General features: G+C 37.6%; 7 protein-coding genes, 1 long non-coding RNA gene, 1 other non-coding gene and 2 pseudogenes across 11 annotated transcripts; 3 read left to right on the forward strand and 8 right to left on the reverse strand.

Moving 5' to 3' along the window:
- Positions 1-734: 734 nt before the first annotated feature.
- Positions 735-2,174, reverse strand: LOC130745074 (BTB/POZ domain-containing protein POB1-like; annotated as a pseudogene).
- A 28,665-nt stretch (positions 2,175-30,839) lies between these two features.
- LOC130747710 (BTB/POZ domain-containing protein POB1-like) lies at positions 30,840-32,865 on the reverse strand (annotated as a pseudogene).
- Positions 32,866-35,554: 2,689 nt separating this feature from the next.
- LOC130745075 (protein EARLY-RESPONSIVE TO DEHYDRATION 7, chloroplastic-like) lies at positions 35,555-36,639 on the reverse strand (the record flags this gene model as incomplete). Its single annotated transcript, XM_057597219.1, has 3 exons — positions 35,555-35,748; positions 36,055-36,139; positions 36,549-36,639. Coding segments are annotated over 3 exons (351 nt in total), but the record flags the coding sequence as incomplete, so codon positions are not given.
- A 4,611-nt stretch (positions 36,640-41,250) lies between these two features.
- LOC130747711 (uncharacterized) lies at positions 41,251-43,396 on the forward strand. The gene is made up of 2 exons (XR_009022464.1): positions 41,251-42,192; positions 42,910-43,396. It is a non-coding gene; the product is annotated as an uncharacterized LOC130747711 (long non-coding RNA).
- Positions 43,397-46,985: 3,589 nt separating this feature from the next.
- On the reverse strand, positions 46,986-77,585 carry LOC130747712 (uncharacterized). The gene is made up of 32 exons (XM_057600728.1): positions 77,309-77,585; positions 77,044-77,217; positions 76,856-76,954; positions 75,886-75,955; positions 75,568-75,698; positions 75,034-75,174; positions 74,787-74,944; positions 74,128-74,296; positions 73,945-74,043; positions 67,362-67,439; positions 67,222-67,281; positions 66,959-67,116; positions 66,608-66,809; positions 65,831-65,950; positions 59,408-59,496; positions 59,186-59,290; positions 58,876-58,974; positions 58,555-58,619; positions 57,894-58,042; positions 56,304-56,447; positions 56,103-56,210; positions 55,734-55,844; positions 54,683-54,790; positions 54,482-54,592; positions 52,606-52,781; positions 51,981-52,449; positions 51,533-51,640; positions 51,252-51,310; positions 50,175-50,553; positions 47,882-49,405; positions 47,473-47,677; positions 46,986-47,348 (listed from the first exon to the last, which is right to left on the reverse strand). Exons 1-32 carry the CDS (start codon positions 77,414-77,416, stop codon positions 47,248-47,250), a joined length of 5,877 nt encoding a protein of 1,958 aa, XP_057456711.1. The 5' UTR covers positions 77,417-77,585; the 3' UTR covers positions 46,986-47,247.
- A 1,377-nt stretch (positions 77,586-78,962) lies between these two features.
- Positions 78,963-81,816, reverse strand: LOC130747713 (proline-rich protein 4-like). The gene is made up of 2 exons (XM_057600729.1): positions 81,538-81,816; positions 78,963-80,981 (listed from the first exon to the last, which is right to left on the reverse strand). Exons 1-2 carry the CDS (start codon positions 81,701-81,703, stop codon positions 79,318-79,320), a joined length of 1,830 nt encoding a protein of 609 aa, XP_057456712.1. The 5' UTR covers positions 81,704-81,816; the 3' UTR covers positions 78,963-79,317.
- Positions 81,817-92,687: 10,871 nt separating this feature from the next.
- LOC130745076 (protein FAR1-RELATED SEQUENCE 12-like) lies at positions 92,688-93,725 on the reverse strand. Its single transcript, XM_057597220.1, has one exon. The coding sequence runs from the start codon at positions 93,723-93,725 to the stop codon at positions 92,688-92,690; it is 1,038 nt and encodes a 345-aa protein (XP_057453203.1).
- Positions 93,726-100,495: 6,770 nt separating this feature from the next.
- LOC130709582 (small nucleolar RNA R71) lies at positions 100,496-100,602 on the forward strand. Its single transcript, XR_009010059.1, has one exon. It is a non-coding gene; the product is annotated as a small nucleolar RNA R71 (small nucleolar RNA).
- Positions 100,603-101,850: 1,248 nt separating this feature from the next.
- Positions 101,851-104,753, reverse strand: LOC130743070 (protein FAR1-RELATED SEQUENCE 5-like). Of its 2 annotated transcripts, XM_057595180.1 has the most exons (3): positions 104,450-104,753; positions 104,074-104,304; positions 101,851-103,907 (listed from the first exon to the last, which is right to left on the reverse strand). In XM_057595180.1, exons 2-3 carry the CDS (start codon positions 104,146-104,148, stop codon positions 102,609-102,611), a joined length of 1,374 nt encoding a protein of 457 aa, XP_057451163.1. In that variant the 5' UTR covers positions 104,149-104,304; positions 104,450-104,753; the 3' UTR covers positions 101,851-102,608. The 2 variants fall into 2 exon arrangements, with proteins under 2 accessions (XP_057451163.1, XP_057451164.1); XM_057595181.1 differs by having other exon boundaries at positions 104,074-104,753.
- Positions 104,754-105,187: 434 nt separating this feature from the next.
- On the reverse strand, positions 105,188-108,718 carry LOC130747715 (translocon-associated protein subunit alpha). The gene is made up of 8 exons (XM_057600731.1): positions 108,537-108,718; positions 107,978-108,139; positions 107,819-107,869; positions 107,517-107,605; positions 106,756-106,833; positions 106,451-106,654; positions 105,660-105,731; positions 105,188-105,536 (listed from the first exon to the last, which is right to left on the reverse strand). Exons 1-8 carry the CDS (start codon positions 108,604-108,606, stop codon positions 105,486-105,488), a joined length of 777 nt encoding a protein of 258 aa, XP_057456714.1. The 5' UTR covers positions 108,607-108,718; the 3' UTR covers positions 105,188-105,485.
- A 2,065-nt stretch (positions 108,719-110,783) lies between these two features.
- Positions 110,784-114,272, forward strand: LOC130747716 (transcription factor bHLH121). Of its 2 annotated transcripts, none has more exons than XM_057600732.1 (5): positions 110,784-111,064; positions 111,994-112,121; positions 112,919-113,046; positions 113,140-113,610; positions 113,700-114,272. In XM_057600732.1, exons 2-5 carry the CDS (start codon positions 112,022-112,024, stop codon positions 113,850-113,852), a joined length of 852 nt encoding a protein of 283 aa, XP_057456715.1. In that variant the 5' UTR covers positions 110,784-111,064; positions 111,994-112,021; the 3' UTR covers positions 113,853-114,272. The 2 variants fall into 2 exon arrangements, with proteins under 2 accessions (XP_057456715.1, XP_057456716.1); XM_057600733.1 differs by having other exon boundaries at positions 110,784-110,979.
- The last annotated feature ends 2,180 nt before the right edge of the window (positions 114,273-116,452 follow it).

Raw genomic sequence — 116,452 nt, forward strand, 5'->3', positions numbered from 1 at the left:
CCAATAAAATGTTGACATTACAATTGAAAACAACCATGCAAATTTGTAAGTGAAAACACTCGTGCCTTGTTTTAATTGATGTGACAAGATTTCATTAGTGAGATGAGAAATTGGAAAATTTCATTAGTGAGATGAGAAATTGGAACATCATTGGAGATGGAAGATCCTGATCCAAAATTACAAAGCAAAACACAAGAAATGGAAGTTAACCACCATAACTGATGACAATCTCAATCTGTGTTACCTCATGATAATAATGTTTTGACTTCAAACAAATAATGATTAATCACAAATTTAGCAGATACGGTTAGCTCTACAGAATGCGTTATGACTGATTCATGTCTACAGACCTTCACATAAATTCACATTGTAAGAATTGACCAAACGCTCCCAAATGCATCCTTAATCAATAAGAATAAAGGTTACAACGGTAAGAGAAGGGTTGCGAAATCAGCAAGCATAAACAGGAATATGTCCATATATGTAGTAAATCTATTCATGGCTAGAAATGAGTCCTAAAACTGCCAAATTCCAAAGGCAATCTTTCTATGCTTTCTAAATTAATAAAGATCAACCCCTTCAAAATAAAAACCTGAATATAACACTAGCATATAATCAAGTGCATAGCCTTAGTATTATTAAAGTTGTACACAGGATACATAAGTAGTTTAACAGAAATAAGAAATTAAAAGGCTACCAACTAAAATAAAAAATTCATAGACAGAAATAGGGCATCAACATTTGATGGTGAGCTCGGCTCTAAGATGGAGAACACCGTTAATGAAAAAAGACTATCATCAGTAATGAAGTAATCCCATGGCATCGCAGCAAACAAGTTTTTACCAACAACCTTCCCTCCAGTAAATGTATAATTGTCTTTGTACTCCCTAACAAACTCCTCTTTGCGCTTGGACCTTGCAGCAAATTCATAGTCCACAGCTAAGCTTACTGAACTATTTTCCTTCATTCCCAAGAACAGCCCCAAAGCAATGGAAAGAGCCCTCCTCCTGTTCATCCATGTTGCATTGGACTGATAGAAAAAACTCTTGTCCGCTCAAATGGAAATGCCTGAGAAATACAGTCGGCCAGATGGAAACAAAGTGGCACACTCCTCCTTCTTCAGATCCCAGTACACCACACGCTGCAACAAGGTGGCACATTCAAGTGTTACCACCTTGACAGGGCGATGCTTATATGCCCTCCCACAAAACGACAATGGTTCACTCTACTGCTGCTAGGGACTGTTGACGTTGGAGATGTAGAGGCTTTGCCTTGAAAATTAGAGCTTCAACTACAAGCGGTCTAAATTCATCACATGTTAAGACCTCCTTAAGTTTTTGGCATGTCATATAAGGGAAGCGAATTAAATGTGCAAGCCTAGCCAGAACTAGTGAGCGCTCTTTGCTCTTTGTTCTGTTTGGTGTAATGTTGTCTAGCCATTGTAATACAAAGTCACATACAAAATCTTCTGAATCAACCTGGAGATGATCACTAGCCAAGACTAGCTCAATTCCAGAAAAAGGAAAGCCCATAACCTCTTCTGTTAAATCCTTGTATCGATCAAGGAGATACTGCTTTGCAGCATCAAACAGTGGTTGGAGGATTGAATCCGTGTGGGGAAGCTGGTGCTCCAGGTACAGTAATGCAAAGTCGGTTGTCATGGGCGAATTTCGCAATAACCAATTAGTACAATATCTGAGGCATGAAGGAACAACAAATTTATCAGCAGCTATAAGCACATGGAAAACCGCAGGTGGTGCAGAAATATTCAATTTATTGGTGTATATAAAACTGAGTAGCTCCATGAGGGCATCTTCTTCAGATGCATTAATCCTGAGCGTAATGTGTCCCTGTTCCGACTCCCTCATCCCATTAGAAAAAAGCTTGTGGAAGAAAGGGCTTTTAGCAGCCAGGATAACAGAACTGATATACAATGTTTTAACCCTAACAACTGTACCTGCACCTGAAGGAATTTGATTCCCGTTCAAAACTTGTTCATCGGGAAATGCAGAAACTTGTTCATCGGGAAATGCAGTAAGGTCCAAAACCTCTTCGAGTCTTCTCGTGCAGGAATCAGGTATGATCTCAATCCGGAGAACCCTATCCGAGAAATGGCTGTCATTGAAAGCGAAGCCAAAATCAAATTCAGCACCACCGGATCGCTCAGACTCCATCACCGAGATCCGACCTCCTTCCGTCAGTCAGCAGCGAAGTGGGAGAGGATTTATATAAGAGAGAAGACGAAACCCTAGAAATAATGGACTATGACTCACAAGGATGTTAAATATTTTAGGTTAATGTTCTATCGTTTTCTTTATTGTTTGGGCCCAATCTTATCTTGATACAATTCAAAAAAACAAAATAAATAGGCTTTGATATTTTACATTTATATGAACTAGTGTTTTTTTTGTATTTGATACATTAATCAATACATTGATAAATATAATAAACAACAAATGAAATATAAGAGTCTGAAATGATGCGTAAAGTGGACAAAAAGTCTTAAATTGAAACATTTGTTGCATAAATTGAAATTCGTACAATTAAGTAGCTAATAAAAATATTGCTTTACCAAATCTCAAATTCTACTAAATATATCAGGGGATGGTTTAATGATGACTAATAAATAATAGCTGATTTAATCTACAGTGAAAAAAGAGAAAATATTTTTTTATGAACGTGATTATGCAAGTTCGTTTTCACACAGTAAAATAAACAAAGCTTGATTCAGATCAAGAGAAAATCGTTTCACATCTATCTATCTATCTATCTATCTATCTATCTATCTATCTATCTATCTATCTATACTATACTATACTATACTATACTATACTATACTATACTATACTATACTATACTATACTATACTATACTATACTATACTATATATAAAAGCAGAGTTTCTGCCGCCTTGAGGGCAAACTGGTCATTCAATAATCCATTACACTACAACCTAATTTTCAGCATGGGTATTTTAGTAAAAATTCACATAGTTTTTCAAAGATTCAATCCTGACCGTTGATAACTTTGTGACAACTCTTCAACTTCAGGAGAAAAGTCAGTTTCATAGTAATCTCATTGTCTTTTGGCATTCCAAAATGAATTCACTAAGCTCAATTTTTTAGAACATTTGAAGAGACCTTCAATCTTCTTCAGTTTTTTAGACCTTCAATCTTCTTTAAACCTTAAACTACGAGTATAAATACCCCTTTGCTCCATACTATTTTTTGTGGTTTTCTTACCTTTATTTTGCTTCTTATTTGGTTTAAAGTAGATCAATCATTTACCCTTCAAGCTTGATCAAGCTTCCAAATGGTGAATGTTCTTCCATGTACTTTTTGCATTTCCCTTCTATTTTATCATTTTTTTTATGTTTTCTCATTTTTTTAAAAAGTGAGTGGGTCTACAATGACTTGAGCTTCTAATTTCGAATATTATCGTTTGGTTTTTCTTAATTTCAGGTTCCAATTGTGCGAGTGGAGAAGAGTGTAAGATCAAGTTTTGATCGAGTAGTACAACTCTATGTTTTGATGATTACAAGTTAACCTTTTGATATGAACAATTGTGGTACTCTAACGTGTTTTTCTGAGTGTGCTATTTACAGGCTCTGACCTCAACTCAATCTCACACAAATCAGAAGCACTGTGTATAAAGAGTAACCCAAGCAACGCTTTCGCATTCACCATGTTCAGTATGAACAGTGGAAAAGCTTCAGAAGTTCTGAAGCTATACAAACTCTGATGTGGACTCAGTCGCTAGAAGCTCTGAAGATCCAGAAGTTCTGATAACCAAGAAACACTGAAGGTTCAGATGTTCTGATGGTGTAGAAGACTCTGAAGATCCAGAAGCTGAATAGTGGAAACTCTGAAGTCCAGAAGCAAGAAACTCTGAAGGCCATGTTCTTCCCTCTGAGTTCAGAATCAGAAGATACAATGGTCAGAGGATCTGTGCTTTCCCTCTGACTCTGATCAACCGGCTTCACAAGTTCCAATATGAAGTATTCCCCTGATCAGAAGTCTCCTAGGTTAAAAGGTCAAGTCGCTATCCAAGTACAAAAGCAAGTGTACCTTCCTGACGACCTACCTAACGTTCTCAGCCACAGCAGAAGCTGGATTTTCCAGAACTGCCCTCCAACGGTAGCATTTCCCATGCAACGCTCAACCCTAATCCTTGGAGTATATATAGAGGCTGAAGATTGAAAGAAGCGGTGTAGAAGTAACACATACGCGCAAGACATATTCAAAATATTCTAAGCTTTCTTTCATCTGAAATTCATTGAGTTTACTATTAGCTTTTTAGAAGCAAATCTCTTGTAAACATTTCTTTGATAAACAGTTTGTTTAGTTCCTTTAGGAGATCAAGGTTGATCGGATCCTAGAGAAGACTAAGAGAGTGAATCTTAGTGTGAGCTAAGTCAGTGTAATTGTTAGTCACTTGTAGGTTTCAAGTGCAGTTGTAACTCTTACCTGATTAGTGGATTGCCTTCATTCTAAGAAGGAAGAAATCACCTTAACGGGTGGACTGGAGTAGCTTGAGTGATTTATCAAGTGAACCAGGATAAAATCCTTGTGTGCTTCTCTATCTCTTATCTTTAGCACTTAAGTTCTCGAAAGATTTGTCAAAATCTTTAAGGTGGAAGTTTTGTACTGAAAACGTTATTCAAACCCCCCCCCCTTCTACCGTTTTTCATACCTTCAAAGAGGACAAATGAGTTTGTTATGAGAAAACAAGCATTTTGAATAGAGCTCACGAGAGACGTTGAGAATATGAGTTTAGAAGAACTCATCAGCATTTTGAAATGCCATGAGCTGAAGCGCTCAGAGATGCAAGATCTGAGGAAAAAGTCCATAGCCTTGAAATCCAAATCTGAAAAGGCCAAGGTTGAGAAGTCAAAGGCTCTTCAAGCTGAAGAAGAAGAATCTGAAGAAGCATCAGAAGATTCTGATGAAGATGAGCTGACTCTGATCTCCAAGAGACTCAACCGCATCTGGAAGCACAGGCAGAGCAAGTTCAAAGGCTCTGGAAAGGCAAAAGGAAAGTATGAGTCCTCAGGCCAGAAGAAGTCTTCAATCAAGGAAGTCACATGTTTTGAGTGCAAAGAATCTGGGCACTACAAAAGTGATTGTCCAAAGTTGAAGAAAGACAAGAAGCCAAAGAAGCACTTCAAGACCAAGAAGAGTCTGATGGTGACATTCGATGAATCAGAGTCAGAGGATGTTGACTCTGATGGTGAAGTCCAAGGACTCATGGCCATTGTCAAAGACAAAGGAGCAGAGTCAAAGGAAGTTGTTGACTCTGACTCAGAATCAGAAGGAGATCCTAACTCAGACGATGAAAATGAGGTATTTGCTTCTTTCTCTACCTCTGAACTGAAACATGCTTTGTCTGATATCATGGATAAGTATAACTCCTTATTGTCTAAGCATAAAAAGTTGAAAAAGAACTTATCTGCTGTCTCCAAGACTCCTTCTGAACATGAGAAAATTATTTCTGATTTGAAAAATGAAAATCATGCTTTGGTAAATTCTAACTCTGTGCTTAAGAACCAGATTGCTAAGTTAGAAGAAATTGTTGCCTGTGATGCCTCTGATTGTAGAAATGAATCTAAGTATGAAAAGTCTTTTCAAAGATTCCTAGCTAAAAGCGTGGATAGAAGCTTAAGGGCTTCAATGATCTATGGCGTAAGCAGAAATGGAATGCATGGCATTGGCTATTCTAAACCAATTAGAAATGAGCCTTCTGTGTCTAAAGCTAAATCCTTGTATGAATGCTTTGTTCCCTCTTGTACCATATTGCCTGATCCTGTACCTGCTAAAGTTGCTAAACATCCTCTTAAAAAGGGATCTTTCTCTATGACTAAATATCATGCAAATATTCCTTTAAAATATTATGTTGAGACACCCAAGGTGATCAGAACCTCTGGGGTAACTAACAAAAGAGGACCCAGAAAGTGGGTACCTAAGGACAAGATTATCTATGTTGCAGATATCCTTGATAGCTCCACTGAAACACCAATCATGGTATCTGGACAGTGGATGCTCGCGTCACATGACGGGAGAAAAGCGTATGTTCCGAGAGCTGAAACTTAAGCCTGGAGGCGAAGTTGGCTTCGGAGGAAATGAAAAGGGTAAAATTGTTGGTACTGGTACTATTTGTGTAGATAGTAGCCCATGCATTGATAATGTTTTATTGGTAGACGGCTTAACACATAACTTATTGTCTATAAGTCAATTAGCTGACAAGGGTTATGATGTTATATTCAATCAAAAGTCCTGCCGGGCTGTAAGTCAGATCGATGGCTCTGTTCTATTTAACAGCAAGAGGAAGAACAACATCTATAAGATCAGATTATCTGAGTTGGAGGCTCAGAATGTGAAGTGCCTTCTGTCTGTTAATGAAGAGCAGTGGGTATGGCATAGACGGTTAGGGCATGCCAGTATGAGAAAGATTTCTCAGCTGAGCAAGCTAAACCTTGTCAGGGGCTTACCCAATCTGAAGTTCGCTTCAGACGCTCTTTGTGAAGCATGTCAGAAAGACAAATTCACAAAAGTCCCTTTCAAGGCAAAGAATGTTGTCTCAACCTCAAGGCCGTTGGAACTTCTGCATATCGACCTTTTTGGACCAGTGAAAACTGAGTCTATAGGTGGCAAGAGATATGGGATGGTTATCGTTGATGACTATAGCCGCTGGACATGGGTAAAGTTTCTAACCCGCAAGGATGAGTCTCATGCTGTGTTCTCTACCTTCATTGCTCAAGTGCAAAACGAGAAGGCTTGTAGGATTGTGCGTGTCAGAAGTGACCATGGTGGAGAGTTTGAGAATGACAAGTTTGAGAGTCTGTTTGATTCCTATGGAATTGCACATGATTTCTCTTGTCCCAGAACTCCTCAACAAAATGGTGTTGTTGAGAGGAAGAACAGAACTCTTCAGGAGATGGCTAGAACCATGCTCCAAGAAACTGGCATGGCTAAGCATTTTTGGGCAGAGGCAGTAAATACAGCATGTTACATTCAGAACAGAATCTCTGTGAGACCAATTCTGAATAAGACTCCTTATGAATTGTGGAAGAACATAAAACCCAACATTTCTTATTTTCATCCTTTTGGCTGTGTTTGTTATGTTCTCAATACTAAGGATAGATTGCATAAATTTGATGCTAAGTCTTCTAAGTGTCTATTACTTGGTTATTCTGATAGATCTAAAGGTTTTAGATTTTATAATACTGATGCTAAGACTATTGAAGAATCTATTCATGTTAGATTTGATGATAAGCTTGACTCTGACCAGTCAAAGCTAGTTGAAAAGTTTGCAGATTTAAGCATTAATGTTTCTGACAAAGGCAAAGCTCCAGAGGAAGTTGAGCCAGAGGAAGATGAACCAGAGGAAGAAGCTGGTCCCTCTAACTCACAAACTCTGAAGAAGAGCAGAATCACTGCAGCTCACCCTAAGGAATTGATTCTAGGCAACAAAGACGAACCAGTCAGAACCAGATCTGCCTTCAGACCCTCTGAAGAGACCTTGCTGAGTCTGAAAGGATTGGTGTCCTTAATTGAACCCAAGTCCATAGATGAAGCTCTTCAGGACAAGGATTGGATTCTGGCCATGGAAGAAGAATTGAATCAATTTTCCAAGAACGATGTTTGGAGCTTAGTGAAGAAGCCTGAGAGTGTCCATGTTATTGGAACGAAATGGGTATTCAGAAACAAGCTGAATGAGAAAGGAGATGTAGTCAGAAATAAGGCAAGGCTAGTTGCTCAAGGCTACAGCCAGCAGGAAGGAATAGACTACACTGAAACATTTGCTCCAGTAGCAAGACTGGAAGCAATCAGACTGTTGATCTCTTTCTCAGTAAATCACAACATAGTTCTACATCAGATGGACGTAAAGAGTGCCTTCCTAAATGGTTATATCTCAGAGGAAGTCTATGTTCATCAACCCCCAGGTTTTGAAGATGAAAAGAAACCAGACCATGTGTTCAAATTGAAGAAATCACTCTACGGTCTGAAGCAAGCTCCCAGAGCATGGTATGAGAGACTTAGCTCATTCCTTTTGGAGAATGAGTTTGTAAGGGGTAAAGTAGATACAACTCTTTTTTGCAAGACTTATAAAGATGATATCTTAATTGTGCAAATTTATGTTGTTGATATTATATTTGGTTCTGCTAATCAATCTCTATGCAAAGAATTTTCTGAGATGATGCAGGCTGAATTTGAGATGAGTATGATGGGAGAATTAAAGTACTTTCTGGGAATACAAGTTGATCAAACACCAGAAGGAACATATATCCATCAGAGCAAGTACACTAAAGAACTTCTGAAGAAGTTCAATATGCTGGAATCTACAGTGGCCAAGACTCCAATGCATCCAACATGCATTCTGGAGAAAGAAGATATAAGTGGTAAAGTATGTCAGAAGCTCTATCGTGGCATGATAGGTTCACTTCTATACTTAACTGCATCTAGGCCAGACATACTATTTAGTGTTCATTTATGTGCTCGATTCCAATCAGATCCAAGGGAAACCCACTTAACTGCTGTTAAGAGGATCCTAAGGTATCTGAAAGGCACCACTAACCTTGGCTTGATGTATAAGAAAACATCAGAGTATAAGCTTTCAGGTTATTGTGATGCTGATTATGCTGGAGATAGAACAGAGAGAAAAAGTACTTCCGGAAATTGTCAATTTCTGGGAAGCAATCTAGTCTCATGGGCAAGCAAGAGGCAATCAACCATTGCACTATCAACTGCAGAGGCAGAATATATCTCAGCAGCAATATGCAGCACTCAGATGCTCTGGATGAAACATCAGCTGGAGGATTATCAGATCCTTGAGAGCAATATCCCAATCTATTGTGATAACACTGCTGCAATCTCATTGAGTAAGAATCCTATCCTACATTCAAGGGCAAAGCACATTGAGGTAAAGTATCACTTTATTAGAGATTATGTACAGAAGGGCGTACTTCTTCTGAAGTTTGTTGATACTGACCATCAATGGGCAGATATCTTTACAAAGCCCTTAGCAGAGGATAGATTTAATTTTATTCTGAAAAATCTAAACATGGACTTTTGTCCAGAGTGAAGATGGATCAGAACCTCTGACTATGATACTTCTTGATCAGAAGATGTCTAGTCCAGAAGGTAACTCAATCAGAGTGTGTGTGCCCACTGGTACTGACTCTGAAGCTGAGACAACAACACGTGTGTCAGAATTTCTGATGCATAGTTCCTTGTGCCCGTGTGACAGTCTGTTATGATTGCGTGTAGATATGCTTATCTCCTGTGTGTGATTTGTGTATTTTACTGTTACTATCTATCTTTAATTTTCAGCCGTTGATCTTAAAGTGCTTTTTGAATCAACAACGGTTATTTGATAAAACCCACTATACACACACGTTCTCTTTCACTTCCGGTTTTCACTCTCGCTCTCTCTGCTTTTCAAAACCGCCTTTTTCTCGATTTCTCTCTCGATCTCTCTTCATCTTTCAACCTTCATCTTCTACCTCAAACCTTCAACCTCTTCAAAATGGTAAGACAAACCAGAAGATCTAATGCAGATGCACCTCAGTTCCCTCACATGGTAGTTGGTCTAGCAACGGGTCAAAGGGGCTTTGAGAACCCGGCACAAGAACAAGTTCAAGCTCAAGAGCAGATTGTTCCAATTGCAGAACGGGGCTGTGCCGTTCACTGCGTATTTGTTCCTGAGGAACTTCAAGTCCTGGCAGAATGGAGATTCGACCTCGACAACCTGGCTGCAAATGGGTATGATCTTCGTCCTGAAGTCCAAGCTCAAGGTTGGGGAAACTACTTCAACCGACTTCGAGGACCGGTGTATGAGAAACTGGTAAAGGAATTCTGGAAGCACGCAGACTGCGATGATACTCAGGTGGTCTCTCACATTCTTGGCAGAAAGATCATCATCACGGAGAAGTCATTCGTGAATCTGCTAGGTGCAGACACTGCTTATGGGTATCGGTTCCAATTCACTGAGTCGAAGCTGAAACCCAGCACCAAAGACAAAACCAACCAGGCCCTGTACACCACTTACAAACCGGGCAAGACGAGTTACAAGGTGATGGACCTTCACCCCAAACTCAGGATCTGGCACAAGATCCTGCTCAACTGCATAAACCAGAGACCGAAGGGCAGTTCCCCAGACTACATCAACTTCAACCAGAAGGCGATGTTGTTCTTCATCCAAGACAAGAGGAAGATCTGCCTTCCCTACTTCCTGTTCTCCTACTTGAAGGAATGTATCCGGAAGTCTAGGACTACTGCCTCCATCAAGTCAGCAATCAAGTATATCCCCTTTGGGAGACTGTTGTCTGATCTCTTGATTGAGAGTGGCCTCATTCAAGATCTGATCAATGCTGGTTGCACAGAGGATTTGAGCACCATTGTCAGTGATGTCTTCACTGCAAATTCTCTGAAGAAGATGGGTTTGGTCCAGAAGAAGATTGCTCCTGCTCATGAAGACACATCTTCTGAGATCAGAAGCAGAAGGATGCCTCTGAATGACTACCCTCTGTGGACTCAAGCAGACAATCCTGACGCCATCAGATGCTATGTTGAAGACCTAAGGGCTCAAGGATTCGAAATTGATCTTGATGAATTCTTCAGCAGACTGCCGCCAGCTCCAGAGTTTCCTTCTCCTCCCAAGAAGAAAGCTCAGAGGAAGATGGTTCTGGAAGAATCCTCAGAGGAATCTGATGTCCCTCTGGTCAAGAAGACGAAGAGAAAGCCTGATGATGGTGATGACAGTGATAGTGAGGATGGTCCTCCAAAGAAGAAGAAGAAGAAGGTCAGAATCGTGGTGAAGCCTACTCGGGTGGAACCAGCTGCTGAAGTGGTCAGAAGGACTGAACCTCCTGCCAGAGTGACTCGATCATCAGCACATTCAAGTAAGCCTGCACTTGCTTCTGATGATGATTTGAATTTATTTGATGCACTCCCTATTTCTGCTATGCTCAAACACTCCTCCAATCCCCTCACTCCTATTCCTGAATCCCAGCCAGCCGCACAAACCACCACTCCACCACATTCCCCAAGATCTTCCTTCTTTCAACCTTCTCCTACTGAAGCACCTCTCTGGAATTTGCTTCAGAACCAACCCTCTAGGTCAGAAGAACCAACCTCTCTCCTCACCATTCCGTACGACCCATTACTTTCTGAACCAATCATCCATGAACAACCCGAGCCAAACCAAACAGAACCACAACCCAGAACGTCTGATCACTATGCTCCCAGAGCATCAGCACGTCCTGCTGCTAGAACCACGGATACAGACTCTTCAACAGCCTTTACACCTGTATCCTTCCCAACCAATGTTGCTGATTCTTCTCCCTCCAATAACTCTGAATCCATTCGAAAATTCATGGAGGTTAGAAAAGAAAAGGTGTCTACCTTGGAAGAATATTACCTAACTTGTCCAAGCCCTAGGAGATATCCTGGCCCTAGACCTGAACGTCTAGTAGACCCAGATGAACCTATCTTGGCTAATCCTTTACAAGAGGCAGACCCCTTGGTTCAACAAGCTCACCATGTCCCTGACCAACAAGAGCCTATTCAACCAGAACCTGAACCCGAACATTCAGTGTCTAACCAATCCTCGGTTAGATCACCTCATCCTCTGGTTGAAACTTCAGACCCTCACCTTGGAACCTCTGAACCCAATGTTCCCATGATTAAAATTGGTTCTCCACAAGGTGTCTCTGAAGCTCATAGCAGCAATCACCCAGCCTCTCCTGAAACCAACCTCTCCATAATTCCCTATACTCACCTTCAACCCACATCTCTCTCTGAGTGCATCAATATTTTCTATCATGAAGCCTCCTTGAGGCTCCGCAATGTGCACGGTCAGACTGACCTCGGTGAGAATGCTGAAAGTGTGGCTGATGAGTGGAACAATCTGAGCACTTGGCTAGTGGCTCAAGTTCCAATTATGATGCAGCTCCTGCATGCAGAGGGAAGTCAGAGCATTGCGGCTGCAAAGCAAAGGTTTGCTCGAAGGGTGGCTCTTCATGAACAAGAACAGAGAAATAAGCTTCTTGAAGCTATTGAAGAAGCCAAGAGAAAGAAAGAACAAGCAGAAGAAGCTGCACGTCAGGCAGCAGCTCAAGCTGAACAAGCCAGACTTGAGACAGAGCGACTTGAAGCTGAGGCTGAAGCTCTTAGATGCCAAGCACTTGCACCAGTTGTGTTTACTCCTGCTGCTTCTGCTTCCATTCCAGATCCTCAAGCTGCTCAGAATGTTCCTTCCAGTTCTACTCAGCCAAGCTCATCCAGACTCGACATCATGGAACAACGTCTGGACACTCATGAATCCATGCTGATTGAGATGAAGCACATGATGATGGAACTTCTGCGACGCACTGACAAACCTTAGTTTTAGGATCTCTTCTTTTTCTTCTTTTTCGTTAACTTTGTTTTCCTTTTGTTAAACTCTGTTTCCTTTTTAATTTGTTCGTTTGTGATTATATATGCATATCTATATACTTGTGTCACATATGTTTGCTAAACTCGTTTTATTCATAATCTTTTTATGTTTACATCATACATTACTTCCCTATAAAGTCTAGAATGGAGGATCTCTCCTCATTCTTCTGCACTCCTGGCGCTGCTCTGACCTATCTTTCTCCAGACGCTCCAGTACATGCTGGATGTTGCTGAGCCTGTTCTTTAGCTCATCCCTCTCCAGAATCTCTTCTGAAGTCTTGAGCTTCTCTTCCAAACACTCTTTCTCTTCCAGCAGCTTGAGTTCAAGCCGGCTGAGTTCTTGCACCTCCTCCACGAAGGCAAGAAATTCCTTCAGGTCTCTCTCCAACTCTGGACGCAGGTCCTCTTCCAGCAGTGTCCGTGTTAGCTCCGAGATGGTCGTTGTACCCTCTGGATGCCTGATGTTCAGGAACAAGTCCTCTTCAAAGGCCTTCTTCCTCAGCTCTTCTAGTGCTACGTTGTATGATGCCATTCTTTTTTTACTGAAAATTGTTCGAGGTGTGAAGCTTACCTTTCTCTCCAACGCTTTTTATAGGCTTCACTTTCTCTCTGCAAGTTAATGCTCCTACAGTTTCTCGAGGTTAAGTTCTTGGTAACTGACCCTTCTATTTACTCACTTGACCGGTGGTAAACGTTCATCCCTTGCATTAACTCTTTTATTTATTTCGCCTAACTCTGATTCTTACATCGTTTTCGTTTTCTTTAAACTTAGACCTTCTCTAAGGGGGAGTACCTTGTACTTCAAGCTAAGTTTTTCACACCCCAGGCTTTTTGCTTATGACAAAAAGGGGGAGTAAACCTAGTTTTTGATGTGTAAGATGTGTTAGTGTGATTTATTTCTCTTTTGGAGATTTTAAGAGTTCCACCTTCATGACCATAGATGTGTCACTGGGCAAATACAAGGAATACATTTCACTTCTTCTGAAGTGATTATAAGTTGACTCTGATACCAAAGACTCTGATACCTTGTCCGTGACTCTGATTACTTATGCGCTCTGTTTACTCGATTTTCATCTATGTCATAAGTTTTTCACTCTGAACTCTTATATTATTTAGCTCAGAATCTAGACTTTACTAACGTTTTCATCAAGTATTAGATTCAGGGGGAGCTAAGTTCAGAATCAAGCAGTGACTTGAATTCAGAATGAGCAAGATAAACTATTCACATCAGGATAAGTCTTATTCTATATCTCTAAACTCTGAGTGAATTCAGTTTAATGTTTAAGAATTGTTCATCAAAAATCCTAGTTTTGTCATCATCAAAAAGGGGGAGATTGTAAGATCAAGTTTTGATCGAGTAGTACAACTCTATGTTTTGATGATTACAAGTTAACCTTTTGATATGAACAATTGTGGTACTCTAACGTGTTTTTCTGAGTGTGCTATTTACAGGCTCTGACCTCAACTCAATCTCACACAAATCAGAAGCACTGTGTATAAAGAGTAACCCAAGCAACGCTTTCGCATTCACCATGTTCAGTATGAACAGTGGAAAAGCTTCAGAAGTTCTGAAGCTATACAAACTCTGATGTGGACTCAGTCGCTAGAAGCTCTGAAGATCCAGAAGTTCTGATAACCAAGAAACACTGAAGGTTCAGATGTTCTGATGGTGTAGAAGACTCTGAAGATCCAGAAGCTGAATAGTGGAAACTCTGAAGTCCAGAAGCAAGAAACTCTGAAGGCCATGTTCTTCCCTCTGAGTTCAGAATCAGAAGATACAATGGTCAGAGGATCTGTGCTTTCCCTCTGACTCTGATCAACCGGCTTCACAAGTTCCAATATGAAGTATTCCCCTGATCAGAAGTCTCCTAGGTTAAAAGGTCAAGTCGCTATCCAAGTACAAAAGCAAGTGTACCTTCCTGACGACCTACCTAACGTTCTCAGCCACAGCAGAAGCTGGATTTTCCAGAACTGCCCTCCAACGGTAGCATTTCCCATGCAACGCTCAACCCTAATCCTTGGAGTATATATAGAGGCTGAAGATTGAAAGAAGCGGTGTAGAAGTAACACATACGCGCAAGACATATTCAAAATATTCTAAGCTTTCTTTCATCTGAAATTCATTGAGTTTACTATTAGCTTTTTAGAAGCAAATCTCTTGTAAACATTTCTTTGATAAACAGTTTGTTTAGTTCCTTTAGGAGATCAAGGTTGATCGGATCCTAGAGAAGACTAAGAGAGTGAATCTTAGTGTGAGCTAAGTCAGTGTAATTGTTAGTCACTTGTAGGTTTCAAGTGCAGTTGTAACTCTTACCTGATTAGTGGATTGCCTTCATTCTAAGAAGGAAGAAATCACCTTAACGGGTGGACTGGAGTAGCTTGAGTGATTTATCAAGTGAACCAGGATAAAATCCTTGTGTGCTTCTCTATCTCTTATCTTTAGCACTTAAGTTCTCGAAAGATTTGTCAAAATCTTTAAGGTGGAAGTTTTGTACTGAAAACGTTATTCAAACCCCCCTTTTCTACCGTTTTTCATACCTTCAAAGAGGACAAATGAGTTTGTTATGAGAAAACAAGCAAAACGAGACAATTGTGTAAAGAAATAACTAATATGTTTGTATTTTTTCCTTTAAAATGTAGTTTTCCTTAAACATTCATGCTTGAATTTACAAATTGCTATTTTGATGGGAAAGGACTCAACTTACACCTTTTTTGGCATTTTGTTGGACGATGACTCAACTTGCACCTTTTTTTGCATGGGTTTGAAACACAAAAATAAGAATTTGTGTTTGCAATTTGGTTTAAATAACCAAGATGAAGGATTCTTGCTTCCATAGTTGAACAACTTGGAAGACAAATTGTATTGACTAGGAAAATGCACCCTTGAAGGGTAGTTGTTGCAACAATAATGATACGTGTGATGAGGATGATCAAGCTTCCAAATCATGATTGTTATCTTTATCTGATGTTGTATCTTTTCTGACTTTACTCTTCTTAATATATCCTTAAAAATTAATTTCATTTTGTCTCATCCATATATTCTTCTATACTTGACAAGAGTTTGAGTTAAATATTTCAAATGATTTGTTCTATCGGTATCAGAAAAGAAGGAGGGATATCCAACTTTAATAGAGACACATACATCTTTAGAGGCGTGAGTTGAAGAAAAATGAAAGAGACAACGGTTAAAGAACCCAAACTTGCTTATCAAGGTTTTGTAAGTTCCTTGAAATCATTATGTTCTTGCATCGACTTAAATTACTCCAAACCAATGTTAAATCTAGAAAATTTACTTAAATTTGATAGAAGAATGTTCAAGTTCATTGGTACATTACTTATTTTTATTTATATTATTAGTAAATTATAATAGTAAAAGTTGTGCATAATAATATCTATTTATTAACATAATAAAAATTTGAGACTGCAATTGATAACATAATGAGTTGAAGAATATTATAGAGATGTTGATGGAAACTTTTATATGTTAATAGTACAAAAAATAATAGCAGGCCAAGACATATAAATATAAATAATATTTTTCATATCTTATAACTAATTGATAAATCTTAGTGTCATGTGATTTGAAACAATATCATTTACATGGAATTGAGTGAAACTTACAATTGGATAGTAAAGAGGCATAAGTTATAAAGTTGAAGTTCATTCAATAAATTTTTAGCAGTTATAAAGTGTGAATTCCTAAAGTTCCATTCTATATTAGCAATTATAATAATTAATGTCATGAATAAATATTATTTATGACACTCAAACACTTTGTTTACTGTAGTGTTAAGGTTGAATAAATGAGATATGCGAAAGTGTTGGAAAAATTAAAATTATAAGTATAATATATGAAACTTGATTAAAAATAATTTAAATTAATAATTTAAAAAATAATAATAGAATGGGTTACTATTTAAGGAAGAAATATCAGATATATAAATATGAATTAGACTTAGGTAAATGTTCAAATTGAAATAGATACAAATATTTGATTTTTTTAAAAAAAATCTTTGAATTTTAATTTTAACTATCCAATATTGAAATTTTAAACTAAAACCAATATAGAGTTAAATCTAAATTGAAAGAAAATTATTTAAACATCATCTATATCTATCTATATCTATATCTATATCTATATCTATATCTATATCTATCTATATCTATCTATCTATATCTATCTATATCTATATCTATATCTATCTATATCTATATTTATATCTATCTATCTATCTATCTATATCTATCTATATCTATCTATCTATATATATTATATAAAAGTGAAGTTTGGCAACAAGGAGGGTAAAATAGTCATGCAATTAACTATGGCATATGAATGAATATTTTACCATGGGTCTTTATGTAATTTTGTAGAATATTTTCTAGGAAATCAATCTTGACCGTTGATTAGTTTTGATCTTGACCGTCCTTACAATTTATTTAAATATATTTATTAACATTTAAATCATATAAGTTATGGAATTCCATTGGGCAAACATAATTAGTTTTCATTTTTTGAATTATTAATTCAAACTTAATTAATATCTATCTATATATCTATACTTAAAAAGAAGTTTATGCAACTTAGATGGTAATACATGTTTATATTCCCAAAAAACTTAACGTTTTAAATTTAAATATTAGTTAATGTTTGATTTTTATAACATTGATTTTTTGTATTCCATTAGTTTAATAAACAAAATTCAGCTTAAAAAAAATCAACAATTATTTCAGAAGCATACTTATTTTTAAACAATATTTTTATTTTCTATGTGATTTTTGTGAGTGATACAAATATGTTATTTTATTAGCACATAGTTTTTCATTTATTCTAAATTTATAGAATTTATGTAGTTTTGTTTTCATTGTCCAATCAAATATTTATACATTTAAAAAAAAACATATTTTTAATTCATCTCTTATGAAATTGATTTTAAAATTTGATAACACTTTAATGATTTTTTTTTTTTGGTACATGAGAAAGCTAAAAGCAAAAACAAAAGCAACAGAAAAAAGAAACCTACCCACACCCTACCAGATTAACAACATCAGGTGGTGGAGTAAGCCACATAGAGAACTTTATCCTAAGACCCATTCCTATCTTGGCTAGAGCATCAGCAATCAAATTAAGTTCTCTAGGCTTGTGAAGGAGGGACACTTCCCAGTCTTGATGCAGCAAATTCTTTGCTTCAGACAAAAAAGCAGCATAAGAGTAGAGGTTATGAGACCTATTCTCCGAGAGAGCATCCACCACCTCCATACAATCAGAATAGCACAAGAGCTTACGGATTCCCTGCTGCCAAGCCAACCTCAAGCCTCTAATTACTGCGATTAATTCAGCAAGAAAGGCCTCACCAATTCCCTCAAAGCTAGCAAATCCCACTGTCCAAACACCTTCATGATTTTGAAGAAGCCCACCGCAGCTCATATTGGCTGAACGACGGTTGAAGCTGCCATCTACATGCAGCACTGTCCACCCCGCCGGCAGTGAGGGAAAGGTCGTCGGAACCTGAGGAGCCATCGCAGCAGTAGCCCACCAATCCGGGTTTGGTTTCGAAATCACAATTTGCCGTTGAACGAATTCCATGGTCCACACCTCACCACCAAACACCATATTGTTTCTCCATCTCCAAATCCACCAAAGAGTATGGACATAAGAATCAGCTTCAGGATGATTAAGCATAGCCTCCAACCATTGCCACAAGGTGCATGCGAAGAACTGAGGGAAGAGAACCCCATCCGATCGAAGCCACAATTCCTTCGAATGCGGACAGTCACAAAGACAGTGTGATGCGTCTTCAGCTCCATGAGAACAACGAGAACATGCAGGGGACGCTGCCAAGTTGCAACCATGACGGTGTTCATTAACAGGGAGAGAATCATGTAAACATAACCAGATGAAGAATTTATACTTCTCAGGAACGTGGAGCTTCCACAACTTCTTCCAAAGTTGATGTTCGAACCCCACGTGATCCTGATCCCTCAACCACGCATAGCAAGAAGCCACTGAATAGTGACCATCGGGCTTGTGCTTCCAACGCCAAGCATCAGAAAATTCTGCACCAGTTGGACCTGGGATTGCATCTACCAGGACCTGGACCTCAAGGGGAATCATAGTCCAAAGTTTCTCCCATACCCAACCATTCTCCCAGACGTCCTTACACGTTAAGTTGACATCGCTTATGTGAACATACGGAACAAAATGGCAAATTGCACCCATCCCTGTCCAATTCGAATACCAGAATGAAGAATTTCCTTCTTGCAGCAGGAAGGAGAATCCATCCATAAGTATATCTCTAGCTTTGATTAAACTACGTCATGCGAGAGACACTGGACTTGTGATTTTGTACTCAACAAAGCTAGTCCCTTTCAAATAAATTTGCTGAAATTGTTGAACCCAAAGGTATGTCGGATCATTCAACATTCTCCAAACCAGATTTCCAAGGAGAGCAACATTTCCCTTTCTAGCCTCCCTTACTCCTAAACCGCCTTTAGACTTCACGTTAGTAACTTCTCCCCAATTCACTAAATGCCAACCTTTTTTAGCTGGGTCAGATTATGACTTTAAAAAAAAATTATTGATCTTTTAATATTCTTATTGTTTCAACTTCTCTAAATTAATGATTCATGACTTTTCATTTTCCAAAACTCCTCTTCCAATTTCAATTGATTCTAAAATGAATACTATTTAATGAATGGAATGAGGAAGATAATTGTTAAGGCTTTCCATATCCTTCATGGTTTAGTCTCTAGATATAAATACTCTTCATCTGTTTGATTTGTCCTCATCTTTCCTATAACCCCATCTACACTTTTGAGTTGCAGAGTTGTCAGTAACTTTTATGCAGGGTTTGTTTTGTTGCTGTGAAATTGGTGAGCTACTAGCTTTTGTTTTAGGTTTCAAGTTTTATAAATCCTGCACAAAAAATCAATGCGATTTTTAGATAGTGTACATCGCCCCATCCATGGAAGACTAATTCCCTTCGAACGAATTCCTTTGCAAAGTATATCGCACTCTTGAGGTATAGTGCTTAATAGAATTCGCCTGATTAGTTTTCTGAATCTCTACTTCTGGCTTAGGTTTGCTTAATTCCTTATGTTCACGAAATAGAAGATGATGTATGTTCGCTTAGTTCATATTAGGGCGTAAACGATTCTTAATCGCTTAGTTTAGGAATCTGTGAATTAGTTATCGCTTAGTTAATTAATTCTCACGAACTAGGAAACTAATAACAAGAATTGATCTTTAGATACCCGTGATTGAGCAGCGATATACTAAACAAAGGGATTCGTCCGTCTTTACTTGATTATATTAATCTGTTTTTACTTTCAAGATTCAGGAACTACAGACACACATGAACACAACCAGTTCATTGTTCTTTTCCTAATCTACTCAGTGTATTTCTACTTAGTATCTCAACCTAAGTATGATAGCCCCTCTCACTTTCTCTCAATCACTGCCACAGTGATTGGTGAAAACAAATAACAAAAGTGTTTGAACAATCAAACTCAACACAGAACTGAAACTTGCTTTATAGAATCAGGGAGCAAGAACAATTCAAAAAGTAACAAGAACAAAGCACAACTCACAATCCTAAAACACTTGATCTTCAATCTTAGCTCTGGTGTCTTCACGTTTTAGGTATTTGTTCTATTTCTACTTCAGCAGTGGCGGCACTAAGGTTAGCTGGGCTGAAGAACAGAATTGATCCACACAACTTCAAACGCAATCTTCCAATATATGATTTGCGTAACAACCGAGTATAAGATAGAAACAAATCTTCAATCATAGATTTGTTTCAACAATAAACAACCCGCAAAGAACTCCTTTTAATCAGTTACTTGAACCTCAAGTAACAACAACCAAATCTTTAACATATAACAGAAGGGACCCACAATGCGTGCCAGCCAGTGAATGAATGTCCTGGCTTTACAGAATAAGATGTCAGTACATCTGCTTCGACATCAGGTTGTTTTTAGCAAAATACATGACACCAAAAGAAACAACAATCTCCCCCTTTGTCAAATTTTGCCTAAAAACAACTTCATAACCAGAGAGGGAAAAAACACACAGAATCAGTAGCGGAACATAACAAAAACAGCACTCCCCCTCAAAACAATGCTTCTTCATATGCAGACATAGAGGAACTCCCCCTCAAATGAAGCAACCAACAGAACACATATAAACTGCTTGAAGTACATAAATCATAACCATAGCAGCACATAATTATTAACTTCCAAGTTAGACAAGCACACCAGCAGAACTTGAACAAACATAGCATTGTCACACTGTCTTGACATAAACCTGCTAAATAATAGAAACCAGAAGCAGAAACATAAAACAAAACACAGTCTTCAACATGAATCTTCTAACTAATGTCTTCAACATGGATCTGCTAACTACTCCCCATTTTTAGCATAAATTTGAAATGCTTCTTTGGCTTATTGTCCTTCTTCAACTTTGGACAATCACTCTTGTAGTGCCCTGGTTCCTTGCACTCAAAGCATGTGACTTCCTTTGATGAAGACTTCTTCTGACCAGATGAAGATTAATCCTTTCCTTTAGCCTTTCCAGAGTCTTTGAACTTGCTCTGCCTGTGCTTCCAAATGCGGTTAAGCCTTCTGGAGATCAGAGTCAGCTCATCCTCATCAGAATCTTCAGAGGCTTCTTCATATTCTTCTGCTTCTGCTTGGAGAGCCTTGGCCTTTTCAGATTTGGATTTCAAGGCAATAGACTTTTTCTTCTGATCTTGATGTTCAGCACGCTTCAGTTCATGACACTTCAGTATGCTTATGAGTTCTTCCAAACTCATCTACTCAACATCTCTTGTGAGCTCCAAGGAGGTTATCAAGGGCATCCAGCTTTCAGGAAGACCCCTAAGAATCCTCATGATATGATCACCAGTGGTATAACTTTTGTTGAGGGGTCTTATTCCAACAATGAGCAGCTGAAATCTGGAAAACATGTCTTCAATGGACTCACTGGATTCCATTTGAAAAGATTCATACTTCCTGATCAAGGACAATGCCTTTGACTCTTTCACCTTCTTGTTTCCTTCATGGGTCATCTTCAAGGAATCAAAGATACCTTTAGCATACTCACGATCTGTTATCTTTTGGTATTCTTCATAAGAAATGACACTTAGAAGAATAGTTCTAGCTTTATGATGCAGTGAGTAAAGCCTTTTATGCTCAGTAGACATCTCAGATCTGGGGATCTTCTTGCCATCAACATCAACTGGACGCTCGTAGCCATCCACAATGATATCCCAGAGATCTCCATCAAAGCCCAGAAAAAAGCTTTCAATCCTGTATTTCCAGTACTCAAACCTTTGACCATCAAACATGAGAGGCTTTGCACTGTAAACATCTTTTTGTATTTCACTGGTGGTAGCCATCTTAGTTTTTCACACCGGCCCGGATCACTGAACACTGTTAGGTGTGGTAATCAGAACTTGCGCTCTGATACCAATTGAAGGTATGAAAAATGATAGAAAGGGGGGGGTTTAAATAGCGTTTTAAAACTTAAAACTCTTCCCACTTGAGATTTTAACAAATCTCTTCAAACACACGAATAAAAGTGCTAAGATAAGAGTTGAGGAAATCACACAAAGATTTTATCCTGGTTCACTTGATAAATCACTCAAGCTAATCCAGTCCATCCGTTAAGGTGATTTCTTCCTTCTTAGAATGAAGGCAATCCACCAATCAGAGTTTGTTACAACTGCACTTGCAACCTGCAAAGTGACTAACAACACACTGACTTAGCAATCACTAAGATTCACTCTCTTAGTCTTCTCAAGGATCTAACCAACCTTGGTCTCCTTAAGGAACAAATAAAAAACTGTATAAGAGTTTGGGTTTACAAAGAAATGCTTCTCAGAAAGCTAAAGTAAACACACTAAGTTCGGTTTGAAGAAAGATTGCTTAAGAGAATATTTGAATATTGCTTCGTGTGTGCAAGTTTCTTAGGCGACATCTTTCAATCTTCAGTCTCTTTATATACTCCAAGGATTAGGGTTTGAACGTTGCATGGAGATGCTACCGTTGGAGGGCAGATTTGGGATTTCCAGGTTCTGCTGTGGCTGAGCATGTTAGGCAAGGTCATCAGGATAGTACAGTTGCTTTTGTACTTTGGATAGTGACATGACCTTTATCCTAGTTGACTTTTGATCAGAGTGACGCTTCGTATTGGAACTTGTGAAGCCTATTGATCAGAGTCAGAGGGAAGCATGGATCCTCTGACCTTTGTAGCTTCTGATTTTGAACTCAGAGGAGAAGTACTTGGTCTTCAGAGCCAGCTTACTCTTGAACTTCAGAGTCTTCACTTTTCAGCTTCTGGACCTTCAGAGCTTCTAGACCGTCAGAGCCTCTGGACCTTCAGAGCTTCTGAACCTTCAGAGCGTCTGGATCTTCAGAGCGTCTGGGTCTTCAGAATGTCTGGATCTTCAGAACTTCAAGTGATCTGAATCCATATCAGAGCTTAAATATCTTCAGATCTTCTGAAGCTTTTCTACTGTTCAGATTGAACATAGAGAGTGCGAAAGCGTTGCGTAGGTTACTCTTTGAGCAAAGTGCTTCTGATTTATGTGTAATTAGATTAGAGTTAGAGCCTGACAAGAAGTAAACACTCAGAAAACACGTTAGAGTACCATAATTGTTCATACTTAATAGTTAACTTGTAATCATCAAAACATAGAGTTGTACTACATGATCAAAACTTGATCTTACAAGCACGAGCCATATTCGCACTCGACTAAGGTCGAGAGTGTCCGAAAAAAGGCTATTTCCGCTCTTAAAGCATTGTTTAAGCAAAATTCAAAATACTTAGAGGAATAAGAACCTCTCTGTATTTTTCCCATGACTAGTGTTCTGATACAGAACTATGGACTGTACGCACGATATGTTTTGCTTCCCGGAAGTCCGTCGAAGCTAAATTCTATCTTCTCAAAAGCCTTAATTTAGACATTGGATGAAGACTTTTTATGTTCGGAGCTTCTGAAGAAGTTTTCATCCATATTGTCTTATTTCTTTCGTCAATAGGAATCGTTTTGCAGAAGGAAGTTTCTTCATCCGAAGCCAATTGCAAAAAGTAGTTTTTCGAGATTTTTCGACTTATACCGCTTTTGGATCGTTTTCTTCAATTTTAAGAAACCTGTTTCAAGTTCTAATATTCTGACACCCAAAACTCATCTAGAATCCACAGATGACTGTACATGAAAAATCGGAATCGCGAAAAGTTCATTTTTACGTGTTTTCTCTCTCCTATAAATAGCAAAAATCCAAAATATATCTCATTTCTCACCAATCGAGGCAACGGGTTGCAAGAGGAGAAGGAGAAAGAGACCTTCATCGTTCCTCGACCGTTCTTCGTGGTGTTTGTTGCTACTTCTCGACATCGAGGTATTCTTGCTTAATCTTACCTCTGATCATCTTTTCTACTAGTTTTCTCCATCTTTTTCTATGCTCAAAGTTTTGAGCTTTTTGCAAAATCGTCTGATTTAGTCGAATTTTCTTTAGATCTACCTTCTATGACTACCCAACAAGCTGGATCACTCACTTATGCGCCGTAGATATAAGAAATGGCGTAAAAACCCATTTTCTCACCGAGTTTGCTTTTTGAACTAAAAAGTCGCAATCTAACCTAGTGCCCTTAGGATTAGTTGCTCTAAATATCGTTGTTGACAACCTCATATACTTCATTTTTCGATTGATCCGTTTTGAGTTTTTGAGCTTTAATTCATGACCAAACTGCCCCTAAATAGCTTCAATTTGATCTGTTCATCCCATAATTTTTTCGAGTGTTTCTCTACCCTAGATATGACCTATGATTACCAAAGAATTAAATTAGATCGAAGAAAAGGTTCGAGAAGCCCTATTTTGGTAGTGGCCGAAACTTGTTGGTGTGGTACCGTGTCCAAAAGTAATCATTGGGTTTGTATGGCCTGAGCTATAGCGTAGCTCTCCAGTTGTCGAAATTTTGGCTTTGGTTTCGTGTCATTCCGAGTTATGTAGCTCGAGTTATGCGCGTTTTAGCGAATAAAGTGTTTTTGTGTAAAACTTGATTTGAGTCAAAACTCATCCTTTCGGGGGAAGCCCTTCCATTCGTGCCTAAATGTCGAACTCTTAAGTTTTGAAAGCTTTTTCCGATTTCTATTAGAATTATTAGATTGTGTTGTTTCTTAGTGACTAAGCAGTGATATTTTGCTTAAGGTTGGGAACAAGTTGAGCTGATGAAAGAGGTTTTTGGGATCGAGCTGTGATCGGATCGGAGTTACAGCTTGGAAGGAGAAATAAAAGGTAACGGTAACTGGGTTTTAGCGCGTCCTTGAGTTTTGCATGCTTTTATCGCACTGCCTGCGCTTGAGATGAAGATGTTTATATTGATTGACGTTTGATTATTATTATTGTAGTGAACTGGAAAATGTTTTCTGGAGGCTTCGGCCGTGTGACCAAATTGAGACGTGTGTTTCCGTTTTCTGGAGGCTTCAGTCGTTTATTGATTCATGTCATTACTGCTTTCTAGTCAAAATAGGACAGGGTTATGTTTTACTGCACTGAATTATTGTTTCGTGGCTCAATAGAGCTTGATGCAAGTGTGTTGATATTGAGCTGATTTAGTATGCTTGTTGAAATTATGAATAATATGTGGTTACTTTGACTTGATTATTGGTATGTGGAATTGTTTTGATTGGCTTGTAGTGGCAATGAGGTGGGTACGGTCCCACGTGATTGTCCCGTCTTCCAAGACGTTATACCGTGACAATGAGATGGTAATTTGTCCCATGAGATTGTCCCATTCTTCGGAATATTCCTATGACAATGAGATGGTAATTTGTCACATGAGATTGTCTCATTCTACGGAATGATATATTGTTTGTATTGGCAATGAGATGGTAATTTGTCCCATGAGATTGTCTCATTCTACGGAATGACTATATTGAATAAGAGAACAAAATATACATAATATATTAACTCATATTGATCCTTTTCTTTGAACGTTGCAAATTAGATCTTCTAATTGTACGTCCACGATTTGACCTCTTTCCCAATACTTTTGCAACACACAATTTCAAAAGAAATGCTACTATAGATGATCAATTATATATTGTTATCACATCTTATTTTACCTATAATCAATATCAATATATCAATATATATATTAGAAAAGAAGAACTTCTATCATGCTGATTTAGTGACGTGTCATTCTCACGTTAATTCTTAGTGACGTGTCATTCTCATAAAAAAAATTAACGTGTCATTCTCAGGTTAATTCTCATAAAAAAATACATTTTTAAATTTTAGATTTGATTAGGATTTGGGTTGTTTGTTTTTATCTATCTTTATTTATTACCTTTTAAAATTTTAGATTTGATTATGATTTAGGTTGTTTATTTCTTGATTTTATCTTAATTTATCTTCTTATTTATTTAATGTTAATTTCAGGAAATATTTTATTTTATTTTGGAGTTTTTTTTAGAGTATAAATTAATTAGGATTTAGATTGTTTATTTTTATCTTAAATTAATTAATGCTCTAAAAAAAATCCCACGTGTCATTCTCATAAAAATAAAATCACATGTCGTTCCATTTGATAGATTCTCTTATGTTGTGTTCTTTAATCTTGAATCCGAATTTTAAAATATTTGTCATAATTATTTAAGATTTACCTAATTACTCCTTACTAAATTTATTTCCAAAACAAATCTTGAAACCGTTTTTATTATCTCTTTAAATTAGGAAAAGTCTCAAGCCTAATTTAGTACATATTTACAGGAATCCTGTGATTTCTCCTTTTATTCTTTCTCATTATAAAAAAAATGTAATGTTGAGATTAAAATCCATTAAAATTTAAAATATTTTTCCTAATTATCTAAGATACTGCATCAGTCATCTCCTCCTCTATATATTAATATATATTAGAAAAGAATCAGATAACTTATATTTTGTTGACACGTGTTTCCTAATTCCAAAACAAATTTTGAAATCGAATTTTAAAAGATTTGCCCTAATTATCTAAGATTTAAACAAACACGTATAATCACATTTATGATTAATTGATATATTGATACAATAGACATATTCTCGCACGAAAAAAAACACTAGTATATCTAAAAAGAATTTATACGGTGTACACAAAATGATATATGATACCTAAGATAACAAATGTAAATCTTACTACTTTTTACTGTCAAAAAAAAAATCTTACTACTTTTTCCTTCACTTTTCTACTTCTTTAACTACAGCAAAAAGATCTTTTAGGTGCATATTTTTTTCGGATAATTATTTGTTGACACCTCAAAAATGAGGTGGAATGAGGTGGAGGAGGAGAGAGATAGAAAGAAATGAAAAAAGTAAGAGAGAGAAAGTATAAGATGTGATAAATGATAAGAGGAGAGAGATAGAGATAAAAATAGGTGAAAATGAAGTGTATAAAAAAGGTGGTGTGTATATATCATTGTTGATTTTTTTCTCAATAATTTATCTCCATTCTCATTTCATTTAGTCTCTAACATCTTCTCTCATATACTTTTTCATATGCACCAAAACAGATAAAAAAAATAGCAACGAATTCAATGTGTGTATAATTTCATTTAAATAAAGTAAACATATTGACAATTATAATTTCCACTCACTTCTATCTACTTCTTTAATTAAGGGGAGCTGTTGCATTTGAATCCAAACAAATACGATTCCTTTTGCGCTTACTCTCATTTGAACCTATTCATAAATGAAAATTATGAACAACTCATGATTTTTAAAAATTACACAAAAAATATTATAAGGCATATCATTAAAAAGTGATGAAAAGGTACTTAATTAAGAAAAAATACCACAACTATTATCCCCTTTTTTTTGACATTAACTATTATCCCCTTGTACACAACTGGAGTGAGGAATTTCATTGCTTCCTTCCTTCTAACCCGGTACATGAAAGTAACATACACAATTACTAACCACTGGACCAGCTCAAGTCATTAATAACATCTAGAACATTAATTATTATAACTAAATTTTATTTTAGAGGAAAATATAATGAGAATTTTTTTTTGCCCCTTCTTTTTGGAGGCCCTGGGCTGTGGGCCTGCTTGTACAGGCCCAGGGCCGCCAGTCCTGTATACAACTCTAAGAGACATTCACAAAGAGGATAAAATGTGGAGAAGTTTAGATCAAACCATTTTGCTTCACCTATAGTTTGTTTATATATAGATACATCTCCACCTAACATGTGAGTCAATCCATGTTAAAAATAACAACAACAAAAAACACATCTTCACCTAACATGTGATACATGAACATATTACAGCTAGATCTAGAGAGGTGCTATTGACAATAAGACTTATCATCATATCAAATGGAGAAATTTGACAACAACACTTTGTATAAAATTTTGAACAACGTAGGTAAGATTTTTTTTTTTGAACAATAGGTAAGGTTAGTCTAACATGATTAATTAATTTTATAATCATATTTGACTATCTCTCAAACTATGGGCAGAAAAAATTACCAATAACAAATATTGATCCACCGGTATTATAAAAATTAATTTAAAGAATATTTATTCAAATTTAATTTAAAATTAACTTTACATAATATATAAAATAATAAAAGCTGAAAAAATGGAGAGAAAGTTTGAAAACCGGTCAAAACATAATTAAAAACCGGTCTGGAACCGGTCCACAATGGCTGGATGACCTGATAAACATCATTCCTCTCTTCCTCACCCAGAAACCCTAGCCGCTCATCTCTCATTCTCTCTGAAACGTCCTCCTCTCTTCTTCCCTCTTCATTTCTTCTTCTTCCTCCCTTTCTTCTTCTCTCTTCCTGCTACTCTTCCCGTTCTCCCCCTCATCTTCCCTTCCCCTTTCTTCCTCTTATTTTTTCCTCTTCTACTGCTGTTCTTCAAACCGAAACCGTATTCTTCTTCCTCTTTTATTCCTCTCCTCTTGTCCCCTCCACCCTTTTCGCCCCCAACCGACCCAAAACCCTAATTTTCGCCCCCTACCGATCCAAATCTGAGTCAAGAAACACCTGGATCAGAGATTTTTTCAACGATTTGATACATGCAACTATCCAAGCAACAATTTTTTCACCAAAATCCGAGTCAAGAAGCACCTAGATCGGACATTTTAGGCTCTGAGGTATGTAAAAATCAATTTTTACTTGATTTTGTTCGTTTAAAATTTGCACTCACTGAATCCCTCTCCTCTCCCTTCCAGATCTTCTCATTGTCAACCAAATTGGACATCTGAAGATGGAGTATTTTTTTTTTATGTAAATATCAATATGCAATGTAAAAGGACAATTTTTTACTGTAAAGTTTGAGATTTTATGTAAAGTTTGATTTTTTATAAATATGCAAGGTAATATCCGTTCTTATATGTATTGCTATAAAATGTATGCTAACCTCTTTGATGCTCCCTTTGCTTCTCCTTCTAGAATATCCTTTTGTTGATGCAAGTTTTCCTCTACTTCTCCTTCTACCTTCTCATCACCTTCTCTTCTGCTTTATACTCTAGTTGATGCAAGCTTCCTCTGCTTCTTCCTTTACTTATTGTCTCCTCTGACCTTCCAATTAATTGGAAACAGTGAGAAAGTGAATGATGGGAGTGGAGTAGTTGGTAGCGTATGGAAGAGAGAAGTTCCATGAATGAGGGGGAAAGTGAATATGGGTTATGGCAGTGTAGTTGGTGGTGGCGTGTGAACAGTGAGTGGTTAGGTGAGGAGTAGAATCAGCCGTTGGATTAGAAGTTGAAATCAATGGCATAGATTGAAAAAAAAAAGTCTCAAAGTGAGTGGCCAAGATTAAAGAGTGAAGATGGAGAGAAACTGAAATAGACGGCTCATATTGGAAGTTCTTTTAGGAATAGTGATTTCTTGAGTCTCTTTTAAAGTGTAGTAGATATGATTCTGAGTTTAGTCTTAAATCTCATCTTTTGTGTTTCAATCTAAGTTTGAATGTGCACTTGCTTTATGCTTTTCAACCTCTTCCATGCTTTCTTCTAGAAATGGAGAAGGGGTTGAGGTTTGTTTATCTGAATTTACATACTTAAAGACTCAAACAATTGTTTAAGTTGACAAGAAATTATGAAGGTAGTTGTTTAAATTAGAGCATCAAGGAGAAATTCAGACATTATATTGTAGATCGCGGCTTATTTTCGTGCACAAATTTTACAAACATAAAATAATTTAATTTATTGTGGGCGAGTTCTAACTTTCAACCACACGACACCCTCCATTCAGGTGTCATGTGCGGGTCAAGATGCCTTTCGGCCCAAACATCACCTCAATTGCTGACACACACATTGGGAGGTCCGAGACAGGTCTTTGTCGAGAATGGATAATTAGAATCAATAAAGGTGTGGAATAGGAAAAAGATGATTTATAGCATCTCAAATGTTTATAATATAAGTTGATTGAAAAGAAATAAAAGTTGCAAGACCAAGAATCATACATTCGATGCAACACACAACATACTTGAAATTATGATAATGCAACTAAATTAATCAGTAATATTATCCCATGCACGAAAAGAGTTCAAATTGACCCGCATCCATAAGAGGATATAGCTACACAGGTGTTGCAACAATATTCAAAGTATACCTTAAAAAATACTGCAACATAGTGTTGGCAATGGGCTCCGTGGGTGTGAGTTTGGTCATTCTCACACCCGAGCCCGAACTTAACACCTAAACCCAAACTCAAACTCAAACCTAATATGGATGCAAAAATTAAACCCAAACCCAAACCCAAACCCAAACCCAAACCTTTGGGTTTCAGGTTACCCAAAACTAACCCGAAACCCAATGTGTGCACTGAATCCTCAAAAAACTCAAATATCCAATCCGGAAACAACATGAACATAAGTTGATTAGACCTCATCATCTTTCTCATAAAAAGGAAAAATTATAGTTCATAAATACAAGTTGATAAACAACATAATTCATAGATTTATAAACATCTCAATTCTAAATGTCTAATTAAACTTCATTCTTCAATATTCTTTTAATTAAACTTATATTCTTCTAATTAAACTTTCCGGACGAAGTCTTCAACAAACAACAACCACAAATAATATAACAAAGGAACAAAAGCAACCACAAATTCGGATTTGGGTTTGGGGTTAATCAATCCCACACCCAAACAAGTTTTAAAATTCGGGTGAAATCCAAACCCACTCTCGAACCCAAAAATATCGAGTTTCACCCGAAATTTCGTGTTGGGTTCAGGTAGGGCCCCGTAGGTTTGTGTTTTCTTGCCATCTCTACTGCAACACTTGTGTTACTAGATGTGTATATGGATACGGATAAATTTAAGTCTCTTCAGACAACAAGAGATAGGGTAGCCAATTATTCTGAAACTCGTCCATGACACTTGACTCGGCATTATGAAATCAAATCTATCTAACACTAGCAAATAATTTAATGCATAGTAACTAGGTATTAAAGTTGTACAAAGTTTAGAATTACTACTGTATAACAGGAAATGATAGATTTAAAGCTAAAATGTAAGGCTAACAAGTAGAATAAAAAGATCATAAATTGAACTAAAGGGATCAAGGTATGATAGTGAGCTGGGCTCTAAGATGGAGAATGCCGTTAATGAAAAAAGGACTATCCTCTGCAATGAATTTAGTCCATGGAACCCCAAACATGTCACCGCCAACATACGTCCCTGCAGTAAATGTATAATGAGATTTGAACATATTAACAAACTCTTCTCCAGGCCTCAACCTTGCAGCATATTCAAGGTCCACAACAAAGCTTCCTGAAGACTTTTCCGACATTGCCACAATCATGTCAAAAAAATGGAATTTACACTCGTCAATTGTGTTGCATTTTGCTGCTAGAAAAAACCTTTGTCCGCCCAAATAGAATGGTTGAGTCTTCATACTACCAAATGGGAACCAAGTGATACACTCCTTTTGCTTCAAATCCAAGTATACCACACATTGTTGTCGGGGAGGTTCAAATTCTACCACCTTAACATAGCGATCCAAGTATGCCCTCTCCACAAAACGAGGGTTCAAAGCATATGTTGTGAGTGATTGTTGAGCATCGGCCTTGAAAAGTATGGCTTCAAGTACAAGGTCAAATGCATCCTTATGTGCAAAGTCATCACAGGTTAAGACCTTCTCAAGCGTTTGGCATGTCAAGGGAAGCGAATTAATCGCGCAAGCCGTGTACCCACAACTTCTTGCCTTTCTTTTTGTCCGTCGTAATGTTGTCTAACCCACTTTAAAACAGTGTAATATACAACATCTTCGCATACAACTCGGAGATCATCACTAGCCAAAAGTGCCTCTATTCCAGAGAGAGGCAAGGCCATAACCTCTTCCTTGAACCTGGTCAAATTATTAGCATTAAAAAAGAAAGATGACAGATGAAAACAATGAAGAATGACAGATGTTTTGATGGAATGCCATAACAGAAAAAGCCTCTCAAATATTTGTAACATAAAGTTGATTGACAAAAAATAAAAGTTGTCTACATTAGATGCAACACACACGAGCCCAATACAAAGACTTACTTGGTTATAATCTTATATCGGCCAACAAGATACTGCTTTGCCGCATGAGTAAGCGGTTGGAGTGCATCGGTGTGAGGAAACTCTAGATAAAGTAATGCAGAGTCAAGTGTCATGGGTGAATTTCACAATAACTGACGACAGTAATTCATACATGAAGAGAGTTCAAATTTATCCGCAGCCATAAGCACATCTAACAATTCTGGTGCTGTAGTAATATTCAAGGTATTACCTGTAATGCAAAAGAACGAACTATGACATTTAGTGACCTATTTAATAAAAATTAAAATGATGATGCAAAGATATAAGAGGTTACCAGATAGCTTAATCCTAACCTGTCTTTGCTCTGACTGACTCATCCCATATGAGGAAAGCTGGAAAAATAAAATATAAAATAAAATGGCATGCAAATTAAACATATTTTTGGATGAAGTATACATAATATAATATCTAACCTACCTTATAGAAGAAAGGTAGGATATGAGAACTAATATGCTGTGTTTTAACTCTGACAGCAGAAGAATCCCTATAGCGTTTTGCAGCTTCATCACCTATATTATCTGATGCGGTCACACAAACATAATTACACAGCTATAGCACAAATCAGCACACTTAACAAAACGAAAATCACAATAATTCAGATCAATTTCTACACAGAAAAATCCCAATATACCATTTTCGTGTCGTCTCTTCTTGCAGGGGCGAGCCCAGACTGAGTCAGGTGGGGCATCAAGCGGGTCGGTTCTGTTGGATAAATGATTGTCATTGAAAGCGAAGCCATCAGAACCGCGGAACCACTCAGACTCCATCACTGTGACCTCTCCTCAGCAGAGAAGTAGAAACCCTAAAAAATTGAGCATTGAATCACTCCGGAGAGGGATAGGCTTTTTTATATAGGCGGCAGAGAGTTTCACACAAGTAGAGTACAACATGTTTGGGCTTTTTAAAAATCCCCTGTTTAATTTTTTTTTTAAAGATAGCCTGTTTAATTAAAATTTCTGTTTAATTAAAATATAAAAGTTCACGTTAAAGCTTTTTTTAAAAAACCTATTTAATTACTGCAAAAAAAAACCTATTTAATTTAGGCTTTCGCCCCTCACATTATAAAAAAAAACCTATTTAATATTTTTTAAAATTAATTAAGCAGGTTAGATTTTTTTTTACATAAGCAAGTTAGATTTAGTTTTTTTTTTTAATTTCTGATGTATTAAAAAAAATTAGGTTTTTTAAAAGAGATTAATATGCACTGTCTGTGACGTCCAATCACATTATGCCACATAAGACTAAGTGGTTACACATCTTTTTAATTTCAATTAGTAAATTAATAAAGTGTTGATGCGGCGGAAATCAATTTGGTGCATGTGTAAATCAAGCTTACACTATGAGTGCACCTCTCATTTTCTCTTTTTTAAAAGTGTTTAATTTTTATGCACTAACGGTAAAAAAAAATTACCGTCAACCAATCATAATTTAAGGATGTGAGAAAATCACTTTTTTTATTTAATTTCATTAATTGATGTGACACATCCTTAAAATATGATTGGTTGACGGTGTAAAAATTTTCTCTTCTTAAAAATCTATTAAGCCTAATAATTCGGTCTATTTTATAAGATAACATCTGAAATTAATATATTGTGTGTTATCTATATCTATATGTCTATAAAAAAATATCAAATTTAAAAATGGGGGCAAAGCCAGAAAACGAAAGACAATTTTGCCTCACGTTACTTTTGGCCATAAAAACCATATCAAAGATGGTTTGTTCATTTCCATGTGGGCTAATGAATTTTTTTTGATAAGTTCTTATATGTTTATTTTACAGAACTTGTCTCAGCTAGCATCTATCAATTATGATCTGGTGATTAGGAACTCCAAGGAGTCACCCAATGACTCGAATCCATCTGTATCATGACATTGCTAGAGGTTTGTAAGTTTCTCCAAGCGATAAGGTCCGAATAGGGATTTCATTTTCAGAAGGAAGAAGCACGCACATTTGACACCAGTACTGTTATTTCTACAAAATATTGTTATCATTTTAGAAGCAATGTGATGTGCCTCACAAATTCTTTTTCATTGGTTTTTTTCACCTTTCAGTTTAGAATTATTTGTTCTAGGCTTTGATAGGGTGAGATGCTAGTTATATTCCATCTGCTCCGGTGCTTTTGGATAGTGTAGGTCAGTATAGTGCCTTTCATCCTTTGCTCAAACCGAGTCTTAATTGTGGAAAGTGCATCTTCCCGTGAAGGTTGTAGGTAGCTTTTGATTTCTTGTACATAAAGTTTACATTGCAGTGAGACAGTAAGTAGATGAAAATGAAGTGCACCCTAATTGTTATCATAAGCGAATGTGGTAGAGACAAACTTTTGGCAGTTCTGAAGTCCTTTTATTTCAACTGTTAGCATTTAATTTTTATTCTGCGGTTACGAGCCTTAAATTCACTTACTGGGAGAAATTCTAACGCGCACTATATTCTGAACACCCACTTACTGGGAAAAATTCTAACGCGCACTATATTCTGAACACCCTCTTAACGTTAGTGTCTTAATTCAAGTTTCCATGAACTTTTGAACATTATCATGGTACTATGTGTTACTTTCCCACTTGGAGTGTGCTAAAGTAATGTACTAATATAGTTACTTATGAACTGTATTTATATTGTTCCAGGTTTTTTCCCAGCCCTTATTTGCATTTGTTGAAAAGTGGAGTGCACATAAGTGGCCGAAGAATGGTTTAGTCACTACAGAATATGAAATTCCCATTCCCTACTTTGGCGTGTACAAACTCAACTTCTTCTGCTTAGTATGGAGGACCATCTTTGTGATGTTGACTACCATCATGGCCATGCTATTGCCTTTTTTCAATGACATTGTTGGAATACTTGGAGCTTTTGGGTTTGGGCCCTTAACAGTTTATTCCCAATAGACATGTACATCTCACAAAAGAAGATTGGAAGATGGAGTAATCGGTGGCTTGGACTTCAGATGCTTAGTGTCAGTTGCCTCATCATTTCAATGTTAGCTGCTATTGGCTCTGTGGCTGGTGTTGTTTTGGATCTCAAGACTTTCAAGCCTTTCAAAACTAGTTATTAAGTGAAAAAGATTAACAAATGATAGGTTGGTTCATGTAAGTATATAATGCTCAATGCCTGCTACTGTGTTATTCTTTTTTGTCTGTTGGTGTAAAAGAAATAACAGCAGTAATTTAGAAAGAGAATGAAAGTTAAACGTACCCCAAATGTGGGTATAAATGTATATGAGCTAAGTACCACTATGATATATAACAGCCACTATCTTCTCTTCATTTCTCATTGGGTGTATGTTAGATTTATACACTATGCGGATGTCTAAAATCATGTTCAATTGTTCATTTATGCTAAACTAACTCAACCCCATCAAGCATCCTGTGAGCAATGGACATGGAGTACAATGAAACCAGTAGACAAGTTGAAAGAATGTAACAAAGGCAACTTCTTTTCATAAACATCTACCATTTACTACATACACTAATCTTGATCAAAATTAATTAAAAAAACAAACAAACTATTAAACCAATACAACAAATATACATATGCGTGGGATTGGGAACATCCTCATTCTTATGTTGCCACACTAGTTATTTCTTAGCCTTCAGTTCAGCAGAGCTTGCTCGGGCAGCAGCTTTGTTTGGTTTGATCACTCTCTTTGGGTTGAGTGCTTTCCTAAGTTTGAACACAGTCCAAGCTGTTCCAATTGCATGCCCTGCAGCGTCAAGGCCTTCATTTGTAACCTGAGCTGCTTCTTCTCCATATCTGAGATCACCAAAAAGGCAAAAGGCAAGTCAATATACTACATCAAGAAGACCAAGAGGCTTCTTGCATTGGCTAATTACATGCTTTCATATGAAAATGAGTTATGGCTTTGTCTAATGTTAAAATCAAATAAGTTATGTAATCCACCAAACTATAAACTAAATTAAATACAGAAGAAAAAACGCGGTCTGAATGTCTGATAAAATTAAGATTTCAAGGAAGGTTCATCTATCATTGAAACCAGGAAAATCATGTTGGTGAAGAGAGTGATTGATACAAAACTGAATTTACAGAGGATGAACTTACTTATGTGAAACGAGTCCGGTGGTAACAACTGATGAAGTGGACATGACATTCCTTCCAGCTACTTCTACAGCATCACAGACCTTATCTGCACACAGTCCACACACAACCAAAGAATAAGAAGAAAATAAATCACATAGCTTACATGAACAATCAAAAGAACACTGAGCCCAAAAGCCACATTTCAAGAATGCAGTAAAATGTTTCTTATCTTCAAAGCTTCTACCAACTCATCCCACTTTTTTATCCTCTCTTGCATTGATTCCCCAGATCAAATAGTGTAGATTTATAGAAGCTACTCATATAAGCTTATCATCATAATTGATCCTAGCTTCATAATCAATTCTAGAAGGGTTTCTAAATATAGCATTATCACCAATACTAAAAGGGGTTCTAAATATGCACTTAATTTGTTTCCAAATCTCAACACTTCAATATCCATATTAACATGTTATAGCAGATAACAAGCACATAAGTCAGAGATATGTCTAACTTCCTGAATCCATCCATGGTAGCAAGAACAATTTCTCCGGGAAGAAGGCTGAAGAATTTCTTGCCCGGTTTAGAGTTCACTACCGAACCAGGGTTTTAAATTGCGGATGCGGTTGCGGTCGCTGCGGATGCGGGCAATGCGGCTACCGTAATGCGGGTTGGGCCTCAATCCCGTCTATTGGAGCTGGATTGTCACGAGGAAAGTGAAGCCCAAAAGTTTGAATTAGAAGAGCAGATAAAGAATGCAAAAAAGGGCGTGTAAGGATTGAGAGTGTGAGTTAGTGGTACGTGATTATCAACAATTGTAAGTTAGGTGAGTTTTACCCCTATAAATAGGGAAATGGCATTTGTAAAAGACACACAACCTAACAATCAATCAAACTCTAGAAATTCCAGGCATTTACCTTTCTTTTTTGTTGATATTCATTCGCTTCACCGCCCTTTTGCAGGCAGACCAAGGAGAAGAAGAATGCCAACCTCCAGACCCAACTGGACGGTCTGGATTCTCACGTCACGGTCGCTAACGGATATAATGTCGCTTTTAAGAAGGCTCCCAATCTAAGGATTGAAGGATGTTCTTCCAACAAGATTCTCAAAGATGACTATATTAATGAATACAACACCGATTATTCTAAGGAAAAGAAAGGAATTAATTTCCAATTGAAAAATCATATGTGTTGGATTAACCATTAAACTCTTATGCTAATGTGTTGATCCAAACACATACTCCATGTATAAACTTCACTACTCGTTGTGCACTTCTAATATATCTACTTCAATGTAAATTCTTTCCAAAAAAAAAAAACTTCAATGTAAAAAAGTACAAAGGGATTAGTTTGCAAATTAGAAAAATTATACTACACAATATAAATGGCTTAGAAAACCCGATAGACATAAACCTATTTTCCCCTTTGCCTTTGCGTTAGGGTTCATCTCACACACGTTCGATGTGTGTGCTCGTTGTTTGTTTGCGATCAGTAGTAGAGAGTCTATGACCCCAAAGGCACGTGCCGTAGGCGACACCCGTTAGATGGATGCACCTTGCGGAACGCCTTGAAGCGCAATTCGCATCGAGCGACGAATAGAATATGTATTGTAAGTAGTAGAGTGACCTTACTGCCATGACCCACTCACATTCAACCGTTGTCACTTCAATTCGTCCCTAAAGAAGATTTTTGGTTTTTGAATAAAAAAAGAATGTGTTATTTTCATAAAAAATATGAATCAATCAATATCAATCAATATATATTAGAAAAGAAGAACTCCCATCAGGCTGATTTAGTGACGTGTCATTCCCACGTTAATTCTTAGTGACGTGTCATTCTCATAAAAAAAATTTCACGTGCCATTCTCAGGTTAGTTCTCATAAAAAAAATACATTATTAAATTTTAGATTTGATTAGGATTTAGGTTGTTTATTTCATGATTTTATATTAATTTATCTTATTATTTGTTTTTAGAGTATTAATTAATTTTTATGGTATTTTTATTGAATTTTCGGATTTTTAATTAATTCAAGATTTTATGAGTTTTTATTGTGATTTGCCAGATTTTGATGGTTTTTATCTATCTTTATTTATTACCTTTTTAAATTTTAGATTTGATTATGATTTAGGTTGTTTATTTCTTGATTTTATCTTAATTTATCTTATTATTTTTTCTTATTTTAACTTATAAATTTAAACTTGATATCCAATTAACTAAAAAAGATTCCAAGCATTACATATAATACATATTTCGCATTTTCTATGTTTTTGTTGTATATTATAAAAAAGACATCACATATAATACATATTTCGTATTTTATATGTTTTTGTTGTATATTAAAAAAAGTTCAATATCTATTTGATTTTGAAAATAAAAACATGATTTTAAAATACTCAAATTTCTATATATTTTTCGAAATTTATATTAAATATTTTTTTGAATTTTTTTATATTTTTATAAAAATTATAGGGAATATTAATTTTAAAATTTTAATTATTATTGAATTGAAATTTGAATTATTTAAAATATATACAAAATAAAAAAAAATTGAAAAATTAAAAATTAAAAATACTGATGTTGTAAATTAAAAAAAAATCAATATATATTTGATTTAGAAAATAAAAAAAATGATTTTGAAAAAATCAAAATAAAACTAATAATGATGGTTTAAATAACAAATCAATATTTATTTAATTTGTAATTATTTATTTGCATATCATACCCATTTCAAAACCAATCTAATACAATATTTATTAATTTTTAATGAATTATAATCTCAGCACTACATATTTTATTTTTATATTGTAGATAATGAGAATATATATTATTATTTGAAATTCAGGATAATTTGAATATATTGTAGATACTATAAAAAAAAATTATAGTATCTATTTAAATAGAGATAATGTCTATTTAAATAGAGATATGTTTAGATAGATTTAGTTTTTTTATCTCTTTGTTAGATTAATAATAAACTAAATCTTAACAGATATTCAACAGAGTCCTTCTATGTCTTTGGCTTCTCTGCATTTTTAGGACTTTTGGGTTAAATAACATTTGTGATTTTTTATCATTGATTTGTAGGTTGAAGAAAGTATTCGTAATGACGTGGTTAATCTCATGGCAGAGTGGTGTGATTACCTTTGAGACTCACGATATTGCTCAGGTTGGTGCTATGATCTATAAGGAAAAAACTTATGTATGGATTCTCATATTTCTGAATTAATTAATATGATATCTATTGAGTTTCTTTTTTATATGAGATGATGTGTCATGTCCTTTTAATTGCTTAAGGGGTGGTTTTTCTCTTTTCAACATATTACTCTCTATCCTTTTTTGTCACCATTGGTTTTGGTTTTCAATTTCACTCATACTTTATTGGTGCTTGCAAATAGCTTTCCACACATAGTTTGTTGCTTCTAAAATTGAAATAGAATAATAAATGTTGTGAGAAAGGAGATTCCATGACATTAAAGTGGTTCCATTCTTTGAAAGATGCAAATTTTGATTTGTGTCGTGCGTTAATAATTTTGAGGTAACTAAAGTAATCTTCAAAGATTTTGCTATAATCTGATCTTTAGGGGGTCGGAATTGGAGGTGGAAAGCGTGCTAGAATTGGTACAAATCAGATATTGGAATTGGATAACAACTAGAGTGCAGGAATTTCATTCATCATTTTTTGAGTGGGTTTTGAAATCCTATTCAATGTCTGAGATCTCCTTAATTGGTGAGTTGGGATTGGGGCAATGGATCTTTTTAACTGTGAGGGTCTTCGTGTGGCCTGAATGGGTCAGTTTAATTCGTTTTGGGTCTTCTAAAGGTTGGGTACTGCAATGCAATCCTTTCTTTGGTGCTTGATAACCCACTCAAATTTCTCTTTCTTTGTCTCTATCTGTGACATGATATATAATTCCTGCTGCATTATTACCTTTATATTCAGTTCTGAACCGTGCAAAATTTGGGTTAGCACCCCTTATATGCTACTCTAAATGCAATGAATGGCTTATAAAAAAAACACTTATCTATTTTTTTTGTGAATTTAATTCAAGAATTCACCATACATTTACACATTACAGTCTTAGCTGTTAATTGATATTCTACAGCTTCTAATTCTATGTATTGATAATTGAGTTTATTGAAATTGCGAGAATTTATGGATAAATTTACCCTCACTGATGTGCTATATACAAAGGTAACACTATTTTACTCAGTGTAATCTTTTGCTAATATAATATGAGGGGCCCATTTAAGTGGTTGATAAATGGAGAGAGTGACTACTTGTGTTTATTTTGTGCTTTTCACTTTAGAATTCATATATTTAATTTTTGTACAAAGAGATGTTATTTTGTTTATATTAATAGCATATGTTTCGGGAATTCATAATCATGAAGTGGAGACACACGCATTTGATGTAGTTTGGGGAATTCATCGTCCAAATAAATAATACTCGATCTGACCTGGGACTCATTGCTGCAAAATGTATTGATTTATGGCATTTAAAATTTATTTTTTTGGGACACTTTGGAGTAAACCAATAAACAAACATATCTACTAATCCAATTTGATTCTTTGTTTTGATGTTTTGTTTCTTAAGCTCTCGACCTTTAAACATTGAATACTATCTGATTCTCATCTTTTGTTTGTACGATACACAAGGATGACTATCTGATTTTTAGCCGCTCCTTAAAAAAAAATTAGAACAAAATTTGTTGTGGTGATGCTGAAAACTTAAATTGTTTGCCAATACTATCCAGCATAATTGCATTTGCTTCTCCAATTTATCTCAAATTTCATATTTTTTACTATGAAAAGATAACTACTGCAGTAGCAAAATTAATGTTCACAACTTGGGGTTCGGGGAAGAATATTTCTATTCTCTGTTGCTTAGAATATCTCTTCTTTTGAACCAAAAAAGAAGAATGTCTCTTCTTTTTGTAAATTTAAATCAATAATTAATATATTTTGGACCACTTTTATTAGCATTTTAGACTCTTTTATTTCATATGTTGTTTAATATATTTTTAATAATCAAGATATTGATAGACGTATCAAATACGAAATACATATTCCATACTAGTACGATTTTAAATTTAATAGATAAATTAGTTTTAATATATCATGTAATTTGCCGACACAAAAAATAAAAAAAGTATTTCATGTGTGGTGACGCGGATACAAAATAAAATATCTAAAGGACTCAAAACGCACAGCATCATTACTAGTGACCCGGTTTGGTTGCGCCGCGAAGCCCAAAAACCCTAATGACACAATACAAATGGCCCCGATAGCAAGCATAATGTTCATTTCCCCTTTGCCTTAGGGTTTCATCTCACGCGTTAATGGCTCGCCGGATGGTATCTTCCTTTTTCTGATCCCGATTTGCGTCCGGAGATGGAGACCTCTTTGTGTGGGGAGGAGCTGTTGGTTTGGCTCTGGGTCTGGGCGTGAGCCAGACCCATTTCTCCCGCAGTAGCAGCGATGATGATGATGATGATAAGAAGGTGGAGTACCACGCTGAATCTGGATGTACTGTTGCAATCGGCAGTAATGCGCCCCTTGGACGACTTTTCAATGTTTAGCACTGTATACAGACTGCTAGCAGTGGTTGAGGATGAATTCAACAACTGCCAGCAGTCTGTATACAGTGCTAATGCTTTGTCCTCTCGTGCTGCGGCTGCAGCACTCCTCCTTAAGGCAAGTGAGGAAGAGCTTGAGAAGCTTCAGCTGGCAGCAGCCCCACTGCGGTGGTAACTACCACCAATGCAGCCTCAGAGGCCAAGAACTCACTTAAGATCTTCTGAAGCTTGACGAAATTTGGGGTTCTGACGGCTCTAAGCTGGCTAGCGATGCGGTGGAGATCACGAACAAGGTAGCGGAAGCCACCTTAAAGGCCCAATCGGACATCGGGAACATGCTTTCCCTGTCAGTTCAGAATGCCCCTCTTCTCACCTCTCTGGAAGAAGATTGCAGGACTCAAGCCAAGAGGGCGAAAGAACTTGCTGAGAGGATTAAATGGAAAGTGGATAATCATGGCTATTGCAGAGGAGGGCCCGCCCAACTCGCAGTGGATGTTGAGCGTGGCGAAACAGCAGTCTGTGCTGCTGAGGATGCAGCAGCCCAGGGTCTTTCAAAGATGAAGACTCAGTGCGAAAAACAAATGAGGTAATTACTTTGCTGCAGATGGTTTCGATTTGTTATTTGCTGGTCTGTATAGTTTCCATGTAATAATTTCATGTTTGATGATAGTTTTGATTTGAGCTTGTGGGTACTGTGTTCTGGATTGTAGCTACTTCGATGAAGTTGGATTATTAGATTTTTGTGGTATTAATTCTCGCAATTGCATTTATTTGTTTTTGTAATAGAGCAGAACTGTAAAGATCCTTGGGATAAACTGTGCATCATGATTCATTGATACATAGTAGCAGTTTAAAGCAGTGAATATCTCTATTTTCAGGACCTGCAGTGAATAATTTTCTGCTTGGTGGAAGCTATTTATTTAATACTACTTTGTAACCTTTTGCTTATTGCTAGTAAAATTCACATAACTATCGATGATGATAGTGATTTGGCTTGGGGGTTCTGACATGATAAGATTATATTAGAGCTCTTTTAGTGCTTTTTAAGTAGATAACCTTCAATAAGCTCTGATAAGCTGGTCTCCAAACAGGCCCCTTGTGTTGATAGATCACTGATTATTACGCACCTTACTATCGCTTGAATCGAGGGACTAAGAGACATAACTTGTTTTTCTCTTCATTTCTTATTCTATACTATACATGATTGTCTGTATAATTTATCTGATTATCACATACTCGTAGGAATGCATCTTAATTTAGGGATTCTGATAATTGGACATGCTGCTGTTTATGTATATTCCAGGTGATTTCTGAATGATGACGTTGCACTGGCTCTGCACTTCATGTTAGGGGTTTCAAGATTACTTTGAATGCCTTGATTTTGATGGATTGTAATTAACTAACCAAAGAGCAGTGTTCTACGTACTCTCTCTATCACCGTGTTCCTAATTTGAGTTTTGGTTGTTCGCCTGAATCTTCTTGAAAAAAGTCTGTAATTAGCAATGATTGATTTACGTTATTATGGTACTTATCTTCGGATTTCTCTTTTGGTACACGTCGACCATAATCTTGGGAAATTAGATGTAATAGTGTGTACCTTTGGGCCTTTTGAGGTCTGTCGTTAATTAGCTTACTTTGTAGCCATGTTAATTAGCTTACTTGGGAGAGAGAGAGCACTCTCGAAATTGCTCTTGTTCATTTCATTTCCTTTGTACTACTGCATACACTGCTTCTGGGCTCATTCCAGAGGATTCAGTGCTATTTTAGTATAATCCGTTCCTATTTTCCTACTGTTTCTGGTACCTAACATTTATGTTAATAGTTTTTTAGAGGGGGTTGGGGGATTGGGTTTAACCAGTTTACAAACATCAGGGCCAGCTATTGCTTTATTTCACATTAAGCGCCTGCCTGGAGTGATACCCATCCTAATGGGCGGCTTTCTCTAAAAATCGAAAAAATTAGCTTCTCCCATGGGAACTGTATTGGTACTTCTTTTATTTGATAATACAGCAGAAAATATATTTTACAAAATTAACCGACAGTTGAGTTCCTTATATACATTGATGATGGTTTTGTTTCCTGCTATGAGTATAAAAACCTTTGTTAGAACAGAGTTACATGTATTGTGTTATGAGATTCTATTAGAGTCTTCAGTTTTACCTATTAGATCGTATGAGGTTATCCTATTTGATCCTACCACATGTATTGTTTATTTATTATATTAATTGCATAAGCTTATCAAGATAAACTCCAATAAGTGTTCTTTAGTTTGCATCCAAATATCTTGATATACATTACATAGATAAAATTGTTATTCTTATTATTTACTGAAGTTCACTTTTGGAAAACGTAGCTTGATCTTTACGTGTATTTCTCACTCAGATTCAGTGCATGTTTTGGAATTATTTCAAAATTGAAACTAAAGTCAAAATTAGGCTAATGCATGCTAATATCGATGGATCATTTCGATGACTTGGTCTTGTTTCATTAGTATGCACTTGTTGATTAGTGAGATTTATTGAAGCAGGACAAGTCACTAGTGAGAATAAGCAAGCCTTTATGAGTCATGACAGTTGCATTTCTATGAGTCAAGACGTGGAGGAATCCCATAGTTTTATAACAGAAGGACAAGCATATTCATGAGTCATGACAGTTGCATTTCTTCCCCTTCTTTTCAGCCTAGTATTGGGTTAGGTTATCACTCTCCACAAGTTTCTTTTTTGTCTGATATCGAATTCTGTTTAATCAAATATAACGTGATACATCATCATACAAATTTCCACTAAAAAATTGTGAAATTCTCAGGTTCATCTTTGCCATCATTTAGAAGAAAATATACATATCAAAAGTACCTCAAACATGTACCCAAAAAAAAGCACCTCAAACACTATCAATATAAATATTCATTTAGCACCTTCCTTTACGCATTCTGTATATTTACAAGGCTTAATCCAGTTTTTGGTCCCCAACCTTTGTCATAAATATGGCTTTAGTCCCTCTCCGAAGTAAAGGTGGGGATTGGTCCCCAGTTTTTTGCAAAATGATTGGTTTTGGTCCTTCCGGCCGGTTGAGTCAACGCCGGAGCTCAGCCAGCTGATGTGGCCCTTGCCACGTCAATTTATGAGCCTCGCTGGATTTTTTTTTCATTTTTCATTAAATTAAAAATAAAATTAAGACACTCTAATTAACTTCCTAATTACATACCTATTTTAACAAATAAAATGCAAATTAATAGTTCCTGGGTTCCTCTTCATCTATGTTCTTCATTTTCATATTCATCATCTTCTCCAGCATTAAAAATATAAAATCCAGAAAATAGAATAATTTATCATCAAACCCCTTCTTCCATTTAATTCACCAAAAGCCTTAAAATCAATCCTCAAAACTAGATCTAGGGTTTCCTCATCAAATCACAACCCCCAATTCGTGGAACACAAACAGCAACAAAACATCCCAATTCGTGGAACACAATAAGCAGCAAATCAAGAAGCTTAACCGATCCCTTAGGCGAAGATGAAGAAGCAGAAGAAGCATCACCAATAACCAAAACATCCATGACAACGTCCTCCATTTTCATCCAACCATATTCTTCTCCATGATCCAATACGCGGACCTCATCCAACCGTTTCTGGCGAGCATGCCGAGGATGGCGGCGAACGCCGATTCAGACCCCCTGAACCCGGGTTGCCTCTTGGCCCAACGAAAGAACCAGAGAGCAGATCCGGGTCGGGTTCAGACTGAATGGAGGACCCGAACGAACAGCTCAGACTGGGGAAACCGCTGCGCGCAAGTGATCAGAAACATGGGAAGGATTGTGGAGTGAAACGACGTCGTAGGGGCTGAAGGGGCATGTGCTGAAGGAGAAGAGGAAGCGAGATTTGAGGGGTGTGGCTGCTGGTGTGGAGAAGACTCTGAAAGAGAGGGTCATCGATTGAATGGAAAATTGGTGAATGGGTCTGCTGAAAGTGACAGAGGAAGATGGTGGAACCACATCCAAAGATATCATTTTTTGCTAATTTTTCTGGGTTTGATGAATGATCCTTTATGCACCTGAAGATTGATGTTGAAGAGTGGGTTTTTGATGAAGAAGATATGCAGATGAAGATTTGTAAATAATAATAAGGTGAAAAAATAATTAGGATGATGGGATTAAGGGTTTTAATTATGTTTTTTTTAGAATTTAAATGAAAAAGAAAAAGAAAAGCCACCTAAGCTCATTAAATGATGTGGCAATGCCACATGAGCTTCCCGGAGCTCCGGCGTTGACTCAACCGGCCGGAAGGATCAAAACCAATCATTTTGTCAAAAACTGGGGACCAATCCCCACCTTTACTCCGGCGATGGACTAAAGCCATATTTATGGCAAATGTTGGGGACCAAAAACTGGATTAAACCTATTTACAATAATCACAGGATTTCCTTCCACAGATTCATAGTTAACACAAACTAACTTAAAATCACAAAGCTAAGAAAATTAAAACCAAACCCTACACATAAACAAACCGGTTAAGTACATGTTTGAAAATTCTCCTACAATTGATTTTAAAGCCTAAATCAGTTCTAGGGAGAAGTGAGTAGCTTCTCGCGGCCAGAATTGATTATGAGAAAAGATAAACTGACTCGAACATGCCTTAAAATAAGAGATACAAATCAAGGAAACCAGCTTTCAAGGAAGTTGGATTGAAATTGCACCATTATTCACTGACCTACTCAAGTTGGAGCTCTTTAGCTTCAATAGATTATTATCACTTCCGAGAAGCAAAACATTGCGGAGATCACTTGGTGAATTTGGGTCATCATTTGGGATTTTACATGCCCGTGTTTTTCTTAGTTTTTCTTAGTCAATCTCATCCTGTATGTCTAAGTATACGAGGAGTTTCATTTTCCTGTCTTTCCTTTTCGTGTAGGTTTGAGCGTTAACCCAGTTAATTATAAAAAAGTAAAATACAAGGAACGAACTATGTAGAGGAGATTCAGAAAGTGATAGAGGAGCCGAGCCCTACATGAGGAACGAACTATACCGTCAATTTGATCAAATACAGTGATAATCATTGCATCAAGTAACAACTGTGAGAATAAATAAAACTATGAGAATAGGTCCTCTAAATTGTAAAAAATTGATTGATCATGTCAAGTTACAGTATCTAACATATTTTTGTGTGTTTAATAATAATGAAATTTAAAAATCAAAATCAATTGTAAGATGAAACTTGACAGATTCAATATTTTTTTACAATTGAAATGATCTGCCATGCCATGACAGCCCAGTGCCCAATATATTGAGAAACCAGTCCGTGTTATACTGAATTTTCTAAAATTCTCCAGAGTAAAATGCAAAATTGTAGTTCTTTTGGGAAATTCATAACTACACTCTAGCTATAATTTAAGGTCGTTAATGCCATTGCCAATAGAGGATAATAAATGATTAAATTATGTACAAAACCTTTGGGCTATGACTTGCAATCTGGCAAGAAAACTACGAATCTACTACTTCGATAGCCCTTTACTGCAACATGCCAACATCCACATTCACCTATCAACTCGGAATGTCTAGCTACATACAGCGGGAGAAAGCTGACTAAAATGGGACTGGGAAATTTTGTTTACAATTAACAATATTCTATTTTGTTTACAACAAATCTTAAATCAAACCCTCTGCTTGCAAAAGTCCAGGATAGATACATGATATCATCTGCTTTAAAGATTTCCTATATGCTTTTAGAAAAGCATGACCCTCCAATGCTGCACAAGACATCAATCAAGTAAAAATATTGAACACTTGTTTAGAAGAAATATTAAATAAATGGAAAAATAATGAAAAGGGAAATAAAATCAAATACAGGTGCTATCAAAGGGTTAAGCTTACCACTAAATAAAGATCTGGCTCCCTTTGAGAAGTCCTCCACACGTCCTAATACAGGTCTTATGCCACAAATTTGTAGAACACAAAGTTCCAAGTACAAGGCCATTTCAAGTATTTGCAACAATAACTTGCAAACATTCTGTGTTTCTGGGGATTCCCTCAGTTTATTGGCTTGACAGAGCTCCGCAACAATGACAGAAGCTTGATCCTGCACCAAAAAGAAGATAGAATCAGCTATAGATCCAATTATTTGCTTCTTGGGTTAAGTTCCCATAACAATGAATTTTGTGTAAAGCAAGGACTAGCAAACTTGCATAATCAAACTACTAACAGAACTTTGCTTTCCCCTATATTAGGGCATATTATACAAATGAAAACAGTATATCCATGCGATTTTTGAAGTTTGCAGTACCTGCAGTCCATGCAAGATTTCTGGCATTGGAAGTTCAGGAAAATGTGCAAGATCAACAAACCCTACCTCCTCAGCCCTTTTAGAAGCACCCTCAGCTTGTAAACACAGAAATTGTAAAAGAAGATATGTAATTCTATACACCTGCACAGCAACAGTGTCAGAGAAGCATGTTTTTGGAACAGCATCAGTAGACCCAGCGGCTTGACCATCGTATATAGATAAAGCAGTTGAAAAAGGAGGGGTCTTCTGTTTTGGCACACATCCAAGTGGTGAAAGAGCAAACCATCCATTTCTGCTATTGATATATGAAGGTTTTAAGGCAATTTCAAAATCCCCTTTAACAGTAGGTGGACACAGAAGAGGGGCATTCCTACTTGATGATTCACTAAGGCGTTGAGTTCCCCTACTAAAGAAGGCTAAAAGATGGATACACTTCTCTCGAAGTTGTCTATCCACATTTTTTATTGCCTTATTCCATGAATTCCAATGTTTTGCTAGCTCACACATGAGCATCAGAGTATGTTCTGTTTCTTTAAGATTACCAAAAGATATACACGACCTCTGTGCCCGAGGTCTTTTCTTGTCATGATCATCAGAAGGGAAGTCTGGGGCATTTAAGGAATCAAAAATAAGATGAGCTTTCTCTGAGAAAAAGTAAGGCATCATGCTGTCCACAATAGCAGTGCCAGAAGAACTGTCTCCCAAGGATTGAACCATAGCAGTAACCACGGCTAATCCAAGTCCCCAGATGTCTTGAAGTGTCTCGAACTTTTCTGATGAGCTGCCAGGATTCTCACTACCAATTCTAAGGAAAGCTTCATCAGATTCAGCAAACAGCACTCTCAAAGATGACAAGAAGCCAGAACAATATAGCATATCAGCACCTTCTCTAACCCGTGCAAGGGTTAAGAAGAATTTCATTATTGTCGGAGCTGCAGATTTTTTATCTTGGAGCTTTAGCATAACAAACTGCAACTGAAGATGATTCTGCAGGACAGGTAACCAAGTCCTGGGCACCAAGAAGACTCTCAGTATAACGTCCATGACTGATAGGGACAGCATGCAATGCTCAGAAGTCGCAATACAGCTACAAAGAATGGGTAGTAGGCCAAGGGTTGCATTTGAAACTGTTGAGAAATCCTCACTAGAACTCTCATTTGTTGCCCCACCTGAATGTGAACTGAAAGAGTTGGACTGAAGTACCAAAAGCAGCAATGTGAGTAATTGCTTCATGATCAAATTAGCCTCAGAAGGTACCAATTTAAGTTCACTCAATATTTTAAGACCTGAAGTTGCACATTTCAAAACAAGTTGGGATACAGATAAGGTTAGGCCTTTCCAGACTCTTGCCAACAAGAGGAGTAATTCTACTTGACATGCAAGAAAATTTAGCATATCCTGAGAGGCATCTAGAACAGATGATAATGTCTCAATGGTTGCAAGGAAAGATTGGCATGTAATATCTATGCAAGTGACCATGAGTTCATCCGGCATCCGCTCTCTTGTAGCAGCCATCCCTAGTGACTGCAAGATCATGTGAAAAATGAATATTGAATAGAGATAGGCCAACTCGCTTGGCATGAAGAAGAAAGTCATTTAAGAACAATGAAACCAAACAAGAATTCAATTAATCTATAAAGTAGAACAAACAAGAAGTAAAAGAAATTTGGAATACCAATGTTTAAATAACTTTTCACGCTATACCAAAATGTTTCTGATGTCCATAGTCAGATTTTCTTCCCCTTTGCATTTAACATATTGGGATTAACTGTCAGGCCGAACTGTTTACACAATCTCTGCTTTCATTGTCAACAGAAACCACCTCCAAATTATTGAATTTTTGACATGTTACCTTACTCAAAAGCCAAAAGAATCAACTTAAATCCATCACAAACAGACCCCTTTATAGCACATCCTATTTGACACTTGCAGTCAAGCAATCAAAATTATATAGCAAAGAGTCCTGCTGATGACTTCTATTTATCATGGGAAAATTTTACTGAAGAAAGTCATTATCAAAAGAAGTTTTTAATCATCCCTAGACAGTTTATTCCTAATTGAGGAAGAAATGTTCAGAATTTATAACTAATTCTTCATGTTATGATATTATCTTCCTTTCTACATATAAGAATCATGCATCAACAAGCTGGAGGACTCAATCCATGACATGGGAAAGCAGCACTGAGAAGCTGAGCCAGCACATGAACATTGCAACATTCAGAACTTACAACTCTCAACTCTATTATTCAGATAGGAAATGCAACAAAAGGAATTAAGAATTTTAAACTCTTACATCATCATGATAGACGGCCAACACTGCTGTAAGTCCTTTTAGTGCAGAAAGCTTTGAACTTGAAAACAACATAACTGAGTTTGCATCCTGCAGGAAACGCAGCATAGTTTCTGCTATCTCCTTAGATGTTCTCCAATCAGAACAATCCCACATATTTAATCTCAAATCTGCTCGCAACTGTACAAGGTCAAACAAGTACACGTTCTTTGCAAAAAAATCTTCATTGAACTGGCGTTGATAGGTTCCCAAAAAATTTGATTCAAGAAGATACTGAGATAATTCTTTGAACGGTCCAATACCAATTTTCCTTCCTTCGAGCTCTCCTTGTAAATGATAATAGAGATCATTGAGAATCAATTTCTTTAGTTCTTTCCCCTCACTGAAAATTAAGAAAAGCAACCACATTATGATCAATATAAATAATATAAAATATACATCTGTTTTTGCTAGACAAGAAAAACTTAAGACGTGAAATGTATGCTCGGAAGAAAAAGCATGACATTTGACTCAATTTAATAGTAATGGGGATATCATTAAAAATTGTGTTTCCTTAATTCTCAGTCTCCCAATTCTTTGAGATACAATGATCGTGAATCAGTCTGTTCTAAAGTTAATCGATTACCCACGTAAAAGGCAGGCGGGATTAAATGGAGCAAAATTAATTTTTCATTGATGTTCCAACACTGACAGATAATATGTAATTGGCATAGCAAACCTTTTAATAAAGAACATTGTCATGAGTCAACTGTACCCCTAAAGCTTAAGCTGTTGAGTAAAGAACACATGAATGATTTTAAATTATATTTCTAGCACGCCCCCTCACGCAAGACCCCATTTGGGTTTCAAGCGTGGACAATGCACAAGCCCACCTACCATGTGTTGAAATTCAATTTTTTTTATTAGAAGAATTAGGGGCGGCAAGGATTGAACTCTAGAGTATAGACCACTTAGTTATAGAGTCTTTGATACCATGTAATGAACCAAAACCTTAAGCTGTAGAGTAAAGGACACATGAACGATTTTATATTATATTTCTAAGAATCATAAAATTAGCAGCCATGGATAAAGTCCTGTAACCTGTAACCACGTTGTGAATACTGAGATAGCAATTCAGAGAAAGCAGGTTGAATGCTCAGCTGCAAACAAAAAACATTTCTACAAAATTAGAAAATTGTTGACAGTGACACTATAGTTAGCTGAAAACAGACATTGGTTAAATTTTTGACATAAAAAGTTTTAAACTTTTGAAGCCTTGTCATATTCGTTCAGATTTTAATAATACATAGATTTATACCCTATACTATGTTTTACACTAGCAAAAATGAGTTTCATAGAAGAAAGTAGATTAGATATTGGACCTTTGTCAGAATTCCATGAATCTTCTGAAGCAATGACACAGATAAACTTCCAGAGTCACTGGCTGCGGATTTTACCATCACATGAACAGAGAATAAAGTGGTGGCAACCTGAAAAATTACACGCATCTCAATAAAAAATGTACATTACATGCTGGAAGCAAAAAATTTAAAGAAAAAAACAGAAAGAAACTTCAGTTTGAAATGTTAACCTATTACTGCATCAGCCATCACGTATAAAAACAACGGAAAGAATTTTGATCTTTTAATTTGGATTATATAATGACATGCTGCAGACATTCATCAGAAAGTAGAAAATGGAACATGTACTACATGTTTAAAAAAACCATTGCAAGGAATTGTCATTGGATAGATCGCTACAAAATTAACCCTATCATAGTGAAGGCTATTAAACCAATTATATTAACAAGGAAAAAAACATCAAACTAACCTTTGCACCATGATATATATCACTATTAAATTCACACATATATGACTTTATTAGTTTCTCTAAAAAGGCCTCTTTGAACCATGAAGACCAGATTCGCTTAAGATCAGGAACATCTGTGGCTTTAGATTTTTGAGTTTTTGTGGCATTTTGCTCCTTGTCCTTAGATTCAGCTGTATTCTTCACAAGTGACTCTGCGTGCAACAACTTTTTCTGAAAGAATAATTCATATGCCATGATTCCCAGTATGGCAGACTGACAACGGAAAGTGTACGCCAGATTGAGAGCATCTTTTTCTTTTAGACTCTCAAGTAGAGGAGTTTCACAGCTAGCACTGTTCAAGATTGCATTGGCCAAGTGTTCCCAAAGCTTTTCACGGGTTCTTAGGAACTCCAAGAAATTTGCATACTGAGAAGCCCCTTGCCATAAGGCAAACATGAAGTTAAGTATACAAAGCAGGATGCAGGGTTTACTGGAGATAAAGAGAAGGATGCAATGAGCAGCTTATTAAAATTTAGATGACAAGCAAAGTAACTAGCAAAATAACAACCAGTCGGGATGGAAATTAAAGCAAAAAACAGAAAAAGAACCCACCCCCAAAAGAAGAAAAGAGTTCGAGAGATTGTACCTGTTGATCAGATCATCTGCCCTTTCAATATAGTGCATAAGTGCATCTACGAGACTGGAAATCTTAGAAACTAGTGGTACAACAAAAGTTTCATTTTTTTGCAGCCTTGCATCACTGGTATTTGAGTGGTCTTCACTGTTTTCCTCTAGAGCCATGATAGCAACAATAAAAGAAGGCTGCAGAAAGGAACGTTAAATAAGAAACTGACTATTGAACACAGCTGTGTATGGTGAGAAAGTAACTAAAAGCCCCCTAACCCAACATAGAAGAAACTGAAAATCTTTGATACAGTTATTTAAAATCAGTGCATGCAGAATTGTATGCTTGCAAAGGTCATGAGCATTGTTATATGCAAAAATATTCTTTGTTTGCTTATTCAATTAGGATTAAGAGCCTAGTACAAGAATAGATAAAGACTAGTGTTTTCACAACATAACATTTTGCCTTCCCCGCACAAAAATCAAGAACAAAAAACTAAGAACGTCTATTTTATCTCGCCTTATTAGAGTATATTAGCTAATACACATTAGTTGTGTGCTGACGTGGCAGCTAGGGCTGTTAGTCAGTTAGAGATTCAGTTATGGAATAACTGAATCGCACTCTCTCTCTCTTCTCTGTTAGGAATAGCTTGTAGAACAAGCTTAGTATTCTTCTATAAATACCTTAGAGAGTATCTTGTATCATTCATCAAAAAAATCAAATACAATTCAGTTACATTTTTCAGTTTCTCTCTAGTTCTTAACACGCGTCCTCAATTAAAATCCCTAATAATTTCAACGTGTTACTATAGGTACAACCTGCAACAACCTATCATGTCATGGTTCTGCTGAGTTCCCTAAAATTCGGAATTCATTTGTTTGGTATATTATGCCTCATCATATCTAAGGTTTCAACAACTGCCATTCACCTACCAATCGGCTGCAACTAATTGTGGCCAACCTTTGAACTTATCACCCACCTCTGGTGCATGCCCAAACATATCATTTGTCAATTCCATCATGCATCCTTTTGACAGCGAATCACTGACTGTTTCCTCACCACCATTAGCTGTTGTTTGACAGCCAGCCAACAACATTCTTTCTGGTAGGTAACACCACTGGCCGTCAACCACTCTTCCTTTAAATTGACCTATCACTAATTATTTCAAGCCAAACAGATAATCCTACAATCCACCACCATCTGACACTTTATTAGCAAGATTTATTTCGGACTCCCACACTCCCAAACGTGCCACCACCAAGGTTTCTCACTTCTGTGACACTTTCCTTCAACCACACATGGCCTCTGCCTTTGGCAATATCTCTAGCTGTCACTCATTGCGTCAAGACTGACTCCCTCTCGTCTCCTCCAGACCGAGACTCTTTTTGAGTAGTTGTCTCCTCCAGATCAGAATTAACAGTCAAGATAAATTTAGTGTTTTGTCTTTTGCATCAGATCATAAAACATATGCATCTCGGCATTAACTTCTTATGCACGAAAGAATATTATTCAAATCCCTATTTTCTTTCTTCCTCATTCCTGCTTAAATATTTATACCTTCATCAACACAATGTCCACACTTTTTCCTTCTGGTGAAAGCATTTTGAATAGTTGGCAAAACTTAACATAGGTTTGTGCTATCATATTGGAAGTGACTATGTCATAATTTCAAAAAATAGAAATAATATATATATATATATATATATATATATATGGCCAGCACCAGACAACCAAAAATGGTACCAGTGCAAGTGCTATCATATTGTACGTGACTATGTCAGAATTTTAAAAAATTAAAATACATATTGCCAGCACCAGACAACCAAAAATTGTACCAGTGCAAGTAACCTTTTAACTCTAAAAACCAATTCTTTAATCGCTAATACATAATTCATACCTGGTAATATGCTGCAGAAGTTAACAGATTAACAGTTGCAACAAAGAGATCTTCATTCGACTCTGGTTGCTCCAGCAGTATGCAGCTCACAGAGTGCCTCAAATATATGATCTAAAACAAATTAGAAAAATTATCAATTAAATGAAGCTTATAAAGTAAAAGAAAAATAAAGTTGAAGAAGCTGAAACTAACACTCCAGACCTCCTGATTATCTGGAGCAAAGAACGACGTTCCATATGAAAGCGGTTGAACACAATCCGTTATGGCAAATAATGTTGAAATAAACCTGACAGCACCAAATTGAATGGCCTACATAAACAAGACATTATTGTTAAGCAACACAGTAGGAAATCAGGCATTATCACGAACATGTCTGTCACCAAAGATATGTAGGGCCCACTTGTATACTTGATGAAGGAAATGTGTGACCAAGCATGCCCAAAAAGGCAATACAGCAAGGAGAAGAGAGATAAGATGACAAACAGACTTGTCAATAGTGTGCGATAGCGACGGCGGAGGAATGGCCCCGGTCTGCTACAAGGCATCACATTGCAGTGTGGTTAAGAGCAGTGGATGACACAGCCAAAATAATAGGTTTCGCAGCGCCATCACAGCGCTACGGCAATGGGAAGTGAAAAACTTTGAATTTGCCCTCAGTTTTAATGTTAGGGTAAAATTTGAGGGTAGATTTGGATTTTTGCTTCGGAACAGTAAAGAAAAGCCCCGGTTACATCTTCGAACTCTCACTTTCTGAATCTCGTTTTCTGAGACATGACTTCTGACCCAGCAGTCCAGCCACTGCACAACTTCCGACGAACTTCCGGCCATCCCTCTGCAGCCCGGACAGCTTTGTTTCCTTCCAGCAGCTTTGACATCGCTATTCTGTTCTGTTTTATTCTTTCTGTTCCTTCCACTCTCTTTCATCTTTATATTTTTCCTTTTTTTGTTGGTTTTGTTTCTTTTGAATCTGGTTCTGTTTTAACCCATTAGTCTTTGTGCTGAATGTCACGAATTTTTAGTAGTTTTTATCATTTTTTAGCATATATATGTATATATGTATATAATATAAATCATAAAAATCCATCACATATCACTAGCTGTTGGAAGAAAGATAACAGGAGGCATATGTTTGATATTGTTGAATAACAACTCATTATTATACATCCAGGTTGCAGTTAAGATTAAGCAGATGTAAAGATAGAAACAATAAAAAATGAAATAACACAAATTCGAGCAAGGATAGAGTTCATACAGGATCTCGAAAATATGAGATCAAGGATATGACAGAAGTGATGAGAGGAACTGGTTTTGTTGCGCAAGAGAACACTGCCTGGAGAAAAACAGGAATGCTTGACAAGGTATCCTGGACAACATAAAATGATTTTCAGAATTTTCATAATGTTGAGATATCATAGATATAGACCATAATAAGGGAAGACAAGTTATGAATAATAATTGACAATTAATCAAACTATTGATTTATAATACAGAAACAGTAATGCTTAAAACTTCCAAGATGGATATAACAAAAGAAAAATGACATTCCATAAATTCACGATGAAAACAAGAATTTCTATAATCATACGTGAATGATAACCAGTTTAGAAGTTTTCCTCAGTACCTTCGAAAGGTTGGTCAGCATGACTGAAAGAATATCTAAAACAGAACCTATAGCAAGCTGTAACCCTTCAATTTCCAGTGGATCAAATAAGCGGCTTATGTGTAATTTCTGTTAAAGAGTGTAATTTCTGTTAAAGAGAAGTGCTTTTGTCAATAAATAAATTGATGATAAATAAACCCAAAAGGCTTCAACTTATGTCACCTCCAAAGCATGTGCAGTAGTGCAAGCAGTTTGGAAGAGCATGTTGTGGATGGAAGAGTCACAGAACAACACATTGTGCACGATCTCACCCAATTTACCATTATAAGGCCGCGATATAATGCATTTTTTCACCAACTCAAGAACCTGCAGCAGAATCCCCATGTCTGAAATTAATCAAAATAGCATAATCCAAATCATACTGCATAAAACCTACATTATAAATTTATTATATGTTCCAGTCACTTTCCACTGCCTAGCAATGAATTAGAAGTGAATACAGAGTTTAGACTTTCGAGCACCAGAAGCTAAATCACACAATTCCTTATCATGTAAATGTCTTTTAACCAGCAGCAGTAAAAGCCATATTAAATAATCCACTATGTCATATTATAAAATCTTGACTTTCAATTGACCAGTGCTACTGGAAGAGGCAATCTTAAAATTCAACATTCCCTTCATCTAAAAATGTATTGCATGTTCCAAAACTTTCAAATAACCTGTCAAATGTAAATTGCAACAAAAAAGTTGAATTGGAAACGATAAAAAAATGTTCTCTCAAACTAACTATTGTCTCGTGGTTGGATCTTCCCAATATGCCTTTCAGGAATAAACCACAGGGAAGGGAAGACGACTGGAATTGCCACAGAACATGGAGGATTGTTGGGACAATAATGATGAGGGTTATCCTGGTCAGAAGATTTTTTTTTTGATAAGCCAAATATTATTGAATTAGAAGTACAAGGGGTACTTCAACCCAATACAGAGAGTGTAGGTAAATGCAGAATACATTGTGCTTATTACAGAACAAAACGATCAATAGATACACCAGCAAAAGATGAAAGTTTGCATCCTGGTCAAAAGATGCTAAGCTATTGACATCAGTCTACCTCTATGAGTAATGTCGCTCAAAGTTGGCTCCATCACAAGTGTCTCAAACATCCACCATTCTCTTTGTTGAAGTCTATGTTTCCATATTTTTTTTTCATCAATGTCAATTGAGTATTTCCATTGTGATGTCTGCGAGTTTGCAACAATTAGCACGCTCTAATATAGATTCGCCTGATGATTCAGCAGATAACTCATCTGCTGACTCACCAGCAGGACCATCTCCAAATTACACAAAGTTGAAGGCAGGCAAATCGAAAATCCAGCATAAGAAAGAGAGGGGGGGGGGGGGGCTAAACCGGTCCACCAGCGAGTCCAATCATCTAAACCTGTGATATGTGCTGAAGGTTTTAATTCTCCCCCCCCCCCCCCACTCGTTTGGACAAACCTAACAGACTTACATTTTACCCTGACTTAATAAGGTCTGATACCCACTTGAATTTGATTTATTCTGTATACTTTGCTGCTCAATCCGCACTAAACTATGATATACACACACACAGAAAAAAGTAACAAAAACTTACAAAAGAAATTAAGCTAACACAATTTCTAAATGTATTTATGCTATAAAACGAACTAAGCTAATTAGAAAGAGAGATAATAATAAAAATATCATATTTCCGACAAAACCTTAGAAGTACTCCACTAAAGAATAATAATAACTGAGTACAAAATTATATGACTACAAAGAGAAGTAGGACATACCTTCAATGTTATTTTCCATCTAATATGCTTCACCTTGTACTTCCAATACTCATGATTGACCAGGACATACTGAAAAGAGAATATGATCAATGCCAAGAGAGCATCATTCTCTATTCCTGTTTCTACAAGCTGTATGGTGAAGTCTAGCACTGCAAGATTCAGTCAAGAAATGAAGACAATGGAAATAATTTATGTAATACAGCACAGAACTCATAAATGTATGACAAATCAATAAATTCTATTGCATTAATTCTTTATTACAAAGTTAAATCAACATAGATCTACATTAGTGTACTGTCATAAAGTACATAAGTTGATTATTGTATTTTTCTTCCTATTCAGGTTATTGGTTAGTGAATTTGCTATATTGCAGTAAAAGGATAAAGCATAGCATCTGATCATAATTTAAAGGCTACCACTGCAAAAAAAGTTGCAATTTCTTTGAAAACACTCATCCAATATATTGAGTGCCCCCGAGTTGTCAATGAGTTGTCAATGTATAAAAATCAGAAAGTAGAAAGAAAAAAGGAAATGGGGACTCGTCTTCATATAGTTCAACTCTCAAAACAAGCTAGTTAAGCACAAGAACGCAAGCGACAAACAATCAGAAACAAGTCAATAGTATAACAATACAATGGATAAAAAAACATGTTAGCCATGCCTGATATTGCCAAGGGGAAGTCGTTACTGTTCTGCTCACAGTCGATTAAAAGCATCCTAGCCAGTCTGCCAGAAAGCAACCATGAGTAACTGAAGATATGACTTCATATTCAATAAAATAAATTGATAAAAAGCCATGACGAAAATACATGCCAACCAGAAAAAAGCATAAAAATATGTGATGGCATAGAATAGACTATAGAGGACGAAAGGATTAACATAACCCATTTCCTTCTATGCAAGTACATAATTTGAAACTAATTTCATGAAGACAATAAGTGCCTAATTGTATACGCATGCTATTTTAAAAGTATGGTTTTACCTTGAGAAGTTACTAGTGCCTGCACTGAAAACACTTGTCTGCAAAGTGATATCAAATAGATTTGCATTTAGAGTGGCTGCTGATACACTAGATGGACAACTGTAAAGGAAAGGAAAAGAATTAGGAAGCCTTATCACAACAACATCGTCAATTAAAAAAAATGAAGGTCAAGGCCATATAAAATTAAATCACTAAGAGCCAATGTATCAAAATATATGTTTTTTACTCCTAAGACTTGATACACAAATACCGATCAAATAGTTTATTAGCACAAATTTTTAAACTTCTAAGGTAGAATAAGTTCAATCACCAAGTCATCATTATCCACAAAATCTTAACGCTCATTGACATAAGTGCAGCACCATAGGAATTTAAGGGAAGATTTTTGACTAGATTGCAAATTATCTCGACAATCCTGTAAGACAGAAAATAAACAATTAAAATCGAACAGATAACAAAGAAACAAACAAAGAGAAAATCACAATCATTTTGAAAATTAATCAAGGGAAATCATTCAAATGGAATACTTTACCAGACATTCTTCTTATCCTGCTCATTCACCAAGTCAATAGCATGAAATTGCAGAGAGTTACGAATGTTCATCATACCAAAACAAACACCCTGCATATAGTCAAGAATCTGTCAGATAGAAGGGGGGGGGGGGGGGGAGAAAGTTATAACACAAACAGAAGAATTTTATAAAACCTCAGCACCCTGTTACGGCCCACATTGACTACATAAATGGCCAAAATAGTCCTTATAAAGTTTCAGGCAATCCTCTATGGGGTAGAGTTAGGCCTAACGGAATTTTAAGATAGTATCAGATCCTAGATCCAGATGTCCATTCTTGCAAATTACACGCTCCCTAGGCGTGATAAGGGATGTGTTAAGGTCTCACATTTACTAGAGATATGGCTCAAATAGTTCTTATAAAGGAGGGTTAGAGCAATCCTCACCCCTGATTTAGCTTTTCGGGTAGAGTTAGGTTAGGCCTAACCCAAATTCTAAGACACTCCTTTCCTGGAAAATAGTTTGAAGTCTAAGCAACCTAATGTTTCAAAGGAGTCTATACTTAGCTCAGTCAAGATGTTAATGACAAAGAGCCATAACAGGAGAATATTCTAAAAGTGAAGCAGGATCATAGTCCCCTGCCAAAATGAACACAAATTGATGTGAAGTCTAGACAAGTGTAGGTAGTATTGTGATTCACAGTAATGAAGGCTTGTGGATTATTATTTATTAATATAAAAAAAATTACAAGAATTTGATAAATATGTTTATTAAAAAGATGAAGAGATGAATCCAACTTCCGTAAAAAACTAGAAGCAAAGGTAACTAAGGATTGTATTAGAGTACATTGTATGAATGTGTACAGAGTTACACTTTAGTAGTTGCTGACTGTACTAACAGTCAGCACTAGGGTTGTTATAATGAGCTGGCAATTCAGTTAGGCTATGCGGTTATGCTTAGCTGTCAACTGAGTCAGTTAGATGCTTAGCTGTCAACTGAGTCAGTTAGAGTTTGAGTTTGTTAAGCTTGTTGAACAAGCTATAGAGTTCTATATATGTTGTAATCAGTCTCTTGTATCATTAGCTTTTCAATCATCAATGATAAACACTTTTTACAATTCTGAGTTTCTCTAACATGGTATCAGAGCCTTCTACGATCCTTGAGATCCTTTTCTGAAGTTCATGCAGATCATGCTTCTGCAATTCCTATGCCAGTTCCGGTTGCTGTTGCTCAATCACAGTTGAGTTCTTCTACATTGGTTCACAAGCTCACGCTGAAGCTTGATGACTCCAATTTTCTCTCCTGGAAGCAACACGTTGAAGGCATTGTTCGTACACATAGGTTACAGAGTTATCTTGTTCATCCAGAGATTCCACCGCGGTTTCTCAGTGAGCAAGATCGTGAGAATGCAGTCGAGAATCCTGCATATCAGGTTTGGGAGCAGCAGGATTCAGCGTTGTTCACGTGGCTTCTCTCTTCACTCTCGCCTTCTGTGCTTCCAACTGTGGTGAATTGCAAGCAGTCGTGGGAAGTGTGGCAAGCTGTGCTTGATTTCTTCCAGGCTCAGACGATTGCGCAATCAACACAGCTTCGATCTGAATTGCGAACCATTACCAAAGGATCGAAGAGTTCATCTGATTTTCTCAAACGCATCAAGTCGATCGTGAACGCTCTTGTCACGATTGGCGACCCGATCTCGTATCGCGAGCACTTGGAAGCGATCTTTGATGGTTTGCCAGATGATTATAGCTCTCTGATGACGATTGTTTACAATCGCGATCAACCTTGCTCGATCTCGCAGGTTGAAGCGATGATCATCGCGCATGAAGCGCGTTTGGAACGCACGCGTGTGCGTCAGATGCAAGCTTCGTCTCCAGCGGCGTTTCTCGCTCATGCATCTGCGCCACCACCGTCGCCTCAGGTTGCGCCACCACCGGCGACACCTACTGCACCACCTCCGACGACAGTTGCGCCTCCACCGCCGGTGCACTCAGAGGTCAACTACGCTGCTAGTAGCGTTGACTCGTCAGGATCTGATGATCGCAATCGCTCCAGTGACTCACGCGGTTATGGCGGCGATCGTGGGGGCTACAATAACTACGGCGGACGTGGTGGTCGTTCCAATCGTGGTGGACGTGGCGGCGATCGTTCCGTTCAATGTCAGATCTGCCACAAGTATGGCCATGACGCAAGCATCTGTTATCATCGTGGTAGTTCTTCTCCTTCTGCGTCTCCTTCACACAGTGGTGTTCTACCACAGGCTGCCTTAGCCTCACTTCTTGGTTTCAATCCTAATTTTGGCATGCTACCACAGTTTGGTTACTCTCCTTTCAGAGGCATGTCTCAGTTTGGTTCCTCTGCACAGTTTGGAGTTCCGTTTACTGGAGCAGGATTTGGTGCTGGTTTTACCTATCCTTCAAGTGCTATGATGTATCCTACTGCACCTGCCTCTCTTCCCTTTGGCATGTTTCCTCGTGCTTCTGCTCCACATCCTCGAGCACCACAGGCGTTGCTCACAGGACCAACATCTTCTGCTTCTAACCTTGGCACTTGGTTTCCAGACTCAGGAGCAACACATCATGTCACTCATGATGCCTCTGCAGTTTCAGATAGTGTGTCCGTGGCTGGTAGTGATCAAATCCTGATGGGAAATGGTAAAGGTTTGGCTATAAAATCTGTTGGTTCTGCCTCTTTTCCTTCTCCTTATCACACACAAACCACTCTTACTCTTAAAAACTTGTTGTTAGTGCCTGATATAACCAAAAACCTTGTGAGTGTTAGCAAATTTGCACAGGACAATGGAGTTTTCTTTGAGTTTCACCCTTTTCATTGTGTTGTTAAATCACAGGACACTTCTAGAGTTCTTCTTCGTGGCTCACTTGGCAAGGATGGCCTGTACTCCTTTGATGGCATGCACTCTTCCACATTTCTCAAGAATTCTCTTCCTGTTCAGTTTCCTTCTGTTTTTGCTGTTTCCAAGAATAATTCTGATGTATCAAGTCCTAGTGACTCTGCTTTTAGTATTGTACCTAGCCAAAGTTCTTATGACTTATGGCATAATAGATTAGGGCATCCTCATCATGAGGCTCTGCACAATGCATTGTCCACTTGTAAGATTCCAATTCCTAATAAATCAAAATTTCATATTTGTCATTCTTGTTGTGTTGCTAAGTCTCATCGTTTACCATCCTCATCTTCTACTACTAGTTATTCTACACCCTTGGAATTAATTTTTACTGATCTTTGGGGTCCTGCATCGGTTGAAACCACTTCTGGTTGCCTTTATTTTCTAACTTGTGTAGATGTCTACTCTAGGTTTACTTGGATATATCCAATTAAGAAAAAGTCAGAAACCAGCTCAGTTTTTCTTCAATTCCAGGCAATGGCTGAGTTAAAATTTGGTACAAAACTGAAATCAGTACAAACTGATGGAGGTACAGAGTTTAAGCCTCTCATTCCTCACTTTGTCAAAACAGGTATAGATCATAGAATTACATGTCCTCACACACACCATCAAAATGGAAGTGTGGAAAGAAAACATCGTCATATAGTGGAAACTGGTTTGTCATTACTAGCTTGTGCTAACATGCCTTCCCAATATTGGGATCATGCTTTCCTTACAGCTGTCTTTCTCATCAATAGGCTTCCAACACCAGTTTTGAGTAATCTCAGCCCTTATCACAAACTGTTTAAAGTTCCAGCTGATTACTCTATCTTGAGAGTGTTTGGAAGTGCATGCTATCCTCACTTGAGGCCCTATAATTCTTCCAAGTTAGAGCTCAGGTCTAGAGAGTGTGTGTTCCTTGGTTACTCTTCTTCTCATCAAGGATACAAATGTCTAGATAGTGATGGAAAGATTTATATTTCCAAAGATGTAAAATTCAATGAATTCAGATTTCCTTACACTACATTGTTTCCTTCCTCTGTATCTGACTCTTTTTCTTTGGGAATTTCTTCTTGTATACCACTGGTCACACATGGTCACACACTGGCTCCTCTCCAAGAGCAGCAACATTCTGCTCCAGTGGTTCCTTCTCCTCAGCCAGGTACACCTGTTTCTGCAGTTGGGTCTACTGCATCTGTTGAGACCATGCCCTCTTTGCAGACTGCTTCAGGTGCTTCTCCAGCTGTTCAAGGCACTCCTACTTCCTCAGGGTCCATATTTCAGCAACCAGCAGCTGTTATTTCTCAGGGAAATGTTCATCCCATGCAGACTAGAGCTAAGTCAGGGATTGTGTTACCTAGGCTTCACCCTACATTGCTTCTTACACAAGCTGAACCTACAACAACTAAGCAGGCTTCGAAGGATCCTAAATGGCTTCAGGCTATGCAAGCTGAGTATGATGCTCTCCTTGCTAACAACACATGGACCCTTGTTCCTCTTCCTTCCAATAGAAGGGCAATTGGTTGCAAATGGGTGTTTAGGGTGAAAGAAAATCCAGATGGTTCTGTCAATAGGTATAAAGCTAGGCTAGTGGCCAAGGGGTATGATCAAGTGCATGGTTTTGATTATGCTGAAACCTTCTCACCAGTTGTAAAGCCAGTCACAATCAGGCTTATTCTTTCCTTGGCTGTTACTAAACATTGGCATATTCACCAACTTGATGTGAATAATGCCTTCCTTCATGGTGCCCTTCAAGAAGAAGTTTATATGGTACAACCACCAGGTTTTCAGCAAGAAGATAAGCAGCTGGTTAGCAAGCTTAATAAAGCTTTGTATGGTCTCAAACAAGCTCCAAGGGCTTGGTTTGAGAAATTGAGGGCTGCTTTGGTCAGAAATGGTTTCAAACCTAGCTGTTGTGATCCCTCTCTCTTCACTCTCCACACAGCAACAGATTGTGTTTATGTCCTAGTCTATGTTGATGATATAATCATCACTGGGAATTCTCTTTCACTGGTTCAACAAATTGTTACTAAACTTGATTCAGAATTTGCTTTAAAGCAATTGGGCAAGTTGGATTATTTTCTTGGTGTACAAGTCCAACATCTTCAGGATAGATCTCTTCTTTTAACTCAGTCCAAGTATATTGGTGATTTGCTGGAAAGGGCAGATATGGCTGATGCTAAGGGGATCTCAACACCAATGGTTAGTGGTGCAAAACTAAGTAAATTTGGTGCAGATTATTTTGAAAATCCAACTCTTTACAGATCTATAGTTGGGGCATTGCAGTATGCTACCTTGACTAGGCCAGAAATTAGCTACTCAGTTAATAAAGTCTGCCAGTTTCTTAGTCAACCTCTGGAAGAACATTGGAAGGCAGTAAAAAGGATTCTTAGGTATCTCAAAGGGACTATTCATCATGGTTTACACATTAGGCCCTGTTCTCTATCTTCACTAGTGTCTTTGGAGGCTTTTTGTGATGCTGATTGGGGCTCAGATCCTGATGATAGGAGGTCCACTTCCGGATCTTGTATTTTCTTTGGTCCTAACTTGGTTTCATGGGCTTCCAAGAAACAAACTCTGGTAGCTCGTTCTAGCACTGAGGCAGAGTACAGAAGTCTGGCCAATACATCTGCAGAATTGCTTTGGATTCAATCCTTACTTCATGAGCTTCATGTTCCATTTTCTACTCCAAGAATTTACTGTGATAATATGGGGGCAGTGGCCTTAACTCATAATCCTGTGTTGCACACCCGCACCAAGCATATGGAACTTGATATCTTCTTTGTCAGGGAAAAAGTTCTCAATAATTCTCTTCATGTGCAGCATGTGCCTTCTATTGATCAGCTTGCTGATATATTCACCAAGGCTCTTTCTCCTAAACAAACTCAATGTGTGTGAGAAACTAGTTTCCCACCCACCTTGAGTTTGCGGGAGGATATTAGAGTACATTGTATGAATGTGTACAGAGTTACACTTTAGTAGTTGCTGACTGTACTAACAGTCAGCACTAGGGTTGTTATAATGAGCTGGCAATTCAGTTAGGCTATGCGGTTATGCTTAGCTGTCAACTGAGTCAGTTAGATGCTTAGCTGTCAACTGAGTCAGTTAGAGTTTGAGTTTGTTAAGCTTGTTGAACAAGCTATAGAGTTCTATATAAGTTGTAATCAGTCTCTTGTATCATTAGCTTTTCAATCATCAATGATAAACACTTTTTACAATTCTGAGTTTCTCTAACAGATTGTCCAACAAATAAATACAACAAAGGTATAAGAATAGCCAATTAAAGTGAAAATCAACAATCATGGACCGAATTGGCAAATTCATTGGGCTGACAAAAACATTACAACTAGAAAATTGATGCTTAGATATTATTGTTAAAAATACTACTCAAAACCTTTAAGTACCATTACATGATGCTATCCAAGAGAAATATCATACAAGACGGCTTGTTACACACCATGAAACAGTCATCAAGGCAGTTGCAGCAATTATCAAGCAGTGACTATATTCTTCCAAAGAACCAAAGTGGAAATAAATGGCCAATTAAACTAACCAACTTACAGTGTTAGAAGACGCCAATCTACTGAGAAGGTCAAGAGTGACAAAAACTTCCTCCTTGTTATTCAAATACCTCTCTTGGGCCAAACGTAGGAGCAACACAAACACTCCAGATGGTGAATACTAGAAAAATGAAGATTTTGTCAGCATGAATAGAGTAATTGAGATTATATTGATGAGATATGAATAGTCTCCAAATTACACTAAAATTTATAACAGTGTAAAATATAGGCAACATTTATGATTTCCAAGTTCCAACCAAACAAATATTAAAAAATGGGGGGGGGGGGGGCTGAAACACTGGCATTTACTTGATTATTACTAAAGAATAATATTTCAGATAGCAAACCCATACCAGTGAATTTACAGAGAATTTTTTGCTAGATTGAATTTAACAAGAAAGTAATCTTATTAAAATGATATGGAGAGCAAACAAATAAACCAGCTTTCCAAACTACAATAAGTTGATTTAGTACCATACAGTACTCAAAATAAAAAAAATTGATCTCTTCCAACTTGGATCTTCCAGAACCAGCCCTCTAGATGTGATTGCCAGGATTTCCAGGTTATTGGTCATTTCAAGTCTATCCCAAGGCAAAGAGATGACAAAAAAGAAATACAAGAATAAGCAACAACATTATAAAATAGAAAACTCTAAGTCATCTATTTCCAGACTACCAAATATTGATTGTGAAGGAAAATTATGATCACAGGTCATCAAAAAGGCTACAGAAGGCATTTAAAAAAGCAAATTAAAGTAATAATATTTGCACAGCTCACCTCCCATCGTACAAGGGCAGTATTCTGTCCAACAACTCTCAAGACACGCCCACGAGTTCCAGAGGGAATAACCAAACCTTCAATACCAGGAACTCCCACTGCCTGTTGTGCCTCAACAATATGGCAGGCATCATCTGCCTGCGGATCACTACTAATCCCAAACAAGGATGATATACCTACAGACTTATCTAGAAAGTTATACCTGTTGAAAAACTGCACCCATAAGAAAGGCTACATAGTGTAATTGTGTAAACAGTTGAATAAAATGTTCCTGAGTTTGAGACTAATAGCAGTATCATGCTCATTCCAATACATGAGATAACAAAAAACAAGAATTATTAATGCACTTACACACACTCTGCAGGCCAAGTTCCTTCGCAGAGGGCTGATAGCATTCTAACAAGTTCTACTGTCCTGAAAGGGAACTCACTCTCTAGGTTGCAAAGAAGACACCGAATAGGACCATCAATAAAACTTTCCTTGTCCCAAAACTGAATACATAGTGATTCCTGGAAGTTAAGGAGCACAGTTCTTTAATCAATAAATGATCTGTAGCAGATAATCCTGAGATGAAGCAATGGGTGAACTGAAGGGAAATGATTATACATCCAAACCTCTCCACGGTAGATCTTGCAAAGGATATCCAGTATCAAAGTGTAGTTAATGTCCTCTGGCTGTATATTTGATGAAGCAGATCAGATTAGAAAGGCGTAAATATTTTCCTCAAAACTAACTACAGATTTTACAACCATACCTGAAGGTTGATCTCATAGGATGCAATAAATGCAGATATGAATGTCCTCAAAACACTGCGATAACCAGACACTGGTCCCTGAATGGAAAGGGAAAGTCATTTATCGTACAATAGTTTATAGAGCAGAACATAGAAAATCAATATATATAGCTCATTGTCCAATATAATAACTAGTAAGCAACCAAGATTTTTATAGAAAAATGATAAGTGAACAAGATGTATTCGTATTTTCAAGTTATTGCCCAATATAATATGAATGCAAATATACCATGCCTAGTTTGCTTACTATAAAATATAAACACAATTTAATTTGTAAAAATGCTGAATGCTTCATCATAGAAAAGAGAGGCACCAATTGAGGTTTTACAAAAATTCAGCTGTTGAAACTCTAACTGAATTGTAAACTGAATTGTATTTCTGAAAAGTTGAGTTACAATGAATAGCATTTAGCTATTTCAGTGTTGTTAAATAGCGGCTATAGCGGCCGCTACCCGCTATAGCGTAGCGGGAATTTGCTTCACCGCAATCGTTATGCCGCTACATAGCGGCCACCGCGATAATCGCGATCGCGGCCGTGAACGCCATAGCGGCGTTATGCCAGAAACGGAAATATCGGATTTCATGGAATTCAAACGTTTTTCTGGCTAGTTTTTAGGGTTTTAAAAACAGAATATAATGGGCCACCTCCTATTAACGCTAATTCCCATTAATTACCCTAATTCCCTAATAACTATTCTCTATATTAACGCTTCAACTCTCCTCTCCTCTCTTTCAAATTCTCTCTGGTTCTCACTTCTCAGAGACTACACTCTACAGCACGGTTGCAACTTGCAAGCAAACCTTCTCAGAGTTTCTGCTTTCTGGTGAGTAGATCATACTCTTTTCCGCATCCTCTCATTCCTCTGTTTTTTGTTGAAAACCTATACTCTGTTTTTCAATGTTTCTTCTTCCTTTACCCTGCTTCACAGTTTTCTTCTCTGTTTTTCAATGTTTCTTCTTCCTTTAACAGTCATCTTCTCTTCTCTTTTTCTTTTATTTTTGTTCAAAACTCATGATCTGTTTTCCTTTGTTTCTTCTTCCTTTACTAAACTTATAATATCTTGTTTCACGGTTTTCTTCTCTGTTCAAAACTCATGCTCTGTTTTCCATTGTGCTCTTTTGAGACTTGCATTAACATTATGTTGTTTTAAGTACTTTTGTTATCTGTTTTGAGCTGTTGGACAGCCTTGAATTATGTTGTTTTGAGACTGAGTTAAAATTATGTTGTTTTTAGCTGTTTTTTGTATAATATTGTACTTATTTTAACCGCTATGCGGTAACCGCTATTTGCCCGCGACGCGATCCGCTAAACGAAATAGCGGATTTTTGCCTCGCCGCGATTTTCCGCGATCGCGATTTGACAACACTGAGCTATTTATAGAGAATCATAGAAGCTTGCGTAGCAAGCTGTTACTAAGAGAGAGAGAGAGAGAATCAGTTACACACTGTTACACCTACTAACTAATTCTGTTACAGATTGACATGTCAGCAATGCCATGTCAGCATGTGACTACATATATCCTAATACACCCCCTCAAACTGAAGGTGGGTGAGAAACTAGTTTCTCAGTCACATTAAGTTTGCTTCTAAGGTCTTCAAAACGAGTAGGAGAAAGTGCTTTGGTGAAGATGTCAGCAAGCTGATCAATGGAAGGAACATGATGAACAAACAAAGACTTATTCAGCACCTTCTCTCTAACAAAGAAAATGTCAAGCTCCATATGTTTGGTGCGGGTATGCAAAACTGGATTATGAGTTAATGCAACAGCTCCCATATTATCACAGAAAATTCTGGGAACTGTGAATGGAACATGCAGCTCTTGTAACAATCATTGAATCCATAGCAACTCAGCTGAGGTATTAGCAAGACTCCTATATTCTGCTTCAGTACTAGACCTGGCTACCAAAGTTTGCTTCTTAGAGGTCCAAGAGACAAGATTAGGACCAAAGAAGACACATGACCCTGAGGTGGATCTCCTGTCATCAGGATCAGACCCCCAATCAGCATCACAGTATGCTACTAGAGCTACTGGAGAATGCAGAGAACAAGGCTTGATATGCAAGCCATGATGAATTGTACCCTTTAGATACCTCAATATCCTCTTAACAGCCTTCCAATGTTCCTCCAAGGGCTGACTGAGAAATTGACACACTTTGTTGACTGAAAAGCTTATTTTAGGTCTGGTAAGAGTAGCATATTGCAAGGCCCCAACTATGGACCTATAGAGTGGAGGATCTGCAAAATAATCTGCTCCATGCTTGCTTAGTTTGGCACTACTAACCATAGGTGTAGAGATGCCTTTAGCTTCAGCCATGTCTACTCGTTCAAGAAGATCACCAATGTATTTGGTCTGAGTAAGTAGGAGAGACCTATCTTGCAAGTGATGGACTTGAACACCAAGAAAATAGTCTAACTGACCCAATTGTTTTAAAGCAAATTCAGAATTAAGCTTTTGAACAACCTCTTGAATAAAGGGCAGAAAATTCCCTGTGATAATGATGTCATCTACATAGACCAAAATATAGATGATACTTGACTTATGATGGAAAGTAAAGAGGGAGGGATCACAACAGCTTGCCCTGAACCCAAATTTGATTAGAGCTGTCTTCAACCTATCAAACCAAGCTCTTGGAGCCTGTTTGAGCCCATATAAAGCTTTGTTCAGCTTGCAAACTAGGGTCGTATCTGAACTTTGAAAACCAGCAGGCTGCTGCATATATACTTCTTCTTGGAGGGCACCATGAAGAAAGGCATTATTCACATCAAGCTGGTGAATATGCCACTGTTTAGACACAGCCAAGGTAAGAATCAAACGAATTGTAATAGGTTTAACTACAGGAGAAAAGGTTTTTGCATAGTCAAAACCTTTCACTTGATGGTATCCCTTAGCCACAAGTCTGGCTTTATACCTATTAACTGAGCCATCAGCATTTTCCTTTATTCTAAACACCCACTTGCACCCTATAGGATGTCTTCCCTTGGGAAGAGGCACCAAAGTCCAAGTATTGTTGGTCATGAGAGCTTCATATTCAGACTTCATAGCTGCCAACCAATTAGGGTCTTTAAGAGCATGCTTAGTGGTTGTAGGTTCTGCCTGTGCTAGAAGCAAAGTGGGAAAAAGCCTTGGCATAACAATGCCAGACTTTGCCCTGGTTTGCATGGGATGCACATTAGCCACTGGTGGAGGCTGAGAAGACTCAGTGGCAGGGACTGAAATGGAAGGTGCAGATGCCGTGGTTGTTGAACCAGAACCAGTAACTGGAGCTGCTGGAGTGGCAAAACTGTTGACTGCAAAAGTTGGACTCTGCTGTGGAGACTGAAGTGGTGCAGGAGATACCTGAAATGTGCTGCCACACCAGTAGACTGGGAAGATTGGTGACTAGGAACTGGTTGCTGCACATGAGGCACAAAAGTAACAACAGGAATAATGGAGGAAATATGTGCATTATTGGAATCAGGACAAGGAGGAGAAAATAAAGTGGTGTATGGAAACTTGAACTCATTAAATTTAACATCTTTAGAAATGTAAATTCTACCATCAGCTGCTAAGCACTTATAACCTTGATGAGAGGATGAATAGCCAAGAAACACACACTCCTTAGACCTAAAGGACAATTTAGAGGAATTGTAAGGCCTAAGATGAGGATAGCATGCACTTCCAAACACTCTAAGGATAGAATAATCAGCAGGAGTGTTGAAAAGCTTATGGTAAGGACTGATGTTATCCAAAACAGGAGTAGGTAGTCTATTGATTAGGAAGGTAGCAGTAAGAAAAGCATGGTCCCAGTAGGAAGAAGGCATGTTAGCACAAGCTAGAAGAGATAATCCAGTTTCTACAATATGGCGATGCTTCCTCTCAACACTACCATTTTGATGGTGTGTATGAGGACAAGTAAGCCTATGATTAATGCCTAGTTTCTGAAAATATGGGACTAAGGGTTTGAATTCAGTGCCACCATCTGTTTGAACAGATTTAATTTTTAAACTAAACTTCAATTCAGCCATAGCTTGAAATTGAAGAAAAACAGAACTGGTATCAGACTTCCTCTTAATTGGATAAATCCATGTAAACCTTGAATAGGCATCAACACAAGTTAGAAAGTAAAGATAGCCAGTAGAAGACTCAATGGAGGCAGGGCCCCATAAATCAGCAAAAATTAATTCCAAAGGTGCAGTATATATAGTAGTAGAGGAAGATGAAGGCAATCTATGAGACTTTGCAACACAACAAGATTGACAAATGTTATATTTTGATTTATGAGGAACTGGTATCTTACAAGTGGATAGTGCTAATTGCAGAGCCTCATGATGAGGATGCCCTAATCTAGAATGCCACAAGTCATAAGCTGTGGGACTAGGTACATTATTTGAAACTGAAACAGAAGAAATAACTGTAGAAGATGCAGGCTTGGACACTGAGAAGGCAGAGGGGACAGAAACTGGTGGAGAACCCTTGTTGAATGTTGAAGAGTGCATGCCATCAAAGGAATATAAGCCATCTGGACCCAGAGAGCCTCGGAGAAGAGTCCTAAAAGTATCCTGAGATTTAACAGTGCAATGAAAAGGGTGAAACTCAAAGAAAACACCATTATCTTTAGCAAATTTGCTAACACTAACCAAGTTTTTAGTAATATTAGGAATTAGGAACTAACAAGAGGTTTTTAAGTTGAAGAGTAGTGTGTGTGTGTGAAAGGGAGAAGAAAAAGAAGCTGAACCAATGGATGTGATAGGCAAACCTTGACCATTTCCCATGTACACTTGATCATTCCCAGTCACTGACACACAATCTGAAACTGCAGAAGCATCATGAGTAACATGATGAGTTGCACCTGAATCTGGAAACCAATTTCCTAGAGTGGAAGGTGCAGAAGTCAGCATAGCTTGTGGTGCACGAGGCTGCTGTGGTGGAGCTCGAGGATGGAAGCCAAAACCAAAGGTGGATGATGCTGGAGAAGCATATCCATAGCCAGGAGCAAACATTGCACCAGATGCAAAGGGAAAACCAGATCCACCAGTAAAAGGCATGCCAAACTGTGCAGGTGCACCAAAAGGTTGAAATCCACGAAAAGGTGAGTATCCAAACTGAGGCATCATGCCATAAGATGGGCCAAAACCATAAGGAGAAGGCACAGGTGTGTTGGAAGACACGTTTGGCTGAGCATTCTGCGCAGGTGAAGCAGAGTTGCCTCGATGATAGCAGATGCTAGCATCATGACCATACTTATGGCAGATCTGACACTGAACTGAAGATCGATCACCACCGCGTCCACGGTTGTTGTAACCGCCACATCCACCGCGTCCACGGTTGTTGTAGCCGCCGCGATCGCGATTGTCACCAGAGCGAGAGCGATCATCATCGCGATCTTCATATGCACGATCCTCTGAATCGGTGCGAGAGGCATAATGAACCTCAGATGCGACGGATGAAGGCGGAGGAGGCATCGCTGGCGATGGCGCAGGAGGTGGCGCAGACGGTGGCGCTTGCGGTGGCGCTGACGGAGGCGCAACTGCCTGAGCAAGGAAAGCAGACGGAGAAGTCGCAGGAGTCTGGCGCGAACGCATACGCTCCAAACGTGCTCCGTGTGCGATTACCATAGCTTCAGCTTGCGAGATCGAGCACGGAAACTCGCAACTACTCACGATAGTCATGAGATGACTATACTCCTCAGGAAGACCATCGAAAATCGCTTCAAGATGCTCGCGATACGTAACTGGATCTCCAATCGAGATCAAAGCGTTCACAATGGATTTGATACGCTTCAGATAATCGGAAGAACTCTTCGATCCTTTGGTGATGGATCGCAACTCAGATCTGAGTTGTGTGGACTGAGCAAGCGAGTGTGCGTGAAAGAAATCAAGCACTGCTTCCCAAACCTGCCATGACTGAGTACAATTCACAACAGTAGGAAGAACAGTAGGTGAAAGAGACGATAGAAGCCAGGTGAATAGTGCTGAATCCTGCTGTTCCCAGGCTTGATACGCAGGATTTTCAACCACATTCTCACGATCCTCATCAGTGAGAAAACGAAGCGGAATCTGCGGTGCTGTGAGAAAACTCTGCAAGCGATGAGTTCTCACAATTCCTTCTACGTGTTGCTTCCATGAGAGGAAGTTCGTATCATCAAGCTTCAAGGTGAGCTTGTGAACCAGAGAAGAAGCACTCAATGATGGTTGAGCCACTGGCACAGGAGCCTCTGGAGCTTCACCAGCCATGGTGAAGAAGAAGAAGAAAACCAGAGAAAAAAGATCAAGGATCGTTCCCTGCTCTTGATACCATGTTGAAACTCTAACTGAATTGTATTTCTGAAAAGTTGAGTTACAATGAATAGCATTTAGCTATTTATAGAGAATCATAGAAGCTTGCGTAGCAAGCTGTTACTAAGAGAGAGAGAGAGAGAATCAGTTACACAGTAACTGATTCTGTTACACCTACTAACTAATTCTGTTACAGATTGACATGTCAGCAATGCCATGTCAGCATGTGACTACATATATCCTAATATCAGCCATTACAAGTTGAGCTACCCAAGTAAGAAAGACGCACATCATGATCCTTCAAAATGTCACACTGAAGAATTTCAAGACAATAACGTAAGGATCCAGCCTCAAAAGCTTGACGAACATAACCAATGTGATCAATCTCCTGGATGCAAAGAAAAGAAAGAGGGTCAACTTTGTCAAGACACATGCTTAATTAGTTTATAATTTTTCACACATAACTACAAACCATGAGCTCATTGTTATCATCTTTCTCTGGAAGTGTCAAGAGTAGATAAAGAAATACTGCCCATGCGAGAACTAGAGGACCAGCTTCATTCATTTCAAAAACACTAAAAGTAGAAACTAGTGCATCCATCTCTTGGATGTCAGTCAACGAAAAAGTGAACACACCTTTCCTGGAAATAAAGAATTTGGCTTACAACCCACAGTTACAGACAAGGAATATACAAATAGAAACATCAATAATAATCAAAATAGAATAATTGAATTATTGGAAAAATCAAAGGACAGTAGCAATGACTAAGAACATATAATTTGCATGCCGAAAGATAGCATAAGTAAAAGAGCCTTCTAGGTGAGGGATTTGGCTCCTCTAAAGTGAGTAAGTGACTCACTTTAGAAGTAAGTGACTCACTTTAGAGTCGCTTTAGAGGGTAAAGTAAGTCATCATACCATTAATAGTGATTACCTTATTTCCCCTCACTCACTCTAACTCGCTCTAACCAAAACTATTTTACTAGATAACTAACCAAGCAAGGAGTAACCTATCAAACTCACTGTATTTCATTAGTTCAACCAAACTGTCCCACAATGGTTTTCCTCATGACTTAAAAGTACTGACTGATCATGACGTAATTATTTAAATATAGACTAGACTAGACTAACCTGTAAGGTATTTCATCATGAACCATTTGAAGAAGATTCTCCAAGTTCAGGGTTTCTATTAAAATAAGCAGCAGCTGAACTTTGATGTGATAAGACAACTCTTGTGCTTCTGTAGTAATGGCCAGCTTTCCCAAGTTATAATCACCACCTATGATCCCCTGGATCCAAAAGATAATTTTGAGCAAGGATCTGTTTTATGAAAATATCACAAAACAAACCAAGTACCAGCAGAAGTATATTAATCTACCTTGTACAGGGCAGCAAATTTCTTCCATATTTCACCACTACATGTACAAAATGAGTCATAATATGTCAGGAAAAGGATGTCTAGAACCAAGTTGTCTTCAATTAGAGTCTCCTCAGCCCACAGAGTAAAAAGATCAATATCCTTCAAGCATTCCACAATTCACATATTATTATGTCATAAAGTAAGAAAATTTTCAGTCACAATTCCAGTGAATAAGAGACCAATAAAAAACAAAGTAAAATCCCAAGTAAGTATAAAAATAATATCATTTCAATATCTAGTGTTTCACAAGCTCCATATGGCAATATTCTGTTACAATATCCCAGGGCTCGGAGACACACAGCATACTAATCAAGAACGGGAAAGAGTTGTGAGACAATACTATACAACAAGACCTGGCAATAAATTTTACAGCATGCACATAAGTTAAAAAGAAATACATATAACTTCTGTGAGGATCACACACTGAATTAGCTACCCATCGTATATAGCATGCAAAACTAAAGAAGGGTGGTCCAAGGACACTGAACATACCATTTGCTCTGGGTAACTGCAAGACAAAAGGCCCTCAAAGAAAGATACTAATTTACTTTCTAGTCCATCATGAAGAAGCTTTCTTGCCTCCTCCTTCACAGTACTTTTTTCAGACACAGGGTCGATGTAGACTGCACGAAGAGTCAAAAGAAATATCAGCAAGAAAAGTCAACTAGCAGATAGTGGAAATGTTCATTAAAACTATGCAAACTGAATATGTGTGTGCGGCTGTGCGCGCGTGCATATGCAGGAATATTTGCAAAGATAGAGAATTGACAGAGCAAGTGCTAAGTTGCCATAAAAACATGATACACTTACTGGCATGCATGAAAATCCACCTGATGCATTTCAGCAAACACTGCCGCTCTTTGTAGTATTGGATCAACATCTTTATATCAAGACAGAAAATGAATCAGAAACAGGAAATTGAAGGCAACTAGGAGAGTATTATACGGGGAATTCTATCAACAACCCTGCCCCATTATTTTAGCAAACAATTTTCCAAATGAACTATCTATCATAAACAAGACCTCATAGATTCTTGAAGCAGCTAATTGAAAATATCTTTTGAACTCTCTTATATGCAGTGAAGACAATCTAGAGAAGCAGAATCTGATTAATCACATAAAAACACGAATGATAAAAGACAGAAACAGGAAGAGCCAGGAAGATCTGAAATTAAAAGAACACAAAGAAATATCTACATAAGCATGAATTTACGGAATAGATAATCAGGGATTATTTCATTTTTCGAAATGTGAATCCAGCTCATTGTGCCATTTGACACACAAATGAGGGCATTAATCCTTCTGCTTAAGTCCAAATAAACCATTCAAAATATGATGTCAAACCTCTAAAATCCCAACCACTACTCTAAACTCTAAAGTCTCAAACAATAAATGTCACACAAAATTTACATATAATTATTGGTAGAGAAATACTCTCTAATACGAAACAAAATGCAAGATCCTAACACAACTCATGATTGTTTTAAAACTAATTCTCCACATCTCATAATTAGTCAACTCTGATTGGTTTAAATGTGACCATGTTAGCAATTCATCAGTTTCGCCTTATCTTTCTTCGTAGTAATAAATAGCAAAGCTGTTATTTGTAATCCATCAAGCTCTGGCTTCAAATAATTCACTTTTGTACTTTTATTCGAAATTTGTCAGTAAAAACATATCAGATCAGCCAAATCCTTCAAAAAGCAGAATAGAACAACATATATGACCATTGTAAAAATCAGCAGTTGATGACCACATCAATATTATATTGAGCTACTGACCATGTTAGGAAACTCTGGAGCCATGGAATCAGCAGCTGCATTGTTAAGATTGGCGGCGTTCCTTTCAACAAGTATGTATGATTGTACCTCATCTAGTAGCTGAAATAAACAAGAATTTCAAAAGAAAGACATGAATTCTGCTGATAAATTGACATTAATAGGCAAGCAGAAAGGAGGAAGTAACTGACCAAGCAGGAGCTAGTCTGCAAAGCTTTATCTCTGAGGTGAGGTTGAATAGTGAGGTGGTGAGATCCAATTTGGAGGTTCTTGGAATTCAACGCTTCCTTGGATTTCTGACTGGGCGGCTTGAAGCGTGAGAGTGTGTCCACGAACCAAGCGTGGTTGTCGTTCAACTTCTTCTCCTGAATAAACAGTAACACGATGATGGAAGTAAATGTACAAACTCAGAGACACGGGAAGACACAGAGATGATGATGAAAATTGAATGCGTACCAAAATTGGTGGAAGATCTGATGAGAGAGAGGAATTCTCGAGGTCAGTGAGGAGGAGAGTGAATGAGTCCCACCATAGAGAGGCGTCGACGGTGGTGGTATCAGCCATTGTTGGAGGAGAGAACGAGAACGAAAACGAAAACCCTAGCACCACCGCAGCGCAAAACCCCGGAAAAGGGAAGGGTTTAGTTTAATCCTTTTGTTTTGATTTTTCTCTTTTTCGCGCTTACTGATGTTCACACTGTGATAATGTGAGTGTCCCTGCGGAAGCACTCGCCTCGGTGCAGTGTTGTCCGTAAAGTTAAAGCTAACTTTATTTAATATTTACATTCAAATTTAGGTATTAGCATATTCAAGGGGAAATGTCATCTATGAAACTAATATAAATTTCAACCAATTTTGAAATATTGCTAGCCCTTATGTTTTAGTTTAGTCTCTCTCGTGGGAGTTAAGTTGTGCTCTAATCCTACGATTAGATAAAAAATTGGTTTTGATCTTCAATTGAATCTGAGCTCAAGTGAAATATTTACATGTCCGGTGAACACTTATGTGATTTCTTTTAAGTGTGCGTTTATGTGACATCATCCAAGTTATTGAGTAAGCTAATGTATCATCTATGCTTATTTTAATGATCACACATCAAATAATTAAGTCATAACCAAACTAACCCTAATTTCCGATTCACAAATTAAACTAACATAATATTTCCACAACCTTAATTCATTGTGTAAAGATAGTGAAGTTGTGAATTAGATATAGCCCTTTTGTTTGTGTTACCATCTTCTCTCCCCCTCCTGCCCTTATTTATTTCGCCTTTTTTTTCATGTTCCCCTTTTTCTTCCTTTTCCACCTCGTTTTTTGTGCTAGTTCACTTCATCCCCATGAGGTGACAATCATTCTAAGAATTTTCCTCTTCATCCTCCGTATCGCGATGGACAGGATGTGATTATGGAAAAAGACTTATATTTCTGACTTTGTGAAGTACAAAGAACCATGAGAGAAGGTTCTTGTGGTTTCATAAATTGCAGGTGTCACGTGTGTGCCATAATAAAATCATGGTACATGAATCTTAAATTTAGAACGCTTTATTTTTTTTATAAGCATTTAAAACTTTTTTTTTTGGTCAAATTTTAAAACTCTTTATAATGCGAGTAAACCATCGCTTGAAATACAAGAAGAAGACAATCCATCACTTGTCGATCTACAAGCCAAAACAACGATTATTGGTGAGTCAAAAGAGTGGTCCATGTTTAGTTGTATCCTCATTCTCATTCTCAAGGCATATACTAATGGATGAAAACCAGTAAGTCATATACTCATATATCTGGTTTTAGCAAACGTTGTTTGGTGGTAGATGTGACTTTTAATAGATATTACTTCAGATCATAATTTAACGGCGGTAGATGAATCATTAAGGCATTTATATACATCCATGCTTTATAGTAATATATTGTCACCTCTCTATATCCAAGTAGCAATGCACTGCAAAGGAAGTTAGGTACATGACTAAATATTAGGTCAGTTTGTGTTTTGAGAAAAAATATGAAAGTTAAATAAGAACTTCATGTAGCTAATCTAAGTTGAGTGAAACTTATTCATCTTTAATTGAAAGGGACAATTAATTACGATACACATGCATCTGGTTGGAGATAAAGTAGGAAATGGAAACACCATCATATTCATAACGCATTTTATATACATATGAATTAAAAAAAAAAAAATCCTGTGATCTAGACTCATGAACAACAATTGATCACACTCAACTTCATCAAACTTCAAACTTCTTCAAATAACATCTCTCTATTCTGTGTTTTCTCCACTCCCACTTGATGCTGATCTTTTGTTCACATATGCAGTTGAAGGCTTTTATTTGCAACAATAAGTTTCCTAAGTCCTTGATGATAGGAAAGCAAAAAAAGGAAAACAGAAAACATGCATGCACATATATTTTGTGTAAAACAAAGAGCCATAATATTGTAGCTCAGCAATATCTTCTAAGAAAGAGGATTATTAAACAGGTGGTAGTGGAGGCAATTTGCCAAACTTAGGGTGATGGAAAAACTTTGTTGGAGGCAGTGGAGGTAATTTCCCAAACTTGGGGTGATGGAAGAAGCTTTTGTGAGGTAGTGGAGGCAATTTTCCATACTTGGGGTGGTGGAAAAACTTTATTGGAGGTAGTGGAGGCAATTTTCCTAACTTGGGGTGATGGAAGAAGCTTTTTGGAGGTAGTGGGGGCAATTTGGGAAACTTGGGGTGATGGAAAAAGCTTTTTGGTGGCAATGGAGGCAATTTGGGAAATTTGGGGTGATGGAAGTACTTTGGAGGGATTTTGGGAAGAGGTGGAAGTGGATGCTTCTTGAGAGGAGGCAACTTTGGGAAAGGAGGGAGAGGCTTATAGAATGGTGGCTTGTAAATAGGAATGGAAGGTGGATGTGGTTTCTTGAAGATTGGAACCAGTGGTGGAAGTGGAGGTTTCTTGAAGATTGGAACCAGTGGTGGGCATGGTGGCTTCTTGTATACTGGAACTGGTGGTGGAAGTGGCTTTGGAATTGGAGGAGGAAGAGGCTTCTTGTATACTGGAACTGGTGGTGGAAGTGGCTTTGGAATTAGAGGAGGAAGAGGCTTCTTGTATTCTGGTACAGGTGGAGGAAGAGGTTTCTTTATTGGCACTGGTGGAGGAAGAGGCTTCACTGGTGGAAGAGGGGGTGGGCATGGCTTCTTTACTACTGGAACTGGTGGTGGAAGTGGCTTTGGAACAGGAGGAGGAAGGGGTTTCTTTTCTGGAACTGGTGGTGGGCATGACTTCATGACTGGAACTGGTGGTGGAAGTGGCTTTGGAACAGGAGGAGGAAGGGGTTTCTTTTCTGGAACTGGTGGTGGGCATGGCTTCATGACTGGAACTGGTGGTGGAAGTGGCTTTGGAACAGGAGGAGGAAGGGGTTTCTTTTCTGGAACTGGTGGTGGACATGGCTTCTTGACTGGAACTGGTGGTGGAAGTGGTTTCTCTTCTGGAACTGGGGGTGGAAGTGGCTTTGGAACAGGTGGAGGAAGAGGTTCCTTGTAGACAGGGGCAGGTGGAGGAAGAGGTTCCTGCACTGGAGGAGGTTTTTCATGGATAGGTAGAGGAGGAAGGAGAGGGTGTTTAGGGAAAACCTTTGGTGGAAATGGTGGAAGGAGAGGGTGCTTAGGGAAAATCTTAGGTGGAAATGGAGGAAGGAGAGGGTGCTTAGGGAAAACCTTTGGTGGAAATGGTGGAAGGAGAGGGTGCTTAGGGAAAAACTTTGGAGGAAATGGTGGAAGGATTTTAGGAGGGAAAGGGGGTAAATCTGGATGGGGAAGCTTACTGAACAAAGGGTGTTTGAAGAAAGGCCAGAAAAATTCTGAAGTGCAAGTCATTGATGAGAACTTGAGTTTCCCAGCAGGGCCAAGTGTGTGTTTGTTATCATCAGTTTTTGACTTGAATACAATCTTGGTGTCATGCAGGCCATCATGGGCAGGACAAGGTGCAGCTGATGAACTGTGAAGCTGGGCATAACACTCTTCTTTCAATTCACCAGATTTTACAATGTCATGAGGAAGGGATACTTTGAAGTTGCCATTTGTGTCAAGCTCACCAGCCCCTCTTGTTTTGAAGTGTCCATTTTCTGCCTTGCAGTCTATTGTAACACGTAGCCCTGCAGAAACAAGTAATGCACATGATCGTTATATTCTAGAATTTGGCTTCTGAACTTCAAACCAAGTGCTTATTAGCATAGCACTAACCATGCAATATGATCTACTTGTTAACTGAAACCTTGTGCTGTGTGCTTGTAAATACAGATATAACTAGGTGGTTGAAAATTATAGGAATGTTACCACCACCACATTTTTTTAACACACTCTTCTCATTCATTAGCTCATCATCATCATCTAAAGTGTTGATTTATTACTTGTCTTGTAAGTTAGTTAAAGAGTGTGTTCTTTTCAAAGTGTGAGCCTAACAGAAATGTTAGGTAGACACCCCTACACTCAAAGTAGTATGAGTAAGATAGGAAAATAAGAGAAATAAATTATAGATGTAATATATATAATATGTGATGAGATAGAAAGAAAAATAGAATCTATTTGAGGTGCTGTTACTGTTTAGGTGTTAAAAATTCAGGATTGATACTAATAGTTTAATGGTAAAAAATGTGTTAAAAAAATGAGTGTGAAACTAAAACTATTGATGTACTATGTGAGACAATGTACCTGAGAATGCCTGGCTAGTTTTAATATTGTACTCCTTGCAGTCTGCACATTCTCCTAGTCCTACTACCTCCACTGTACTATCTCCATGGCAAAACCCCACTACCACAAAAAACACAGACAACCAGAAGCACAAAAGTGCTCCTTGGCGCCGAGTGAAGATCTGCATTGGGAACTGCTATAACTATTACAGTTCCTAATGACAAAAAATAAGATCAGAGAAGAAAAGAATATGACAGAGAGAGAAGCTATTGAGCTTCTGTGGCTTGTTCTATACTGCTTGAGATGGCCTAATATATAACAACAACATTGGATATTATCTCTCAAGGCTCACCGACACTGAGTTAAGAACCTCACATGGTGCAAACTGCAAAGGGCCCTTATGAGTAGGATGATGAAGAAAGAAGATATTAATTTTCGTGATACTCTGGAATAATTGGTTCGTGATACAGTATCAAAGTGTGCATTGTCCACATTTCGAGTCCAAATTGACTTTTGTGTAAGGGAGCATGTTAGAAATATAATATAAAAATATTCATGTGTTATTTACGTAACAGTTTAAGCTTTTTAGATAGTTGGTTCATGAGATTATCGCAATCCTTGCACACACCAGCCTCAAACAAGTGAAATTATATTTTCATTGATGAGTTTCTCAACCGCACAGCTAACCATATATTTATGGGAAACATCTGTCTCTACCTACTAAAGGTACTAATAAATGCTTTCTGCAGTATACTCCATTGAAATCTTGATTGAGATGACAATGAAACTGCAATTTGTTTCTACTTTTCACACATGCAAGTATGGGATTTTACTAACAGCCAACAGAATTTGCAGACTTTTGAGCTTTTCAACTTATTCTTTATCAACTGTACCACAGCAAATTTAGAAATTTAAAGAAGATCATGAAAATAGTACTGTTTTTCTTGCCCTTGGACACAGGGAAGAGAATGTGACCACACATGACACGTGCACCAATTGGTCTATTTTTGGTTCTAAAAAATACCATTAACTAATAACTGTTTTATCTTTTATCTGTTAACAAAAGTCAAATAAACAGTGCTGGTGATGATGGACCAAGTGATAAAACTGCTGAGTAATAGGAATATATGTTATTTCTTATGAAGCTTAACATTTGATTTTTTTTTTTCTGAGGTGTTTCGTCACAGATATGACCTCCTTAAACCTCACGCATAATTAGAGCTTTATAACACTAAATTTGCATTTTTTTCTCACCACAGGTATGGTATGGTGTTGTCTTTTAAAAGTTAAAACACAGAAACATGCAGAAAACTACACAGTCCTCCAGGGGAAAATGGTGAAGCTTCATTATGGAGTGTAAAGTGTGTGTTTGAATATCAATTGAGTGCATAAGTGTGTGTTTGAATATCAATTGAGTGTAAAGTGCACAAACCTGCTTTTCAATCGATTAGAAGAGTTCATTTCACATTTCATCTCGAAATGCATGTTAATGTAAGTTTAAACCGGTGTTAGCAGATATCCGACATACTATAAATAATTGCATATACCTTTCCCGGGACCCTTCCTAGTGATCATATATTTAATTACCGCACTTTCGGACACTGATTAATTAGTGTGATAAGATTGCAATCTATGTTCTTCATTCTATTGATTTGGATATATACCAGATGATTTTATCAAATTAAGCCAAAACCACTGAGTGCTCTGCCAGTAATAGAAACAAATGTGACATTTTGCTAATTGCCACCAAAGTATACTGTCTTGATGACATTTTGCAAATTGTCATCATGAAAGCATTTAATAAAAACAGGCTTGCAACTTCTACCGTAAAGCAGCATCAGGAGCCAAATGTATTCAAGTCATCAATGTCTTCCGGCCAGTGAACGTGTGGTTAACATGACTTTGCTCAGAAATTTATGCAACATTTAACTTGGGGAAGCAAGAATTTATGAAACATCAAGTAACAGAAAAGGTTGCAGATAAATTACAGACACATATATGCAATCTGAATTCTAGTGAAAATATGTCGGTTAAATTTGGTTAAAAATAGGTTAATTTAATGTGGATTGATGGTGGAGGGGTGTGTGGACTAACTTTTTATTTTATTTTTCCACATTCATATTTGCACTTGCATCCTTCGAAGTGAGTTATTGAAAGTGGGGAAAAGTTGAGATGAATGATAAGCTCTATGTTTGGTTTTGCTTGAAAGCACGTTTGATTTGGTTACGTTTGAGACGATTCATTATCCCACTTTCCCATGAGCCTGAATATGGGTCGAGTGTTATACCGAAACACATTTCTTCAGTGTGTGCGGACCTCCTCATTAGCTTGCTTTAGCATGAATATGCTTTGGAGTTCATATACACACTTGTGCTTACAGCAAATTCAAAAGAAAAATGCGTATTATACAAAACGCAAGAAGGAACTAAAAGTTAATCCCACTCCCCTTCATGATTTCGGCCAAACATTGTTAATTGCGTTATTCCAGCTAGTCTTGGACATTCATAGTACATGTAACTTTGGGTCATCATGTTTGAGTGTATTAAAAGCATGTTCACTACTGAGTTTGAGTCTCACACCCACGTTCAACTCAAGTTATTCTTTTCCATTCACTCAGCTCACATTCAACTCATGGAATGGCATACATGACATTTTTTAACTGACTTTTAAATTTCATTTCTTTAAAAATCATGGAAAAATTTAATATGGACCAGTTTTTGATGGTCTAAAGTTAGACCACTACCTGTTTACCTGGTACTAGAGGTAATATTGTAATTTTTTAATATTCGAAAAAACAAATAATTAATATATAAAAAATAAATGATTTAGTAAGTAAGTAAAGGTTAGTAGTTAATTGAAGGTAAACCCAAGTGGTAATTGGGGGAGGTAAAATGAAAAGGTAAATCACTTAATTAATTAATTACTCCAACTAACTACACCAACAAATCATTAATTTACTCTCATTTACTCACCCCAATTACTCCAGCTACCCACTCAACTAAAGACTATACCCTCAACCCTAATACACCCAGAAATCAAACCCACCCGGATCCTTCTAGAGAACTCTACTAGGGTTCATGGCCACCTTTTCATTTAACCGGATCCCTTCTGCAGTTCTCGTCGCCGTTCCTCCTCTTGCTCCAAACCCACCTTCGTCGAGCGTTCTCGTCGCCGTTCCTCTTGCTCCAAACCCACCTTCGTGGAGCGTTCTCGTCGCCGTTCCTCTTGCTCCAAACCCACCTTTGTAGAAACCCATCCTCTTACTCCAAACCCACCTTCGTCGAAACCCATCATCCGTTGAAACCCGCCTTCGTTCGAAGCCCGAGATCGTCCTGCGTCTCATTTCGTCTTCCCCTAAACCCACCTTCCTCGAAACCCATCTTTCGTGTCCAGATGTAGCGAATACCTTGTAACACATCGCGTTGCCTTTTCTCCCTTGACCGAAGTGTAAGTTGTCCTCCCCTTCTGTGTTCAAATTTGGGATTTTGTATTTTTGAACGAAATTGGTGATTTGAGTGTCGTTTTGCCAGATTAAAGCGATTTTTATCCGTTTTAGAGTTGAAATTAGGGTTTAAAATGATTGAATTGAAGTTCTTCTGAAATTAGGGTTGAATTTGGGTTTATTATGAAATTAGGGTTGAATTTGGGGTTGTTATTCTGAAATTATTAGGGTTGAATTTGGGGCTTTTCAAATCAGGGTAGGGTTGATGTTGTTATTCTGAAATTAGGGTTGAATTTGGGGCTTTTCAATTTAGTGCATGTATGAGTAGATTATGCGATTGGATTTGGTTATTGGATTGAATGAATACTAACAGATTTGGTTTGTTTGTGTTAAAACAAGGGAGGATCTGGGCGTGCTTGAAGGTATGCTTGAAGGAGGATCATGGTGAAGACATGAAACCCAGGTTTATCTGGGTATGCTTGAAGGAGGAGTATATTTTTTATTTTTTAAAATGAAGAAGGAAGAAGGAAGGAGCGGAGCGGGTTGTGCGAAGTGGCCCAAGAAGTTTTTGTAAGTATTCGTTTTTTGCGTCTCATGGGCCAGATTGTTTTTTTTTTTGCGTCTCCCATTTGGGCCAACAAAAACTGGTCCAGGTCTGCTTATGAAATTTGAATTTTAAAAAATAACATATTAATAAATATAATAAACATTTATTAATTTATTAATTATTTAAATTTGTTTTTATTAATTATAATAAATATTATTTATTAATTATTATATTGTAATTATAATAAATATTTTTTAAAAAATTTTAATTATAATAAATATTTTTTTAATTATAAAAAATATTATATTTTAATTATAATAAATATTACTTATTAATTATTAAAAAAAATTATACTTAATAATATTCAATAAACATAATAAATATTTATTATAAATATTATTTTAAATAATAAATAATATTTAATAATTTTTTTATCAGAAAAGATAGATTAATTATTAATATTTATAAATAGAATATTATGTAATTATAAATATTTATTAATTATTAATACTTATCTCATTTGTCCCATCAGATCTTCTACCTCTTCTACCCTCATTTTGCTGACACGCATGATGCGTGTTCAGCTAACTAAGCACGTGATGTGCTTTAACTTGAATTTGAACTAGTACAATTGTCCTCACCTGTCTTCCTTCCCGTCAGGTGTAGGTTAAAGCCTACTCTGCCGCTCCGCCGCAGGCTATCTGTCAGCGTGCAGAGGCTTGTCACTATGTGGTTCTCTTTCATAATATAATATGTTATGTTACGGTTAGGTACATAGTAAATATTGTAATTAATATATTAGATATATATTAATATCTTAGATATATATAAGCAACGGTTCCTACATACAACTTCTAAAAAATGGAAACACCAAGTAGTGAGGGAATGAGGAAATACGTTGTGTTTGTGGGTAGAGAACCGGGCATTTACAAAACTTGGGCTGAAGTAAATCGCCAAGTTTATTGCTACCCTGGCAACATTCATGAAAAATACTCCACTTGTGAGGAGGCTGCCAGCGCGTGGATGAAATATCTGGCCAAGGAATCGTTGAGAAAGTTTCCTCGGACAGCAGCAAGGGAATTGGGACATGTTTACTGGGAAGGTGATCTACACTTTCGTCCATCCCCTTCAACCACAACTCCATCTGCAGCTTCACTGTGTCCTACATTGAGTGAGGCTGTAAAAGATGGAGGTTATGGAGGTTGTGAGGCTCTCAAAGGCTGTGGGCTTGAGAAAAAGAGGGATGGTGGAGCAATGAACTGGCTGTGGGTTACCATGTGTTGTGTTTTATTTGGTATTTTCATTGGAATCATGGCCACTCTTTATGTGGTTTCCTAAATTTCTTAAGTGTTTTATTTCTGTTGTATTAAGTCTTTCCTATGTTTAATGGACCATTGTTGGGACCCCAGTGTTGTATGTTGTATTCGAATTTATAATATAACTTGTATTGGCTTATTTTGACCTATTCTAATTTAAATTTTCAATTTCCTGTTTGTGGGGTCCTTTATTCACACATAATATAGTAATCTGAATGTGGGGTACTTGGTTCTTTGGTTCTTGGTTCTAGTTATAATCTTAGTACTTTTAAAGGGAAATCTTAGTACTATGTAATGATGTAGTTTATAACCCTAGCTCACGTGTGGGGTACCCAACCCAGTTGGAAGTGACCTGACTTGAGTTGTTGACATACCAAACCCTAATTTCTGTTCTATTAAATTGACTGTTTGGCTATTCACCCCCCACATTCGGTTGAAGGCTATTCACACTCTTCTCTTCTGTCCTCTTTAACATTTGGGGTTTTCTTCATAGTGATGTCTTCCCCTAACCCTGGAAAGATACCCAATGATGAACCTAGCCTGAATACTCCATTGAATGGAGGGGAAGGAAGGTTAGTTATTCTGCATATTCTGATTGTTGGTTATTTGTCCATCATTTCTTCTCTTCCCCAAATAACTTTTCCCCATTATTTCTTCTGTTTTTTTTTTTTAATTTCAGCCTTGATACCTTGACTGAGGAGGCTCTTGATCAAACTCAGTTGTCTACTGATGTTAAACAGCTGACCGCTACTGTGATGGATCTTGCTGGTTCTGTGAAGGTAGCCATGGTGAAGTTCCAAGAAGTGGACCACCGTCTACAGGAATTTCACCAGATTCAGACTGTGATGCATGGTAACATGGAGAGGGTAGACAAGTTTCTCAGCATGGTTGACAAACCAAACCTTGGAGAATCAACCCCAAAATGTGGTACTAAGTCTAAAGCTCCTGCTGAGTCTGCTGGTTCCAAAAAGAAAAGGAAAAATGCAAGGGCAACATCTGAGATCCTAAAAAATGATGTAATCAACATTGATTTGGACTTTGAGAAGAATGAATGTGAAGAAAAAAATACTGACTCAGCTGGTTCCAACCCAAGCAAAGGCATACTTACACCTTGGCTACAAAAAAGTTTCAGAAGTGCTACATTTGTAGAGGTATGTTCATTAATAAACTTTTTACCCCTCTATCTGCAATTTTTCTTAAGTAACTAATAAGATCTTGGCTAAAAAACATTTTTTGCCCCTGATGTTTTAAGTTTGTGCAAATTCTGCCCCTACTCTATTTTTGTCGACGTTTCTACCCCTCATGTTTTCAAACAGTGAACTGTCTACCCCTCCGTCAGTCAGGCTTTCCCAGGAGTGGTTCCTGAGTGGATTGGAGAGATGAAGAAGAGTATATGAAGTTGATGATGATCAAGGAAATGATAGAAATTAAATTTGCTTGATGTATATATCAATTATGCATGTAATTGAACTGGATAAATGCATGTTTTGCTACTTACAGGTCTTGAATTTGAATCTCTCTTGCCTCTTTTCTCAATTTCACTTGTAATTTCCACGTGACAGTTCCAAAAAATATATAACAAAAAAGTCACATCAGCTCATTCCGTTGGTTTTTTAACGTTTAACTGATGGAGAGGTAGACGGTGCACTGTTTGAAAACATAAGGGGTAGAAACATCGATAAAAATATAGTAGGGGCAGAATTTACACAAACTTGAAACATCAGGGGCCAAAACTGCTTTTTAGCCTAAGATCTGCTATATTGTAGGGACTTGTTGGTGCCTTTGTTAGGCAAGAAGTAGACCAGACAAGGTCTAGGCTGTTTGTCACACCACCCTCATCCAAAAGAGCTTCTAGCTCTTCAGCTACTTTTCGAAGTCCTATCACTGGCCCCCAATCGATCAATCTAGTGACCCAAGCGAGGCTCTACATGCGCCATCTACCTCCTCCACTTGTTCCAAAGGTATACTTCTGTTTATGCACAGGAAATTTTGCTTTTGTTTTTTATTTGCAAAAGCTGATTAAGTTTAGTTCATGTTTTAATGCCAGGGTGCCAGGCCAAAGTTTGCAGTCCCTGAAGAGTTGGACTTGTTATTGACTGATACTCAGGTTGCTACATACTTATTCGAAGAGGATAGCGACCCATAGTATGTTGAATACTTATTCCTATTTGTTATAACTGTATTTTGTATTATGGTGATATTTTAATGAGCTGAATTCTTTGCTCAGTGAGCTGTTGTTGAGTATGGGTCGTTATGAAGCTGTGAGAAGGGACTTTGATTGCCTCATCCCTGGGAAGGAAATAACTGACAAGGTTTGTGATTCATTATTTTAGCTTTACTGCTTTATTTTCATCAGTGTTTGATTTGTTTATAAATCTGCAAAACAGATTATAACCTTGGTTGCTGTCAAGATCATGCGTGAACAAAGCTATCTCATGGATGATACTATCTGGTGCTTCCCCCCATCTTTTGTGGTAAGATTTGAAAGAGTTCCTGATCCTGATCTGCATGATATTATTGATGTTATTGAATTCTTATATGTTTTTATTGTTATAATAGGAGGATGTTTACAAGGGCTTTTCTGTTGAGAAATTGTGTAAGGAATACTTGAGGCCATTCATGTATCCATACAACACTCTGAAATATGTAAGCTTTGTTTAAGTTTCTTGTGTATCAATAATGTTTGTGATTCACCTTTTAACACATTTACTTGCATATGTAGATCTACATTCCTATCAAGACTGAATCTGGGCATTGGTATTTGTGCATCATTTCCATTGGGGATTACACCATTTATCACTTGGATTCCCATCTTAATGAGGAGGACATAGCGGTTAGATGTGCATCCATGAAAACATTGGTAATGTTTATATGATACTTCACTTGAATCTGATTACTATTTACATTCTAGCAACTTACTTTAATTTGTTTGCTCTTATTGTTTCAGTGCAACACATTGGTGGAAATGATGAGCACAGAGGACAAATATGTGGAAACTAACTTTTACCGGAAAATTGTGGACTTTCATTCTTGGAAGCTAAAGGAAGCAAGGGGTATCCTCAATACTGGTAGCAGGTAGTCCCTTTTGAAATTGAACTGCATACATTTAATTGCTTAAATTTGTCTAAGTTTCGGTAACTCTTCCATGTTATTATGTTAACTGCAGCCATGATTCAGCTGTGTGGCTGTTAAGTTGGCTTGAATTGGGTTCTGGGTTTAATCCCAATCGATCTGGCTATGTAAGTAAATAGTCCTCCTCATGGTTTATGGCTGTTTTGTGATTGTGTTTGTTGTTAGAATTAATTAATTTCTGTTTATTTTCTTATCCCAGCCAAATGAAAGGGCTGTTCGCATGAACACTGCAACCTCTCTGTTATGTGGTGACCACAATGACACTCGGAGGAGCTTGGAGGAGAAGGCCACTGTCTTCTGGAATTCATGTCACACTGCTGATGTTGAAGGGGTGGCTGCGACTTTGTGAAGTATGTGGTTGTAGGGCAGGGCAAGTATTATTTTTTGGCTGCATTTTTTTGTTGCACAGATTTTGTGTTGCACAGATTTTGGTTCTGTAAAATATAACTTTACAACAATGATGCAACAATGATGCGTTTGGTGGTGGTGGTAACACAATGCATTGAATTTCCTATGATAGGCAATGCATTGTTTTACCATTTTTTGTCACCTTTTTGTTGGAATCTGATATAACCCCCAACTATTGACTATTTGGTTGAATTACATGATCTGGTGTTGAATGCATTTACTTTAGAAACAACTTTTTCTTTTAATTTTTTCCATTCAATATTTTGCATTTAAATGATATCAATGCTGTCAATGCTATGAAAAAATAATTCCCCTCCCCTATTGAAACTGTCAATGCTATCAATGTTGTCATAAATCATTTTACTGTTTTCTGTGTGGTCAAATGTCAAACTTTTGAAAAACAGCTTTTTCTTTTTCCCAGCTTTTTTGCATGTATAGGTTCCCAACACCATCATTCCCAAAGTCCTCACCCACCCCTCCCCCCTCCCCCCACAACTTTATCTATAAAAGTCACTATTTCCCCATCTAGCAAAACCACAAAAACCAGAACTAGCTCTCTCAATTAGCAGCTGTCGTGTCCCCTTTCTCTCTTCTTATTTCCTACTCCCATTCTTTCAATTGTCCCTCAATGGCAAGCTCTAGTCGATTCCCCCCCTCAGTCAAATCTGAGGTTATTGATATCTCATCTGATTCTGAGGATGAGGTTTACTATGAAAGTGATTCTGATGGTTCTGATGATTACCCTTATGGATGGATTCGAAGCAATGATCCAAGGTTTGTTGGGAAGGAGGTTAGGGTAGGTGAACTTCCATTTGGTCCAGGCTTTGTTAAACCCATTACAAAGTCTCAAGCTAAGAAGGGTCAAGCATTGGTAAGCCTTTTTTCTTACAACCATTGTTAAACCCATTCATGAACTTCTACCACTACTATTTCCTACTATTATGTCTGTACACGTTTTTCTTACATGTTAATTTCCACAATGTTAATTTTGTGATTTCATGTAGGCTGTTCCTGCATGGTTTGTGGAAATGTGGTTAGATAGGAAATATGAAAAGGTTATTTGGGTTTATGAGTATGTGAAGCTTTATACTGTCAAGGTGTCGTGGCACTATCCCACTGGAAACCAGTGTTCATTTGCAAAGGGTTGGTATGATTTCAAGGTGGAGAATCATGTTGGGCCTGGAGACCATATCTATTGCATGCCAACAGTTTTTGAAGATGTTTTTGCCATCTCGATCTCGCGCGCAGCTGACCGCCGTGGGTGAATGATTTCGTATCATGCTTTGCCCATGTGAACAAAATATTTTGTACTTTTATGTGTCCCTATTTTTGTACTTTTATTTGTCATCCTCCCCCGTGTCCCTCTTTCCTCTTCCAGTTTGTAGCCAAGTATGGCCATTACTATTTCAATGAATTTCACGTTGTGTTGTGTTGGGCACATACTTTCCATTACATATACTTTCCAACCACGGTTAAGCAAAAAGATGATAAAAAATACCTCTCCCAAATTAAGTTAATGGACCTAAGTTAATATAAATATGCAAAAAGATGATAAAAAATACCTCTCCCAAATTAAGTTAATGGACCTAAGTTAATATCAATATGCAAAAAGATGATAAAAAATACCTCTCCCAAATTAAGTTAATGGACCTAAGTTAATATCAATATGCAAAAAGATGATAAAAAATACCTCTCCCTCCCTACAAGACAAGCTAAATAAATATCCACATCCAAAATTACATTACGATTGTGGATAAATATTATGATTGCCACAAAACTTTGGCAGCTAGAGATGGACGTAATTATCCATATAATATAACTAGTTCTCTCAATGGTGGGCAAATATATTGCATCCTGGTAAATTTCAAACCCCCAAAATTTATAACTAAACGCCACGAATTAAATGAATCTATCATAACCATGCGTATGGTACCATGGATGAATTTGAAAACAAACCATATAAAGTACCGATGGTTCAAATAAAACAACATTACAAATCCCCACAAAGTATCTCACAAGTTTGTGAATAGGAAAATTACAAATCCATGAATTGCATATTACTAAAGCTCATTACAAAGAGCATCCAACTTCCACATGACAGTGTGTGATTCCCTTCCAAGAGTGCACAATTCAACCTGTGAGATGACAAAAACAGAGGCCAATGTCAAGTAAGTGGTAGAAAGCAAAATATGTTTTGTTCATGTAATTTTACATTTGTTGCACAAGAACATCATGAAGTAAGTCAAAATGCCTAGGCCACTAACAGAACCATGTACATAAATGCATATGCAAAACACCAAACATGAAGAAAGTCAAAATACTCACTTCACTGTGTAGCCCGTAGACATGTTTTCCGATTGTGCCCTGCCCCGCCGCAAAGACCACAGTGGGAAGTACGCCTCCCCAGTCCACTACCTCTAGAGGCACTACCAATGCGCCTTTTGATGGGTTTAAGTGGGTCACGCAAGTACTGTTCAGGATCATTGGCCACCACATGTACAGCTTGTTGCACACCATCACCTTTCTCCAATTTCTCCAACCTCCTTGCTTGCTTTAGAACCAGTTCATTTGTGTCCCGGAATGTTTTCGGTGCTCTACATGCTGCTTTAGACATTCGCCTGCAGTTTTCCCTCAATACAGTAAATCTACATAGATCCATGGGGTCCCATGCACCCAATTGTTCCCCACGCAGCTCAAGCCCCTCTTTTGCATCCTTGGTCCATCTCCCCATAATTAATGATGAGGGAATTCCAGGCAGGTCTAGATATCTACAAACAGCAAGAATATGGTCGCATGGAATGCCATATGATTCCATCCTCATACAAGAGCACTTGAACTCACTGGTTGTTTTGCATAGAGTCACATTCCATCTCCGACTAGACAGAGAAAACCTTTCAACAAAGTAAATGATGCAAGTTGAAGTCTCCTTGAAAAGACTAACCTTGAGCATCAAACAGCGGTGAAGACCCTTAGAGACAAGCCTGAAAATGTTGTTCGTGTAATGGTTGGAAGCTGACTTTTCAAGCCTCTTCAATTGTGTTTGCGGCACATGGTCACCGTGCATTGATGCAAAATCTGCTTCAAGTTCCCTTTGTCGCTGATAACTCATATATCGAAAGAAGTTATGCATAAAATCAGTCAAATTGTTCCATGAGTCTACAAACTTCCCAACTTGGGCATGTAATCCCTCAACCCGAGAGGTTGTACGAAAGCCCGCAAAGAATTCACCCCGCATATATGCAGCAGCCCACATCTTCCTCCGCTCATACAAATCCTGAACCCAAACATTCTCTTCACACCCACATTCAATAACCATTTGAGCCCACCTGTCCTCAAACTCCACAATTTCAAGATCCCAAAGCATGCATCTTGAAAACAATTGAATAAACTTGGGTTCTGCAACATTGCTCACTGCATTCCGAAGAAGATGCCAAGCACATTGTTGGTCAATTCGCAAGTGCACGAATACCTCCGGGTTTTAAATTATCGAACCACAGGGATTGTGAGTGAGAATTATTGATTTAAGCCTAGAGTTTGCAAGTTCTTAAAACAGTAAAATTCAGAAGTTGGTTTTGGGTGATTGTGACAAAAGCTTTGCAAGAGAGCAATGTTGAAAATGATGTAAATAACAATGATGGAAAATTGTCTTGGGTGTTTGATCATCTAATCCATTTTAGTCCACCTATCCTATGCATGTGAATCCTTGATTCCACTCTTGTTGTTATAGCCTATGTACTTACTAGTTGATTCCTCATAAAAGTAATTCTCTCAAATTGAAAGTTAAGCTCAATTCCTTGCGTACTTAATCATTCATAAGAGGTATGATAGCATAATTATTCAGGCCAACAAAACTCTACCCTCACTCTATTCCTAGAAGCAAGTATAGAAGGATCTATTCCAATTCATGTCCCTAAATCATAACAAATTTCCATTCTATTATAATCTAGCCTATAGCAAAGGTGCACCAAAGCTAAACATGCAATAAGGAATTGAAATACAAGATTGAATCAAGACTCATGCATAGAGATAGGATTTAACAAACTAAAGTTTCATAGAATCTCTTAACCCAAAGCAAAAAAGGAACTAGCCACTCATGGCTAGTGAATTCATAAAGGAAATGTAAAGAAAACCTGAGAAGAAATACAAGTTGGAAACCTCCCTTGGTCCCAAAGTTCTCCTCAGCTCTCAAAACTTGATAAAAAATGAGTGAAATGACAAAATGTATCAAAGAAATTGGCCTAAGCCTTATTTATAGGCAAAATGAACGAAACTGGGCGCTCAGGCGCCAATTCAGAGCGCCTGAGCGCCAATTGCATGTTGAAAAACATGCTCTCTGACCCTATTGGCGCCTAGGCGCCCATTCCCAGCGCCTAGGCGCTCTAGCTCGCCTGAAAATGACTTTTTGGCTTCTGAAACTCCTCTTTTCAATTCTCTTTATGTTCTTCATCAATTCCATGCTTCTTGGCCTTCCTTCTCCTTCAGTTTCTGCACTCCAACCCTAACCAACAAGACAAGGAAGATTCTAGAAGCTCCAAGAGCTCATTAGCACAAGAAGTCCCTCATAAAACACAACAAAACCATGCAAGTCCTAAACTTTACTTAAAATGCAAGAAAACTACCTATAAAACTACCAAATTACCAAAACGAAATAAAAACTAAAGAAAAGAATAAAAATGCATGATAATGCATGAAACACTACATGAGACTCAACAAAAAGACTCAAAACAACCAAAGAAATGACCCTAAAAACACTACTAAAATAGGGTCATCACACCACTATACTCAACGGCAGCTCGCCCTCGAGCGTAAAAAACACTCGCTTGCCCTCAAGCGCAAGAAATGCTCCCACATAAGTGCTCACAACAAGGAATACTTCACAAAAACAGGGGGACAAAGTAATCACAGCTAGTTTCAAGAGAAAGACTCGAAAACCTACTTCATGCATCTTTTGAAAAGAGAAAAGTGTAGAGTCCATTCATGAGAACCATTTAGATCTACAAATCCTAGGATGAGATGTTCATTTAGTGCACTGAGCACACAAGCAAGTTCATAGGTCCTGAATGTCATTCACTCAATAGCAACAAAGATCAAGCATGCAAGTATTCAAAGAGACTTCCATAAGGGTTGAAACATCGGCTAGGTAAAACATGATGGTGGTTGGTCCCTAAAGGAAAACTAGGCTTTCAAGCACATTGAGTGTGGTCCTCTTCTAATAACCCCGGAGCTTACAACACTTTTTCCTTTGCACAAGTCTCTTGCACCCACCTTTTCAAACCCTTTTTTTTCTTTTTTTTTCAACTCCAACTTTTGGTTAGGAGTTCTTTTTCTTTATTTTTTTTTTGTTTTTTCCTTTTGGGGCAAGAGGCTATTTCTCATTTTTCAGCTCCATACAACACAACAAGGACCATCACTCCCCCACTATTCCAACCAAACTTCCATCCCAACTTTTGGCTACAAAAAGATTCTCCAATTAAGCTCAAATGGGACAACTAAGGGCAATGTTTAACCGCAAACTCAGAATCTCAAGAAATCCTACAAGTCTCAAGAATAACGCATGAATCACTAAGCATACTATGAGTGAAATCAACGCAGAACCAAGAATTGCAAATGAGTCAGGATCCTCCAGAAAATTTTTATGGCGAAGGGTCAAAGATAGACCCTTAATGGACTCACCTCGACTCCTTTCTCAAGACACACTCGGAAGACCGAAGTCTCCTCCTCTCTTCCCCAACATGCAATCACTCATCCCCGAAACAACAACAAGTATTCTCCAAAGCATTTTCAAAAACAGCACTAGTAGGGAAGCAAAACCATAGCTAAAAGCATGTGAGTATAGGGAAGTAAAAGAACCAAAAACAAAAACAAAACCAGCTAAAACAATGCATGATCAAAAAGAAAACAAAATCTACAAATTGAAAATATGCTAAAAATGCATGACCTAAACTAAGAGTAGAGTTACCTCAGCAAAATCACTCCATGGGGTCATGATCACCCCTTCCATCGCCATAATCCGGATGAACTCCGGCATCATGCATCAAGCTCAAGTCTATCATCCCCTGCTCCAAGGTATTAAAATCCAAGGGCCCATTGTACCTGGGGTCTGATGTGCTACCTCCCCTCCAATGGAGGTCAAGATCCCTGTGTAGGCGATCTTGCCTCAAAAACATCCGCCTGAAAGCGGCCTCCATCCAAGCAGGAGAAGGGTCAGCACGCGGTGGAGTAACCACCTCATTCACCACCTCAACATTTTCTTCTTCCTCCTCTTCTTCTTCCTCTTCTTCCTCTTCTTCTTCCGCTTCCGCTGGCTCCTCAGGATCCTCTTCCTCTTCCTCCTCTTGAGGCATCCTTGCCGTCCATTCTTTATAAAGTTGAGCGATCCTCTCCTTACTGAGCAGAGGTGCCACAGGCAACCTCTTCTCAATAACATGGACTGGCCTCCTAGCTCTGTCCCTCACCGCATGAATCAAAGAGCAAATCAAGTGAGGAAAGATGGGCCGATGCTTGTCTTTACTCCTGTTGTAAAGGGAATAAATCCGACCAGCAATGATGGTGGCCACATCCATAGGATGACCTCTCAAGATGCAGTAGATGGCAACCAAAGTAACCTCTCTAACTTCAGATTTGTTAGAGCTAGGAATGAGGGAATCCTGCAAAAATTCAGCCCAAACTCTAGCCAGCGGTGTCATGTCCTTTCTCCTCACAAAAATAATCTCATCATCAACTGCTTCCCAGTCCCGCCCAGGCCTAACAATCACTGCCTTCATGTCTTCCAAGATCTCCGGTAACTTCTCCTTTAAGAGCTCATGATATGTGGCCTTCTCGGGGAAAAGCTCCCTCTCTTGGTCCTCCGTGAGGAGACCAAGATGTCTGCGAATGACTGCTGGATTGTAGACAATCACATCTCCCCTGAACCAAGATGAATTCACCGGTGGCCTGGACCTGTCCTCTTGATTGTCACAGTAGGTGTTCGCATAGAACTCCCTAACCATGACTTCACAAGCAAACGGAATGGGGTTGACCCAATTCTTCCACCTCCTAATCTCCATGGCTTCTTGCATGCCCAAGAGGTCTCTCCTTCCCTCCCGAGACAAAACTCCCCGCTCCTTCACACACTCCTTGTGTGCTAGGTGAGCTCGGTAAAAGTCCTCCTTAATCGCTGATAGGAAGCGGGAGCGATCAAAACTCCGGGAGGTGGAGGAAGAAGCTGCAGCTCTTGTGTTGGTTCTTGCTCTTTTCACAGGCATCTGCAAAGTTGTTAGCCCAAACACAAGCCACAAACGTTAGAAACGTTAGTTCAAGAAATAAAAAGAAATGAGAGGAGAAACTTTGTACAAAAGCAAAAATAAAGAACAACCTAAGAGCACCCAACAAGTTTCTTAGTGATTTTGGCAAAGAGAGAAAAACTACCACAAGCACTTGCCAAAAACGACTAAGAGAACCCATTGAGGCATTCTATCAAACACCTTATAAGCAAAAGCTAAACTAAACTAATCCACAAAATCCTAACTACCCATTCCTCACAAATCTACAACCCCTTTCTAATTAAGCACAAAATCAACCACCAATGAGTATATACAACCCAAACCCAACTTGCATTGGCACAAATCACTCACCCAAACCCCCTTGTAATCATGCATTGCAAATCCCATGAACAAAAATGAAGGAAAGTGAAAGTTGTGACTTACCTTGACTTGAGAGTGAGTGGGTGCAAGTGAAAGGAACTTGAAACAATGCAGAACTTGGAAGCAAATGGGAGAGCCAAAGTGTGTGCAAGTGAGAAATGAGAAGTGGAAATGGGGTTTGGAAAGAGTGAGGTGCGTTTTTTATGAAGGAAAGGGAGTTAAGAGTGGGAAAATGAAAGGTTGGGGTTTTAAAACCCAAAATGTAAGAAAAAAAAAATGAACAGGAGCGCTCGAGGGGAACGCTCAGGCGCTCACACCAGTGCCAGAGGCAGTGCCTCTGCCACTAATTGGCGCCTAGGCGCCCATGAATTGGCGCCTAGGCGCCCATGAATTGGCGCCTAGGCGCTCAACCCAGTTTTTCCCCAAAATTTTTTACTTTTTTTCTCTTTTTTTTTTGAAATTAAACACCTAAAATACTACAAAATTAAAAGATAGTAACTAACAAAATGAAAAGAATGGGTTGTCTCCCACTTAGCCCTAGGTTATAGTCCTAGGTGGACTCTCCTTCCGATGGTGTTAGGAAGGAAATTCCTTTCCATTGATTAACTTACCACAAGTGCAAGGAAGAAACCTTGCACAAAACCTCTGGAGTAAATCCTCCCATGAGGCAATGTCCTCTTGCTCATCAAACCAAGCTCTAGCCTCCCTTGTCAAAGAATGAGGGAAGAGTTTAATCTTCACTTCATCACTTGAAACGCCCTCAATCTTAGCAAGGGTGCTAGCTTGGGTAAACTTCACCATATGAGCATGTAAGTTCTCATACTTGGACCCCCCATACTTGTTACCATTAACAAGCTTGATGAGAGCCGGATGGAACTCATCAATTTGGGCATTAACCTTGGGGATCTCTTCTGAAACTTTTGACCTGCTTCTAATCACATCACAGACAAAGTCATTGTCATGGTTAGTCTCAATCATAGGATTAAAAACAGAAAACCGTACCTTTTCCTTACCAACACGGAGAATGAGGTGACCCTTGTCAACATCAATCTTAGCTCTACCAGTAGCTAAGAAAGGTCGACCAAGAATGAGAGGAATTTTCTCATCCTCCTCCATATCAAGCACAACAAAATCCACGGGGAACATATACTTGTCCACCTGCACCATTACATCCTCCACAATCCCATATGGAGTCTTGAGGGATCGATCCGCCATTTGCAAGGAAAGCATGGTTGGAGTAACCTCTCCTAGGTTAAGCCTTTCAAACATGGTGAGCGGCATCAAATTGATGCTCGCTCCAAGATCACACAAGGCTTCCACATCCGCCATGCCTTCAATTTCCACCGGAATAGTGAAACTCTCGGGGTCCCTTCTTTTCTTAGGAATCTTCCGCTGCAAAATGGCACTACATTCCTCCGTCATCAACACCGTCTCATCTACTCCCTTCAATCTTCTTCTCTTATGCAAAATATCCTTCATAAACTTAGCATATATAGGCATTTGTTCCAAAGCATCGGCAAACGGAATACTAATGTGGAGCTTTTTGAAAACATCAACAAACTTTGAAAACTTTTTATCTAAGCTCTTCTTTGCCAATGCTTTAGGGAACGGAACCTTGCTAGTTTCAGGAGTAAGATCAACTTCCTCTCTCACCTTAATAGGTACAACTACTTCTCCTCCCACTATCTCCTCTCTCTTTTCACCCTCTGTTTTTTTCTTCAATTCATTCATCACTCTCCCACTTCTAGTGGCTACAACAGAGGCATTTTCTTGCTTAGGATTGGGGATAGTGTCGGAAGGAAATTTACCTTGAAGTCTCTCGGCTATTTGCTTGGCCAGCTGGCCAAATTGATTCTCAAGATTTTTGATAGCCGCCTCTTGATTCTTGTAATTGTTCTCCGTCCGGTTGATGAAAGTTTCCACCAACTCTTCTAAGCTCTTCTTGGAACCACTACCTTCACCTTCTCCTCGCTCTTGAGGTTGTCTTGAGCTTTGGCCTTGAAATCCTTGGCTAGGAAATTGTCTTTGAAAACCACTTCCTTGCCCATTATTACCTTGCCTCCAAGAAAAATTAGGGTGATTCCTCCATCCTGGATTGTACGTATTTGAAAATGGGTCATTCCGAGCTTGACCCATGGCCTTCACTTCCTCCTCCGGTCTAGTCTCTGTGCATTCTTCGCTGTCATGTGGCCCTCCACAAGTCACACACTCCACCTTGGCAACTCGACTACCAATCTTGGTAGTCTTCATTTGATTTTGAATCTCATTCATTTGCTTGGAGAGTTGCTTGTTGGAGGCCATAAGTTGATCATAAGCTTCAACCTCAAGGACTCCTCTTCGGGCTTGGCGATCATTACTAGAGTTCATGGCTCTTATAGCCATCTTTTCAATCAACTCATACCCCACTTGTGGAAGTAAGGCATCGAACTCTCCACTTGAAGCCGCATCCAAACCAAACCTCGAAGAATATTGGAGACCATCATAGAACTTTGCTACTTGCTCAGCTTGAGTAAGGTTATGTTGAGGACACCTCCTCAAGAGCTTCTTGAACCTCTCCCAAGCTTCATAGAGATTCTCATCGGTGGATTGAGTAAAAGTCATGATGTCATTCTTGAGCTTCCTCAAGAGGGCTCTTGGAACAAACCTTGTGGTGAACTTCTCAGCCAAGTCTTCCCAAGATGTAATGCTACCTTGGGGCTGTGAATTCAACCACTCTTCAGCAGTATCCCTCAATGAAAAAGGGAACAAACTCAAGCGGATGGTGTCCGCTGAAACATTCTGAACTCTGTAGGTGTTGCAATTGCGGATAAACCGCTCCATGTGTGCATGAGGATCTTCAAGAGCACCTCCACCATACTGATTTTGGCTCACCAAGTTGATGAATGCCGGCCTCAGCTCAAAGTTTCCCGTGCCATCGGGGGAAACTATGTTGCCCGGATAATCGTAGCTCATGGCAGCCGAGGTGAGGTCTCTGAGAGAACGATTGGCATTCTCCAATTCTTGCTCTTGAAGTCTTTGAGCAAGAGCCTCATTCACTCTTTCTTCAATGTGGGCTTGCATCTCCTCTTCCGTCATTTGAGCAGCCATGGCTTCAAGCCTTTGTTGGGCTCGACGACGGTGAAGAGTACGTTCAGGCTCCGGATCAAACAACAATGGATCCGTGCCAAGCCTACTGTGCATAAACTGAAATCGCAAAAACAGAGAAAAGGTTAGTAACACCTATTCAATGCAATGCTTAGCAAAACAAACAAACAAACTCTTTAACTTAAACCGAAAACCACAAACAATCCCCGGCAACGGCGCCAAAAACTTGTTGGTCAATTCGCAAGTGCACGAATACCTTCGGGTTTTAAATTATCGAACCACAGGGATTGTGAGTGAGAATTATTGATTTAAGCCTAGAGTTTGCAAGTTCTTAAAACAGTAAAATTCAGAAGTTGGTTTTGGGTGATTGTGACAAAAGCTTTGCAAGAGAGCAATGTTGAAAATGATGTAAATAACAATGATGGAAAATTGCCTTGGGTGTTTGATCATCTAATCCATTTTAGTCCACCTATCCTATGCATGTGAATCCTTGATTCCACTCTTGTTGTTATAGCCTATGTACTTACTAGTTGATTCCTCATAAAAGTAATTCTCTCAAATTGAAAGTTAAGCTCAATTCCTTGCGTACTTAATCATTCATAAGAGGTATGATAGCATAATTATTCAGGCCAACAAAACCCTACCCTCACTTTATTCCTAGAAGCAAGTATAGAAGGATCTATTCCAATTCATGTCCCTAAATCATAACAAATTTCCATTCTATTATAATCTAGCCTATAGCAAAGGTGCACCAAAGCTAAACATGCAATAAGGAATTGAAATACAAGATTGAATCAAGACTCATGCATAGAGATAGGATTTAACAAACTAAAATTTCATAGAATCTCTTAACCCAAAGCAAAAAAGGAACTAGCCACTCATGGCTAGTGAATTCATAAAGGAAATGTAAAGAAAACCTGAGAAGAAATACAAGTTGGAAACCTCCCTTGGTCCCAAAGTTCTCCTCAGCTCTCAAAACTTGATCAAAAATGAGTGAAATGACAAAATGTATCAAAGAAATATGCCTAAGCCTTATTTATAGGCAAAATGAACGAAACTGGGCGCTCAGGCGCCAATTCAGAGCGCCTGAGCGCCAATTGCATGTTGAAAAACATGCTCTCTGACCCTATTGGCGCCTAGGCGCCCATTCCCAACGCCTAGGCGCTCTAGCTCGCCTGAAAATGACTTTTTGGCTTCTGAAACTCCTCTTTTCAATTCTCTTTATGTTCTTCATCAATTCCATGCTTCTTGGCCTTCCTTCTCCTTCAGTTTCTGCACTCCAACCCTAACCAACAAGACAAGGAAGATTCTAGAAGCTCCAAGAGCTCATTAGCACAAGAAGTCCCTCATAAAACACAACAAAACCATGCAAGTCCTAAACTTTACTTAAAATGCAAGAAAACTACCTATAAAACTACCAAATTACCAAAACGAAATAAAAACTAAAGAAAAGAATAAAAATGTATGAGAATGCATGAAACACTACATGATACTCAACAAAAAGACTCAAAACAACCAAAGAAATGACCCTAAAAACACTACTAAAATAGGGTCATCACACATAACCTGTGATGAGCATTTGGAAACACAATTTTAATTGCATTTTTCATTGCCACATCTCCATTTGTGATTACTGATACCGGTGCTTTCCCTCGCATTGCATCTAACAAATTGTGAAGCAAACAAACATATGTCTCCTCTTTCTCATCAGAAACTAAAGTTGCAGCAAATATAATTGTCTGATTGTGATGATTAGCTCCAGAGAAAAGCACAAGTGGCTGCTTGTACTTGTTTTTCTTGTATGTGGCATCAAATGCCAACACATCCCCAAACAATAAATAGTTGTCCCGGCTGATTCCATCACTCCAAAATAACTTGTCCAACCTTCCTTCCTCATTAGAGGTGTGTTTCCACATCAAGTCAGGATCCTTTTCCTTCAAATTTCGTAAGAAACCAATCACTCCTCTAGCATCACATACGTCCACCTTCTTCTTTTTAAATTTCTCATTGTACATTTGTCTTGGTCCAAATGGAACATTTTGATATCCACCCATCTGGTTGGTAAACACACCATAAGCCTGTGGAGTTGTAATGCCTGACTTCCTAAAGCAATTCAATTGAGTAATGTCTGCCTCATTCATTCTCCTATGAGTAGGTGCCAATCCAATCATTTTTTCTTCAACAAGTACATGATTATGATCATCACAAACAGATCTAACATGCCAACGCTTGTTATCCTTATGAACATGGACCTGACAATAAGCCTTACACTCACATCTTGTGGACTTTCTCGGAAAACGCTTTCTCTTTTCACCAGCATGACCATCAACCTCTGGCTCAGCTTTCTCTTTCCTTTTACCCTCCCTGAAGCAAACAAATCTCTGCTGGATTACATCTCCGTGATTGTTTTTGAGGACCTTAGCCTTCCTCGCAGCAAATCCATGCATCCGAGCATACCAACTGTAGAACAAGTACGCAACCTCACGATCCGGAAAGTGATAGGTAACTATGTCATTGACAGATAGTTGTTTGAAATTTACAATCCCCAAATCTTCTAGACCATTGATAGCAATCTCACTTGGAGGCTCCACATCAACATTTTGTTCATTTTGCCCATTTTCAGCCTCCTTTTCACCTTCTTCTTCATCAGAATCAGTCCCTTGTTCATCTCCACTTTCCTGTTCTTCATCAGCCTCTTTTTCACCTTCTTCTTCATCAGAATCAGTCCCTTGTTCATCTCCAATTTCCTGTTCTTCATCAGCCCCTTGTTCCTCATCAACAGAGACATGTACATCAACTTCCCCTCCTTCAACCATTAATCTAACAACATGCTGAGGACCCTAGCGCAGTCAAATGAAATAAATTTCCCCAAATCAAACAACTCATATACTAAGAAAACAATATGCTATAATTTAATTTAAAATCACACATTATCTTTGCTGCAACAATTCTCATGGAATCAAACACTTTGCCACTGGAAACCATATTATGCAATTTAACTGTTACCTGAAGTGCAGATGAATCAAGTGCTGCTTCATCAATCCGAGTGTTCGACCTAGACTCCTGGGTATGGGAAGACATGTTCAACAACCAGCGAACCCACCCTTTCCCACCGGCGAACCCGTTCCCACCAACTAACGCGAACAGAGAACGAAACCCGTTCCCACCGGCGAACCAACCCGATTCCACCGCAAAACCAACCCGTCACCACCGGCGAACCAAACCGAGCTCACACTACTGCATAGGAAACCACCATAGAACACGTTCATTAGAAGCTGAAAGCTACTAACTCTACAACATCATTCAGAAAGCTACAGAGGAGGGGTGCTTCGAGGAGGGATGCTTCAGATGGAGTAATGAGAAGGTGAAAGCTACAACGAACCTGTTGATGAAGAAGAAAGAAGAAAGCTACAGAGGAGGGGTTGTTGATGAGGAAGAACGAAGAAAGCTCACGAACCCTAGCCGTCGTGGAGTTGTTGATGAGGAAGAAACAAAGCTGGTTGATGATGAATGTCGAATGAGAATGAGAATGATTGAGGTTATTTTTAGTTAGAAATAAAGATAATTTACTGAATTTTGCTTAAATTGTATCAATTAACTGGCACAATTAGTAGTTTGTTTAAGTTTTATTAATTATGTCCCAATTTTAATTTTTTACTGATACAATTACCATACAATTACCTAACCCAATTAGTGCAAATCCTATTAACAAAATTACTAACTATATAACTAATTATATATTATATATTAAGTATTTTATTTTTTAAAAATTACAAAAAACCTGCTGGACCTGCACTAGCAGGTCAAAAGCAGGTGGTGTAACCATGGACCACAAAAAAGTGGTCCATAGTAAACGGATCCAAAAATCATACCCTTTTTTTTGTAATTACACATTCGTGATGTTAATGATGTCTTAACTTTATAAGATCCATCTTCAACAAACTCCAAATTATGTGAGCGTCTAGAAAAGAAAATGATATACCTGCTCAACATAAATATCTTCCATCCCCTATCAATCTCAACTCAACAACTTCCATTAATTAGGCTCTAGGAGAATAAATTTAAAACCAGGGAAGACAAGGACAATATAGAAACTAAAATTCCAAATGCACCCACGATAAAAACAAAAGGATATGAATAAAATTAAATTATCTGATAAAAATTCTGCCACATCTCAAAAGTTGTATCCTTCCTAACTCACATCCTTGTTAGTTTTCCATCGATAATGCTCAACTTCATTGGAAGGCTAAAAAAAAGTGAAAATTCTTTTAAGCTACAACAGAAAAGACAGGTCCTTTCAGCCAAAATTTCAGAACTACTTCCTCGTACTCCTAACAAACTCACAGACCTAGTCTGTTACAGGATTCTGTACCACATGGTAGAGTCTTGTGCGGCTGAACTTGAGAACAGGTGTTCATCTACTTCTTCTTCTTTGATTTGCTTGACAGAGACTGGGCATATGCAGTTCCCTGGACAGAGAAAGATTTCAGAAGCCTTGTAATGTTTAGGTTAAGTATGAAAAAGAAAAGCTCACTGATGGACATCATATCATATCCAATTAGAACAGTATTTATATAAAGCATAGAACATACCTGTAGCCATTCATCTGTTGAAGCATCGATACTCCTAGTCCCAACTTCAACTTTTGGAGCCCTCTTTGTTTTCTGAGCAAAATTGAAGAGCAAACATGAAATTATCAGAGAGGAATGAAATTTGTGGGCTCAAGTGGGAAACAAAAAACTATCGAGTTTCTTTAAAATTGAAATTCTAATCAGATGCCTTCTAAAAATTATGTATATGTACTAAAGAAAAAAAATTGATATTAGGAGAGAAAATGGATTCTCTCGCTCCAGATGAAGAATAACTCAAACCAAGATGACATCAACCACATCAGTTAACTTGAAACTTTGCAAATATGGTTTCTCCTACTAAGCTGCTGCATATGGTATGGTTCTTAGTCTGGATAATCTAAGAACTTGATGCAAAAGACAATTTCATTGTAATATTCATTATGGTATCAAAAATAGGACATGATTCATAGAATTTAATATAGATGTCAGAAATATTTATTGAAAGTGTGTTGTATTGTATGCCAAATCCCTGTTAGCATGAAATAGTGTTTGGCCAGACTACTGAATGAGCCAAGGTGTTAAGAAGTGCCAAAATACTCTCAGAAAGTAATATATTCTTAACAAACTACAAAACTCAGTGTGTGAAATAAGTAAATAAATAACAAGATAAATTAGCAAATCAAACAGGAGCGCACAAAGTCCAGATATAAATCAGGACCCAATTAAACATGAGAAGTACCGTAAGCAAACTCTAACAGTAAGGGTAATCCTAGCACACTATTTGAAAAGATATAGACTATATTAGTTTGTACCTTAGACAGGTTTTGTATTTGACCATGAATCCATAGCCCAAGGAGGACCAGGAGGGCAGCTCCAAGAGTAACAAGAAAAACAGATTCAATGCTAAGAAAGCCACCAGCTTCAACAACTTCAATAGTGCCATTAAAGAAGGTGGTTTGATACGGATTGTCTTCTATCTCATATACAATACTGCCCACAAGATCAAAAGTTCCAGGCTGCATGCAGAAAAATTCATTGAGCATGAGTATAGAAGCACTTTGTGATGTTAATCTAGCTTAAAAAGTAAAAGCAGGGACCTTCAAAGCAATGGAGATACCTGCAAGAACTTGCTGACTGCAAACAAATATGGGAAAGTAGCCTGTGCTGAGGATGGTACTGAACCATTGTTGAAAATCTGCAATTGAAAAAAAGCTTGCATTTAAATTATTTATGCAATACCATTGACTGAATCAGAATAGCCATGCTGACATAATACCACCGAACCCTATTTCCTTCATAAGAAATGGAAAACACACGTGCAATAACATATTAACCATGAATTGCCAAAGAAATCGGGTCATCATAATGAATTGTTCCCATATGTCCTTGGAGAACTAATTTAGATGGATGGGCACTATCTAACCTAACAAAATCATAGACTACCCTAATATCAAAAGTAAATCCACATACCCCCTTTTCTGTACATGGCAGCAGTGGTGATTCACACACAAATATGCTAAGATAAAAAGCCATCGCCTATAGATGCCATCGTGGCGAGTAAAACAATCCATTTCATATGAAGGTTAACAATTCTAGTATTCTCATACATATGGCCATATCGGTTTGAAATTCTACATTTTACTACCCAAAGTCCAAAACAACTTCCAGGAGGATTTGAAATCCTCGCTTTAACAATTTACATATTCCCAATATTGGTTCCAAATTATTGAGTTTCTTGATCAATTTAGTCTTTTAGAAATTTAACACTGATTGAAGGTAACAAGTATAAATAATAATTTAAAGCAATAGTGCAGAAAATTTCAAAACATAAACACATAGCTAAGCTCCATTTTGGATATTCAGGTAACCAATTATTACCTGAGCAGTAAGATTTTGAACGAGCATGCGATGATCAAAGGGAAGGTGAACACTGGCCCTGATTGCAACAACATTCAAACTTGACTCTCCTGTTTTTAGTTCATTCAATGAACAAAATCAGCTATTCTGCTAATGAATGAAAATATTTTCTATTTTTGTTTCCGCACTTCCCAAAGACCAGCAAGAAAACAATGTAACACAAATGTAAGGCGTCATTACGTAAAAATGTGTCAAATAACAGTTAAGAAACTTGAAAGCATGAATAAAATGGTTCCAACGAGCATCCAATTCTATTTAATTACCATTATTTTTCACACCAACGAGCAGCTCTGTATCTTCTCCGGCAGTTACCACTGCATCATGTTCATACAAACATAAAGAAAAGTCAACCCATTAATCAAATAAAACAAAAGAATAGGTTATGAATCCTATTGTGGATCACCAGACAGAACGATTCTTACATCTTGCGCTATTTTTTGGAAATACGCTTATTGTTTCAATTCCCGGAGCAGAGGTGAAGGTCTCACCACCATAGTCTTGAGCATCATCACCAACGATGCCAATATCACTCGCTTCGTCAGTGGCATCCACAGCTCCATCAGAGTCAGATTGGCACATAGCAACTAGCAAATAGAAAAAACCACAATTAACCATTGCCATGCATGAAAGCACAATCATCAAATTATTAGCTAGATCCAATAGGGCAGATAAAGTGATGAATCAAGTTGCATGCCATCTTGTCACCCCCTTCAAACCCAGTATTTCGAACCATTATGAAATCAAGAATTCAATATAAAATCCAATCTAGAATCTATTTAAATGCAACTGAGTGCTTTCAGGTTCAACAATTGGTCCCAAATTGACAAAATACCCATATAATTTCAAAAATTAAGAGCACTGTAAAGCAGATCAAAGCTCGAAAAGCTGGAAAATGATCAATTGGGTCGGCAGTAATAAGGAAATCGTGACATGCATTGAAGAAATGATCGGATCTAGATCTAGAAATTTGGGGGAGCTGACCTTGAAGGAGAGGGGAAGCGAGGAAGAGGAGAGCGAGAGAGAGAATCCAAAAGCTGTTGATGGAAGCCATAGTGGAAGGTGTTGGTTTCAGAATTTGCAGATGAAAATGAGAAGTGTTGATTTTCAACGATGAAAACCAGAGATATGTAATAGAATAGAAACATAGGGTTTGGTTTTGAGAAAAAGCAGGTTCCATGAACGACTTTTAACGATGTCGTTTTGGTTATACGAGATTAGTGTTTTCTCTCAATGCTCGCTTAGATGTCTGGTTTAACGCTTTTCATTGGTCGTTATTGCGTGGCACTTGCTGACTCACTTATCCTTATGACTCAGATCCCAAATATTATGTTTTTCTTTAAAATAATTTTTTTAGCTTATTTTAGTTTAATTAATATGACAACCAAATCACCGCATGACATGTAGGATAATCTGTTACATTTACTTCAAATTTTAATTAAAACAAAAGTATATTTTCTGATTATGAGAAATTTAATAAGATGTTTGTACAAACAAACTTTACATCAATGTTGTGTGCTCCTAGCATAACCACATCATTTAGAATATTTCTTTATGGTGATCATCTAAATTTTTAACTTTTCTAAAGTGAGTCTCACTTTATAGTGTTATAAAAGTCATCATTGAGTTGTTTTATTAATTTTTCAAGATATGTAATCACTAATAATAGTTGAGATGATTTATTTTATCCTTGAGTCAAATTCATGCATTGCTTTTGATGACATTGTTGTTGGTATTTACCCTTTTACATTATTTCTATCCAAACAAAAAATTTCATTTACATTCTGTTTTTGACATGTTTTCGCATTTATAAATGTGAAATGTATAATTTGTATTTTGCAATTTTAAATATGGTGTGAAATTAGTTCCCACAAACATAACGATAGTGAGAAGGGGTGGTGAAAAAATCTATAAGGATTGTACCTAAACTAATGTCCTCAGGTGAATTATGTTGAAATGAAACATGTCATCAATCATATTAGATTTTTGAAAATACTAAATGTTTATTTTAGAATGTGCAAGCTTATGAATTAGGCCCCGCTTGGAACAGGTTCATCTTCTTCTTATAGGGATTCTTCATTGGAGGTAATCTTATTCGAACCGGAGATATTCACAGTACAGTGAAATTAATTCTCTTAGGGTTTTATTCACTTCGATACATTTTCATTTAAATAATTACTGAAAACTTTATTTATTTAAGTATATTTTTTATATATAAATACAAATTATCTAGAAAAATTATAAATATAGGGAAATGCGAATAGGATAGCTTGAATTATACTATAACAAGTTTAGGTGGCTACGCTTCTAATGTCTCTTTAGAAAGAAAACGTATGTCGAGAAACAATTCACGTCAAATACATCGAAATAAAAACCTTCTTCAAGGTCATTTCAAAATACTATTGTATATGTCTAAATAAAAAGTATCAAAATTAAAATTTTATCTTTATTTGGTAAAATGAATATGTTAAAGCTATTGGATCAGAGACCCATTTTAACTGTTTTTACATGCATTATAAGGTGCTAACACATTTTATACGCATAAATGACTTTCGAATTTGGATCTCTCTGATAAGATGTGTTTTTTTATTTACTTTGAGGATTATAATGTCACTTAATCAATTAATTGCGGCTTCAAACTATTTACTATTTATTCTCTTGACCTTATTTTCACTTGCTCATAATGACGTCGTTGCGACACTCATTAGTTCTTTGAGTGTGGCTAGGTTTGGTTTGGTGACACGCAATCATCTAGGAGTGTTGACAGCAGCTACGCGTCCCGATTTGATGTTTTATCGTCAGTGTTAGCTGAGATTCTCTGTCTTCGTTAGATAGTGTCCTTAGCTGCATACCTTTGTTTCTGCTCGACGTGCTTTGAGACTTATTGCTTGCACGTGTTTGAGCTCTGACAGTAGTCGTTGTCCAGTAATCCCTATCTTTCTTCTATTGTAAGGGTTTGTCGAAACCTTTCCCTTCATTTTGATTTTGTTGATCTTTTCTCTATGTATAAGAGAGACTATAGGAGTAACAACTGTGCTACTAATTTCCTGACCAAAAACACCTTCTTTTATTGGAATTATGTTTGGATTGAGGAGATTCTTCCGAATCTTATCATTTAGTCAACTTGATGTATTGTAGAAGTATTCATTCTCTAGGCATCTTTCTTATTCTTAATGAAGTTATTTAAAAGAAACACATTATATATAATTTTTTATTTTTTGCTCTTCAGTTGTGCTGCCCCAAACCAATCATTAGCGAGGATTGAAAAAAGATAACAGAGGAATACAATACGACAGCAAGAACCTATCGTTTCATATGAGACAAAACCACAAGGCAATAGGGTTGATTCGAACAACACAACACACGAATTCAAGTGCCAAACATCAAAATTGAAGATAACCACCGATCACCGATCACAGTTTCCGAGGTAAAACCTCTTCCTCAATCGCCGCGAAATCTTATTCAACCCGAATTGAAGCTGATTTCCCCATCTGTTTTCAACCCCAATTCGGGTACTAATTTTTCAATCTTTATCGTTTAATTGACATGGGTTTTTGTTGTCCTGCTATGATGCCTTTGGGTTAGTTTTGGGTATTCCCTGCGTTAAAAAATTGAACCCTTATCTCTCTGAAATTACTGTGATTCCATATAAGTGTGTATATGACCATTGCTAGTTGTAATAAAATTGTGAATGCCTTTGATCCCAAATTGGTATTGTTTACTACACGAACTTGCCTTGATGATAGTTATGTTATGTGTATTCTAGTTTGTGTTTGAGAATTGTATTAGTTTACTTAGGAGTGAGAATAATAATTAAAGCGGGTTTGTTATTGTACTGCTACTGCTTGATTATAACTACAATGGTTAGTGTTTGAGACAACTTATGTAAATAGCTTATGACCTACCTATAAGTTGTTTTAAACTTATTTTCATAAGCTGCTCAGATTATCTTATGAATAAGTGCTTATAGCTTGATACCTACTTATAACCTATTTTGAGCTTCTTTCAATAAGTTTCCTACATTAGCTTAAGCACTTATTATGTGTTAAGCGCTTAATTAAACTCTTTGCCAAATGCTCTTGTGAGTTGTGACCCTATTCCCACTTGAGCAGTATAAGAACAACAGAAACATTAAAATAAACGGATAGAAGTAAAAGCTTTGGAGAGTTTTTGAATAGTGGAAATTTTCTATGGGATTTTAACTCTAGAAATTCAACCAGACTTGGTTACGGGGAACTTAGGTTATACTTCTATGAAATTAAATATCTTCATTAGAAGAAGTGTTGGAACAAATTCTTAAGTGGTGGCCTTTGGATGTGACAAAGCTTTCTTCTTGATTTTACTTGCTTTATTTTGATTATTTTGGTTTGTATGATTAATGAAAGCTCAAATCAATGACGTAACCTTAGATTAATCATTCTGTTTTTTGGAACTCACGTAGCTGCTGCCGAAGCCCTGAAGTCGAACTAATGGATTGTACAGCTGCAAGAAAGACGCAAAAGGCTGACAGAGAAAAGTTAAGGAGGGATCGACTCAATGAACAGTTTGTAGAACTGGGTAACACTTTAGGTATATCGAGTTTCACTTTCACAAATTGGAAAATAACAAAAATTGAGTGGACCGCTGAAAAATGTCATGGGTTCTTGATATATTGTTATTCCTGACTTTCCAAGATGTACAACTAGAAGGTTCTCCTTCATTAAATAATGTTTCAACTTTCAATAACTGAAGTATTGCAACTAACAGTTCCCTCATTGCTTTTGTTATACAAATAACGCATAGGTTTCAATTTTGTTATTTCATTCCCAATTATTCTGAATTTGCCCACCTTATTTCTTCTCTTCTAACATTTTCCTTCTCTGTCCTCTTACCTGCCCTCCACTCTCATGGGAGAGAACAAGTTGTGTTTCCTCTGGAAAGATTTCAATTTCATGCTTTCTATTTGATCTATTATCCAGGTTGGGAAGCATTTGGACTTGTATTTCCTCTGCAATTATGCATGACTGTGCAATTAGGTTGTATGTTTTAGGGCTAGGGGAAAATACTGTGTATGAATGATCTAACATGCTAAATTAAGGTGTCTTAGGTTAACTTGCCCGAAGTGCTGGTTCGGCCATAAGGTACTATAGTGCTGCAGTTTAGGTAGAAGAAAATGATTTTTCTTTGGCTTTTTCCTATTTGTATATTGTCAATGATTTCAGTTTACATTCAGTAAAGGTTAATTTAGGTTTCAAATGCTGATGATTTGTACCAAACAAATTGTTTCCTTGTTTCTTTAGAATTTATCTTTGTATTAGTATTTGATGCTTAGAACTAAGAAAACAGAACTCAAATCACTCTGTGCCTGTGGTGACTCTGAAATGCAGACCCTGATAGGCCCAAAAATGACAAAGCAACCATTCTAGGTGATACTATTCAATTGCTGAAGGACCTTACTTCTCAAGTCGGTAAACTCAAAGATGAATATACTATGCTAAATGAAGAATCTCGCGAGGTAATAATGTCTCTTAATGCTTTGATGAAACACCTTAATGATTTTGGGTCATAAAGTAATAAAGGAAATGATTTTATTTTATTTCATTTTCAGTTGGCCCAAGAGAAAAATGATCTTAGAGAAGAGAAGGCTTCTCTTAAATCGGATATTGAGAACTTGAACAATCAGTATCAGCAGCAACTCAGGAGTATCTACCCGTGGACTGCAATGGATCCTTCAGTTATGATGGCTCCTCCTCCATCATATCCATATCCGGTACCAATGGCAGTACCTCCTGGTCCGATTCCTATGCAACCGTACCCTTTCTATGCTAATCAACATCCTGCAGTCATGCCTAACCCCTGCTCAACATTTGTTCCTTATTTAGCCCCCAATACCCTTGTTGAACAGCAATCTACCCATTACGTATCCCCTCCACTTCATCCAGGTAGTCGGTCCAATGTGTCAGGAAAACAAAACTCCAAAAACAAATCATCCAGGGAGAGCAAGGCTGATAAAAATGAAGATTCAACTGATGTCACTACAGACCTGGAGCTGAAGACACCCGGGTCATCAGCAGATCAGGTTAGTGTTGTTTTTCATGCAAATCTTGTAAGCATTAGCTCTGGTAGAAGATATTGTATTCAAGTGGTGTTCGGTGTTGAGTTTTGCAGGTTTTGTCATCCGGAGAAAGAAAATCCAGCAAGTTGCCAAGGAAGGATAGCAGTTTCACAGATGGTAGTTCATTTGGTAGGTGTTCTTCATCTCATAGTGTTCAGGATAGCTCATCAAGTAGTGTAGTTGGGAGCAAGAAGTCTAATGAATGAGAAAGGACATACTTTTAGACAGGTGCTAATGCCTTTGGAAGCCACCATGAAGTTTATCATTGTGTATCTGCTGCAACTATCTGGAGGTATAAGTGTATGTTTGGATACCAGTTCAGTGCAATGTGAACGGACTTCCGTCCTAATCCATAAGTAAAGTTCTATTCACTTTTTTCTCCAAGTATGTCCATTTGCAATGGTGTCAACGTGTATCCAAACATAGCTTTAGTTACTTTTTTCTAATCCAAATAAAAGTCTCTTCTGTTCCTTCTTCCTGACGACAAATTTATTGTAAGTAGGTTTAATTGTTACTATTTCTTGTAAAAATGTGAAATTGCAGCTGGACAATCTCCAGGTTGACCATTGTGGCTAATGTGTAAAAAGGAAAGGTGTTTGAGCTAACTACACCGTCTTTTAGTCCAACTAAGGTCGTTTGATTCTTGAATCTTGATATTATGTGTAAGCAATAGAACTTATGCTTGCACGTCAAACTCACACTCTCTGGTAGTAATATTTTTTAAATATAGTTTTTTGAGCGTTTTGCAAAGTATTAAATCAATTTTCCTGGTGATGATTTTTGGCACTAAAACTACAAGTGAATAATTTTTTGCCTCTTCTTCAGTTTTAAGAAAATCTTATCGACCAGCTTAGATTGTCAAGTTCTTTCTTGTAAATGAGAAGATCAATCAGTCCAAAAAAATGTCACAAGTATGATAAAGAGAGAAGAGATTGGATGTGTTTGGTTTTTGTTGAACTCAATGTGGATATACGTTTAAATTGATGTAATAAAATTTTGCTTTACTGGTCAAATTTCTGCTTCTCAGTTGGTGGTATATTGAGATATGGAAATCCACGTTTCCATTTACATAAATTCCAATTCAGAAACATATGCACACTACAAAGTTCGAGAATAATCAGAACTAGAAGGGTACCTGTCAATTAGAGATACATAAACAGAGTTGAAATTATAGTTTTATATTTTGGTATCTCTAAAATAAAATAGAAAAAGAGATACACTTCTCAAACAATTTTAAAAAATATTTAACAAGCACTTTAATTTTAATGCTAGGCCTATTAGAGACATATCTGCGGAAAAAGTCCAAGATTATTAATATTTCTCACCCTTCACAATCAAGATTATTCTCTTGTGCTCACAAAAAAAGTAGGATATCAGAACTTGCAAGTACTAGTACAGAGCAGAAAAATGCTGACAGGACGAAACTACACTCAAAGAATATATACCAAAGCCAAACCTGATATCAGAAGCAAAAGAATCATATAAGCTCTTATATAATTATAAACCTAGTATGCTCACAACACAGTCTGTTTCTGCATGTGTCACTGAGAGAGAGAGAGAGAGAGAGAGAGAGAGAGAGAGAGAGAGAGAGAGAGAGAGAGAGAGAGAGAGAGAGAGAGAGAGAGAGAGAGAGAGAGAGAGAGAGAGAGAGAGAGAGAGAGAGAGAGAGAGAGAGAGAGAGAGAGAGAGAGAGAGAGAGAGAGAAAGAGAGGGAAAATGGGATGGTTCTCCACCAAGAAGAGGAGTGTAGAATGGAAGGAAGGATGCACAGGGCAAACCATGGCCACTGTTTCTTTTTCACCAACTCTTCATTTATTCGTGGTTTTAGGCATTGTCATTAGCTTGTTGTGGCTCTCCCATTACAAAAGCTACAAGTCTCAGATGCATAACTCTGCAATCGAGTTTCAGTTATTCCTCTTGTTGTCACCGATCTTGTTGATGCTCTTCTTGGTTGCATATTCCACCAGTGAAAAGTTCAACTTTCACTTCACAAATTCATATTATGAGTCACTCCTACCAGTGATTCCTTGGAAAGTAGTGATCTTGCTGCTGTTGTTACTGCTATCACTTTCTTATCAATCCTCATTTCATTCCAAGTGGTTTGGACCTCTCTAGACATTAGATTTCATGTTTTGGAGAGCTTATTTAAGCTTATCGTTTAATATAGTTGTTTGTGTAATTGTTTCACTAAGCTCTACATATAAAAAAAAGGCTTAGTTACAACTTTGGTCCCCGACGTTTACCAATGCCACGATTTTGGTCCCCCACCTAATTTAATTACATGGATGGTCCCCGACGTTGTAGGTTGTGTGCAATGTTAGTCCTACCGTTTATTTCTTAATGGAGGAGGCTTACGTGGACGTCTAGTTGGAGAGAAAAAGGAGATCTGAGGAGAGAGGGAAGCACGTGAGTATCACGTGAACTCACGTGAACCTTATATGAACCCATTATACCCAAATCTGAAACCCTAGGGATCTAAATCGCGTTACCTTCTTCGTTCCAGGGAGGTAAGGGGTTTGGGTATAATGGGTTCAGATAAGGGTCACGTGATACTCACGTGCTTCCCTCTCTCCTCATACCTCATTTCTCTCTCCAACTGGAAGTCCATGTAAGCCTCATCCATTAAGAAATAAACGATAGGACTAACGTTGCACATGACCTACAACGTCAGGGACCATCCACGCAATTAAATCAGGTGGGGGACCAAAATCGTGACATTGGTAAACGTCGAGGACCAAAGTTGTAATTAAGCCTAAAAAAAATAGTTTATTTTCATAATTGTTTTGATTACCTTATGAATTGACAC

This window comes from Lotus japonicus, chromosome 3 (genome assembly GCF_012489685.1).
Source record: "Lotus japonicus ecotype B-129 chromosome 3, LjGifu_v1.2".
In the NCBI taxonomy this organism is placed as follows: Eukaryota; Viridiplantae; Streptophyta; class Magnoliopsida; order Fabales; family Fabaceae; genus Lotus; species Lotus japonicus.

Bases quoted from the DNA above. Each gene is read 5' to 3' on its own strand.
- LOC130747715 (XM_057600731.1), bottom strand. From the start codon at position 108,606: ATGGCTTCCATCAACAGCTTTTGGATTCTCTCTCTCGCTCTCCTCTTC. The intron at 108,140-108,536 runs GTCAGCTCCCCC...TCTATTTGCTAG, and splicing joins CGCTTCCCCTCTCCTTCAAG to TTGCTATGTGCCAATCTGAC. The intron at 107,870-107,977 runs GTAAGAATCGTT...AACATGATGCAG, and splicing joins TCCAAAAAATAGCGCAAGAT to TGGTAACTGCCGGAGAAGAT.
- LOC130747713 (XM_057600729.1), bottom strand. From the start codon at position 81,703: ATGCAGATCTTCACTCGGCGCCAAGGAGCACTTTTGTGCTTCTGGTTG. The intron at 80,982-81,537 runs GTACATTGTCTC...TTGTTTCTGCAG, and splicing joins AACTAGCCAGGCATTCTCAG to GGCTACGTGTTACAATAGAC.
- LOC130743070 (XM_057595180.1), bottom strand. From the start codon at position 104,148: ATGTCTTCCCATACCCAGGAGTCTAGGTCGAACACTCGGATTGATGAA. The intron at 103,908-104,073 runs GTAACAGTTAAA...TGACTGCGCTAG, and splicing joins TTGATTCATCTGCACTTCAG to GGTCCTCAGCATGTTGTTAG.
- LOC130745076 (XM_057597220.1), bottom strand. From the start codon at position 93,725: ATGCTTTGGGATCTTGAAATTGTGGAGTTTGAGGACAGGTGGGCTCAA.
- LOC130747716 (XM_057600732.1), top strand. From the start codon at position 112,022: ATGGATTGTACAGCTGCAAGAAAGACGCAAAAGGCTGACAGAGAAAAG. The intron at 113,047-113,139 runs GTAATAATGTCT...TTTCATTTTCAG, and splicing joins TAAATGAAGAATCTCGCGAG to TTGGCCCAAGAGAAAAATGA. The intron at 113,611-113,699 runs GTTAGTGTTGTT...TGAGTTTTGCAG, and splicing joins CCGGGTCATCAGCAGATCAG to GTTTTGTCATCCGGAGAAAG.
- LOC130747712 (XM_057600728.1), bottom strand. From the start codon at position 77,416: ATGGCTGATACCACCACCGTCGACGCCTCTCTATGGTGGGACTCATTC. The intron at 74,044-74,127 runs GTTTGTAGTTAT...CTTTGCATCCAG, and splicing joins ATGATAACAATGAGCTCATG to GAGATTGATCACATTGGTTA. The intron at 54,593-54,682 runs GTCTGGAGTGTT...AATTTGTTTTAG, and splicing joins TTGCTCCAGATAATCAGGAG to ATCATATATTTGAGGCACTC.